This window comes from Macaca fascicularis, chromosome 6 (assembly GCF_037993035.2).
Source record: "Macaca fascicularis isolate 582-1 chromosome 6, T2T-MFA8v1.1".
In the NCBI taxonomy this organism is placed as follows: domain Eukaryota; kingdom Metazoa; phylum Chordata; class Mammalia; order Primates; family Cercopithecidae; genus Macaca; species Macaca fascicularis.
The window spans coordinates 75410379-75543600 of record NC_088380.1 but is presented as its reverse complement, the minus strand read 5'-3'; the positions used below and the strand labels follow the sequence as shown (position 1 = coordinate 75543600).

Here is a 133222-nt window from a genome sequence, read left to right as displayed (position 1 = left end):
GCTGAAAGAACTGAGGTTGGGCTTGGATTGGGGTTGTGTTGAAACAGGGATATATAATATCACGATAGTGACTGTACCTGAGGCAGGAGAATAGGGTCCGGAGGCAGGGAACCTAAGGCTGTCTCACGCTGACTTCCTAGAGCTAAACTCAAAGGAAAACCCTAATTTGCCATGCCTAAGTAACAAAAGGACCAAAGGCTACTCCCTTTGCAAACCCCACACCTTTTCCGCAGGGCAGACAGGAAACTGGCTGTCCCAGACAAATCAGACTTACTACTGGTAGAGTCTTCCTTTGCAACTTTGTAACTTAACTCCAGCCTCTGAATGGTTGCTGTCCACAACCAATCAGACTGACTGGGGGTCCAGTCTTCGTTTGCATAGAAGTATAACTTTGTAACTTCACCCTAGCCTCTGATTGCTTGCTTTTTGCAACCAATCAGGTTTGAGGTGAGCATAAAATGGCCAATAGGAAACTTCTAGTAGGTATTTGGACCCAAGAAGATTCTGTATCCGGGCCCTTGAGCTCTGCTGCGTCCTCTCCCACACTGGAGTGTCCTTTCGTTTTCAGAAAATCCCTGCTTTCGTTCTTTCGTTGCCTCGTTCTTTCTTTGCTTTGCTGGGTGTTTTGTCCAATTCTTTGTTCAAAACGCCAAGAACCTGGACAACAACTTGGCAGTCACAACCCTTTACCAGTGACACACCAACAACATGGGTGACTCGCACCTAACACGTGCTTGTGTACAGCACAACAAGCCTCTTGTCCTTTCGCTGGAGACCTTAAAATTCTTCTGATTATTTTTGCTATGTAGTTATTTTTCTTTACTTTTTACTTTTATTTCATTTTTTTGAGACAGGACCTCACTCTGTCGCCCAGGTTGCCATGCAGTAGCACGATCACAGCTCGCTGAATCCTCGACCTCCCACCTCAGCCTCTCGAGTAGCTGGGACTACAAGTTTGTGCCACCAAGCCTGGCTAATTTTTTATTTTTGTAAGGGTTTCACCATGTTGGCCATGCTGGGTCTTGAACTCCTGGACTCAAGTGATCCGCCCACCACAGCCTCCCACTCTGGGCACTATGTAGTGAAGATTGTGGACATCATAAAAATTAAAACACTCTATACAAAATGCCTTGAACTTAAGGTTTTTCGTTCACATATTTATTGAGCACTTACTACTTCTACTCCATCGATTGCTTAGCGGGACAGAGTAAAGGGGGAGGATGGGGTAGAGAAAGGGTGCGTCTACACCTGGAGGTAAACTTAGTTTCAGAGTTCAAGGTACTTATAAGAAAATAATACAAATGGCCACGTGATTTCTTGCTGGACTGTGTAGGACAGACATTAAAGGAACAGAATGCAATTGGGAAAGAGTTGCAGCTGAGCCTTGCAGAAGCATTGAGAGTGGACTGAGCCGTGAACATGGCCAGGCTTTGTGCAAATGGAGGAGAGCATGAGCTGAACTGCAAAGGTATGATTTACACTGTGCTTGCCTCCCATGGTCAACAGAAAAAAGGCCAGTAAAAACTGACTTTTCATATGTATCAGGGTACCAGAAGAGAGTGTTTGATATTTTAATTACCACACTTTATTTTTCTCTAAATAGTTCTTCAATAATGCAAAGTACTTACAATCACCACCTGAAGACAGAAAAGACATAATAGGATATTATTCCTTGCTTTCTTTAAAGGTCATACGTGTTTCGGCTGGGCGCAGTGGCTCACGCCTGTAATCCTAGCATTTTGGGAGGCCGAGGCAGGTAGATCACCTGAGGTCAGGAGTTCGAGACCAGCTTGGCCAACATGATGGAACCCCGTCTCTACTAAGAATACAAACATTAGCCGGGCATAGTGGCACATGCCTGTAATCCCAGCTACCTGGGAGGCTGAGGCAGGAGAATCGCTGGAACCTGAGAGGCAGAGGCTGCAGTGAGACGACATGGCACCACTGCACTCCAGCCTGGGTGACAGAGCAAGACCCTGTCAGACAAAAAAAAAAAAAAAAAAAAAAAAAGTCATACATGTTTCTTATTTCTTGCAACTTTTGTCACAAAAAGCTCTTTGGAAATGTATAATGTTCCCAGAACAGCTAAGTAGAAAAATGCAAAAGGTGAAGTGCAAGTGCACAGAAGGCCACAAGCAAAGTCACCTAGCATCTGTTAGTGTCCAGTGTCTCTCTACCCCACTATTGAGATTACAGGGAACATAATCTTTGCCATCTCTGATTTTTTAAAAGAATGTTTTATTGAGGCCAGGAACTTGAAACTAGGCTAGGCAACATAGTGAGCCCATGTCTCTGAAAAATAAAAATAGCCATGCATAAGTGGCATGTGCCTGTAGTCCTAGCCACTTGGAGGGTGAGGTGGGAGAATCACTTGAGTCCAGGAGTTTGAGGCTGCAGTGGGCCATGATCCTGCGAGGCACTTCAGCCTGAGTAACAGAGCTAGACCCTGTCTCTAAAAAAACAACAAAAATAAAATAAAATAATGTTTTTGTTTTATTTATTTATTTATTTTGAGACAGAATCTCGCTCTGTTGCCCAGGCTGGAGTGCAGTGGTATGATCTTGGCTCACTGCAAGCTCCGCCTCCCGGGTTCACACCATTCTCCTGCCTCAGCCTCCTGAGTAGCTGGGACTACAGGTGCCCACCACCACGTCTGGCTAATTTTTTGTATTTTTAGTAGAGACGGGGTTTCACTATGTTAGCCAAGATGGTCTCGATTTCCTGACCTCATGATCCACCCGCCTCAGCCTCCCAAAGTGCTGGGATTACAGGTGTGAGCCACCGTGCCTGGCCAAAATAATGTTTTATATAATAAAAATAAGAGAATGAATTGAAAAATGTAATTGCGAGGGCTGATCTCTGCAGCCTGGTGCACCGCCTTTCATCTCACCCTCAGTTCCTTCCTATGCATTGCTTATTCACTTTGGCTGCCATCTTCCACATGCTCTCCTTCCTTTATACGCACTGTTCCCTCTGCCCAGGGCATCTTCCTACAACCAAACTTGTCCGTTCCATCTTCTCCACCTGGTGAGCCCGTACACATCCTTTAGGACTTGGCTCAGGAATCTCCTCCTCTAGAAGCCCTCCCTGACCCCACCTCATTACCTCTTTCTCCCTTAAACAGGCCTCTATTGTGGCTTGGGTCAGCACTTGTTGTTAGGGCTCATTTAGTTTCTCTAACTTGGGGTCTTGTCAGTGTCATCATCTATGGCCTATGCCGGGCATATTGCAGATGCTAAATTTGTTGAATGAATACATAAAAAATAACTGCTCTGGAATCAGAGCAAGGAGACTTTCCAGGACACCTAAGGGAGGGTTATTTAAAGGCCAGGCAAGAAACTGGGAGGTCAGGATAGGCAGTTAGACCTGGCAGTCTCTCCTTTGCTATCAAGTCTGTTCTGTAGAAACTTGATGACCTTGCCTGGGATATCACATGGTATTACTTTGGTTGTACTCTATTGAATTCAAGGAGAGGGGACATAGACCCCACCACTCAATGGGAGGAGTGTCAAGGCCACTTGTAGAAAAGATGAGAGACATTATGTGACTATCTTTGGAGAACATGACTGACACTCCAGGCACATGCACTCGCATTTATTTATTTATCCCGATCCAACCTTATATTTGTTTTCCTTGGCATTACAATCCATTTCCGTATTCCCTAACTCTTGCCAATACAAATTGGCAAGAAACTGTCTCTTTCTGGGCCATGTTCAGGGCTTATTGGTTTGCACTGGAATAACTAATAACTTCTGTTAAGATTCAGAGGCAAAGAGGCATGGTAGGATCAGTCCCTCACCAGAACTGGCATCAGCTCATAAGGCAAGTGCCCCAGATGAAGTGACTGAGTGACTTTTACACAGGTAAAGGCTGGTTGGGAATGGGGAGTGGATATGAGAGTAGGTTGCCTCTACTTCTGAGAAAGGCTCAAGGGGATTTGGGCATTTGAGAGTCTGGGTCATGACCACATCTGCCCAAATGTGTCCATCCTATTTCTCAGCTTTCCATTCCTTCCTGTGTAGTGTCCTTATATCATATTGTACCTTCCATTGACCCCTCAGCTCTCGTCTTGTCAAGTCCTGGCTTGATCCTCAGCCAAACTACCCTGTATCTACGAAGATATTAGACTCCGAGCCGTGGTAAAGGCTTTTTTACTTTTCACTATTATAAGAATCTACTCAAGGTAAATAAAATTAGGTGTGCATATAAAAACTTGAACAAAAATATTTATAACAGCTTTATTTGTAATAGACAAAATCTCTAAACAACCCAAATGTCCATTAACAGGTGAATGAATAAGCAAATTATGGTAAATTCATATGACAAAATACTGCCTACAATAAAAACGATGTAGGGAATGGTAGTTCACAACTACAATCCCAGCTACTTGGAAGGCTGAGGCCCTTCAGCCCAGGAGTTCAAGACCAGCCTGGGCAACATAGCAAGGCCCTACTCTTAAAAAATTAGCTGGTAGCACCCAAGATGGCCAAATAGGAACAGCTCCAGCCTCCAGCTCCCAGTGTGAGCAACACAGAAGACGGGTGATTTCTGCATTTTCTTTTTTTTTTTTTTTTTTGAGACGGAGTCTCGCTCTGTCACCCAGGCTGGAGTGCAGTGGCCGGATTTCAGCTCACTGCAAGCTCCACCTCCCGGGTTCATGCCATTCTCCTGCCTCAGCATCCCAAGTAGCTGGGACTACAGGCGCCCGCCACCTCTCCCGGCTAGTTTTTTTTTTGTATTTTTTAGAGACGGGGTTTCACCGGGTTAGCCAGGATGGTCTCGATCTCCTGACCTTGTGATCCGCCCATCTCGGCCTCCCAAAGTGCTGGGATTACAGGCTTGAGCCACCGCACCCGGCCGATTTCTGCATTTTCAACTGAGGTACCGGGTTCATCTCACTGGGTTGTGTCGGACAGTTGGCACTGGTCCATGGGTGCAGCCCAACCAGCGAGAGCTGAAGCACAGTGAGGCATCACCTCACCTGGGAAGTGCAAGGGGGAAGGGAATTCCTTTTCCTAGCCAAAGGAAATTGAGACACACAACACCTGGAAAATTGGGTAACTCCCACCCTAATACTGTGCTTTACCAAGGGTCTTAGCAAATGGCACACCAGGAGATTATATCCCACACCTGGCCCAGAGAGTCCCACGCCCACGGAGCCTCCCTCATTGCTAGCACAGCAGTCTGAGATCTAACTGCAAGGCGGCAATGAGGCTGGGGGAGGGGTGCCTGCCATTGCTGAGGCTTAAGTAGGTAAACAAAGCCGCAGGGAAGCTCAAATTGGGTGGAGCCCAGCACAACTCAAGGAGACCTGCCTGCCTCTATAGACTCCACCTCTGGGGACAGGGCATAGCTAAACAAAAAGCAGCAGAAACTTCGGCAGAGGTCAATGTCCCTATCTGACAGCTTTGAAGAGAGCAGTGGATCTCCCAGCATGGAGGTTGAAATCTGAGAACGGACAGACAGCCTGCTCAAGTGGGTCCCTGACCCCTGAGTAGCTTAACTGGGAGACATCCCCCATTAGGTGCAGACTGACACCTCACACCTCACACGGTGGAGTACACCCCTAAGACGAAGCTTCCAGAGCAAGAATCAGACAGCAACACTCACTATTCAGCAATATTCTATCTTCTGCAGCCTCTGCTGCTGATACCCAGGCAAACAGGGTCTGGAGTGTACCTCAAGCAAACTGGGTCTTGACTGTTAGAAGGAAAACTAACAAACAGAAAGGACACCCACACCAAAACCCCATCAGTATGTCACCATCATCAAAGACCAAAGGCAGATAAAACCACAAAGATGGGGAAAAAGCAGTGCAGAAAAGCTGGAAATTCGGCCGGCGCAGTGGCTCAAGCCTGTAATCCAGCACTTTGGGAGGCCGAGATGGGCAGATCACGAGGTCAGGAGATCGAGACCATCCTGGCTAATACAGTGAAACCCTGTCTCTACTAAAAAATACAAAAAACTAGCCGGGTGAGGTGGCGGGCAGCTGTAGTCCCAGCTATTCAGGAGGCTGAGGCAGGAGAATGGCGCAAACCCAGGAGGCGGAGCTTGCAGTGAGCTGAGATCCGGCCACTGCACTCCAGCCTGGGCGACAGACCGAGACTCCGTCTCCAAAAAAAAAAAAAAAAAAAGAAAAGAAAAGCTGGAAATTCAAACAATCAGAGCGCATCTCCCCCTCCAAAGGAACGCAGCTCATCGCCAGCAACAGAACAAAGCTGGATGGAGAATGACTTTGACGAGTTGAGAGAAGAAGGCTTCAGTCGATCAAACTTCTCAGTGTTAAAGGAGGAACTACGTAACCAGCGCAAAGAAACTCAAAACCTTGAAAAAAGATTTGACAAATGGCTAACTAGAATAACCAATGTAGAGAAGTCCCTAAAAGAACTGATAGAGATGAAAACCATAACACGAGAACTACGTGAAAAATGCACAAGCTTCAGTAACTGACTGGATCAACTGGAAGAAAGAGTATCAGTGATTGAAGATCAAATGAATGAAACGAACTGAGAAGAGAAGTGTAGAGAAAAAAGAGTAAAAAGGAATGAACAAAGCCTCCAAGAAATATGGGATTATGTGAAAAGACCAAATCTACGTCTGATGGGTGTGCCTGAAAGTGATGGGGAAAATGGAACCAAGTTGGAAAACATTCTGCAGGATATCATCCAGGAGAACTTCCCCAACCTAGTAAGGCAGGCCAACATTCAAATTCAGGAAATACAGAGAATGCCACAAAGATACTCCTTGAGAAGAGCAACTCCAAGACACATAATTGTCAGATTCACCAAAGTTGAAATGAAGGAAAAAATGTTAAGGGCAGCCAGAGAGAAAGGTCGGGTTACCCACAAAGGGAAGCCCATCAGACTAACAGCAGATCTCTCGGCAGAAACTCTCCAAGCCAGAAGAGAGTGGGGGCCAATATTCAACATTCTTAAAGAAAAGAATTTTCAACCCAGAATTTCATATCCAGCCAAACTAAGTTTCATAAGTGAAGGAGAAATAAAATCCTTTACAGACAAGCAAATCCTTAGAGATTTTGTCACCACCAGGCCTGCCCTACAAGAGCTCCTGAAGGAAGCACTAAACATGGAAAGGAACAACAGGTACCAGCCATTGCAAAAACATGTCAAAATGTAAAGTCCATCGATGCTAGGAAGAAACTGCATCAACTAATGAGCAAAATAACCAGCTAATATGATAATGACAGGATCAAGTTCACACATAACAGTATTAACCTTAAATGTAAATGGACTAAATGGTCCAATTAAAAGACACAGCTGGCAAATTGGATAAAGAGTCAAGACCCATCTCACATGCAGAGACACACATAGGCTCAAAATAAAGGGATGGAGGAAGATCTACCAAGCAAATGGAAAACAAAAAAAAGCAGGGGTTGCAATACTAGTCTCTGATAAAACAGACTTTAAATCATCAAAGATCAAAAGAGACAAAGAAGGCCATTACATAATGGTAAAGGGATCAATTCATCAGGAAGAGCTAACTATCCTAAACATATATGCACCCAATACAGGAGCACCCAGATTCATAAAGCAAGTCCTTAGAGACTTACAAAGAGACTTAGACTCCCATACAATAAGAATGGGAGACTTTAACACCCCACTCTCAACATTAGACAGATCAACGAGACAGAAAATTAACAAAGATATCCAGGAATTGAACTCAACTCTGCACCAAGCGGACCTAATAGACATCTACAGAACTCTCCACCCCAAATCAACAGAATATACATTCTTCTCAGCACCACATCGCCCTTATTCCAAAATTGACCACATAGTTGGAAGTAAAGCACTCCTCAGCAAATGTAAAAGAACAGAAATTATAACAAACTGTCTCTCAGACCACAGTGCAATCAAACTAGAACTCAGGACTAAGAAACTCAATCAAAACCACTCAACTACATGGAAACTGAACAACCTGCTCCCGAATGACTACTGGGTACATAACGAAATGAAGGCAGAAATAAAGATGTTCTTTGAAACCAATGAGAACAAAGATACAACATACCAGAATCTCTGGGACACATTTAAAGCAGTGGGTAGAGGGAAATTTAGAGCACTAAATGCCCACAAGAGAAAGCAGGAAAGATCTAACATTGACACCCTAACATCACAATTAAAAGAACTAGAGAAGCAAGAGCAAACACATTCAAAAGCTAGCAGAAGGCAAGAAATAACTAAGATTAGAGCAGAACTGAAGGAGATAGAGACACAAAAAACCCTCCAAAAAATCAATGAATCCAGGAGCTGGTCAACAAAATTGATAGACCACTAGCAAGACTAATAAAGAAGAAAAGAGAGAAGAATCAAATAGATGCAATAAAAAATGATAAAGGGGATATCACCACCGACCCCACAGAAATACAAACTACCATCAGAGAATACTGTAAACACCTCTATGCAAATAAACTAGAAAACCTGGAAGAAATGGATAATTTCCTGGACACTTACACTCTCCCAAGACTAAACCAGGAACAAGTTGAATCCCTGAATAGACCAATAGCAGGCTCTGAAATTGAGGCAATAATTAATAGCCTACCAACCAAAAAAAGGCCAGGACTGGACAGATTCACAGCCGAATTCTACCAGAGGTACAAGGAGGAGCTGGTACCATTCCTTCTGAAACTATTCCAATCAATAGAAAAAGAGGGAGTCCTCCCTAACTCATTTTATGAGGCCAACGTCATCCTGATACCAAAGCCTGACAGAGATACAACAAAAAAAGAGAATTTTAGACCAATATCCCTGATGAACATCGATGCAAAAATCCTCAATAAAATACTGGCAAACCGAATCCAACAGTACATCAAAAAGCTTATCTACCATGATCAAGGGGGCTTCATTCCTGGGATGCAAGGCTGGTTCAACATATGCAAGTCAATAAATGTAATCCAGCATATAAACAGAACCAAAGACAAAAGCCACATGATTATCTCAATAGATACAGAAAGGGCCTTTGACAAAATTCAACAGCACTTCATGCTAAAAACTCTCAATAAATTCGGTATTGATGGAACGTATCTCAAAATAGTAAGAGCTATTTATAATAAACCCACAGCCAATATCATACTGAATGGGCAAAAACTGGAAAAATTCCCTTTGAAAACTGGCACAAGACAGGGATGCCCTCTCTCACCACTCCTATTCAACATAGTGTTGGAAGTTCTGGCTAGGGCAATCAGGCAAGAGAAAGAAATCAAGGGTATTCACTTAGGAAAAGAAGAAGTCAAATTGTCCCTGTTTGCAGATGACATGATTGTATATTTAGAAAACCCCATTGTCTCAGCTCAAAATCTCCTTAAGCTGATAAGCAACTTCAGCAAAGTCTCACGATACAAAATCAATGTGCAAAAATCACAAGCATTCTTATACATCAGTGACAGACAAACAGAGATCCAAATCATGAATGAGCTCCCATTCACAATAGCTTCAAAGAGAATAAAATACCTAGCAATCCAACTTACAAGGGATGTAAAGGACCTCTTCAAGGAGAACTACAAACCACTGCTCAGTGAAATCAAAGAGGACACAAACAAATGGAAGAACATACCATGCTCATGGATAGGAAGAATCAATATTGTGAAAATGGCCATACTGCCCAAGGTAATTTATAGATTCAATGCCATCCCCATTAAGCTACCAATAACTTTCTTCACAGAATTGGAAAAAATTGCTTTAAAGTTCATATGGAACCAAAAAAGAGCCCACATTGCCAAGACTATCCTAAGCCAAAAGAACAAAGCTGGAGGCATCATGCTACCTGACTTCAAACTATACTACAAGGCTACAGTCACCAAAACAGCATGGTACTCATACCAAAACAGAGATATAGACCAATGGAACAGAACAGAGCCCTCAGAAATAATACCACACATCTACAGCCATCTGATCTTTGACAAACCTGAGAAAAACAAGAAATGGGGAAAGGATTCCCTATTTAATAAATGGTGCTGGGAAAATTGGCTAGCCATAAGTAGAAAGCTGAAACTGGATCCTTTCCTTACTCCTTATATGAAAATTAATTCAAGATGGATTAGAGACTTAAATGTTAGAGCTAATACCATAAAAACCCTAGAAGAAAACCTAGGTAATACCATTCAGGACATAGGCATGGGCAAGGACTTCATGTCTAAAACACCAAAAGCAATGGCAACAAAAGCCAAAATTGACAAATGGGATCTAATTAAACTAAAGAGCTTCTGCACAGCTAAAGAAACTACCATCAGAGTGAACAGGCAACCTACAAAATGGGAGAAAATTTTTGCAATCTACTCATCTGACAAAGGGCTAATATCCAGAACCTATAAAGAACTCAATCAAATTTACGAGAAAAAAGCAAACAACCCCATCAAAAAGTGGGCAAAGGATATGAACAGACACTTCTCAAAAGAAGACATTCATACAACCAACAGACACATGAAAAAATGCTCATCATCACTGGCCATCAGAGAAATGCAAATCAAAACCACAATGAGATACCATCTCACACCAGTTAGAATGGCGATCATTAAAAAATCAGGAAACAACAGGTGCTGGAGAGGATGTGGAGAAATAGGAACACTTTTACACTGTTGGTGGGACTGTAAACTAGTTCAATCATTGTGGAAAACAGTGTGGCGATTCCTCAGGGATCTAGAACTAGAAATACCATTTGACCCAGCCATCCCATTACTGGGTATATACCCCAAGGATTATAAGTCATGCTGCTATAAAGACACATGCACACGTATGTTTATTGTGGCACTATTCACAATAGCAAAGATTTGGAATCAACCCAAATGTCCATCAGTGACAGACTGGATTAAGAAAATGTGGCACATATATACCGTGGAATACTATGCAGCCATAAAAAAGGATGAGTTCGTGTCCTTTGTAGGGACATGGATGCAGCTGGAAACCATCATTCTCAGCAAACTATGGCAAGAACAGAAAACCAAATACTGCGTGTTCTCACTCATAGGTGGGAATTGAACAATGAGATCACTTGGACACGAGAAGGGGAACATCACACACCGGGCTATTGTGGGGAGTGGCGGGGGGAGGGATAGCATTAGGAGATATACCTAATGTAAATGACGAGTTAATGGGTGTAGCACACCAACATGGCACATGTATACATATGTAACAAACCGGCACGTTGTGCACATGTACCCTAGAACTTAAAGTATAATTTAAAAAATAAAATAAAGTAAAAATTAGCCTGCTAGAGTGGCGTGTACCTGTAGTTCCAGCTACTTTGGAGGCCAAGGTGGGAGGATCACTTGAGCCTAGGAAGTCAAGGCTGCAGTGAGCTATGAATGCACCACTGCACTCCAGCCTGGGCAACAGAACGAGGCCCCAACTCTTAAAAAAACAAAAACAAAAAAATTAGATTTTATGTAAAAGACAATCTCTAAAGGTTATCCAAGACCACTTTAATCTTAATGATTAACTAGAAAGACTCACAGAACTCAGAAAAGTTATGTTCAGTTATGGCTTATTACAGTGAAAGGATACAGTTTTAAATCAGCATAAAATTAGCATAAACTATCTGTCATGGCTGAAGGCCCCAGCTATACAAAAACACTCTTAAAAGGCAGGATTTTTACTTCAAGGGTTTATAGGTTAAGGAACTGGTCAAGTGTCAATTCCTTCTTTGGAATGTGCACAACCCAAACCTGCTGAATTAACCCTTTATTGCACAGTTACATACTGTATGATCCCATTGTAATGAAATGAAAAGTTGTGGGCCCAGCATGGTGGTTCATGCCTGTAATCCCAGCATTTTGGGAAGCCAAGGCGGGAGGTGGGGATCGCCTGAGCCCAGGAGTTGGAGACTAACCTGGGCAACATAGCGAAATCCAGTCTCTACAAAATCTTTTTTTAAAAAAACAGCTGGGTGTGGTGGCATGCACCTGTGGTCCCAGCTGCTTGGGAGACTGAGGTGGGAGGATTGCTTGAGTATGAGAAGCCAAGGCTGCCGTGAGCTATGCACTCCAGCCTGGGTGACATAAAGTAAAAAATAAAAATAAAGGTTGTAGTGGAGAACAGGTAAGTGGTTGCCAAGGGTTAGAGCTGGAGGAGGGAATGACTATAAGGGACAGCATGAGAGTGATTTTCGGGGTGATGGAATAGCTGTGTACCCTGACTATGGTGATGTTACATGGGATAAAATTTCATGGAATTGTATATACACATGCACTACTTGTAAACATGATATATAGTCAGCTTTCTGTATCCCCAGGTCCCACATTGGAAAATTCAACCAACCACAGATGGAAAATATTGGGTGGGAAGAGACAATAAAAAAAAAAATACAGGCCAGGTGCAGTGGCTCACACTTGTAATCCCAGCACTTTGGGAGGCCAAAGTGGGCAGATCACTTGAGCCTAGGAGTGTGAGACCAGCCTGGGCAACATCGCGAAAAACCCATCTCTATTAAAAATACAAAAATCAGCTGGGAGTGGTGGCACCTGTAATTCTAGCTACCCGGGGGGCTGAGGCAGGAGGATCACCTAAGCCATGGGAGGTTGAGGCCATAGTGAGCTATAACGGCACCACTGTACTGCAGCCTGGGCAATAGGTGAGACCCTGTCTTGAAAAAAAAACACGCAACAATACAATAAAAAAATACAAATTTAAAATGCGGTATAACGACTATTTGCATAGCATTCTCATTTGTATTAGTTATTAGATATAATCCAGAGATAATTTAAAGTACATGGGAGGATGTGCATAAGACATATGCTCATACCATGTTATATAAAGGACTTGAGCTTCCTGGGGTTTTGGTGGAGGAGGAGAGTTGTGGAACCAATCCTTGAGGTTACTGAGAATTGGCTGTAATTTGAATAAAATCTTTAGTTAATAGTATTGCGCACATGTCAATTTCGTGGTTTTCATCATTGTACTAGGGTTATATAAGATGTTGTTGGGGAAATATAATTTAAAACAAAAATTCCTGCCACGACAAAAAACGTCTCCATAAAAGTAGAAGAGAAGAAAAGCAATTTAATTATCTGAAAACCCATCAAACTAGAATGTGATGTGCATTACAGGCAATCTGCTAAAGAGATTGCAAAGACAGAACCTAACCCTCACCCCTGGGAGGCAGAGGTTACAGTGAGCCAAGATTGCGCTACTGCACTCCAGCTTGGGTAACAGAGTGAGACTCTGTCTCAGAAAAATAAAAAACACTCACTCCTTTATACAACCAGGCAGATGCAACCCATGTCATATATGTTTTCAAGATAAACAACTAGTTCTCAAGTAAGATGACTTGACAGCACCACTTATCACCTGCGAATCGGAGTAGCCACCTGTGTTTATTAATTGTCTTTATCCAAGGGAAAATTAAATTTCTTATGTCTTTATGGTAGGTTTGTAACTTAACAGGTGCCAGCTGAAGTTAGGTTCCTACCCTTTCCATAGGACTAGGAAATAGAAATGCTATTTCCCTCGATGATTTCATTTCAAAGAGAAGGCTTCCAGGTCCTTAAGGAAGAGATTATGGGGTTGGGAAAAAAAAAAAAAAAAACTGACAAGAGATTTTTTTCTTTTCTTTTCTTTTTTTTTTTTTAACTAACGCCTTTCTCATGGGTTATTTAGCTTATAAAAAAACATGTAGGCCGGACGCGGTGGCTCACGCCTGTAATCCCAGCACTTTGGGAGGCCGAGGCAGATGGTTCACCTCAGCTCAGGAGTTTGAGACCAGGCTGGCCAACATGGTGAAACCCCGTCTCTACTAAAAATACAAACATTAGCCAGGCATGGTGGCGGGCGCCTGTAATTCCAGCTACTCGGGAGGCTGAGGCAGGAGAATCACTTGAACCCAGGAGGCAGAGGCTGCAGTGAGCCAATATTGCACCACTGCACTCCAGCCTGGGCAAAAAGAGTGAAACTCTGTGTCAAAAACAAACAAACAAAAAATCACACTAAAGGGAAGAAGTGAAACCAAAAAGGAAAAAGGGTATATATTTCATTTATATAAAATTCTAGAAAATGCAGGCTATCCATTGTGACCAAAAGCAGATTGTTACCTTGGGATCTGGGAGGTGTTCAGGAGAGAGGGAGGAGAAGGAGGCCAGGGTAGAAGAGGCAACTTTGGAAATGATGGATGTATTATTTTTATTGTGGTGATGGTTTATGGGTGTACACATATATCAAAATTTAATTGTATTCTAAATATATGCAGTTTGTTGTGTGTCAAATATAGCCAATAAAGCTATTTAAAGGAATCCCAAGCCAAGCACTCCATACCACTTAAACTATCATTTCTGATGTTGGAACCTAGGAATGAGTATTCTTTTAAACATCTCAGGTGATTCCAGTAGGCAGCCAAGTTTGAGAATCTGCTATAAAACAGTGATACTCAAATTGTGCTCACAGGCCAGCAGCATCAGCCTCACCTGGGAACTTAGGCCCGTGATCTGCTGAATCATAAACTTCAGGATTGGCGCCTGTAGTGGTGGCTCATGCCTGTATAATCCTGTAGAGCACCTGATTCTGTTGCTGTTCAGGATACCACTTGTAGCCTGCCAGGATCCCTGGGGGACCGAACAAAGGGGGATGAATGCAGGAATAAAGACAACAGACAAAAGAATATGTTTGGAAGAAGGGTCAGGGGACACCTTGCCTCTAGTGGACAAGGGCCCTGAGCTTTACACAGCCCTCCGCTGTTAGGCAAGAGAGACAGCAAGAAGGGGTGTGGAAGAAGAGGTCAGCTGCTCGGTCCAGAGCAGGCTTGCAAGACTGCACTCCTCGAACAATAGGCTCTAGATGTCCCAGTAGATAACCTCAAGGAGCTGGGGCCAGGGAGTGATAGCCCTCAGCAAACCCTCTGGGGCAGGCACAGAAGCGAGTTTGCTCACATTCTGTATTCATGATGAACAGTTTGCTCTCTGATCATATAGCCTTCAGTGGAATGCTGAGTTGGTCAAGATTCCTTTGGCCTTTTCAGCTCCCAATATTCCTAGCACTTTGGGAGGCTGAGGCAGGCGGACCTGCTGAGGTCAAGAGTTCAAGACCAGCCTGGCCAACATGGTGAGACCCCACCTCTACTAAAAATACAAAATAGTGGTGCCTGCCTGTAGTCCCAGCTACTCGGGAGGCTGAGGCAGAAGAATTGCTTGAATCCAGGAGGTGGAGGTTGGAGTGAGTTGAGATCGTGCCATTGCACTCCAGCCTGGGCAACAAGAGTGAAACTCCTTCTCAAAAATAAATAATTAAATAAAATAAATAAACTTTGGGATTGGGGCCCAGCAACCTGTGTTTAATAAGCCCTCCAAGGTGATTCTGATGCTCACTACTATACAGAGAAAGCCATGTACAAGAAGCCATCTGAAGACTCAGGAAAATGAGGATGTTAGAATGGATTACAGTTGTCCCTGGGTATCTGAGAAAAACTGGTTCCAGAGGCCAGGTGTGGTAGCACAGGCCTGTAACCCCAGAACTTTGGGAGGCCGAGGTGGGTGGTTCACTTGAGCTCAGGAGTTCAAAACCAGCTGGGCAATATGGCAAAAACCCATCTTTACAAAAAATACAAGTATTAGCTGGGCATGGTGGCATGCACCTGTAGTCCCAGCTACTTGGGAGGCTGAGGCAGGAGGATCCCTTAAGCCTGGGAGGCCGAAGCTGCAGTAAGCTGAGATTGCGCCACTGCCTTCCAGCCTGGGCGACAGAGTCAGACTTTGTCTCAAAAAATAAAATGGCATAGTATTTGCGTATAACATAGCACTATCCTTCTATATACTTTAAATCATCTCTAGGTTACTCATAATACCTAATACAATATGAATGCTATGTAAATCATCATCATACTTATTTTTTATTTGTATTATTTGTTATAGTTGTATTTTTTTTTTGTTTTATTTTTCAAATATTTCTGATCCTTGGTGGGTTGAATCTCAGGATATGGAACCTGCAGATAAAGGGGGACTGGCTATATTTATGTACATCTTATTCAGACACCCCCTAACCATAACTCCAAAGAGGGCCTGGAGGACACTCTTTTCTTTAAAGTCTTGGTAACAGAAGCATCAGCCTCTTCGAAGAGTTGATGCAGCCACTACGATGGCTGTCCTTTGCAGGCTGGAGATGATGGTGAGAGGTACTGCCAAGGAATTAGGTCCCCTGACCTCAGTGAGAATACTGGAAGAAGCCAGGCAGCAATGCCGAACTGTTTTAGACCAGATGGGCACAATTGTTATAATAAGCCATAGCAAAGGACTGACATAGTGTATTTTTACATGTGGGGATCTGTGATAATGGCTAATTGACCCCAAGGTTCCTGTTAAACAGACTGACAGCCTTCTGAAGTGTTGCATGACACCTATAGACAAAACAATTCTAGGTCTGTTGTGCAAGAACCAAACTCAAGTCTCCACAGTGGAGGCAGCCTCATATCCAGTTTCCAGACTAAATAAATCAGGTTATAGACCCAAAGTCCCTGGACTGAGGGGGCGGATGGGAGCCCCTGAGGAAGGATTTTGTAATTGTGGCTTCATGGGTATACCATTAATCTTCCCCCAAGCCTTCTGCAGATAGAACTATGGTTATTTATCAGGGACTTTGCACTGGGGAATCAGAAATGCTCAGCTATTTCACGGTTATTAAGATAGTGACTCTGAAATGATACTGATTTCCAGAGAGCTGAAAAGCCTGTATGATCCGGTTTTCAGAGTGAAGGCTAATGGAGGTTGCATGAAAGATGGATTCTTGGTCTGACTTCTCACAGGAGCCCATCCTGTAATTATTTCCTCAGTCCCAGAATGCATAGAAGTAGGATACAGCAGAGTCATCACACTGTTTCCTTAACCCATGAGATAAGGCATTAAGGAAGGGCCAAATAGAAGGTTTAAACCACCCCCGTTCTCTGACCCACAGAGTGAGTGGGATCTGTTGATTCCTACTACATTTCCATTTGACTCACCAGCTTGGCCAGTTGTTAAAGTCAGACGGGTCCCGAACAATGTTTCACATTTTTTTGTTTTGTGTGGTGTTGGTGTTGCACCTTAGAATCACCTGCAGATTTCTTTTTAAATGGTGATGTCTGACGTCCATCCCCAGGCACTGCAATGTGTGTGTGTGTTTTCTACTTATTTTGAGACAGGATCTCCCTGTCACCCACGCTTGAGTACAGTGAGTGGCACAATCTCAGCACACTGCAACCTCCACCTCCGGGCTCAAGTGATCCTCCCACCCCAGCCTCTCCAGTAGCTGGGACCACAGGCACGCGCCAGCACGCCTGGCTGATTTTTGCATTTTTAGTAGACAAGGGGTTTTGCCATGTTGCCCAGGCTGGTCTCAAAGTCCTGGGCTCAAGTGATCCTCCCATCTCGGCTTCCCAAAGTGCTAAGATTACAGGCATGAGCCACTGTGCCTGGCCCTATTATTTTTTAATGTTTTTTAGCAACAGGGTCTCACTCTGTGACCCAGGCTGGCGTGATCATACCTCACTGCAACCTTGAGCTCCTGGGCTCAAGGGATCTTCCTGCCTCAGCCTCTCCAGTAGCTGGGACCACAGGCACACACCACCATGCTCTGCTAGTTTTTGTTTTGTTTGTAGAGATGAGGTCTCGCTATGTCTTGCCTCAGCCTCCCAAAATGCTGGGATAACAGGCATGAGCCACTGCACCCAGACACTGATTAACAATAGGGGATAGAACTCGGACATAGAAACTTTTTAAAGCTTCCCAGGTGAGTCTGATGTGCAATAAAGTTTGGGAACCACTGGTCTTGGGGAATGACAATAAATTATCACAGATTTAACAAATGATGATGTCAATCACAGCTGCAGTTCAAGATTGGTACCTTTATCAGACCAAATCAACACAACTCCTAATACCTGGAATAAAGCCAGTGGCATGAAAAAAATGCAACATTTTCCATTCCGGTGAGAAAAATTAAAAGAACCTGCATTTTTATATGGCAGGGACAACTGATTTTACTTACTTCAAAGTGATATGAATACCCTCATTTTCTTTCAGAATATAGTCTGGTGAGACTTGTATTTTCTTGATTTTTGACAAAAAATGAAATGTGACATGGATAACATTATGCTAACTGGAGCTGGAATGCAGGACTTAGCAAGCAGTTAGATATCTTAGGAAGACATACACACGTAAGAGGTTGGGAGGTAAATCCTGCTAAAGTTCAGGCGCCTATCACATAGGCAAATCTCCTAAGGGTCTAGTGGTCTGAGGACGTGGGATCTATTTTTAAAGGGAAGAACAAGCTACCGAGGCATGATGGCTCACCTCTCTGGGAGGACTGTTTGCACCCAGAAGTTCGAGGCTGCAGTGAGCTATGATCACGCCACCACACTCCAGCCTGGGCGACAAACTGAGACCCCGTCTCTTAAACAAAGGCAGTAGGGAGAGGGTAGACAAGATTCTGCACCTTGCACTGGCCTTCATGACGACAGAAGCAACAATGTTCGAAGAGGCCCTTTGAATTTGAGATAAAATATATTTGGGAATACCACCCCAACCTATTTCCTGGGTAACCCAGAAGACAGCCGATTGTTAGTGAAACCCAATGTAAGACAGGATTCTCCAGCAGACTCAGGATGCGATGCTGTAGCAAACAGAGATGCTGTGTGAAGTCTCTTCCAAATACTATTAGGACAATCACATTGCAGACTCCTACAGCTTTGAAATAAGGATATGCACACCTGTCAAAAACTTTTCCCCTCCCCACGAAGACAGGGTCATCTTCTGTCATCTAGGCTGGAGTGTGATGGGGCGATCACAGCTTACGGCAGCCTCAACCTCCTCCTGGGCTCAAGCGATCTTCTCATGCCAGCCTGCTGAGTAACTGGGACCAAAAGCACACCCCATCACAGTTGGCTGGTTTTTATTTTTTTTGTAGAGATGAGGTCTCATTATGTTGCCCAGGCTGGTCTTGAACTCCTGGGCTCAAGTGATCCTCCTACCTCGGCCTCCCAAAGTGCTGGGATTACAGGTGTAAGCCACGATACCCAGCCAATTCTTTTTTTTTTTTTTTTTTTGAGACGGAGTCTTGCTCTGTCACCCAGGCTGGAGTGCAGTGGCCGGATCTCAGCTCACTGCAAGCTCCTCCTCTCGGGTTCACGCCAATCTCCTGCCTCAGCCTCCCGAGTAGCTGGGACTACAGGCACCCGCCACTTCGCCTGGCTAGTTTTTTGTATTTTTTAGTAGAGACGGGGTTTCACCGTATTAGCCAGGATGGTCTCGATATCCTGACCTCATGATCCGCCCGTCTCGGCCTCCCAAAGTGCTGGGATTACAGGCTTGAGCCACCGCGCCCGGCCCAATTCTTTATTTAGTCATCTTAAAAAGACACAACAGAAATGGTATAAAATAACTTTTATTTACATAATTTATATATATACAACTGCTTTCTTTAGAACAAGAAAATTTATAAATGACATGATACTGCTTTTTCTGTCAAAGACTTCTTCAAGCAAGATAGTATACATGGTCACTTTTGTTTCAAATAACATGATGATAAACAGTGGATATTAGTATTTTTGTCATGCCTCAACCATTTACCAACAATTAGGCGTTCAAACCCTCATGCTGACCACTTGCTAAGACATAAGCGTTCAGGAGAAAAAGTCAAGAAAAGATAAAAACTTTTACTCACATCTCCATTAAGATTTGTGAAATAAATTCTTTGCAACATCTTCTTTACATGAATCAGACCTAACATAGTTCTTTCCACCATGTAAGGTAAATACACTGATTAACTTTCTCTTTTCCAAAATCAGGTTTAAGGATATAACAGTAGGATAATTTAGCTGGCTGACTTGATTCTCTAATACAATGAGTCTTTGTATTCTTTATATAGTAAGAAATTCCATCTTCCATAAAACTAGATTATAGATTAAAAAGAGACAGATGTTAAGGTTAAAAATTATATTACACAAGGATAAATAACAGTTTAATCATGGCAATCTAACTCCCAAACTAACACTAAGAGAATGAAATATTTTCAGAATACGAGTTTTAAAAACTTACATAAACAGGGTATTAAAATAGCAATGTGATTTACTACCATAATTTCTGTGATATATCAATCATGAAATAAATGCCTACTTACAATTTCCACTCCAAATTATATAGCCTCCTCTCTGACAAAATGTTATGTCATAAATTTTACTAAAAGACAATGAATAAGAAGTGCTCTAACAGCAGTAGTTTCAATAAATTAGCATTACTGTTATACCTGCTGAGACATAATTCTCTTCTATTAAGGAGCTTAAAAACTGGCCACCATTTTTTCAATATACAAACATAATTATCTAGACTCTAAAATATCTTCCCAATTGAAACACTGATCATTATATAATACAATCAACAGTTTTAACTTTTAGGCACAACTCATAACTTTAGTGACAAATAACTCATACATACAGATATCAGCACCTCAGGGTAAGAAAATTTGGGGCCTAATGCAGGGGTCAAACTAAAAGGCCAATCCAGCCACAGTCCTTCATTCAAGTACTGTCTATGGCTTCTTTCACACTGAAATTGCAGAGCTGAGTAGCTGCCACAGAGACCATCTGGCCTGCAAACCCAAAATAGTTTGCAGGAAGTTTCCAACTCCTGAGCTACTATATTATCATTCCAAGAGGCTTTTCAAATAAAATCAGGATAAATTTGCTGTTTGAGAAGTCTAATTGGAACCACTACAGATCTGCTTGGGTAGATAATAGAAATACACATGTAAATCATTAAATCTTGAAATTAAAACAAATCTTAAATTCATATTGATGATAATCATTAACTTTATAAAGCCTTATTTTCTCTGTTTTTAACATCACTATTATGTTCCATGCTTAAAGATCTAAGTGTTCCTTGAGAATTGAGAAAAAACTATGAAGAAGTTGGCTTTTTAAAAACTAATATATGTCTGTGTGTGTATAAAGGAGATTGAACTTTGTATGGAAATTCTGTCTAATAAATAAAGTTGAGTTCCCCCACCCTCATGAAAATCCTGAGATTATCCAAGAAAGAAGAAAAACAGAAAAATTCACAGTACAAAGTCAATATACTAAACTGAGGGAAAAAAGGTATTCAAAACATATACACCAAACATTTTTAGTTATAGCATTTCAAATATCTTTAAAATTAAAAGAGAAAAAGGAGACAAACATAAATTTGTTAATGCCTTCCTTATCTACAATCTGAGGGGTGAAAATAGCTAAAACTGAATATCCTTTTAAATAAAAAACTTAAAAATAAATAAGCTCTTTGATGTGTCATCTTTATAAATAATTATGTTTAAATACTAGTTTTTCAATGAGGACTAATGTTACATCACCATGAATTAGAAAAATATGTATTTTTTAGTCAGACAAACAGCTGATAATAGAAAAGTTCTTTAACATTTACCATACTAAAGTGAAGTTTGACAATTTGTTTTCACATATAGTCACGTGTCCCTTACTGTATGTTCTAAGAAATGCCTTGTTAGGTGATCTTGTGTGGAACAACACAGAGTGTACTTACAAACACTGAGATGGTACAGACTGCGACACACCCTACAGACTGAGGCTATGTGGTATATCTTAGAGATTCTAGGCTACAAACCTCTACAATGTGTTATTATGCTGAATACTGTAGGCAGTTGTAACACAATAGTAGTATTTGTGTATCTAAACATATCTAAAAATAAAAAAGCAACGCGCTGTGTTATGTTGGCTATAATGTCACTAGTTGATAGGAATTTTTTATCTCCATTTTAATTGTATGGGACCACTGTCATATATGTGGTCCACTGTTGACTGAAACATTATCATGTGATACATGACTGTACACAGAAGCAACGGAAAAGGCTTCATCCTTCATCATCTCCCCCTAAAAATAAAAAATCTTCACAAAAGAAGTTGCTAAATGTTAAATACGATACAATTAACCCCCAAATCTGTCTGCACTGCAATTCATACAGAGACATATATCCACAGCATTCCCAAATGTCCATGTGTGCTTAGCACAGGAAGAGTCAAAATGTAAACAACATCTGTCTGAGAAAGCAGTCTCAATTGCTTGCTATTTGCAAAATGCTGAACCAATCAGAATGAGAGGAACCTCAGAAATGTTTTCCACTGATTATAAAAGCTTCAAATCAAGCTCATTAAATATTCAAAATCAACCTAAAGAAAAATAGACAGTGATATTTTGCTCTAAATACTGTTTCGTTGATGTAATTGACTCTGGAAATCCTAGACCTAATTTAAAAAAGAAAAAGACAAAAGACTGTTTTATTCTGTTTCATCCACTTCAATGAAGATATCATTGAAGAAATATTCAGAGACTGTGGTTGGCTCCCCTTGAGGGGCCCGCTTTTGGGCACTTTTATGTCCTTCTTTCAGTAAGGGCTGATCACAAGAAACCTAAAAAGGTAATAAAAATAAAGTAAAATAAAACTGTAATACATTTACATATATATGTGTGTGTGTGTATAGCAGTCTAAACTGGTATGATCTGTTTGAAAAGCAATGTGGCAATAAATACTGAGCTTTAAATATGTTCACAATCACTGACCCAAAAATTTCATTTCTATGCTGTTACATAGAGTAAATAATCCTAAATGTAGTAAGTTTTATGACTAAGATAACCTTTGTAGCATTAGTTATAATAATAAAATTGGAAGCAACTAAATATACCACACTAGATATAATTAGGTAAATCATAGTGTACCCATAGTCCATTACTTCATCCTAATTTCCATGAACAATTTTAATAAAGAAAAATACAGTTAAATCTGTCACTAAATGATTAAAGTAAAAATACTTCAATTAGTTGCATAAGAATAGACCCGGCTGGGCGCGGTGGCTCACGCCTGTAATCCCAGCACTTTGGGAGGCCGAGACGAGCGGATCACGAGGTCAGGAGATCGACACCATCCTGGCTAACACGGTGAAACCCCGTCTCTACTAAAAAATACAAAAAACTAGCCAGGCGAGGTGGTGGTCGCCTGTAGTCCCAGCTACTCAGGAGGCTGAGGCAGGAGAATGGCGTGAACCCGGAAGGCGGAGCTTGCAGTAAGCTGAGATCCGGCAACTGCACTACAGCCTGGGCGACAGAGCAAGCCTCCATCACATTAAAAAAAAAAAAAAAAATAGACCCATGAAACAAAACAGCACCTAAAGATAACATATCAAAGATACCTTATCAGAAATTAGCATACTTACAAATCTATAAACAAATTAAGACAGCATGGTATTGGCACGGGAATGACAGATTTATCAATGAAACAGAAGACTAGAAATAACCCCAATATATATACAGAAACTTAGCATCTGATAAAAGTGCTATATCAAAAACAGTTATTATATTATTAAATAAATGATATTGGACAACTATATAACCATCTCAGGGGGAAAAAAGTCAGACCTATAGCTTACCAAAACAAATTCTAGATGGATCAAAAGATTTAAATATAAAAGTATTTTTTTAAAAATTCTACTGTAAAAAATGCCATGGAAAAACACTTTTATAATTCTGGATGGAGGTAGGTGGGGAAGGGTATCTTTTTATTTATTTATTTATTTCAAGACAAAGCCAGGCTGTAGTGCAATGGGATGATCTCAGCTCACTGCAACCTCCAACTCCCGGATTCAAGCAATTCTCTTAGCTCAGCCTCCCGAGCAGCTGGGACTACACGCGCATGCCACTATGCCTGACTAAATTTTGTATTTTTGATAGAGACAGAGTTTTGCCATGTTGGCCAGGCTGGTTTCGAACTCCTCACCTCAGGTGATCCGCCCGCCTTGGCCTCCCAAAGTGCTAGGATTACAGGTGTGAGCCACTGCACCCAGCTGGGAAGAGTACCTTTTTAAACTACCTGAAAGCAGAAAGCTATAAAAGATTGACAAATTAATCTAAACAGAAATAAAAAATGTCTGCTTGGCAAAAACCACCATACACAAAATCAAAAGACAAATGACATACAGAGAAAAAAAAATTGCAGTCTTTATCACAAAGGGCCTTTTCCCCTGAATATAATAACTACTACAGGACAGGTGCAGTGGCTCATGCCTATAATTCCAACACTATGGGAGGCGAGGCGAGCAGATGGCTTGAGGCCAGGCATTTGAGACCAGCCTGGCCAACATGGCGAAATCCCGTCTCTACTAAAGATACAAAACTTAGCTGGGTGTTGTGGCATGCATCTGTAATCTCAGCTGCTCGAGAGGCTGAGACAGGAGAATCACTTGAACCCAGGAGATGCAGGTTGCAGTGAGCCAAGATCACACCACTGCACTACAGCCTGGGTGACAGAGTGAGTGAGACTCTGTCTCAAAACAAAACAACAACAACAAAAAAACTCACAACTTTGGTAATGATAAGCAAGACTGATAAAATCTATGATCTCAGAAAATAATTCTAACAAATAATACAAAATGTTTAAAAAAGTTTAAAGATATTCTTTACAAAAGTACCCCTTTCAAAGGCTCATGCTATTCAATAGATGCTCACCAGCCTCTTCTATGTTGAGATCTTAAGTCACCCCAATATTTTTACAAAGTCTTTGATACAGGTTTACAGATTTTTCCATCCCAATACTTGCCATTGGATAGCTTCAGGAGACATAGAAATGAAACATGTGAACAAATTCTAGTTTTACAGTTCCTTAAATTCTTGTGGGTGTCAGCACTGCTTCCTTTTGCTTCCACAAGTCAGAAGGGTCTCTAGATTAAAGGAATGGCTATTAAGTGTCCATTTATGGTTAGTTCAACGGCTCTGTACTAACTTAACTGTAACTTCCTGACTCAACACCTTTTCTTCTTCCATTATGGAGGAACACGATGGAGAGAAGGATGGGAGTTGCCCTAAAATAATTTCTGACATCAAATAAAAATAACAAATTACTATGTTTTCCCTAGTCGAATCTCATAACCAACCCATCTCATACAAACAATAAAATACAGTAGTTATCACATACCTGAGTTACTGAGCTGCTAATATTCTTAGATTGAGTATTAATAACACTTGGAGATGGAAGCGGATCAGAGGAATCTTGATTTTTTTTCTGGCTTTCATTGAATGGATTAGATCTTTTCAATTTCTGTCTTAATGCAGGTATAAGAGGTTTTAGGCGTTTCTTACTATGGACCTGCATAGGTTCGTCAGACTCCAAACTATTCTTTGAACATATTAAAGATAAAAATCCCAGGGGTCTTCTGCCAGGTCTAGAAATACAAATGTAAAGATAGATAGTCAAGAATATCCAGGAAGACACATTCCTTTGTTTTTTTTTTTCTTTTGAGACACAGTCTCACTCTGTCACCCAGGCTGGAGTGCAGTGACACGATCTCGACTCACTGCAACCTCCACCTCTCGGGTCCAAGATATTCTCCTGCCTCAGCCTCCCAAGTAGCTGTAGTAGAGACGGAGTTTCACCATGTTGGTCATGCTGGTCTCGAACTCCTGACCTCGTGATCTTCTCACCTCAGCCTCCCAAAGTGCTGGGATTACAGGCGTGAGCCACTGTGCCCGGCCAAGACACATCCTTAATAACTGCTTCTGCTTCGCAAGGCTAAGGTGGGAGGACCGCTTAAGGCTAGGAGCTCAAGAACAGCTTACACAAAATTAGCAGGACCCTGGTCTCTAGAACATCTCTAGCATTCAAATCACTTGGTGATCTTATTAAAAAGAAGATTCGCACAGTTGGTAGTGGGCATGGCCTGAGTTCTGCATTTTAACAAGTGTTCTCAAATGATGTCCATACTGCTGTTGTCAGGACTACACTTTGAGTAGCAAGGCTGTGGAACAGTGGTCAGCATGGTATGCTCTACAGGCCATATGCAGTCCCCGACCCAATTCTGTGAGTACGTTTTACTGGAACACAGCTATGTTCATTTGTTTACATATGGTCTGTGGTTGCTTTTGTGCTGCAATTGCAGAGTTGAATAGCTGTTAACAGAGACCATATGGCTCCCAAAGCCTAAAATATGTACAAATGCCATTTTACAAAAAATGCTGACTTCTGTTCTAGAACACTGCTTCTCAACCTGTTTTAATCCCAGCTCTCATGATGGTTCCCTCATTTTATTTATTTTTTCTTTCTTTTTGTTTTCTTGAGACGGAATTTCACTCTTGTTACCCAGGCTGGAGTGCAATGGCACAATCTTGGCTCACCACAACCTCCACCTCCTGAGTTCAAGCGATTCTCCTGCCTCAGCCTCCTGAGTGGCTGGGATTATAGGCATGTGCCACTATGCCCAGCTAATTTTGTATTTTTAGTAGAAATGGGGCTTCTCCATGTTGGTTAGGCTGGTCTGGAACTCCCAACCTCAGGTGATCCGCCCACCTCAGCCTCCCAAAGTGCTGGGATTACAGGCATAAGCCACCACACCCAGCCTTTTTTTTCCTTTTTTCAGAGACCGGTCTGGCTATGTTGCCCAGGCTGGAGTGCAGTGGCTATTCGCAGGCACAATCATAGCTCACTGCAATCTCAAACTCCGGCCTCAGCCTCCTGGGTAGCTGGGATTACAGGCATGTGCCACTGTACCTGGGAATCATTCTATTTTCAGCGCATCTCTAAGGCCAGAAGAGATACTACTGAGCTTTACTTCCAATAATTTAGATAACAAAAACAACAGATCTATTAAGTATGTCTTTTAAGCTACATGTGTCCTTTCCCCCAACCCTTCCTCTTAGTGGAGACTAGTGCATGTTCCCCCACCTCCTTCAATTCAGCAACACCACGTTAATCTTCTGGATGCTGCTGACAAGCCAATAATTATTGATAACCATTGTTTCTAGAATATGAGAAAAATGTGAGAGAAGTTGGCTTTTGCTTAAATTCCAACACTTATTCTTATGGACAGAAAGCCATAATTTACCTCTTTGGTTTGTTACAAGGGAGAAAACTGACACATTATTTGAGACTTCAATAAAACAACGTCTGATGTCAGCATCCATATATATGTGCATTAGTAGCTACTGCACATGGTAGAATATGTAATGTAATGAATATGTAATGATCAAAATAACCATGAACAATCTAAAAAAATAAGTGTATAAAACATTCTAAAGATTCTCTATCTAAAACAAAGTTTCAGCACTTAAATTTAAGCTCTTATTGTACAAAACGTTTATCTGCAATATTACTGTATTTCCTTGGCTGAAACTTCTTCCTTTACATTACTGATGGAGCAATATGTTTATTAAACACCATCCTTAGTACTGGATCTAATCTTGATATATATATATATATATCTGTTCTGTATAGGTTATATTTATTAAGACAGAGAGCACAACACTTATTAAATATGTTTTCATGGTACCTGGATAATGGGGCTTTAGAAGATGATGTTCTGTTATCCATTTGCTCAGACTTAGGAGCAGCATCAGTTCTTTCTTCCTTATCAGACACAATCATTTCATCCTGAGGTAACTGAGGCACATTCTTGTCTATGCATGCATCAGGAGATCTAGATCCTCTACTCTGAAAAGCTGGTTCAACTTGCTGTCTTTGAGGTTCTGGAGTTGTCAGTGTGCTTCCCGAGGTAGGAAAAATATCTTGTCCTTTGTGAGACTCCCCTTCAAAAAAAAGAGCAAATGGAAAGCAAGGATATTGATGTTAATACATTCCATGTAATCCCAAACTTTGACCAAGAAACCCATGGTATTCTATAATAAACCTACCCTATTAAGAGTAAGCTAAATTATCATTAGTGGAGTTATCTGGATTATTATTATTATAATTGGTTAAAAGGTATGCTAACAGCTTCTGCATTCAGAAACAAAATAGTTGTATCAATATATTTTGGCTTAGAAAATCTTCTCCCAGAAATATTTCTTGAGCAAACACAATGGGAGTGATTACTTTCTAAAAAATCTAAGGTTTGTTAAAATTTAGAAACCAAACCAATCCAAAATATAGGTGGTAACTCAGGTACCTGTGGTCTCCTGAAAAGTAAAACCTACAGACTCTCAAATACTCAAGTTTAGCTAAAGAATTCTCTTTCCTTAACTAAATAGCAGACAAAACCAAAGTAGCCAAGGATTAGGACAAAATAACTAAAGCTTTCTTACTCAATAAAAAAACCTGTTTTCCCTCAGTATAGCTAAGGCCTTGTTCTCAAAGAGAGCGCTTTAGCTCTGTGAAGGGAGAATGAGGTTGATAAGTACACCTGCTAAAAGAAACAACCTAATTAAAGACAGCATATAACAAATTCACTAACACTTCACTATATTGTAGTTTGCTTAATGCTTTTATTGGAGAGCAGATGGATGGGAGCAATCTTAGAACATCTCTAGAGGCTGTAATCTGTAACCATATTACAGTTTCACAGTCAAAGTCGGGACAATTAAGTCTAAGACTGTATTAACATTATAAGAGTTTTTTTGTTTTTGTTTTTTTGAAACAGAGTCTTGCTCTGTCACCCAGGCTGGAGTGCAGTGGCTTGATCTCGGTTCACTGCAACCTCTGCCTCCCGGGTTCAAGCAATTCTCTCGCCTTAGCCTCCTGAGTAGCTGGGATTACAGGCATGCACCACCACGTCTAACTAATGTTTGTATTTTTAGTAGAGACAGTGTTTCACCATGTTGTCCAGGCTGCTCCCGAACTCCTGACCTCAAGTGACCCACTCACCTTGGCCTCCCAAAGTGCTGGGATTACAGGTGTGAGCCACTACGCTCGCTACGCTCAGCCCATTAAATGTGTGGGTTTTTTGGTTTTGTTTTGTTTCTGAGACAGAGTTTCGCTCTTGTGGCCCAGGCTGGAGTGCAATGTTGTAATCTCAGCTCACCGCAACCTCTGCCTCCCAGGTTCAAGTGATTCTCCTGCCTCAGCCTGCCAAGTAGCTGGGATTACAGGTGCCTGCCACCACGCCCAGCTAATTTTTGCATTTTTAGCAGAGAGGAGGTTTTGCCATGTTGACCAGGCTGGTCTCCAACTCCTGACCTCAGATCATCCACCTGCCTTGGCCTCCCAAAGTGCTGGGATTACAGGCGTGAGCCACCACCCTCAGTCAAGTATTTTTTGTTTGTTTTTTGAGACAGAGTTTTGCTCTGTCACCCAGGCTGGAGTGCAGTGGCATGATCTTGGCTTGCCGCAACCTCCATCTCCCAGGTTCAAGCAATTTCCTGCCTCAGCCTCCCAAGTAGCTAGGATTACAGACGCCCACCACCAGGCCTGGCTAATTTTTTGTATTTTTAGTAGAGATGGGGTTTCGCCATGTTGGCCAGGCTGGTCTTGAATTCCTGACCTCAGGTTATCCACCCACCTCAGCCTCCCAAAGTGCTGGGATTACAGGCATGAGCCCCTGCGCCTGGCCCATTATTAAGTGTTTTTAAAGAACCAGAACCATCATAGGTTATCAAACCCTTCCATCTTGTAACTCTAACTCTTGTAAGATGCCATCAGCAACATTTTTATTCTTGAGTGCCATTGTCATGGTAAAGCAGTGGCTATATGTATGAATGATAAGCCTAAGTTTGAGAGAAAAGAGAAATGATGTCATAAAAGAAATGAAAAATAAAGAGTTGTACAAAACACAGGATAAATGTGACTAGCGCCTTTAGTCATGAGGGAAATAGACCCTAAGTGGTTTAATGTCCCACAGAAATTTTAGATTCCTATAAAAATAGAAGACTCTAAGATCTTTTCAGCTTCCGTAGGTGGCTTAAGCCTGAAAAGATCTCTAGAACAAAACTAATTTTCCGGGTAAAGAACCTATTATGAATGCCATTATAGGCCACAGGTGGTGGCTAATGCTTATGATCCCAGCACTTTGGGAGGCTGGGGCAGGCAGACTGCTTGAGGCCAGGAGTTCAAGACCAGCATGGGCAACATGGCAAAACCCTCTCTCTACAAAAGTACATTCAAGACCAGGCTGGGCAACATGGCGAAACTCTGTCTCTATAAAAAATACAAAAATTCCGAGGCGGGCAGATCAGGAGGTCAGGAGATTGAGACCATCCTGGCTAATACGGTGAAACCCTGTCTCTACTAAAAATACAAAAAATTAGCCTGGCGTGGTGGGGGCACCTGTAGTCCCAGCTACTAGGGAGGCTGAGGCGGGAGAATGGCATAAACCCGGGAGGTGGAGGTTGCAGTGAGCCGAGATCACGCCACTGCACTCCAGCCTGGGCAACAGAGCAAGACTCCATCTCAAAAAAAAAAAAAAAAAATTAGCTGGGCATAGTAGCACATGCCTGTAGTCCCAGCTAGTTAGGAGGCTGAGGTGGGAGGATTGCTTGAGCCTGAGAGGTGGAGGCTGCAGCAAGCTGTGATTGTGTCGCTGCACTTCAGCCTGGGTGACAGAGTGAGATCCTGTCTCGGGGTGGGGGGGTGGGGAAAGCCCTTACACTCAGCTAACTCCTAAAATGTAGTTATTGAGCTTATATAGAAAATACTTGTAGCCACATAGTCTTCAACTGATGACAGGATGAAAAGAGCTTCTTTTGCCTACCAAACTGCCAAATCCAAGGCCTTTGCAGGAAAGAAGTGCTAATAATACAAGTATTACTCTTACAGAAAAGTAATATTCAGTTTCAATCTCATATTTGAACAAGGTATATCCCAAATAATCAGGAGTATTTAGCAAAATGCAATCATGTTAAAATGTATCTCACCTGTTTCCTCAAAAACATTTGTTAATTCCTTTGAGTGCACCTGTTTTAAGAAAATTTACAAAAAAATTTAGAAATCTATTTATCAAGTAAAACTGAAGTTAATTTTATTTCCTTTTTTTCTTTAAGTAAAGAAACCATGTTATCTCCCAAAAAGCTCTTACAGGAAGTCTACTAAACATTTATGGCAAAAATATTGCTACTATTTTAAAGTGTTCCAGAGCCCACTGGAAGAGAAAAAGCTGCTAAATGCCTTTTATAATCAGTTTCAATATCAGTGCAAAAGTATCAAAGAAATAGTACAAGCAGCACATCAAAAGACTACTACATCACAAACTTCCATTGTTTATTACGTGGGATGCTAGCTTTTAGACTGCAATAGTTATATTTTATAGTGTTAAGAAAATGTCTATTCCATTTTATAAGTTTTTTCCAAGAATGAATATTATTGGGTACCCTTTCTGTAAATAGAGATGATTTTTCTCCTCAGATCTATTGGTTTGTATTAGATTTCATAATGTCAGATCATCTTTGCATTCTTTGCATATTCACACCACTGTATAACTATCATTTTTAAAATGGCATATCATCGTCTGGTGACCTAGTTTTGTACTTAGTAAAGTACTATGGTCTTTTATCCATGTCATTAAGGATATTTTTAAAACAAAACAAAATAATGTCTGCATGGAATGCTGATAAATTATCAAAACTGGATGACTGGCACATGGGGACATATTATACCCAGTCTATCTTTTAATATGTCTGGAAATGTTCATATAAAAAGTTAATTCAAAAGTTCTGCATGAGAAAACAACAACAAAGAAAGCAGAGTCAAGAGACAAATGACGAACTGGGAAAAAAGATTTGCACCTCATTACCACAGACATATATAACAGAGTTCTGCCAGTTCTATAAGAAAAAGATCAATAATCTAATTGAAAAATGGGTAAAGGAAAAGTCAGTTCATAGAAAAGGAAATATACATGGCTCCTAAGCATATGAAAAGATGTTCAATCTTACCCATAACAAGAGAAAATAAAACAATTCTGGGATATGCCATTTTTTGACTCACCAAATATATAAAAGTACATTTGCTCTTTGTCAACTATTAATCAAGAACTATTGGTCTTTAACTTTCTCTCTGAGAACACAGATTTTAAATGGTCTTTTCCATAGTGTAGTTATAAATTATGAGGCACACTAGGTGAGTACAAAAATAAGAGGGTACTAGGAAACCTACAACATAGAGGTTGGTGATTGAATTTGCATGGTCTGGCCGGACTTCCCTGAGGCAGCGATGACTGAACTAAAGAAGTTTGTATGTTTTTCAAGGGAATGTTGCACACACAAGGTACATCAAATGAAGTGTCCTGGGACATTTAAGGAATTGAAAGATGGCCAATGTGGCCAGAAAGTGAGGCAGAAGCTGGCATAAAATGAGACTAGAGACGAAAATCAGCAAGACAATACGGGGCACTAAACACTATGGTTTTACTCCTAAAAGTAATGGGTAGCTTTAAGCATGATGATGATGATACTAGTATTACCATTTTACGCATTAGGAAACCTGATCAGAGAGACAGGTGAAGTATCTTGCCTAAGGTGTTTCAACTACTAGGTGGTAGAGCCAAGATCCAGACATATACAATGCTTTTGGTCTTATTTTTAGCCACCAATACAGAGCTGGGAATAAGTTTCTTGATTACTCTCCATCAATTTTCATTTATCACTGGTTAAAAGTGATAATCCAAAACCAGTTTTACTTGAATAACTTATGATGATAAATGTCAGAACTAACTTTATACATATCTAAAAGTTTAAAGAGAATAAAGGGAAAAATAGAAACAGATCTGTTGCAATATGGCCATCTTACTTAATGATTCTACCTTACCTCAGAGGTATATTCTTGACAATCATCTCTTAAAGTGAGCAAACATTTTTTGGCAGGAGGAATGTGGTCATTTTCATCAAGCCTGCATTTAAATCTCTTCCTAGATATAAGATCCAAATTATCAGGAGGCTTTTTAGAATTATCTCTTCCAGAAATAGATAAACCCACGGCATCCTGACCAACTGAAGTTGCTGGTAAACAAATACTGCATAGAAAAGAAATACATATTAAATCACTGAATTAGAAGTTATTTAATACTTTTTTTTTTAATGATCCTAGAAATCCTTTCAATAACAAGGTTAAAGGCTGAGGTATTCCAATGAAAATTCCAATAAAACCAAAAAACTCCAAACTAACAAAGAGATACATGGCCATGGCCACAAAAATGCTATTAATAGTTTTGAGCTCCATTCATACTTAAAGGCTTATAACTTAAATTCCATAATATTGAATTAAATCTGAATATTTAATAGTATTTTCCCTGATTGTAAAGTTAAACGTTTAACCTAAAATGTCCCTTCTAGTCCAGGTGCAGCGGTTCACGCCTGTAATCCCAACACTTTGGGAGGCCAAGGCAGGTGTATTACCTGAGGTCAGGAGTTTAAGACCAGCCTGGTCAACATGGCGAAACCTCATCTCTACTAAAAACACAAAAAATTAGCCAGGTGTGGTGGCACACACCTATAGTCCCGGCTACTTGGGAGACTTAGGCACGAGAATTACTTGAACTCAGGAGGCGGAGGTTACAGTGAGCTGAGATCACACCACTGCACTCCACCTGGGTGACAGAGCAAGACTCTTGTCTCCAAAAATAAAAATATAAAAGTCTTCAATTTCTAATGCTACACTATGGACAATTATCTTAATTAATGGTGGTTAAGATACAACTTACTTCCAAAATAAAGAATTAAGAGTATCAAAAAATAAAAATAAAAAAATATAAGAGTATCAGGAATAGCTGGACACAGTGGCTCATGCCTGTAATCTCAGCACTTTGGGAGGCCAAAGTGGGAGGAATGCATGAGGCCAGGAATTCGAGACAAGCCTGGGTACCAGAGCAAGACTCCACCTCTGGGAAAAAAAAAAAAAAAATGTTTAAATTAGCCAAGCACGGTGGTGCGCACCTGCAGCTGAGAAGCTACTTGAAAGGCTGGGGCAGGAGGATCTTTTTTTCTTTTTTCTCACTCTGTCACCCAGGCTAGAGTGCAGTGGTGCAATCTCAGCTCACTGCAACCTCCACTTCCTGGGTTCAAGTGGTTCTCCTGCCTCCGCCTCCTGAGTAGCTGGGATTACAGGCGTATGCCACCATGCCCAGCTAATTTTTATATTTGTAGTAGTGATGGAGTTTTGCCATGTTGACCAGGCTGGTCTTCAACTCCTGACCTCAGGTGATCTTCCCACCTCGGCCTCCCAAGGAACTGAGATTAAAGGCGCAAGCCACTACATCCAGCCAGGAGGATCTCTTGAGCCCAGGAGTTCCAGGCTGCAGTGAACTATGATGGCACCACTACACTTTAGCCTGGCACTCTAGCCTAGGCACCAAAGCAAGTCCCTGTCTCTTAAGAAAAAATCTGTATTTATTACCACTGTACTATTTTCACAACTTTCTGTGAATGTATATTTCACAGTTTCATACGTGTGTGTCTATACAAAGTAACCGCACTTTTAACAGGTATCATTTTATGATCTAGACTGTTAATATTTTTAGCTTTCAAAATAACTTAATAAACAAGTTTCATACAAAACTAATACATGAAACATTTAAGTGGCATCTTTATCAGATATAAAATCTACCACATTACATTTCTTCTCTAACTTACCACATAAATGATAAATAAGATTTCCACAACAAGATAAATAAGATTTCCACAACAATAACAACTAATATTGGTGAATGGTTTGTTCAATCAATACTACTTAATTCATAAATCACTTTTCCTCCTAGCGAAAACAGTTTTGCTCATTCATTACCTCATGTCACCTCTTTCTTCAGTATTCACTGATTTGACCAATATGGGAGCTGGCAGTAAAGGGTTTGGCATGAACTGTGCAGTGGCATCAGTAAATTCTTCTACTGCATTGGTTGGAATTTCCACCAGAGTTAAAATAAAGGCTTGTTCATCTTCTCCATCTTGAGGTACATTAGCAACTAGATTCACTATTAAAGTTTAAAAGTTAGTAATAAAAAAGCTCAACTATGAAATAACAGAATATCATTAATTTATTTCATTTCTAAAAAGACAGTTTCAGGACAACTTATCATCAAGATTAAATAAATAAATGCTCCCCGCCACGACCCCCCAGCCTGAGGAAGTAAGTTCCCTCCTTTTTTTTTTTTGGGGGGGAGACAGAGTCTCACTCTGTCGCCCAGGCTAAAATACAGTGGCACAATCTCGGCTCACTGCAACCTCCGCCTCCTGTGTTCAAATGATTCTCGTGCCTCAGCCTCCCAAGTAGCTGGGATTACAGGTGTGTGCCACCATGCCTGCCTAGTTTTGTACTTTTAGTAGAGACGGTGTTTTGCCATGTTGGCCAGGCTGGTCTTGAACTCCTGGCCTCAAGTGATCTGCCCACCTCAGCCTCCCAAAGTGCTGGGATTACAGGAGTGAGCCACCATGCCCGGCCCAAGAAGTAATTTCATAAAGGATAAAGGTGATATACTATGGAAAAGATTTATGACTCTGAAAAACAAAACTGATATGCAAAATACTTCAAGGTGTTTCTACAAAACTTTTTAAATTTAAGGCCAGCATAGACTAAAATAAAACTGTTTTGTGTTTTTCCATAGTTAAAGAAGGGGTAAAAATCATACAATTAGGTTCTATGACATGTCACTGAAGCATATTATCATACCTGTTAGGTCTTGAGGATTGATTATATTCTCTTGTTGGACTTCTGGAATACTTGTTGGTGTATACTGCTATAAAAAATTAAAATGAAAGAGTGAGGTTGGCCAAGTCAATATGATATAGTGAAGAGATTAACTCAACAACATCTAACCATATATACTTTTCAAGTGTTTGAAGCTTTAGGCTGTTTCAATAAACTTTTGATTTATTTAAATATTAATACAAAGAATCCTGACTACATTGTTAAATATGTGCATTTTATGAAATGATTTTTGAAGTGACAGAATAGGGAGACCCAAACCCCACAACTTTTTCTCTACTCCCATCACACCAGCCTTTGTATTATTAGCAGGTGACATGTGAATGGAGGCAAACTGCTTTCCCTGAATCCAGTATGGTTCCCTCCAATCTGTTTTCCAAAAAACTGCAAACATGGTTTTTCTAAAATGCAATCCTGACTGTAATTCTCTACTGCTTAAAATCTCTTAGCTCACTACAACCTCCACCTCCTGGGCTCAAGCGATCCTCCCACCTCAACCTCCTGAGTAGTTGGGAGTACAGATGCATGCCACCACACCTGGCTAATTTTTTTAAAATTTTTCGGGGGTAGAGATGGGGTTTTGCCATGTTGCCCAGGCTGGTCCCAAACTCCTGGGCTCAAGTGATCCGCCCACCTCAGCCTCCCAAAAGTGCGGGGATTATAGGTGTAAGACACTATGCTGGGTTTCTACTGCTTAAAATCTTTTATTTTATTATTATTTTTTTGAGACAGTCTTGCTCTGTCGCCAGGCTGGAGTGCAGTGGCGCAATCTCAGCTCACTGCAGCCTCCGCCCCTCCCCGTCCTGGGTCCAAACAATTCTCCTGCCTCAGCCTCCCGAGTAGCTGGGACTACAGGTGCATGCCACCATGCCCAGCTAATTTTTGTATTCTTAGTACAGACGGGGTTTCACCATGTTGGCCAGCATGATCTCGATTTCTTGACCTTGTGATCCGCCTGCCTTGGCCTCCCAAAGTGCTGGGATTACAGGTGTGAGCCATTGCGCCCGGCCTGCTTAAAATCTTAAAACTCTCATTTTGCAACCAACAATGTCAATAATTCATTAAGGCAAGAATCATCAATGGATATTAAAACTACAGGGTGACAGCTTGCTGCGTTGGTCCCATTTGACAAATTACTAATACAGAATGGAAAAGATGCCACTATAATGAAGAAATCTGGCAGGTATCATTCTAGCCAAGTGATCAGTCAGCATCACCAATAATGGGACAAACTGACATCATGTGTCTCCCGATGTGATATAAAAGGAAGAACATGTCATTACCTATATAATAATCTTGCCCTAAAATATGTAAGTTGAATCTAGTAATGAGGAAGCAATTAAAAAAAAGAAATCCAGATTGTAGGCCAGCCTAGACTGTTCTAAACTTTTCTTGCTTTTTCTTTTGTGAACAAAAAGACAAGAAAAATACTCTAGATTAAAGGAAAATAAGGAGAAAGGATAATCAAATGTAGTGTGAGAGCCCTGATTGGATCTTGAATTTAAGAAAAAGAAAAAAAAAGCTGGCCAGGCGCGGTGGCTCACACTTGTAATCCCAGCACTTTGGGAGGCTGAGGTAGGCAAATCATTTGAGGCCAGGAGCTCAAGACCAGCCTGGCCAACACAGCAAAACCCCATCTCTTCTAAAAATATTATGCAAAAAAATTAGTCAGGTGTGGTGGCGCACATCTTTAATCCCAGCTACTCGGGAGGCTGAAGCACAAGAATCATTTCAACCTGGGAGGCGGAGGTTGCAGTGAGCCGAGATCGTGCCACTGCACTCCAGCCTGGCTGACAGAGTAAGACTCTGTTTAAAAAAGAAAAAAGCTATAATGGACAGGATTGGGACAACTAGGGAAACTGGAATGGAAACTGTATATTACATATCACTGAGACAATGTTACATAGTGTAGTAATATTGAGTGTGACAACAGTACTGTCCTTTCTCTGTAAGAGAACTTCCTTGTCCTTATTAGATACAAGATGAGGTATTTATGGACTCAGTTACTTTCAAATGATTCAGTTTTTTTGGTTTTTTTTTTTGAGACAGAGTCTTGTTCTGTTGCCCAGGCTGGAGTACAATGGTGCAATCTTTGGTCACTGCAACCTCCGTCTCCTGAGTTCAAGCAATTCTCACACCTCAGCCTCCCAACTAGCTGGGATTACAGGTACATGCCACCACGCCTGGCTAATTTTTGTAATGATGGGGTTTCACCTTGTTTGCCAAGCCGTTCTTGAACTCCTGACCTCAGGTGATCTGCCCGCCTCAGCCTCCCAAAATACTGGGATTACAGGCATGAGCTACTCCACCCAGCCAAGTATTTATCTATACAGACGGAGAGCAAGGCAGAGTAAAAAAACAAATGAGGCAAAGTATTAACTATTGATGAATCAAAATGAAGTGTATGGGATAATTCTTTGTAAGATTTTTGTAACTTTTCTCTAAGTTTAAAATTATTTCAAAATAAAAAGCAAAAATTAAAAAGTCAGGGTGGGGTGAGGAATCTCGTAACTTCAAATGTAACCAAACTCCTTATCAAGTCATAAAAATCCTTTTATGGTCTGTCTGCAGGTTACCTTTCTAAGTTCATCTCTAATCACTTTCTTCATTAATATTCCACTCATATTACTTACATGCTATTTCATACTTATTTGTTCTTGGAGACAGGGTCTCACTCTGTCTCCCAGACTGGAGTGCATGGCGACCACAGCTCACTGCAGCCTCTACCTCCCAGGCTGAAGTGATCCTCCCACTTCAGCCTCCTGAGTAGCTGGGACTACAGGCAAATGCCACCATGCCTGGGTTTTTTTTTTTTTTTTTTTAATGGCATTATAGGTTTGAGCCACTGCACCTGGTCCACACCTGTTCTTTACACACACATGTTCCTTTCCCTTTAACTGGATAATGTATACATGTTCTTCAAGTCCAAGGCTTCTCTCAATTGGGGAACTTTTTAATGGAACTGTTCATGTATTGGTTATATGACTGCATAGTTATAAAAACCTGAAGAACTGTACACTAAAAAGGGTGAAGTTAGCCAGGTGCAGTGGCTCATGCCTGTAATCCCAACACTTTTGGAGGCCAACGCAGGCAGATCACTTGAAGCCAGGAGTTCAAGACCAGCCTGGCCAATATGGCAAACCCCGTCTCTACTAAAAATACAAAACCTAGCTAGCTGTGGTGACACATGCCTGTAGTCCCAGCTACTTGGCAGGCTGAGGCAGAAGAATCTGTTGAACCTGGGAGGCAGAGGCTGCAGTGAGCTGAGATCATACCACTGCACTCCAGCCTGGGCAACAGACCAAGACTGTCTCAAAAAAAAGAAATAAAGAAAAACGAACATAAGAGGTGAAGTGTATTGTATGTAAATTATACCTTTTCATTTATTTATTTTTTTTAATGGAGGGAAACACCTTGCTATCCCTTATTATATTGTACATTCTTTTACCTCTGGCACAGGAAGTATAAGCACACTGTCTCCTTTAGAGTCTTTTATCTGGGCCTCTTCAACAGAATTTTCACCAAGACCCCTATCCAAACCAAGTGTGCAGGGCCCTGTCTCAGAGGAAGCAACTGGAGCAACTGACAACATGTGAACCTCCTGAGAGCTCGCTTCTTGATTTTCATTTCTGAAAGAGAGTTAAGAATGCATATCATTTGAAATTGGGCAAATCATGGAATTATTTTTAGAGCTAGGTGTGTAAAAGATCATCTAATTCAATGGTTTTCAAACTTTTAAAATATATTTAATGCAACAGAACTTCTTTTTCAAATTCTTAGAGTCACAACTTAAGGCTATCGCTGAAACAATATAAACTGAATCTCAGAATCCCTTCCCTCTTTTACCTTTCAGTTAGGTTTACTTCTGGAGAAATACTGGTCCCTTTGATACCATGTACACATGCCAATTTGCTCTGATCCTTATTCTCTGCTGTTGTAACTGGTCCGACGTTTTTATTTTCCAATTCTGTTGCTTTGGAAGCATTTTTCTCTGTTTCTTAAACAAAAAGCAGACTTACGATACAGACCAAAATAATACAGCTAAAATCCCTCTATTAGAAACATATACCCTCTTAAAAGGAAGATCCCTATACTGTGACTCTTCCAAACTTCTCTCATTCCACAAATCAGGCTTACACACACGGCAGAAAGTCCTGGCTAATAGATTTTTGAACAGTAAAACAGATGATTAATAAATCATGTTCTGCAAATAGTTCACTCCTGGCTGCCACGATAATTGTATCCTCACTTTATAGTACTAGCATCAATAATTAGACACCCAACATACAAAAGAGACTTAGAGGTGGGTACGCGGAGGTTTGGCTAGTTCCACTTTAGAGGAAGTCTTCAGGAAGGAGCTGCACTGCAAAGAATAGCATCACAAATGGGGGAAAAAGAGATTTCTACATAGAAGAGGTAATTTGATCCTGCATGTCGGCAGAGGTTTTAGAAAAGGTGACCTCTCATGGTTCTCCTGTATTTTTCATCATGTTTAGTGCAATACTGTGAATAACACCATGGGACCCATACAAAGTGCCATTAATGATGCTGGAAGCACTCCCAAGAAGCAGAGGAAAGTCCTAACATTATAAGAAAAAGCTGAATTGCTTGGTATGTATTACAGATTGGCACCTGTAGTTGGGGTTGCCCACCATTTTAGACAGATGTTTCATCTTGTAAACAGCTGACATAAACTTTTGGTACTGATAAATACAATGCAGTACTGAAAATGTTTTTTCTCTTCCTTATAATTTTCTTCCTTTTATTTTTCTTTAAGACAGGGTCTTGCTCTGTCGCCCAGGCTAGAGTGCAGTGGCAATATCACAATTTACAGCAGACCTGATCTTGCAAGCTCAAACCTATGAGTAGCTGGGACCACAGGTGTGTGCCACCACGTCTGGCTAACTTCTTAAAATTATTTTGTAGAGACAAGGTCTCCCTATATTGCCCAAGCTGGTCTCAAAACTCCTGCGCTCACGTGATCTTCCTGCCTCTGCCTCCCAAAGGGCTAGCATTTCAGGTGTGCACCACCACCGTGCCTAGCCTGACTTTCTTTTTTCTTTATTTGATATGGAGTCTCACTCTGCTGCCCAGGCCGGAGTACACTGGCATGATCACAGTTCACTGCAACCTCAACCTCCCCGGGGCTCAGGTGATACTCCCACCTCAGCCTCCTGAGTAGCTAGGACTACAAGCATGCACCACCATGCCTGGCTAATTTTTGTACTTTTGTAGAGATGGGGTTCTGCCTTGTTGCCCAGCCCCATCTGGTGTCAAGTGAACCGCCTGCCCTGGCCTCCCAAAGTGCTGGGATTACAGGTGTGAGCCACTGTGCCCAGCCCCAGCCTGACTTTCTTAATAACATTTTCATTTCTCTATGGCTCAAGGACATCAGTTGAAAAAACAGAAAAAGAAATCTTTTTTAAAAAATTTTCTCCAGCCTATTTTATCATAAGAATACAGTATATAACACATCTAAAATACAAAATATGTGTTAATTGACTATTTTATCAATCAGGCTTCTGGTCAACAGTAAGTCATTAGTAGGTAAGTTTTTGGGGAGACAAAAGTTATACACGAATATATATATATATATATATATATGTGTGTGTGTGTTTTCAATTCATAAGAGACAGGGTCTCACTATGTTGTCCAGGCTGGCCTCCAACTCCTGGGCTCAAGCCTCCCAAAATGCTGGAACTACAGGTGTAAGCCACTGCACCCAGCCTATACACAAATTTCTGACTGTTTGGGGAGGTCAGTGCCCCTAGTTAAAGGGTCAACTATGAGAGAGAGAGAGAGAATAAAAAGACAAAAAATTGATCAAACAAATATAGCAAACTGGTACTAATTACTAAAACCAACTGGTAGATTTATGGATATTTATTTTATAGCTCATCTTACTTTTTAATTTGAAACTATTTTATTGTAAGTTAAAACAATTTAATGACCAAATATTTCTTTGAAATGTTAATGTAATTTCTTGTGCCAAAATGATTTTGCAACATATTAAGAGAATAAAATTTACCTCTTTGAGTTTCCATTTCTTCTCCTTTGGTTACACACAAACTGGAAATTTCCTGATGATCATCAAACCTGTTGGTCCCTAAAGTCTTCTGAAGATTTGGCTTAGGCTTGGCAAGTCTACTTCTTATTCTCAAATTACTGGTCACTTTAGAAATTGTATTCCTAAAAACAGAAGATAGAGAAATTTATGAATCACGTTAGATCTTACTCTCTCACATTAATACAGTCTGTCTAGCACTGATAGAGTGAACGACCTGTTAGGTGCCACATTGTCTACAAGTGTTCATTTCCTCACACCAAAATTACAAAGTAGTAACTTTACTAGAGGTCTTAAGATGAGAATTCAGTCTGTATTTGTAAAACAGAGACATTTACATAAATCTATTTCATTAAAGTTTCAAAGATATATAACATTTACTACTATAATTTAAGTATGCAAACCATTAACCTAAAATCAAAATCAGTCCATCTTTAAAGGGTAAGAAATTAGCATTGCCTACTTTACATTTACAAGCATTACTCAAAGCTATTAACTAATTTGATGGTGGTTTTAGTAATATTTATTAATTGAATACTAAAATAAACCTGGTTGGTGTAGCATTCTCCTTTACTTTCTCCATTAAACTTATTTCTTCTCTGGAACTTTGCTCCTCCAATACAATCTTGTTTTCTTCAAATGATGCAGGAGATGTAGTAATGACAGGTGAAGAAAGCTCCTGACATTCATGAACAATTTTGTGATTTACATTATCTAGGCTAAAAGGAATATGGCTTTTATCCTTTGAATGTACATGAGGAAGTATACATACCCCTACTGAAGAAAAAAAAAAAAAAATTAAAATGGACCAAATTAGATGCTCAAAATAAATTCTTCAACATTTAGTAACTGTAAAATTCTGTATTATTAAAGTTTGCTTCATTTGTGTGGCAGCAATAGAAAAAGATTTAAAAAATAAATAAAGTTTGCTCTTGTTGGCTATAAATTTAAATTTATGATCTCCCTATTTCATGCCAGGGATTTGACCTATTGTGAGCTTAATAATCCTTATAGACTGAAATTTTATGCAATTATTAGTAAAAATGAGTCCTTTTGTTATTTTGAGTAATTATATAATCTCAGATGGATTTCAAGATAGACGGCACTGCCAGCATTTAAGATTTTTAAAACCTTTATGTTCTATGTGTACTTTATGTTCTATATGTTTCTGACAGGCTCTACTGCAATACTCTGCCACTAAGAAAGGAGCCCTATACAGAACACAAACCAGAGACTTTCCTGATAAATATATGGTTCCAAGCCTAAAAGTCTAATACGTTTTTACCTATCTACTTTGGAGACAGGGTCTCACTTTGTCACCCAGGCTGGAGTGCAGTGGCACGATCTCAGCTCACTGCAGTCTTGACCTCCTGAGCTCAAGCGATCCTCTCACCTCAGCTTCCCAAGCAGCTAGCACTACAGGCGTACACCACCATGCCTGTCTAATTTTTTGTATTTTTTATAGAGACAGAGTTCCACTCCTGAAGTCAAGCATTCACCAGCCTTGGCCTCCCAAAGTGCTGGGACTATAGGCTTGAGCTGCCGCATCCGGCCCAAAAGTCTATTACTTAAAATGAATGGAGGCTAGCGCAGTGGCTCATGCCTGTAATCCCAGCACTTTGGGAGGCCAAGGCAGATGGATCACCTGAGGTCTGGAGTTCGAGACTAGCCTGGCCAAGTGAAACCCCAACTCCACTAAAAACACAAAAATTAGCTGGGCATGGTGGCAGGTGCCTGTAATCCCAACTACTCGAGAGGCTGAGGCAGGAGAGTTGCTTGAACCTGGGCAGCAGAGGTTGCAGCGAGCCGAGATTGCGCCATTGCACTCCAGCCTGGGTGACAAAAGTGAGACTCTGCTTCAAATAAATAAATAAATAAAGATGAATGGTAGGCTACTCATAATCAAACTCCGTCTCAAATAAATAAGTAAATAAAATGAACGGTAGAGTACTCATAACCAAGCAAAATAATTACCAGGAATAGTATAATTACTCATTTCATGCACTTAAAAGATAGTTAGATAGTAAAGATTTATCACCTGTCTGTGATTTCCGTCTAATAAATTAAAAATCTTGGTTGATAAATCTTTTGGCTCTGTCCAAACTGAGAACAGTTTAAACTAAATTATTTCAATGAGTGCTATTGTCTCTTTGTACCGTATTTGTCATCTAATTGTGAATACCATCCCAAGCAGCAACTCCTTGGCTAAAGACACATGTATAAAGTGATCAATGATCAATGAGCTCAGTTAACCAATGACATTCATGATGGTAATGGCAGTATTCACTAGAGCAACTATTCCATGAATATGAATTATTCTTTTTATTTATTTATTTGTTTGTTTGTTTATTTTTTGAGACACAGTCTCGCTCTGTTGCCCAGGCTGGAGTGCAGTGGTGCAATCTCGGCTCACTGCAAGCTCCACCTCCCAGGTTCCAGGTTCACGCCATTCTCCTGCCTCAGCCTCCCAAGTAGCTGGGACTATAGGCGTCCGCCACCATGACCGGCTAATTTTTTGTATTTTTAGTAGAGATGGGGTTTCACAGTGTTAGCCAGGATGGTCTTGATCTCCTGACCTCCTGATCCACCCGCCTTGACCTCCCAAAGTGCTGGGATTACAGGTGTGAGCCACCATGCCCGGCTTGAATACAAATTATTCTTAATAAACCAAGTGTACGATCTTGAATTGGCTGTCACTATACCTAAACAGTAGTCAAATAGTGGATAGATCAATATATACATATCACATTTTATGGAAGAACAACAAAATGGAGACAACTTCAAATGTAAAAGGGTTATTACTCAAATGTGGGTATAATTTCTTTTTTTTTTTTTTTTTTTTTTTGAGACGGAGTCTCACTCTGTCACCCAGGCTGGAGTGCAGTGGCCGGATCTCAGCTCACTGCAAGCTCCGCCTCCCGGGTTCACGCCATTCTCCTACCTCAGCCTCCCGAGTAGCTGGGACTACAGGCGCCTGCCACCTCGCCCGGCTAAGTTTTTGTATTTTTAGTAGAGACGGGGTTTCACTGTGTTAGCCAGGATGGTCTCGATCTCCTGACCTCATGATCCGCCCGTCTCGGCCTCCCAAAGTGCTGGGATTACAGGCTTGAGCCACCGCGCCCGGCCAAATGTGGGTATAATTTCTTAAAAGTTAGGTTTTAAAAGTTTCTATTTTTGGTAGGACTTAGCTTTCATTCTTACCATCACCCTGTTCAGTACTGATCTCTGATTGCAATACTAGATCTCCCATTGTAAGTAAAGTTATTGCAGCTTCAGTGCTTCCATCACTGGTACCTTGTGAGGAAATATATCAACATTAAAACAAAAGAATGAATCTGGAAATCTGTTCACTTAAAAAATATTTTTAATTGAGGTGTTTATCTCCTAGTAGCAGATTCCAATATCCTCTGAACCATTAATCCCTTAATAGGGTAGTCTTTTGTTCAGGTTATATGTTACAGATAAATAAATCATCACTGTTGGTTTTGACTCACTGACCATGCCTCCCTCCCATTAAATAATATCTTCAAGGAAAATGCTCTCCCATTTGTACAGATCCAGAGGAAACGCTCAAATATTTCTTAAACATTTAACTTTTAATTCACCTTCTAAAATAACATTCTAAGAATCCACATTTCTCACAGAGATAACACATTCAATAGCTGAATCTTTTTGTTAAACTCTCCAGCAAACTGATTCATTTATTATCCCCACTATTAAATGATTGTACTAGTGTTAATCAAGGTAGTCTTAGCAGTTTCCTTGATAACAGTTACCTGGTTCATCTTGGATATGTTCACCTGTGGTCATTTCCTAAAAATGAAAAAAATAAGTAATATCTTAAATATTTCTCCAAACATGTTCTGTTTCTCAACACGCACTACATTTTTAGAGGTCTTTCCATACTTTGAGTTACAATAGCATAAACTGGTTTGTCTTAATTTATAATTATTCACAAAATTTCACCAGCAAGAACAGAAATAATTTAAAGGCAAAATTTTTGTGTCTCTTGCTCCTGATTTTATCTTTATATTGTATTATGTGCAAATTTTAACTCTTATCATATTGTTATGTATGTCTACCATTCTTACTTTACTTCTTCATTTTCATAATCCTTCAACTCTAGTCATATCTGCTGCCAATTTTTACCAATGGAAACCAAGGCCTGAAGGGTATTGCAAAATTTTTATAATCCTACGTAGCTTAAAACTTAAACGCATTTTAATAAATTAAGAAGTTACAGAACCAATGTCCAGAGCGACAGCTTGAGAAGCTTCACTGACCCACTCCTCAGTGAAACCGATTTTAAAAACAAAACATTTAACAGCCTCTGAAAATGATCCTAGCGACAAAAAGCAAACGAAGAAATATCTGTTCAAGAAAATCTGAAAATTTGCTAACAAAGGTGAGAGTCTATGTGAACCAAAACTGCTCTCTCTCTCCTTCCTCCCAGCTCAGCATGGCAGAGACTCCACCTCAAACTGCTGCACCCAAAAATACAAGGCCCCCGGTCCCCAAGGTCCCACCTGGAGAGCATTTTTCCCTAGGGGAGTAGGACTTCAGCTCCTGACATCACAAGAAAAGTACAGACCAATATTTATTATGAATATGGACACAAAAATCACCAATAAAATACTAGCAAGCCAAATCCAACAATGTATAAAAATTAGACATTATGACCCTAGAATATTTCCTGGGGAAGCGAGGTTGGTTTAACATCCAAAAATCAATACAATAAAAAACAAAATTCACATGATCATCTCCATAAATGCGGAAAAAGCATGACAAATTCCAACACCCTTTAATGAAAGAAACATTCAACAAACTAGGAATGGAAAGTAACATCTTTAGCCTGGTAAAGGACATTTATGAAAAACCCATAGTAACATTACACTTAATGATAAGACAGGATAGGAGAAGTGGTAGCAGCCAGGCAGCCCAGCTTTGAGAAGGCTCTCAGCATGGTGCGGCTCACAGGCACCAACACGCACACTCCCGGCCGCAAGATGCCCAAGAGAAAGATCAGCTCAGCAGAAGAGCAGTGAAGGAAAGAGCCCAACATGAGATTGGTATGACTGTCAGCTAAACCCGCTCCTGCATAAGTGGAAACAAAGCCAAAAAAGGCAGCAGGAAAGGATAAATCTCCAAACAAAAAAGTGCAAACAAGAGAAAAAAGGGGAACAAAGGGAAAACAGACCAAAGTGGCTAAGCAAGAAATCACATTTACCTACAGAAAACAGAGAAACAAAAACCAAGGAAAGTCCAGCCTCTGATGAAGCCGGAGAGAAAAAGCCAAGTCTGATTAATATCATATACCATGTCTTACCAATAGTCCTTGTCTCCCTTCTTGTACATTCCAGAGGAATATTTTTATCAACTATTTCATAAATGCAAGTTTTTTAGTAACTCTAGAAACATTTTTAAGAAGAAAGGAATCCCACCACATCCCATTTTTTAAGTGTAAATGCTTTTAAGGGTAAAAATCATTTGCCAGTTGTTTATTTTTTGGTACAACCAGAAAACAGTGTGGAATATTGAATTATGGGAGGCTTTGACTGTCTTAGGTATCAGCTTACCCTTCCACTATATTAACTATTAATATGGAGTCACAGTCCTGCATCCGATGTCTTGAAATTTTTTAGTTACTTTTATTCCCATGGTTTGGTTCTGGTTCTTTAGTTTGCTAGTTTGTTTTGTTTTTGAGACAGAGTCTTGCTCTGTTGCCTAGGCTAGAGTGCAATGGCGCAATCTCCACTCACTGCAACCTTCACCTCCTGGGTTCAAGCGATTCTCCTGCCTCAGCCTCCCAAGTAGCTGGGATTACAGGCGTGCGCCACCATGCCCGGCTGATTTTTTGTATTTTTAGTAGAGATGGGGTTTCACCATGTTGCCCAGGCTGGTCTCAAACTCCTGATCTCGTGATCTGCCCACCTCAGCCTCCCAAAGTGCTGCGATTATAGGCGTGAGTCAATGCGCCCAACCTGGTTCTGTTTTGTTTGAGACAGAGTCTTGCTCTGATGCCCAGACTGGGGTGCAGTGGTGGCAACGACAGCTCACTGCAACCTCACCCTCCTGGGCCTAGGCGATCCTCCTGCCTCAGCCTCCAGAGTAGCCGGGACCAGAGGTGCATGCCAACATGCCTAGCCAACTTTTAAAAAACGTATTTGTAGAGACAGGGTCTCCCTCTGTTGCCCAGACTGACCTTGAACTACCATGCGATCCTCCCACCTTCCAAATTACTAGGATTACAGGCATGAGCCATCGCGCCTGGGCCCATGTTGTTTTTTAGTAGAATTGCTTCCTAAAGAAAACCATTCCTTGGTCATGGCTGTAATCCCAGTAATTTGGAATCCCTATCAGAATTGTGTGCACTCTATAAATCTTTGGTTGTGGTAGTCCTGTTTTCCTAATAACTTCGTTAATGTGCTGTGAAAGACTGAAAATTTAAGTATGTAGTATATATGCTATTTAATTGCAAATTGTGGAAGTATGTAACAGTTTATCAATATGTAAGGATACTAGCACTTGATAGCCTTTTAATGAAAACTTTCCTCCAAATTTTAAGCTGGAAAGTCACTGGAGTAACTTTTAAAAATAATTACAATACATGGCTTTTTAGATTTTCAGTATAAATGTGAAGAATTGTGTACTGATCCTTAACACAACCAACAAAATCTCAATTATGAAAAAATAAATGATGAAAGACTGGATACTTGCCCCCTAAGATCAGGAATAAGACCAAAATGCCCACTCTCGCTTCTATTAAACATTGAACTATAGGTTCCAGCCAGGGCAATTAGGCAAGAAAAAGAAATAAAAGGCATTCAGGTAAGAAAGTATCAAAGGTTGAATTGTGTCCCCTAGAAAGATATGTCAAAGTCTTAATCCCAAATAATGTGAACACGACATTATTTAAAAATACGGTATTTGTAGATACAATCAAATTTAGATGAGGTCATACTAGATCAGAGTTGGTCCTAATCCATTATTACTGGTGTCCTTTCCTTATAAGATGACAGGATACACATACAGAAAGGGAAAATGCCATGTGGTAATAGAGGCAGAAGGTGGAAGTATGCTGCTGCATGCTGAGAAATGATAAGGACTGCTGGCTACCACCAGAAGGCAGGAGAAAGGCATGGGATGGTTCTTTCTCAGAGCCTCCAGAAGGAACCAACACTGGTGACACCTTGATTTTAGACTTCTAGACTCTAAAGCTGTGAGAGAATAAATCTGTTTTGTTTTGTTTTGTTTTTCTTATCTCTGTAAGTGCCTGGAGAACTTTTTGTGGGTAAAAGCTACCAACTTGGTAGTTCAAAGAGTACCCGACTTAAAATTTTTTATTTTAGGCTGGGCACGGTGGTTCACACCTGTAATCTCAGCATTTTGGGAGGCCAAGGTGGGAAGATCACCTGAGGTCAGAAGTTCGAGACCAGCCTGACCAACATGGTAAAACCTCATCTCTACTAAAAATACAAAAATTAGCTGGGTGTGGTGGCGGGCACTTGTAATCCCAGCTACTCTGGAGGCTGAGGCAGGAGAATCACTTGAAACTGGGAGGCGGAGGGTGTAGCGAGTCTCCGAGATGGCACCACTGAACTCCAGCCTGGGCAACAGAGTGAGACTCTGTCTTTAAAAAAAAAAAAAAATATATATATATATATAGTTATTTTATGATAGATTTATCAGGATGTAATCTCCTCATAAGTTGAGGAGCATCTGTACTTTGTTATAGTGATCCTAGGAAACTAATACAGAACGAGGTAAAACTATCTTTATTTGCAGATGACATGATTTGACATACAGAAAATCCTAAGGAATCTACCAAAGTTGTTGCAGGATATAAAGCTAATATACAAAAATCATTTTTATTTCTACACACTTTCAACGAACAATCCAAAAATGAAATTAAGAAAACAATCCCAGGCTGGGCACAGCAGCTTATGCCTGTAATCCCAGCACTTTGGGAGGCCGGGGTGGGTGGATCACCTGAGATCAGGACTTTGAGACTAGCCTGACCAACATGGAGAAACCCCATCTCTACTAAAAATACAAAATTAGCAGGGTGTGGTGGCATATGCCTGTAATCTCAGCTAGTCGGGAGGCTGAGGCAGGAGAATCACTTGAACCAGGGAGGCAGAGGTTGTGGAGAGCCAAGATGGCACCACTGCACTCCAGCCTGGGCAATAAGAGGGAAACTCCGTCTCCAAAAAAAAACAAAGAAAACAATCCCATTCACAATAGTGACAAAAATAACATACTTGGAAATAAATTTAACAAAGAAGTGCAAACTTTATATGCTAAAAACTACAAAACATTGTTGAAAGTAAAAGATCTAAATCAGCCAGGTGTGGTGGCTCACTCATGAGTACTTTGGAAGGCTAAAGCAGGCAAATCACTTGAGGCCAGGGAACCAGTATGGCTAATATAGTGAAACCCCATTTCTAATAAAAATACAAAAAAATAGTTGGGTGTAGTGACAAATGCCTGTAATCTAAGCTACTCAGGAGGCTGAGGCAAGAATTGCTTGAACCCAGGAGGTGGAGGTTACAGTGAGCCGAGATTGCACCACTGCATTCCAGCCCGGGTGACAGAGCAAGACTCTTGTCTTAAAAATAAAAATTAAAAAAAAAAAAAAAAGTAAAGAAGATTTAAATAAATGGGGAAAGATCTCATATTCTTGGATCAAGAATCTCAACACTGTTAAGATTGCATTATCCCTTAAACTGATCTCCAGATGCAATGCAATCCCACTAAGATTCCTAGCTGACTGCTTTGCAGAAACTGACAAGTTGATTTTAAAATTCATATGAGGCAAAATTCATATGGGGCCAGGGATAGTGGCTCGTGTCTGAAATTTCAGCACTTACGGAAGCTGAGATGGGAGAATCACTTGAGGCCAGGAGTTTGAAACCTGCCTGGGCAACACTGTGGGGCCCTGTCTGTACCAAAAAAATGTAACATAATAAAAATAAAATACATATGAAATTGAAAGGGACCCACAATAGCCAAAACCATTCCGAAAAACAATAAAGTAAAACTCACACTTCCCAATTCAAAAACTTATTACAAAGCGGCCAGGCACGGTGGCTCATGCCTGTAATCCCAGCACTTTGGGAGCCCGAGGCAGGTGGATCACAAGGTCAGGAGATCAAGACCATCATGGCTAACACAGTAAAACCCTGTCTCTACTAAAAATACAAAAAAATTAGCTGGGCATGGTGGTGGGCGCCTGTAGTCCCAGCTACTTGGGATGCTGAGGCAGGAGAATGGCATGAACCCAGGAGGTGGAGCTTGCAGTGAGCTGAGATCACGCCACCTGGAGTGCATCCAGCCTGGGTGACAGACCAGACTCCGTCTCAACACCAAAAAAACAAATAAACAAACAAAAAAACTTACTACAAAGTAACAGTGATCAATATAGCATCACTAGCATAAGAATAGACATATAGATCTATGCAACAGAATTCAGAATTCAGAAATAAACCCATACAGCTATGGTCAGCTGATTTTTGTTAAGAGTGTCAAGACTACTCAATGCGGAAAGAACAGTCTTTTCGAATAAATGGTGATATGACAAATGGATAGCCATATGCAAAAGAAATAAGTTGGATAATGAGGTTATCCATGTACAAAAATTAACTCAACATGGATCAAAGACTTAAATGTAAAAGCAAAAATCTCTTTTAGAAGAAAAATGGGTAAATCTTCATGGCCTTCGGTTTGACAAAGGACTCAGATCTGACAACAGAAGCATGATCAACAAAAGAAAAAATAGATTAATTGAACATCAAAATTTAAAACTTTTTGCTTTAAAGGAAATCATCAAGAAAGTGAAAAGACAACCCACAGTAAGGGAGGAAATATTTGCAAATCATATACCTGATAAGGGACTTTTATCTAGAATATATAAAGACTCCTTACAACTCAATAATAAAAAGACAAATAGCACAATAAAAGAAAAACGGACAAAATATTTGAACACACATTTCTCAAAGATGATACACAAATGGCCAATAGGAACATAAAATGTGCCTGACATCATTAGTCACCAAGGAAATACAAATCAAAACCACAGTGAGACACCACTTCACACACACTAGGACAACTAGATCCAAAAAGTCAAGCCAGGCACAGTGGCTCATGCCTGTAATCCCAACCCTTTGGAAGGCTGAGGGAAAAGTATCACTTGAGGACAGGAGTATGAGACCAGCCTGAGCAACACAGCAAGACCCCACCTCTACCAAAAAAAAAAAAAAAAAAAATTAGCTGGGCATAGTGGCACACACCTGTAGTCACAGCTACTTAGAATGCTGAGTGGAGAGAATCATTTACACTCAGAAGGTCAAGGTTGTAGTGTGCTACAATTGTGTTACTGCACTCTAGTTTGAGTGACAATGCAAGGCCATCTAAAAATAAATTAAAAAAAAAAAGAACAAAAAAAACAAAAAGTGAAATAACAAGTGCTGGCAAGGACATGGAAGAACAGAAACCCTCATAAACTGCTGGTGGGAATGTAAAATGGTATAGCTACTTTGGAAAACAGTTTGGCAGTTCCTCAAATGATGAAACATTGAGTTACCATAAGACCCAGCAATTACATTCCTAGAAATGTACCCAAGAGAAATAAAAACATATATCCACACAAACACTTCTACGTGAATGTTTACAGCAGCATTATGTATAACAGACAAAAAATAAAAATAATCCAAATGTTCATGAATGGATGAATAGATAAACAAAATGTACCATATCCATATGGAATATTATTAGGCTACAAAAAGTAAGGAAGTATCACTACATGCTGCAACGTAGATGAACAGTAAAAATGTTACATTAAGTGAAAGAAGCCAGACACAAATGACCAGATTTTATAATTTCATGTCTAGGAAATGTCTAGAACAGGCAAATCTATACAGACAAAAGACAAATTATTGGTTCCCTAGGCTGGGGAGGGTTGGGAGGAAATGAGTAGTGACCGCTAAAAAGGTTTCTTTTTGAGGTGATGAAAATGTCCTAAAATTGACTGTGATAATGTTTGCACGATACTAGAAATCACTTACTTGTACACTTTAAATAATGGGTAAATCATATGGTGTGTGAATTATATGTCAATAAAGTTGTTTTTAAAAAGTTACAATTTCAAGCCTCCACTTGCAAAGGCAAATAAATATCAATAATGGAAGAGTGCCAAATAAAATGCAACAAAATATATTTTAACTTGTTTATACTTAGTATAAATTTAATGCAACTGAATGTTAATGTAAAAGTCTATGAGGATATTAAGAGCTCTGCCCAAAAACAAACAAAATCAATGCTTTCACTAGTTTTTACTATTCAGACTAACAGCCCCTTACAGAGAGAAATTAGCTAAGAAGTGTTTGTAAACCTAAAGCTATCAAAATGAACCGCCAGTCTTTTCAAAGTAAACAAAGAATAAAAGGCCAAAACATATTAAAATGGATGCTTACAAATGATGATGCATTCAAATTTTCTTCTTGTTTCATTTCTTCAGTAGTCACATCTGTGTTAGGGAGCTCATGTTCAACAACAGCTATGCATCCTACATCTGGGACATTCACGGTTATTTCAAGCTGTCAAAATAAAGTTTTATCATTTCATTTTGGCATATTAAAAACAGCAAAACAAAACCTCATCTTCCACATGAATAAGTAAGATGAAATGCTAAAATAAAGAAATAATCCACATTCATATATAACTTAAAAAATGAAACGGAATGGCCAGGCACAGTGGCTCACGCCTATAATCCCAGTACTTTGGGAGGCCGAGGCAGGCGGATCACAAGGTCGGGAGATTGAGACCATCCTGACTAACATGGTGAAATCCCATCTCTATTAAAAATACAAAAAATTAGCCAGGTATGGTGGTGGGCGCCTGTAGTCCCAGCTACTAGGGAGGCTGAGGCAGGAAAATGACGTGAACCCAGGAGGCAGAGCTTGCAGTGAGCCAAGATCGCGCCGCTGCAGTAATTATTTTATTGACTGACAGCAACTTTGCAGAAGTAAAATATTTAAATTTTTTGAAGGGGCTGTGACTATTACAACCAGTAAGCAAACTTTCTAAGACTCATCTTCTTAGTGTCTGGCATTTCATTTTCCATTTTCTTCACTTTCTCTTTACTTTCCCCTAATTTCTCTGTTCAGTCTGTTAACATTTAGAGAGTGTTCAGTCTGTTAACATTTATAGAGGGCTAGGGGTACAGGGATATAAAGTCAAATGAGACAAGTTTGGTCCCTATCCTCAGTGAACTCACAATCCAACAGAAAAGTAGACATGTAATCAACTAATTATATACTGCCATAAATGCAATCTATAATGAGTTGAAAGTCCTTAAAAATATTTATCCGACCGGGTGCAGTGGCTCACGCCTGTAATCCCAGCACTCTGGGAGGCCGAGGCAGGTGGATCACCTGAGGTCAGGAGTTCAAGACCAGCCTGGCCAACACAGTGAAGCCCCATCTCCAATAAAAATACAAAAATTAGCCAGGCATGGTGGTGCCTGCCTGTAGTCCTAGCTACTGGGGAGGCTGAGGCAGGAGAATCACTTGAACCTGGGAGGTGGAGGTTGCAGTGAACCGAGATTGCACCGCTGCACCCCAGCCTGGGCAACAGAGTAACACTTCGTTCTCAAAAATAAATAAATATATAAATAAAATATTTATCATACCACTGCCCCCACCCCAACTCCCTTCTTCCAAAACCCCAAACCCTGCGTGATTCTTGATACCCAGGGCAACAGCCATGTAAAATAAGAAGTTCACTCACATTTACTCTCCATTTGAGTCCTATTACTTAAAGAGCCCTGTAATCTGAGCACTAAAAAAGTATTTACCTACTAGAATATATACAATACAGTCTGGTTCTTATTATCTTTTTTGTTGGTTTTTCTTTTGTTATTCTGAGGCAGAGTCTCACTCATGTCACCCCAGCTGCAGTGGTGCGATGACAGCCACTACGCCTGGGCCTATTCTCTTATTAACAGAAAAAAAGAGTATAAAATATTGTATGGCTGAGTAGAAACTGTGAGTAAAGAGTCAAGTCTGAGAATCTGCCTTCAAGACATATCTTATTTTTTTTGAGACTAGGTCTCACTCTATCGCCCAAGCTGGGATGCAGTGGCAATATCAGGGCTCACTACAGCCTCAACCTCTCACGCTCAAGCAATCCTCCTGCCTCAGCCCCCCAAGTAGCTGGGACTACAGGCATGTACCGCCATGCCTAGCTTATTTTTGTATTTTTTGTAAAGATGAGGTTTCACCATGTTGCCTAGGCTGGTCTCAAACTCCTGCACTCAAGTGATCTGCCCACCTTGGCTTCCCAAAGTGCTGGGACTGTGGCCATGAGCCCCTGCGCCCTGACTTATCTGTTATAATTACATTTGTATGTACCACATCTGTTTCCTCAGATACAAAATTTGGAGAAAAATCTTTGACAATATCTGATAGCACTGGGATGAACTAAAAAATTCAAGTGAGCGCAGGGGCACATGCCTGTAGTTCTAAGTACTCGGAGGTTGAGGTGGAAGGGGCGCTTGAGCCCAGGAATTTGAGGCCAGCCTGGACAATACCGCAAGATCTTTTCTCTAAAAAAATGAATTTAAAAACAATAGGCCGGGCACGGTAGCTCACGCCTGTAATCTCAGCATTTGGGAGGCCGAGGCAGGCAGATTGCTTGAGCTCAGGAGTTTGAGACCAGCCTAGGCAACATGGTGAAACCCCGTCTCTATTGAAAATACAAAAAAAAAATTAGCCGGGTGTGGTGGTATGCACCTGTAGTCCCAGCTACTCAGGTGGCGAGGTGGGAGGATTGCTTGTAGCAAGCTGAAATCATGGGAGGCAGAGGTTGTAGCAAGCTGAAATCATACCACTGCACTTCAGCCTGGGCAATGGAGTGAGACCCTGGGCAACGGAGTGAGACCCTGTCTCAAAAAAAAATAAAAATAAGGAAACGAAAAGAAAAGAAAAGAAAAAAATAAACACACACAACAAAAAATGTTAAAGTTCAGGTGATTTGAGAAGAAAAAATTCTTCTTAAAGAGTTGGGACTGGATGGGAAAAAAGAATATTCTATAAAGTAAAAGTTGGTTTTTTAAGCATCATACAGTTTCGTAATTTTAAAGAAGACTTGTAATTCACATAACATACAATTCACCCACTTAAGGTGTATAATTCAACGTATTTTGGGATATTCACAGATATGTGCAATCATTACCACATTCAAATGTGGAACATTTTCATCACTTCAAAAATAAACCTTATACCCACTAGCTATCTCTCCCTTAACCTACCTCTCTTCCCTATCTCCCAATCCCTAAGCCACTACTAATCTACTTTCTGTCTCTGTGGATTTCCTTATTTTGGACATTTCATATGAATGGAATCACATAATATGTGACACTTTGTAACTAGTTTCTTTCCCTTGGCAGAAGGTTCCCAAAATTCATCCATGTTGTAACACATATCAACACTTTATGTCCCTTTAGGGCAGAAAAATGTTCCATTGTGTTTCAATGCTTTTGTCTCCTCCTGTTGTCCAGGCTACAATGCAGTGGCATGATTGTAGCTCACTGTAACCTCAAACTCCTGGGCTCCAGCAATCCTCCCCACTCAGCCTTCTGAGTAGCTGGGATTATAAATATGCACCAACACACCTCGCTAATTTATTGATTGAATGCAGACACAGGGTCTTGTTATGTTGTATAGGCTGGTCTTGAACTCCTGGCCTCAACTGATCCTCCCATCTCAGCCTCCCAAATCACTGGGATTACAGACGTGAGCCGCCAATGCCTGGCCTTTCAATGCTTTTTTTTTTTTTTTTTTTTTTTTTTTTTGAGACAGAGTTTCGCTTTTTCGCCCAGGCTGGAGTACAGTGGTCCTATCTTGGCTCACCACAACCTTCTGGTTTCAAGTGATTCTCCTGCCTCAGCCTCCCGAGTAGCTGGGATTATGGGAGCCCACCACCACGCCCAGCTAATTTTTGTATTTTTAGTAGAGATGGGGTTTCACCATGTTGGCCAGGCTGGTCTCAAACTCCTGGCCTCGTGATCTGCCCGCCTCAACCTCTCAAAGTGCTGGGATTACAGGCGTAAGCCACTGTGCCCAGCCTCAATACTTTTTAAAGAAAATTTTTTCTAACATATATATTTTTTCTAACATATATATTTCCTTGTTTAGTAGGCTGGCCACAAGGAATAGAATTTAAGGAAAGCCTTGTTCAATTACTATGATTACTGCTATTTAAAAAGATAGCCTGTATTAATTCAGGGATACAGTCTGGTATCTAATTTTCAGAAATTAATTACTGATCATAGTTTCACTAGCAATTTGGCTTCACTTAAAGAAAGAAAAATGCAAAATAGATAGCTAAATGAACTCTCATGCAGCATTAACCAGATGTCTTTCCACAAAATTACCCTTCCTTCTGCATTTTCTTGTTTCACATAATGCTCACATTCACTATCTTTACTTTGAATTGTAAGAAACAACCTCATTTAAAAAAAAAAAAGAAACCTCATTTTGCATCATTTAAATTAGCTTCAACCATTTTATTAGTTCATTTACTCTAAAACATTTACCAGTTTATTATTAACACTGAATAAAAGTAAATAAAAGTAGGTTTTGACTTCCCTTCATATATGACTTTACAGATTCAGATAATCTGTTAATTCTTTTTTTTTTTTTTTTTTTTTTTTTTTTTTTTTTTTTTTTTTTTTTTTTGAGACGGAGTCTCACTCTGTCCCCCTTGCTGGAGTGCAGTGGCCGGATCTCAGCTCACTGCAAGCTCCGCCTCCCGGGTTCAGGCCATTCTCCTGCCTCAGCCTCCCGAGTAGCTGGGACTACAGGCGCCCGCCACCACGCCCGGCTAGTTTTTTTGTATTTTTTAGTAGAGACGGGGTTTCACTGTGTTAGCCAGGATGGTCTCGATCTCCTGACCTCGTGATCCACCCGTCTCGGCCTCCCAAAGTGCTGGGATTACAGGCTTGAGCCACCGCGCCCGGCCAATCTGTTAATTCTTAATGGAATTACATTAACATTTAAAGTTTACTTTAATTATCTTAAACATTACTTGAATTGTTTAATGTTTCTTATTGTTTCTTTTATTGTTGCCACTATCTTAGTTAACTCTGATTCATTTCAAATGACTCAGAAACTATCATGAATGCTTACCCAAAACTGACTCAGATAAGCTCCTCAGTAAGCCAAAGAAGTGACTGAAAATTGAGGCAGAACAGAAAACTCTGAAGTTACAAAGTTGGAATGGCAGACTAAGAGGCAAAAGTGTAACGAAGCTAAATACGTTCAATATGTTCCTCTAGTTCACAACCCTTAGGATGGTTACTATCAAAAGTTACAACATGGCTACTACCCGTGAGGATGTACGCTGTTGATAGGGATGTAAAATGATATAACCCTGTGAAAAACAGTATAAAGGTTGCTTGAAAAGTTAAGTATAGAATTAACATACGATCCAGGCTGGGTGCAGTGGCTCACACCTGTAATCCCAGCACTTTGGGAGGCCCAGGTAGGTGGATCATTTGAGGTCAGGAGTTTGAGACCAGCCTGGCCAACACAGTGAAACCCCACCTCTACTAAAAATACAAAAAAATTAGCTGGATGTGGTGGCAGGCGCCTGTAATCCCAGCTACTTGGGAGGCTGAGGCAGGAGAATTGCTTGAACCTGGGAGATGGAGGTTACAGTGAGCCAAGATCGCACCACTGTACTCTACTCCAGTCTAAGTGAGAGAGACTCCATCTCAAAAAAAAAAAAAAAAAAAAAGAATTTACATACAATCCAGCAATTCCACTTCTGGGTATATCCCCCAAAAAGTAAAAGCAGAGATTCAAAGAGGTATTTATACAACTATGTTCACACCAGCATTATTTCTAATAGCCAAAAGGTGGAAGCAACCCAAGTGTCCATTGATAATAAAGGAATAAACAAAATGTGATACATGCACACAATGGAATATTATTCAACCTTGAAAATGAAGAACACTCTGACATAAGCTACAACATATATGAACTATGAAAACACTATGCTAAATGAAATAAAATGGTCACACAAAAAAGTACTGTATGATTCCATTTATATGAGGAGTCAAATTACAGAGCCAAGATGTAAAAAAGTGGTTGCCAAAAGGTTAGGGGGAGGAATGGAGAGTTATTGTTTAATGGGTATAGAATTTCAGTTTTAACAAAATAAAAAGAGTTTGCCAGGGGTGCAAGGCAGACCTGGGAGTGACCAGGCCAGACAGGACAGGGATAGGGCTCGAGGGACAGGTGTTGAGTGTTTGTATCTTGTATCTTGGTTTTTTGCCAGGCTAGGGGACAACCACTCATTGCAGGATGTCTTAATCATCTTAAAAAAGAACACAGTAGTTCATGCCTGTGATCCCAGCACTTTGGAAGGCCGAGCTCAGGAGTTTGAGACCAGACTGGGCAATGTAGCAAAACCCCATCTCTAAATTAATTTATTTTAAAAAAGAGTTCTGTGGATGGATGGTAGTGATGGTAGCATGACAACATGTACATGTGAAAGTTCTTAATGCCACTGAACCATACACTTAAAAATGAGTAAGATGGCTGGTCACGGTGGCTCACGCCTGTAACCCCAGCAATTTGGGAGGCCAAGGCTGGTGGACTGCTTGAGTTGTTCAAGAGTTCAAGACCACCCTGGTCAACATGATAAAACCCTGTCTCTACCAAAAATACAAAAATTAGTCAGGTGTGGTGGTGCACACCTGTTAGTCCCAGCTACAGGAGGCTGAGGCAGGAGAACTACTTAAACCTGGGAGGTGGAGGCTGCAGTGAGCTGAGATCCCACCACTGCACTCCAGCCTGGGTGACAGAGTGAGATCCTGTCTCAAAAAAAAAAAAAAACAGAGAGACAGAGATAGTAAATTTTAGGTTACATGTATTTTAGCACTTTTTAAATTTTTATTTTATTTTATTTTTTTTGAGATGGAGTCTCGCTCTGTCGCCCAGGCTGGAGTGCAGTGGTGGGATCTCAGCTCACTGCACTCTTCGCCTCCCAGGGTTCAAGTAATTCTCCTGTCTCAGCTTCCCCAGCAGCTGGGACTACAGGCACCTGTCACCATGCCTAGCTAATTTCTGTATTTTAGCAGAGACAGAGTTTCACCTTGGTCAGGCTGGTCTCAAACTCCTGACTTCAGGTGATCCATCCACCTTGGCCTCTCAAAGTGCTGGGATTACAGGCGAGAGCCACCACGCCTGGCCCAATTTTTTTTTAAAAAAGAAAACAAGTAAGTCCCTTCTCGCTTCTCTATCAACCAGAAAACACCTGCCAAAATGTTTGAAAGATTAATCAGAAAGTAGACTAAGCAGCTTCTAGGTACAAGTGTAAGCAGATTTCTCTCATTGTTATACTGACTCCCTTGCTGGGCCTGCGCCATAGGGTCTGAGCAATCACAAAAGGTTATACAAAGCCCCATATTATATTTGCTAGAGGTTATTTAGAGAAAGAACTCTTCAAATCCTAATAATCACTAAGAGAAGAAATAACGATCCCCTAAAAGAAACAAGAGGTAAAAACCAAGTAAGATAAAAGTACCAAGGATTAAAAAAAAAAAACCAAACCTCTTCCATTGTTTCCTCTATCTGAGCAGAAACAGGTTCAGGAGATCTGAGACCAACAGGTACAAATACTGGAGCTTTGTTTACTTCTTCAGGAGCAAGATGACAGCTTTCTTCTTCATAGTCAGACTCAAAATCATCAGCATCATCTTCTTCTTCCTGGGAAGCCCGAAGAGTCACCAGTATGGCCTTGGAAGCTCTAGGTTCCTTCTTAGAGGTCTTACCCCGAACTCGTTTTGATCCACGACCTCTGGTGACATTTGGTTTGATCTTTCTGTGACTTCTCCTTTCACCACGATTTCTCTCATACTCAGATGCAGAAGAGATAGTTGTTTTCCCATCCAGAGCAATTTTAGAGTAATTTGATTCTTTTAACGGTTGTGGACAGCTAGACGTTTAATCAAAACAACAAGGTCATATGCATGCAAGGATAATTTCAATGAAAACCAAACTTTTAGAGTGAAACTCCGGTTCCAGTCATTAAAATGAAAATGCCCACCACCCATTCTTTTAAAATCTTATGCTGTGAAAATAAAAAAGGAATTAACTACTAGTTTCTCATTCAGAGTTAATTCTTAGTTATCTACCTACAAATTTTTCATAGTAAGTTTTTAATTCTGGGCCATTCTTTCCTGTAATAAGAAAGTGAAGATAAAATAAACACAAAACTGATCATTATTAGAAGAAAAAGGGATAAAAGACACAGAACCAGCTGGGAGCAGTAGCTCATCCCGGTAATCCCAGCACTTTGGGAGGATGAGGCAGGCAGATCATTTGAGGTCAAGAGTTCAAGACAAGCCTGGCCAACATGGTGAAACCCGATCTCTCTAAAAATACAAAAATTAGCTGGGCATGGTGGTGCACGCCTGCAATCTCAGCTACTCGGGAGGCTGAGGCAGGAGAATTACTTGTACCAGGGAGGTGGAGATTGCAGTGAGTCAAGATCACACAATTGTACTCCAGCCTGCACGAGAAGAATGAAATTGTCTCAAAAAAAAAAAACAAAAAACAAAAAACAAAAAAAACAAAACACACACACAGGACCAACAAATACAGAATATGAGATCAAAAGGTGGTATTAGTTTATCCTACTGGGTAAACAGATAGGTTAAAAGAAAAAGGAGGCAGCAGAAATCCATTAGAGCAGCGTTGGTTTCTAGAACTTAAGTTTCTTTCCATTTTCTTTGAAAACTATAGAAGTAGGGTATTCTTCATTTTGTTTGTGACTCCATTCAAATGAGCACCTTAATTACTTACCTTAATTACTACTCTTTGGTCATGTTTCTACCCATGTCTAACAGACTCAACACCCAAAAATTTCGTTCTACCAGTAAGTTAAGGTAAAAGTTAAGTGATTTTTATTTCCTATTGTGAAACATTTTGTTAAATAAAATGTTACCTTGTTAGTTTATTGAGATATTGCTCTTCAACAACTGAAGATAGTGAATTATCTCCTACAGTTTCCTCTCCAACCCTTCTTGATGGTCCAGCTTCTTCTAATTCAGCATCTATTTTTGCCAAAGCAGACTCGTTGGAACCTACACAATCTTTTCTCGCTGAAACCTCCATAAATGTCAGAAGCTCAGCTTTTTCCTTAGATTTAAGAAGAAATTAAACAGTTATTACTACAGAAACAATCTCTATGTTAATTTGGTTTGTTAGTTTGGCCTAAATCTCCAAGTTTACACATATATTACAAGCAATTGGTTGCTCATCTTTTGTAACACTAGAAAGTCACTTTTCATGAAAATGGTTACAGTATGGAAGGAAGTCAAAACTATATTTTACTCATGCTCTTCATGATCTTGACAAAATAGACCTCATTGAGAAATTTTTTTTTTTTTTTTTTTTTTTTGCCCAAACTTACTTTTAGAAGGAGCTGGGTGTCGGAAGCTCCTTTCTGCAGCAAATGATCTTCTGGCTTGCCTTCCTTGCTCTGGTCTGTTGTGCTTTTTTCTAAAATTGGTTCCTCTTTCTTACTGTGTGCTCTTCCCAAATTTGGCTTAGCCTTTTGGAATTTCCTTCTTGTCATTTGTGCTGAACTAGGAACATACAGTTTATTTTCATGTCTAGAATGAAGTATGAATCATATTGAAGAAGAAAAATCAGAATTTCTTGTTGATATAACAGCTGTTACATCAGACAATTTTGGATACAAATCAATTCTATGTTCAAAGGATTACATATAAATTGGCAACAAAATCAAGCAAGTAAAATGAAACCACACATTGCTGATATGAAAGGAAAAACTTACAAAGCTTTTGTAGCTTCCATTTTCTATATAGCCTGAAGAAGTTTTACAATAATATTAATCTTTTTAAACTTTCATTTATTTATTCTATTATGTGATTTCATGCTACTTTAATTTTCAGAGAAATCACAAGATCAGAAAAAAAAAATGCAAGTAGCTGAAGATGGATTTCATGATGGCACTTTAAACAAATGCCTTCAATTGGACCCCCAAAGCATGAACAAATATATGACAGTTATAACCAGCTTGATCCTTCTAGTTCTAAAGTAGGCTTGAAGGGTAGAGTCTATTCTCCTACCACATGCCTGAAATCCCACTAAAAAGGGTTTACTGACAACCAATGTCATAAGCTTCTCAATATAATCCATTTGTATCTGCCAAATCAGAAAAAGACAATGTTTTAGCATTCAAGAGAGTAGCATTCAGCTCCCAAGGTAACCTGAATAGCTATCTAATGGTTTCCTGGAAAATATTTTACCCACTGGCAAGGATCTGAATTAGGAAGCTTAAAAACTAATATAGGCCAGGTGCAGTGGCTCACGCCTGTAATCCCAGCACTTTGGGAGGCCAATGTGGGCGGATCACCTGAGGTCGGGAGTTTAAGATCAGACTGGCCAGCATGAAGAAACCCCATTTCTACCAAAAAAAAACAAAATTAGCCGGGCATTGTGGTGCATGCCTGAAGTCCCAGCTACTCAGGAGGCTGAGGCAGGAGAATCACTTGAATCTGGGAGGTGGAGGGTGCAGTGAGGCGGAGGTTGCGGTGAGCTGAAGTTGCACCATTGCACTCCAGCCTGGGCAACAAGAGCGAAACTCTGTCTCAAAAAAAATAATAATAATAATATAAACCTGGATATTTATAAAGAATAACTGGATATATAAGTACCTATCATGAGTTCTCTGAAAGATCTGCATTAAAAACTAATCTTTTGGCCGGGCGCGGTGGCTCAAGCCTGTAATCCCAGCACTTTGGGAGGCCGAGACGGGCGGATCACGAGGTCAGGAGATCGAGACCATCCTGGCGAACACGGTGAAACCCCGTCTCTACTAAAAAATACAAAAAAACTAGCCGGGCGAGGTGGTGGGCGCCTGTAGTCCCAGCTACTCGGGAGGCTGAGGCAGGAGAATGGCGTAAACCCGGAGCGCGGAGCTTGCAGTGAGCTGAGATCCGGCCACTGCACTCCAGCCTGGGCGACAGAGCCAGACTCCATCTCAAAAAAAAAAAACAAAAAAAAACTAATCTTTTTTGTTTGTTTGTTTGAGACGGAGTTTCGCTCTTGTCACCCAGGCTGAAGTGCAATGGTGCCATCTCAGCTCACCCCAACCTCCACCTCCAGGTTCAAGCGATTCTCCTACCTCAGCCTCCCAAGTAGCTGGGATTAAAGGCATGCGCCACTATGACTGGTCAATTTTTCTATTTTTAGTAGAGATGGGGTTTCACCATGTTGGCCAGACTGGTCTCAAACTCCCAACCTCAGGTGATCCACCTGCCTCAGCCTCCCAAAGTGCTGGGATTACAGGCGTGAGCCACCACGCCTGGCCTAAAAACTAATCTTAAGCAATATTCCTAAATAAAAATTACCTAGGAGTAGTTACCACATTTCCAAATGTACTAACCCTCCTACATTCTTCTGGCAGTAAACAACACGGAGGTTCACAGGAAATTCTAACAAGGTTACAATGCTGGCTAATGTAGACTAATTATATGGGAAAACAAATCATATTTAAGTATAAGCTATTTACAATCAAATGTGATTCTGCAGAGGTATTTAAGAATAAAATATAAATAAGCCCAATGTGCTACTGAAGTCAAAAGGGACAACAAAACGCCAAATTGGCTGGGTGTGGTGGCTCAAACCTGTAATCCCAGCACTTTGGGAGGCCAAGGCAGGTGGGTCACTTGAGGTCAGGAGTTCAAGACCAGCCTGGCCAACATGGTAAAACACAATCTCTACTGAAAATACAAAAATTAGCTGGGTGTGGTGGCAGGCGCCTGTAATCCCAGCTACTCAGGAGGCTGAGGCACGAGTATTGCTTGAACCTGGAAGATGGAGGTTGCAGCGAGCCAAGATCATGCCAGTGAACTTCAGCCTGGCGGCAAGAGCATAACTCTGTCTCAAAAACACAAAACAAAACAAAAAAACAACCTACAAGATGCTGAACCTAAGAATAAACTAACTGTAAAACTATACAGAGAGAGGCCAGGCGCACTAGTTCATGCCTATAATACCAGCCCTTTGGTAAACTGAGGCAGATGGATTATTTGAGGTCAGGAGTTCAAGACCAGCCTAGCCACATGGTGAGACCCCTTCTCTACTAAAAATACAAAAATTAGCCAGGCATGGTTGCAGGTACCTACAATCCCAGCTACTCAAGAGGCTGAGGCAGGAGAATCACTTGAACCCAGAAGACGGAGGTTGTAGTGAGCCAAGATCACGCAATGCACTCCAGCCTGGGCAACAGAGCAAGACTCCATCTCAAACACACAAACAAAAACTATACAGAGATAGTTACTTTCAATTACTGTATGGCTAACAGCTGAAATATACTTCACGAACTAGAAAAGGTTAAAAAAAAAAGTGGGGGACAACGGGCGTGACAGGTTTCCATACAGGAATTTTTGTTTTTGTTTTTGTTTTTGTTTTTTGAGATGGAGTCTCGCTCTGTCGCCCAGGCTGGAGTGCAGTGGCGCAATCTCAGCTTACTGCAAGCCCCGCCTCCCAGGTTCATGCCATTCTCCTACCTCAGCCTCCCGAGCAGCTGGGACTACAGGCACCCGCCACCACACCCGGCTAATTTTTTGTATTTTTAGTAGAGACAGGGTTTCACTGTGTTAGCCAGGATGGTCTTGATCTCCTGACCTCGTGATCCACCCACTTCAGCCTCCCAAAGTGCTGGGATTACAGATGTGAGCCACCACTCCTGGCCCCATACAGGAAGTTTTAAAGTCAGATCTCTCTCATCAAGAAATACAAAGGCTAAGCATAAAATAATCTGAAACACAGAAAGTTTGTTTCAAGAAACACTGCCTATGTAACTGCAGAATCTGCTAGTCTGAAAGTTATAAATCTTGAAAACTAAACTGCTTGGCCAGGCACAGCAACTCATGCCTGTAATCCCAGCATTCTGGGAGGCCAAAGCAGGACGATCACTTGAGCCCAGGAGTTCAAGACCAGCCTGGGTGACATGGTGAAACCGTGTCTCCACAAGAAATAAAAAAATAGCCAGGTGTGGCGGTACACACCTGCAGTCCCAGCTACTTGGGAGGCTGAGGCAAGAGAATCACTTGAGTCTGGGAGATTGAGGCTACAGTGAGCCATGACTGCTACTGCACTCCAGCCTGGGCGACAGAACAAGACTCTGTCTCAAAAAAAAAAAAAAAGCTAAACTGCCAATATTACTTTGTGTAAGTCACTTAAGCACTCTAGATCTATTTAGTCAATTATAAATGAAAGCATTAGGGAAGGCTGCCCTCAAGGTCACTAGTGTTTTAAAGGCTCACTTGGAGTAAAAATCAAAATCCTTGCAATTGCCCTATATAATCTATCCATCTCTATCCTCAGCCTTTACCTCTCATACATCTACTATTCTTCCTCTTTTGCACTCTGTCCTACGTTGGCCTCTTTGCTGTTCCCCAAGCATGCCAGCATACTCTCCTCTTGCCTTAGTGCTTTGAATTGTTTCCTCTTCCCCAGGACATCCCCTAGACTCAACATACTCCTTTACTTCTTTCTTTTGTTCTTAAAGGTGCACAGCACCCCACTTGGCTAATTTTTGTATTTTTTTTGTAGAGACAAGGTTTTGCCATGTTGGCCAGGCTGGTCTCGAACTCCTGAGCTCAACTGATCTGCCCATCTCGGCCTCCCTAAATGCTAGGATTACAGGCATGAGCCACCACAGCTGGCCCTTCACTTCTTTTCAATGCATCCTTTTTATTTTTAGAGTGACTTCTGCTCTTGTCACCCAGGCTGCAGTGCAATGGCACGATCTCGGCTCACTGCAACCTCCGCCTCCTGGGTTCAAGTGATTCTCCTGCCTCAGCCTCCCAAGTAGCTGGGATTACAGACAGGCATACACCACCACGCCTGGCTAATTTTGTATTTTTAGTAGAGATGGGGTTTCTCTATGTTGGTCAGGCTGGTCTCAAACTCCCAACCTCAGGTGATCCACCCGCCTCAGCCTCCCAAAGTGCTGGGATTACAGACGTAAGTCACCGCACCCGGCCTTCAATGCACCCTTTCAGTGATGCTTTCTCTGGTCACTGCTGATTAAAAATTGAATCCCCAATCACAATACCCCCTACTCAAAACTTTATTTTTCTCTACTTATTTATCACTTATTTATTCAACTTATTTCTCTTGTTTATATAATCTGTTTCTCAATTAGAATATGAACTTCACAGTAACAGCATTTTTTTCTTTGTTCATTCGTATATCATCAGCACTTAGAACAACGCCTGGCACACAGCAGACACTAAAACGTTTGTGGAATAAATGAGTATGTAAGGTTATTTTCAGTGGTAAAATTCTAATTTTTTTTTTTTTTTTTTTTTTGAGATGGAGTGTCGCTCTGTCGCCCAGGCTGGAGTGCAGGGGCACGATCTTGGCTCACTGCAAGCTCCTCCTCCCGGGTTCACACCATTCTCCTGCCTCAGCCTCCGGAGTAGCTCAGACCACCGGCACACGCCGTCACTTCCGGCTAATTTTCTGTATTTTTAGTAGAGACGGGGTTTCACCGTGTTAGCCAGTATGGTCTCGATCTCCTGACCCTGTGATCTGCCCGCCTCAGCCTCCCAAAGTGTTGGGATTACAGGCGTAAGCCACTGCACCCGGCCAAAATTCTATAATTTTGGGGGGCTGTAATATTGGAAAGAAAAGTAATCCAGACTGGGCACAGTGGCTCATGCCTGTAATCCCAGCACTTTGGGAGGCTGAGGTGGATGGATCACCTGAGGTCAGGAGTTCCAGACCAGGCTGGCCAACATGGTGAATCCCTGTCTCTACTAAAAATACAAAAATTAGTAGGGTGTGGTGGTAGGTGCCTGTAATCCCAACTACCCAGGAGGCTGAAGCACAAGAATTGCTTGAATCTAGGAGGCCAAGGTTGCAATGAGCCACAATCCAGCCACTGCCCTCTGAGACTCTGTCTCCAAAAAAAAAAGTAATCCATACTAAAATAAAAACTTCACATTAGAAACTTGTCTAAATGAAAGCAAACTGCTTCAAGCATCTAAAATTAACAGAGGTCGGGCATGGTGCTCACTGTGTAATCCCAAGATTTTGGGAGGCCGAGACAGGCGGATCACTTGAGCTCAGGAGTTCAGGACCAGCCTGGGCAACATGCTGAAACCCCATCTCTACAAAAAGATACAAAAATAATAGCCAGGCATGATGGTGTGCACCTGTGGTCCCAGCTACTCGTGGCTGAGGTGGGAGGATCACTTGAGCCCAGGAAGTTGAGGCTGCAGTGAGCTGTGACGGCACCACTGCACTCCATCCTGGGCGACACAGTGAGATACCTTGTCTCAAAAAGTAAATATAATAAAAGAAAATATAAATCAATAGCACCTGTTTCGACAGATGACCTAACATGCCCCAATTCTAGCTTCACCCAACTAGAGAGGGTAAAAAAAGGATACAATAACATCTCCTCTGCATTTCCCAGAAAGCCAAAGTCACTCTACCTAATTAAAGGAAGCTGAATATTTAAAGTATATTCTTAAGTGCTGAAAACATCCTGGAGGAAAATTAATAAATACCTCACTAAAACATGTTCTAGTTACAAAGACGGTAAATTAGATGGACCAAGAACTATACACAGAAAGGAAAGGCGTTTTTACTAAAGAACACATCTTGCTTTAACATCAATAATAATAAGGCAGATAGCAAGTAATAAATAAAAGTGGTAATGTTAAAACTTCTTCATCCCACTAGCTCATCTCATGTAAAAGATATCATTCTTACCATCTGGCTTTGATACAGTTACCTCTAAATATAGTATACAGTAAGTACTTTATAGCACTACCTATTAATGAACTTTAGTCACTAGGTTATAAACATCTTTTATTTTGTATTTGTTATTTTTATAGAGACGAGGTCTCACTATGTTGCCCAGGCTGGTCTTGAACTCCTGGACTCAAGCGATTCTCTCGTCTTGGTTTCCCAAACTGCTAGGATTACAGGCGTGAACCACTGCGCCTGGCCTGAATTTCTAAAAAAGATACAAAGAACTTAAGAATCTTTGACTACTATTAAAAGTTTAGTTTCAGTACCAAGAAGTAGGATGCTTGTCAAACTTTTCAGAGAAATTACATATACTTAAGAGAATATCATATACTTAAGAGAATATCAGCCATGCAATTCATACAGTATTCGAGAAGCAGATTTAAAAGACTCTAGTATCAAAAGTATTTATTACTTCATCCTTTTAACATTTTCAAGATGTGAAGTTATTAATATACAAAGTCAACTATGCAAAAATATATAACCTTTATCTTTGAAAAGTCTTATGTTTTTCTCATTAAAAGCAAACTCACCTGATTGTTTCATCTGTTTTGTTAATATGAAGGTTTTCTACAAGAATCACCTGACTTTGATTTTCACACATTCTGTGTTCTGAAACTGTGGAGGAGGGAACTTCAATATCAGTTTCAATTTGAGGATTTGACTGAAAAGACAAAATCATATTAGTATGTTATTTTTATAGCAGAATATACCTCTTAAAATATTTCCATCATTAAGAAAGATATTTGGTTTTCTAAAATCCCTTTTCTTTTTTAAATTTTTATTTATTTCAAGATAGTCTCATCATACTGCCCAGGCTAGTCTCAAACTCCTAGGCTCAAGTGATCCTCCTTCCTCGGCCTCCTGAGTAACTGGGATTACAGGCACATACCACCATCGGTGGTTAATTCTTTAAAATTAGATTCAAACTGGATATGTAATGTTCATATTCTGTTGCCAAAACAAGGATACCTAGTTCAGAGAAAATTTTCAAAGATTATTGCAATGATATGTTTACATAATACTTTGAAACCTATAATAGTCACCTGCTATGAAATTTAAAATAAACAAAAGTTTAATTTTTTTTTAAAAAAAGAGCTTTTTGGTTCAAATAAAGATTATTTTAAATCCAGACTTTGCACTGCTAAACAGAGAAATAAGAACTACCTAAAATGAACATTTTTAGGCATTACACTACTTACTTTTTTCCTAATACCAAAAGTCCCATCAGTAAGAGATTAAACTGTCATTCAAAACAGCATGTTATACAGCAAAAATGACGTAACTAACATATTTATTGATCCAGAAAGCCACTTAACATAGTATTAAGTGAGTAACAGAAAGTTATAATATGTAATGACTTTATTGCTTAAATCTGCATAAGTGTGTACATATGTGTGCATGGAAATAGATCCAGTAAGATATGTCAAAAAGTTTTCAGTGGTTATCTCAGAGTAAGATCTGTGGTATTTATTATATTATTTTGTCTTTTACGATGAATAGCTTCATTAATTTGAAAAGAAATACATCTTTTTCACTTAAAAAAAAAAATCCAGAAGAGCAAATCTGAAACAAAACTGGAAACTGTATTCATTGAGTAGAATAAGTGTCAGATGCCTGTATTTCTAAGCCATGTCTGAGCTGTAACTTATTTTAAATGCATTAAAAGGCTCAATTTAATTACATAACAATAACTCACCGCAGTTAAGATTTTCTTTTCGGTTTCATCTTTTTGTAATATTGTTCTTTCTTCCTTAATTATGCCTTTGGCGTCACCTTTGTCTACTATTTGCCTCTGTCCTGTCTTTCTTACATTTGGTCTTGGTCTCTGAAGTCGGCCCCTTACTGGTCGAGCAGTTTGGATAACACTTTCCTTCGTTTCTTGCTGGAAAGTGTTTATATTATTAGTCCTAAACAAGGGCACAGGGAGAAAGTCAGGGCACTTGACTGTAAAAAGTTGAAAACTAATGTAAAAATGTAAAATTTGGATCTCCTCTAATAAACGCTCTAAAAAATACTTTGTACCATCAAAGGGAAATTGCTTTCTGATTATAAACATCTTACTTTACAAAAGAAAACAGTTATTTCAATTCTCAAAAGGTAATAAACTTATATAATATGCCTAGAGTAGCTAAATATACAGACAGAATGGTGGTTGCCAGGAGCTGGAAGAAGAGGAGAATAAGTTAATATTTAATGGGTAGAGAGTTTCATTTTACGAAGATGAAAAATAAAGTCTAGAGATGAATGGTGGTGGCAACGGGACAATAATGTGAATATACTTAAACCCACTGCACATTAAAAAATAGTTAAAAAGGTAAATTTTATGTTATGAGTATTTCACCGATTTTTAAAAGGTAATGAATATATATAGCTCATATACATACAGGCTGAGCAGCCCTCATCCAAAATGCTTAGGACCAGAAATGTTTCAGATTTCAGATTTTTTTAGATTTGGAAATATTTGCATTATACTTATCAGTTGAGCATCCCTACTTTGAAAATCCAAAATGCTCCACTGAGCATTTCTTTTGAGCATCACATCAGCTCTCAAACAGTTTTATATTGTGGAGCATTTCAGAATTTTTTATTAGGGATGCTCAGCCTGTAGTTTTTAAATGCATTGCTTGGTATAGGCTCTTACACAGCTGACAATGCAGATAAGCAGGCAACCATTAGGTGGTGTTGAATTCAGTCTGATATTATATTTTAGGCAGTCTGCTATATCAATAAAATTAAAACAATATTCTTTATGTTCACTTTTTAAATGAATTAACATATCTCAATAAAAATGAGAAATATTTAAAAGAAGTATCTCTCTTATTTTATATTTTCAAAGAAAATCACTGTTTACCCCACAGAAACAACTAAGTCATTTTCCTGGGCTTGTGCTGACTGAGACTCCTCTTTAGGTTCACAAGAATTTGAAGGTGAAAGGTTCTTTTCAGTCTGTGTACATGGCAATATCACAGCCTCCTCATTCCTGTGACCTGATGTGTCTTTTTCTCTTGATATCATTAGGGAAGCTTCATCCTAAAAGGTAGAAAACAAAATTTCATTCAGGGTTGCTAAAAGTATAAGGAAATAAGAACTTTCTTATTCCATTAGTACAAGTATAAACCGGTATCATCTTTGTAAAGAATAATAAGTTTGTCTATACCAAAATTCTAAATTCCCAGCAATTGCACTTCTAGAAATGTATCTTACAAATACTCAACAAGTACAAATATACACACAAAAATATTTATTGTAATAATTTAAGCACCATCTCCCTCACCGGAAAAGACAAACAAAAAATCAGAAATAAGACAGATCTATCATTAGGGGCTGAATAAATAAATTTTAATTTCTTTACAATGCAATAGTACCTAATCATTTAAAAGAAGATATATCTCTTTGTACTGATCTAAGAAGAAGCTCACAATATTGTAGGTGGAAAAATCAGAAGGCAAAAATTAATGTCATTTTGGAAAAAAATAAAAATACCTTCCCATTTTATTATTTTAAAACTGTAAGACCAAAAAGTATAAGTGGATATATTCAAAATTACTGTATGATTAACTTGGGGGAAAGGGATGTGACATTATAAGACTTTCACTTTTTAGAATACATATATTTTTCCAAATTGAAATTTCTACAATCAGAAAAGTGTAGGAGAAAAAGTACAAATGTTGATGCACAGTAAAGTACTGAGCTGTTTTAAGATGTCAAGTAAGAGTTTTAATTCTAAAAAGGACTTTATATGTGGAAAACATTCAGTTTATAATTATTCATTTCATTTCTCACAATTTTAATCTGTTATGGACCAAGTTAATAAAGTAAATAAAATATCACCTTTAACTCAAATCAATCTTTTAACTCTTTATTTCACCTACACAACAGACTGAAATAAAAAACTATTATTCTCGCCAGGCGCCGTGGCTCAGCGTAATCCCAGCACTTTGGGAGGCCAAAGCAGGTGAATCACGAGGTCAGGAGTTCGAGATCAGCCATGAACCCCGTCTCTACTAAAAATAAAAAAAAAAAAATTAGCCGGGCATGGCGGCGCGTGCCTGTAGTCCCAGCATTCAGGAGGCTGAGGCAGGAGTATCGCTTGAACCCGGGAGGTGGAGGTTGCAGTGAGCCAAGATTGCACCACTACACTCCAGCTTGGGAACAGAGTGAGACTTCAACTCAAAAAAAATTTAAAAATTTTAAAAAACCCCTATTACTGTCATTTTTTCTATGAAGAAAAACTGTTTTGTCAATGGTCACATAGCCAGACCTGGAACCAGAGCCCAGACCTCCTAAACGCTTTCCCACAACACGCTTGCCCATTATCAGGTATCTGAGATTCTTACACAAATTATGTGTAACAATGAGGCACATTAAGCATGGGAGCAACATTACACGCAGCAAAAATTACACAGAAATATTTGTAAAATTTTAATGCCAGGTGCTTTTATTAGCCCTAATAATTAAAAAACAAAAACAAAAAAAAAAACCCACACACAGAACTTCCATCTTAAATATCACTCACATGTTGAGAAGGGAGAGTATCAGCTTGTTCATTATTTTCTTGCATCACAATAGTCTCCATTTTCTTGGTTTCTGATTTCTTCCCATATATATATTTTTCTGATTCTGCAGTCTCTCTCTTCAAAGCTGCTCTTGCTAAGTTTGGTTTTGGTTTTTTGAATCGACTCCTCACAAAAGGTGCTGGTTTAATTTCAAGTGACTTCTGTTCTTGAGGAAGAGATCTGCTTTTGGAACAAGGATTATCAAGCTTTAGAATGAACTGAAGGGGCAGGGGAAACACAGTCTCAGTACAACCTTAGAGACTGGCAGTAAACATTTAATTTTTTTTTTTTTTTTTCTTTTTTGGAGACAGGGTCTTGTTCTGTCCCCCAGGCTGGAGTGCAATGACACAATCATACCTCACTGCAGCCTTGACCTCTGCAGGCTCAGGTGATCCTCACATCTGAGTCTCCTAAGTAGCTGGGACTACAGGCATGCGCCACTACACCCAGCTAGTTTTTGTATTTTTTGTAGAGATGGGGTTGCTACAGCCTGTTGCCCAGGCTGGTCTCAAACTCCTGGGCTTAAAGGATTCACCCAACTCAGCCTCCCAAATTGCTACGATTAGAGGTGTGAGCCACCATACTTGGCCTAATTCTAATTCTTAACAGGAAAACAAATCAAACTATCTGGCAGATCCTGAAAACCATGAATGGTACAATCCAGGTATGAGCCTAGGAATTATATCATCTCTGCACAAAGAAAACATAAGTCTATCAAACCTGTATTGATTTAAGACTGTTACAATTTTATATGTCAGTAACTTTCACAACTGACTTGTCAGAGTGACCTCAATCCTCTCTCCCAGTCTTCCCAAAACTATCTTAAAATCTCTAACACTATCCTGTATATGTTATACCTTGAAACCTCACTTAGTTTAACAGAATCTGCAACTATAACTTAGTATCTTTTTCTTTAAAAACACACTTGTACCTTAAATTAATATCTGAAAATGGCTCTGGAACATCTGGAGATCGAATCCCCAGGACTTCTGTTTTATCAGATTCAAGAGTCTGTGAAGAAATCTTGAAATGACTGAAGGGATTTGATACTTCTTTTTCAGAATCTCTTTTTTCTTCTACAGGTGTGTGCATCATCAACAGTACTTCACTGCTAATGTTCTAGAGAAACAGTCATAGTAAATCAGCACAAATAAAAGATTATTTAAACATCTTATATACTTAAAACAAAAGTCTACTAAATTCTGAACACTTTCCTTTAACAATTTAGAAGTTTTTAATTTTTAAAGAAAATTTAATTTCCAAATGGTAAAAACTAGGAATTCAGGAAACCCTTTTAACATTGCACATTATTACTTTTCCAAACCACAAATGTCATTACCTATTTTTAAAAGTTAGGAAAAAAAAAAAAAAGTCCTTGAAAATGTTAGAAGATTGTGAACTTCAAAGTAACTTGCAAAAACAAAAAGAACTTTTAGAAGTGAAGTCAGGGGGGGCAAGAAATAAAAGCAGATGCAGATGGGGCCAAAATAAATAATGTGTGTTCACGCTAGGGTTAGTACTAAGTCAGTCTAATTTCCTATTCTTTTACCTAAAAGAGTTACTTCAAATGACATTAAGAACAGTAACATTTTTGGGATCTCAAACCTAAGCCAAAAGAAAAATTTGATCCTTGCCCGTCTGACTTAGAGAAAAAAAACAATAATAATAGTGACTTTTTCAGTTAAAAATAGTTTTTTTTTTTTTTTCATTTCTTTTTGAGACAGGGTCTCACTCTGTCACCCAGGGTGGAGTACAATGGCACAATCACAGCTCACTGCAGCCTCAACCTCCAGGGCTCAAGCAATCCTCTCACCTTAGCCTCCCAAGTAGCTGGGACTACAGGCTTGCACCTCATTATATTTTATTTTATTTATTATTATTATTTTCTTAGAGACAAGGTCTCCCTATGTTGCCCAGGCTGGTCTCAAACTCCTGGGCTCAAGTAATCCTCCCATTTTGGCCTCCCAAAGTGTTGGGTTTAGAGGTGTGCCCAGCCTAAGTTATCTTTTTAAAAAAGAACATACAGTTTCTTCAAGGCACTGAAACACAGAAACTTAGGGCTACAAAAGACTTTAGACTTTTAGAGATTTTTAAGTGCTGTTGGACTTAAGGACAAAATAATCATGGAATTATTTTGGTAACTTTCCTCTGAAAAAAAGCATTCAAAAAAACTTTTAAAGGACAGAAAAATACATACTTTAATATCTAGCGAAGGCATAGCACTGCAGTCATTGCTACCGCTCTGCATTAAATGTGTCTCAGTTTGTCTTGAGGTACTGGTCTCCTCTAGTTCATTTTCCCTTGGAGAAAAGTGTGTTTTTCCAGTTTTTTTCAATTCTGCCACCTTTTCCTCAGTAACACAGATCTCTTCAGATCCTCTCTCTCTAAAATTTTCTCTTCCAGTTTCTTTCATATCTGTCCCCATTTCTTCAATGACAGCCATCTTTCCTGATACTTTCTCCATCATGGAAATGTCTCTTTTTCCAGTTTCTTTCAAATCAATCTCCTTTTCCCTTACAGCACTGATCTCCGCTAGCACCTTTTCCCTTTGGGAAATTTCTTCTCTAATTTCTTTCAAATCTGTCTCCATTTTACCTACAGGCCTGACCTCCTCTGGGCCACTTTCCTGTGGGGCTATTTCTCTTTCAGTTTCTTCCACATCTATCTCTATTTCCTCAGCAGCATCAGTCACCTCTGGTGTCTTCTCCCTTGGGAAACTCTCTCTTCCAGTTGCTTTCAAATCTGTCTCCATTTCATCTACAGGCTTGATCTCCTCTGGGCCATTTTCCTCTGGGGATATTTCTCTTCTTCCAGTTTCTTCCAAATCTTTGTCTATTTCCTCAGTGGCATCAATCACCTCTGGTGTCTTCTCCTTTGGGGAAATCTCCCTTCCAGTTGCTTTCAAATCTGTCTCCATTTTACCTACAGGCTTGACCTCTTCTAGGCCATTTTCCTGTGGGGATATTTCTCTTTCAGTTTCTTCCAAATCTTTCTCTATTTCCTCAGTGGTATCAGTCACCTCTGGTGTCTTCTCCCTTGGGGAACTCTCTCTTCCAGCTGCTTTCAAATCCGTCTCTATTTCACCTAGAGGCTTGATCTCCTCTGGGCCATTTTCCTGTGGGGATATTTCTCTTTCAGTTTCTTCCAAATCTATCTCTATTTCCTCAGTAGCATCAATCACCTCTGGTGTCTTCTCTCTTGGGGAACTCTCTCTTCCAGTTGCTTTCAAATCTGTCTCCATTTCATCTACAGGCTTGACCTCCTCTGGGCCATTTTCCTTTGGGGATATTTTTCTTTTTCCAGTGTCTTCCAAATCTTTGTCTATTTCCTGAGTGGCATCAATCACCTCTGGTGTCTTCTCTCTTGGGGAACTCTCATTTCCAGTTGCTTTTAAATTTGTCTCCATTTCACCTACAGGCTTGACCTCCTCTGGGCCATTTTCATGTGGGGGTATTTCTCTTCTTCCAGTTTCTTCCAAATCTTTGTCTATTTCCTTAGTGGCATCAATCACCTCTGGTGTCTTCTCCCTTAAACAAATCTCTCTTCCCCTTGCTTTCAAACCTGTCTCCACTTCCCTGGTGACATCAATCACATCTAGAATCTTCTCCCCGGGAGAAATGGCTCTTCTTCCAGTTTCTTTTAAATCTGACTGCATTTCTTTAGTAGTATTAATCTCTGCTGGTACCATCTCCTTTGGTGAGGTGTCTAGTCTTACAGTTTCTCTCAATGCTGCTGTCATTTCCCCAGAGGCAAGAATCTTCTCTAGTACTTCTTCTTTTGAGGAAATTTCTCTCCTTCCGGTTCCTCTTCCGATATTTGGCTTTGGTTTCTGAAATCGAGTCCTTAGAATTGGGACTTGATTAAGTTTATTTGCTTTATTATTCTCTTGAATGCTATAAAAAAAAAAAGGAGGGGCACACAATCAAGTTTTAAACCAGACTGCCTGCTAAAGAGATGATGTTTGAGAAATCACTACAGAAACACCAAAAACTCTCAAATTCAAAAAAATTAAGGAAGCCCTAGGAATCTCTGGGTAAAATTTACAAATTAAAAGAAAAAAATCCCACCTTTTGAAATCAAAGCAAAAAGTTTAAATATATATACCTAGTAAAGTCAATCAGTATAGAAGCTATTTGATCCTGATAATCTCTTTCCAATTGTCATTCACACTACCATTTGCAAATACTGACTGGGAAAGACTCTCCAGTTCCCTGCATTGGAGCCAGATTAATGTATGTCTGCTATTTCTACCTCTTCATCCCTTCTATCTTTTACACAGACAAACGCTTTGCCAAAATAGACCTGACCACCTCAAATACCTGGATACAAGTATGACTTGACTAAGATTAAATCTTAGGACTACAAATGAGGTCTGCCCTCCTCACCTTTTAAAATCAACTTTATATGAGATTTCCTATACACATGTTTCTCTAAGAGCTTATTTCATAATATAAGTAAAGAATAAAAGGAAAGACTAAATACACAATAATGTTTGCTGAATGCTACTTGGCACACAATCACTATCCAAAACAAGCACCCTGCTCTCCAGAAAAGCAGCAGCACTTTTTGTTTTGCTTTCTGTTTATTATAATAGATGGTGAAATCAATAAACACATAAATAAATGAAAGAGCTTTTATATGACTGGTAAGGAAAAGTTATTAATATTGGGCAAAAGCTAGATCAAATGAAACACTAGATTAGATTTATTCAGCCATGTCAGACTGAACAGGTATGTAACTATACATTCAACAGCTTAAAAAAAGACGAGCGGGGCATGATGCCTCATGCCTGTACTCCCAGCACTTCAGGAAGCTGAAGCAGATGGCTCGACCCCAGGAGTTTTTGGTAGAAATCTCATCTCTACCAAAACAAAACAAAACCCAAAAGGTGAGGTAGCGTGCACCTGTAGTCCCAGCTATTCAGGAGGCTGAGGTGGGAGGACCACCTGAGCCCAGGAAGGATGACAGTGCAGTAATCTATGATCATGCCACTGCACTCCAGACTGAGCAACAGAGCAAGATCCCGTCTCAAAACAAACAAACAAAAAACAAAAACAAATAAGCAAAAGATTTACTTAAAAGTATTCTAGGCTGGGCATGGTGGCTCAGCCTGTAATCCCAGCATTTTGGAAGGTTGAGACAGGCGGATCACTTGAGGTCAAGAGTTCGAGACCAGCCTGGCCAACATGGTGAAACACTATCTCTACTGAAAATACAAAAATTAGCAGGGCATGGTGGCGCACGCCTGTAATCTCAGCTACACAGGAGGCTGAGGCAGGAAAATAGCTGGAACCCACGAAGCGGAGGTTGCAGTGAGCCAAGATCATACCACTGCACTCCAGCCTGGGCGACAGAGCAAGACTCTGTCTCAAAAAAAAAAAACAAAAACAAAAAACGAAAGTATGCTATTGTTGCTACTGTTTGTTTCAACTTCCTTAGGTCCTAAACTATCCTTCCTCACTGAAATAACTGTTTTCAATAATGCAATTTTTGATACTATAAGACAGGTCCTTAGGAATAAGATTGCTTTTCAAGTTGTATTTGTTTACGTAACTTAAGTGTTTATATCCATCATTAACGTTAGTAATTGACAATGTTAAATGTAAAATTAACAGCAATCAATGAAGGAAATTTAATTTGATTAGTACAGAATGGACTGAATTCCATTTTCTGATTTATGACACTTTTCATCTCCATCCAGAAACATCTAGCTTTTAGTGAGATTACTATGCTAGCAATCTTGGTTTGGGTATCATGGGAAGAGATAAACTATCTTTACAAAGTCACATTTTGAAAACAGGCATATTATTTAAACACATAAATGCTTTAAGCAAAGGCTTTATTAATAATTTCATTATTTCAATATCAGTTCAGATTGTAAGACACAGATATGCAATGTTGTAACTATATTCTATGTGCTTAGATTTTTTAAACTGCCATTCCAGCAAAGCATTAGATTGTTTCTAAGTAACAAAAGAAGTACAGCATTAACTGAAGGGCAGTATCTGAGACTGGATATCAGATATAAAATTGAACTAGATTATTTCTCAAAATATGCAGTGGATCTACAAACCTTCCTCAGATCACAAATTTGAGAAGGAAGGCAAAGCAAGAGGACCACGAATGGAGAAAATAAGATATGGAATGAGCACAGAACTATAAATGTGCTTTAAGGTCTGCATACGTGTTTTTCTAAAACACAGAGTTTAAGAATCTATAAAATATTCATGGCCAGGCGCAGTGGCTCACACCTATAATCCCAGCACTTTGGGAGGCCAAGGAAGGAGGATCCCTTCAGCCCAAGAGTTCAAGATCAGCCTGGGCAACATGGCAAAACACTGTTTCTACAAAAAATTTAAAAATTAGCCAGACAGGCCAGGCGCGGTGGCTCAAGCCTGTAATCCCAGCACTTTGGGAGGCCGAGACGGGCGGATCATGAGGTCAGGAGATTGAGACCATCCTGGCTAATACGGTGAAACCCCGTCTCTACTAAAAAAATACAAAAAACTAGCCGGGTGAAGTGGCGGGTGCCTGTAGTCCCAGCTACTCGGGAGGCTGAGGCAGGAGAATGGCGTGAACCCGAGAGGAGGAGCTTGCAGTGAGCTGAGATCCGGCCACTGCACTCCAGCCTGGGTGACAGAGCAAGACTCCGTCTCAAAAAAAAAAAAAAAAAAATTAGCCAGACATGGTGGCATGCACCTGTTTGTCCCAGCTACTTGGGAGGCTGAGGCAAGAGGATCAATTGAGCCCAAGAGGTCAAGGCTGCAGTGAGCCATGATCGCGCCACTGTACTCCAGCCTGGGTGCAAGAGCAAGACCCTGTCTTTAAAAAGAAGCGTGTGTCTGCGTGTGTTTCAAACATATAAATGTGTGTATATATATGTTTCAAATATATATATATATATAAACCTCCAAAGGAACATCACCAATCATGACAAAAATCTTAAAATACTTATATGAAGTAGATAAGATGCAAAATTAACCTAGAAGATTAAATTTCAAAGAAATATTCACTAATTTATCTAATAAAGTACCTTTTTTATATAGAGATGGGCTCTTGCTATGTTGTCCAGGCTTGTCTTGAGCTCCTGGCCTCAAGTGATCCTCCTGTATCAGCCTCCCAAAGTGCTGGGATTATAGGTGTGAGTCACCATGCCCAGCCTAAAGAATTTTTAATGCATTCTTTAAGAGACTGTTTTCCTACTATCTCTTTCTCTTACATAGCATCTTGAACAGGCCAACATATTTGGAGTAGGGGAGGGAGAAAACTTTCTGCTAGACATAGATAGGTGTATAATTTGATAAAACACAGAATCTTAGAATTGCTTTTGAAGATTTTAGAGATTCAAAGGCCAGAAAGATCACATGACAAAGCAGAAATGACACTACCCATGGAGAGGAAAGTTGTTGAGATCAGACTGAATATTAGTTACAATGTCCACCAGCATTCTAAAACCCAGAGGCCATTCAGGAAAGTTTAATTTTCTACTTAGCCACAGTATCTATTAAAAGACTCTAGCTTAAACTGAAAAAATATAAATAAAAATAATAATTTGTTAGCTATCTGTAATTAAAATCCATATCAGAGATATGTAACAAGCAATGCAGTCATACAAACTTCTACCTAGAGACTGTGTGCACATTAGTAAAATAATTGGGGCAGTGGGGAGGAATAAGAAGCAAAGGAATATTGAAGGCAACAAGAAATAAATAAATTTTTTTGTCTTCCCATAAAGATGTTTAAAGTAGTTCAGGAAACCTAGCTTTCACTCTCAGGTTAGGTACTTTTCTTTTCTGGAGGGACAGGAGTCTGTCTCACTTTGCTGCCCTGGCTGGAGGAAAGTGGCACAATCACAGCTCCCTGCAGCTTCTAATTCCTGGGCTCAAGCAAGTCTCTTCCTTCGGCCTTCCATGTAGCTAGATAGCCATGAGCCGCCATGCCCAGCTAGGTACTATTTAAACAGGTTAACACAGCTGTAAGAAATTATAGCATAGGCTAGTCTTTAAATGTAAAGACTGGTAAAATATTAATTATTGAAACTGGACAGCAGGTATACGGGAGTCCACTACTGCGCTTTTGCGCACCTTAAACATTTCCAAAATGAAAAGTTGAAATAGTATACTAGTAATTCCATCAGCCTGGCTTGGTACCCTCCAAGGAAGAAATAAAAAATAGAAAAGGCTTTGGCTATAAGCAGTATGGGTTTCTATACATAAGTTTTAAACAAAATATAGAAATCTTAAATAAAAGCAATATGTGCTCAATCTAATTCCAAAGAAACAAATATTTTAAAAGTAAGTAGCATTTTACATTTGAACATAAACATATAATTTAATACGCATGTTAAGTGACAAGGCTGACTGGGCGTGATGGGTCACATCTGTAACCCCAGCATTTTAGGAGGCCAAGGCAGGTGGATCACTAGAGGTCAGGAGTTCGAGACCAGCCTGGCCAACATGGTGAAACCCTGTCTCTACTAAAAATATAAAAATTAGCTGGGCTTGGTGGCAGGCGCCTGTAATCCCAGCTACTCAGCAGGCTGAGGCAGGAGAATCACCTGAACCTGGGAGGCAGTGGTTGCAGTGTGCTAAGACTGTCCTCCAGCCTGGGCAATAACAGTGAAATTCCATCTCAAAAAATAAAAAGTAAAATAAAATAAAATAAAGTGATAAGGCTATTCATGTTAACTCAAGTACTAATTTATGATGAGTAGCTTTTTTCAAACCATCTGAGAAATTCACATAAAGCCTACAACATAAACTTTCTTGAAAGGTGAAGTTATATTTTTAAATGTTATATAACTAGATACGCAGACAAAAAATCCATCTAAATTGCTTCTGTTTTAAAAAACTGATTGAGTTCTAAAACTTCTTACAAAATCCAAAGATGATATAATCAACAAAATGATGCTTACCTTAGACATTCATTAAGAACCTTGGGCTCATCTGGCTGCACATTTTGAAAAGAATCATTTTTCTCAGGTTGTAATATGACATCTTCCTCTTCAAAATCTTTACATGATTGATCTTCCATGTGTTGAGTCTTAAAAACAAACACATTTTTCTAATGTTTTAGGTTTCACAATGAGGCATAACAGATTTCATTGAAAATGTTGTCCAATTTAAGTATAAAATGGTAAAAAAAATTCAAAATTATAAAATGGTGACTTTAAAATACTTTTAATGTATTTTCTTTAGCTATCTTAGAAAATTTCAAGAGCTACTCCTTTTAGGATATCTCAAAGTCCCATTCCTCTCCTCCCAGTCAAAAAACAAGTTAACTGTCTTGGTTTCATCTGTTAGAAATACCCCTGTGGGGTCTATTTTTCTGAATTATTTTGATTATTACAATTGCATTATAGATCACGTGAATTTTTTTTTTTTTTTTTTTGAGACAGAGTCTTGCTCTGTTGCCCAGGCTAGAGTGCAGTGACGCGATCTCGGCTCACTGCAAGCTCCGCCTCCCAGGTTCACGCCATTCTCCTGCCTCAGCCTCCTGAGTAGCTGGGACTACAGGTGCACCAGCTGCCACCTGTGCCACCACCACGCCCGGCTAATTTTTTGTATTTTTAGCAGAGACAGGGTTTCACCATGTTAGCCAGGATGGTCTTGATCTCCTGACCTCGTGATCCACCCGTCTCGGCCTCCCAGAGTGCTGGGATTACAGGCGCGAGCCACTGCGCCCAGCTGGAGTTTTTTTAAGACTGGGTCTCACTCTGTCACCCACGCTAGAGTGCAATGGCATAATTATAGATAGCTCACTGGAGGCTTGAACTCCTGAACTCAACTGATCCTCCTGCCTCAGCCTCCCAAGTAGCTGGAACTATAGAAGCACACCACTAAGCCCAGCTAATTAAAAAAACTGTTTGTAGAAACAGAGTGTCACTATGTTGCCCAGACTGGTTTCAGACACCTGGCCTCAAGCAATCCTCTCACCTCAGCCTCCCAAAATGCTGGGATTACAGGCATAGGTCAACATGCCTGGTCTACAGACCATGGGAATTATAACATAAGAAATTGAAATCTCAAAATATGCCAACTTTTATCTGTATCACAAAGACTATGTAAATAATCCAAAATTCACAGTCTTTGTTCTTGGAATTGTATCTTAATAGGGAGCTTTTAACATTTTATGCCGTTTAAGCCAATGTTAAAACTCACATATGTACTGATCTCTCCAAAAGAGAAGGTTAATTCAAACATCTACTAAGTGATAGGGAAAAGCAAGTCGAAATATGAGGTCAGGTGAAACAGATTATTTATCATGTAAATGCCCAAAATCTAAAATGGCTTTACAACTAGCAAGGCTGTTGGCTATAACATTTTGACCACAAATTTAATAAATGATGCACACAAATTGTGCAGTACTGTTTTTAAAAGGGGGTAAAGGGGTTGGGCACAGTGGCTCATGCCTGTAATCCTAGCACTTTGGGAGGCTGAGGCGGGTGGATCACCTGAGGTCAGGAGTTCGAGATCAGCCTGGTCAATATGGCAAAACCCTGTCTCTACTGAAAATACAAAAATTAGCCAGACCTGGTGGTGTGCGCCTGTAGTCACACAACTAAAAATACAAAAACATTATAGATCATGGGAATTTTTTTGTTTTTGAGACAGAGTCTTGCTCTGTCACCCAGGCTAGAGTGCAGTGGCACGATCTCAGGTGGCTGAGGTAGGAGAATCACTTGAACCTGGGTGGCAGAGGTTGCAGTGAGCCAAGATCGTGCCACTGCATTCCAGTCTGGGCAACAGAGCGAGACTCTGTCAGAAATAAACATGTGTGTGTATGTATGTATGTATGTATGTATGTATGTATGCATGCATGCATGTATGTGGGTGAAGGGAAGCTTATATTAAGGCTCACGTACTTCACAAAAATGTGAGGAGGAATCAGAGTACTTACATCTCTATCAGCACGGGATTCATTTTCATTCTTTTCTACATTGGCCCCAATTTCTTCCTGTGACATGAGAATTTCTTTTCTTCCAGCAGCTTTACCTACATTTGGCTTTGGCTTTTGCAATCGGCCCCTCACTTTTGCAGGTGTTAAAGCCTTTAGTTGACTCTCTTCCTGCAGACAATTTTTTTCACCCAACCTAGAACCACAAAGAAATAAAATCAATGTTTATTTTGAAGTCACCAATTTCCTTCTCCCTGGCATGAATAAGTAAACCATGTGGAATATGAAATAATTCACAAGTTTCCTGAAAAGACATAATCCTCCCAGACGTGGTGGCTCACACCTATAATCCCAGCACTTTGGGAGGCCAAGGCAGGGGGGATCATTTGAGGTCAGGAGTTCGAGATCAGCCTGGCCGACATGGTTAAATCTGTCTCTACTAAAAATATAAAAATTAGCCGGGCGTGGTGGTGGGCGCCTGTAACCTCAGCTACTTGGGAGGCTGAGGCAGGAGAATCACTTGAACCCAGGAGGCAAAGGCTGCAGTGAGCAGAGACTGCACCACTACTCAACAAAGCGAGACTCCATCTCAAAAAAAAAGGAAAAAGAAAAAAAGACAAATCCTGAAAAGCCCATTTGAAAAAGCACTTTTAAATAGAATTTTATTACAAAATTGGAAAAATCTACATCTGTCAAGCATAGAATACTACTCCTGACTAAGGATACTATAGAATACTGTAGAACTCCAGGGGATTAGTCCCAAAGCATGGTATAAATGGCAACCCCTGGAACAGCCCAGAATCCACCAGTCAGATTCACATTCTATTTTAGATTTCCATTTCAAGTTAAATATTCCCTTTTAAAATCTCTTACTATAAATAAAATTATCCAGGAGCACATATTATAAACATTCAAATGTAATGGCTAACTCAACAGACTTAAAAAATTCATAGAAGGAATATCAAGCAGAGAGAGTATTATTAATGTTTCAAAACCACCTATGGTATAAAAACGAACTTAAAGTATGCCACTTGAAAATTAAATTCAGACCTTATTAAGTAGAAAACAAATTATTACCATCATTCCTAAGAGTTACTTTTTTGTTACTATTTCCTGAATACTTACATAGATACAGTTTCAGCTTCTGGATTCTCTCTCTCCGTAGTCTCCATTCTCAAAATGTCCAATGTATTCATCTTATCCTTTTCCAGGTGGTCCTGTGAATTTAATTTGCTACAATTTATCTACTTACCATAAAAAGTTCAAACTTTGCAATAAATAAATGGAAATTAAAACAACAGAACTGGCCGGGCACAGTGGCTCAAGCCTGTAATCCTAGCACTTTGGGAGGCCAAGGCGAGCAGACTGCCTGACCTCAGGAGTTTAAGACCAGCCCGGGAAACATGGTGAAACTGTCTCTACTAAAATACAAAAAATTAGCCAGGCGTGGCAGTGTGCGCCTGTAGTCCCAGTTACTTGGGAGGCTAAGGCAGGAGAATTCCTTGAATGCGGGAGGCAGAGGCTGCAGTGAGCTGAGGTCACGCCACTATACTCCAGCCTGGGTGACAGAGTGAGACTCCATCTCAATAAATAAATAAGAACTTCATTTTTTGTACTTCTAACTAGATGAGATTTTCTAAAAATCCTAAATGCAGATGAAATTTTTTTTTTTTTTTTTTTGAGACACAGTCACGCTCTGTCACCCAGGCTAGAGTACAGTGGCATCATGATAGCTCACTGCAGCCTTGACCCCAGAGGCTCAGGTGATCCTCCCATCTCAGCCTCCTGAGTAGCTGGGACTATAGGTGCACACCATGCCCAGCTGATTTTTTCATTTTTTTGTACAGACCGGATCTTGCCATGTTGCCCAAGCTTGTTTCAAATTCCTGGGCTCAGATGATTAGCCCACCTCAGCCTCCCAAAGGGCTGGGCTTACAGGTATGAGCCACCACACCTGGTGTACAATTTTTTTTTTAACAAAAATGGAATCACACTAAATATTTCAGAAAAATATTTCTGAAATGTTAATTACCAAAGGATACAAAACTGTATTGAAACCACGATTCAGTTGTGTAAAAGAAAATATGTAACAATATATGTGAAAAGATTGGTTGCATGTAAATAATGAAATTACAAATATTAGAAAGAATGGTTGGGCATGGTGGCTTATGCCTGTAATCCCAGCACTTTGGGAGGCTGAGGCGGGGGATCACCTGAGGTCAGAAGTTCGAGACCAGCGGGGATAACACGGTGAAACCTCGTTTCTATTAAAAATAGAAAAAAATTAGCCGGGCATGGTGGCACATGCCTGTAATCCCAGCCAGTTGGGAGGCTGAGGCAGGGGAATCGCCTGAACCCAGGAGGCGGAGGTTGCTATAAGCCAAAATCACACCATTGCACTCTAGCTTGGGCAACAAGAATGAAACTCCACCTCAAAAAAAAAAAAAAAGAAAAAGAAAAGAAACAAGATTACAACATTTCAAAGAAAAAAAGGTAAAGAAAAAAATTACAAGTGATTTTTGTTTTAACTTTTACATGAATCTGTATTTTCCAAATTTTCTAGAATTCAATAAACGTAAGATTAGAATGATATAACTATACTATAAAGATTATGATAAAAGATATTTCACAAAACAGTAAAAAGCAAACCAACATCTTAAAAAGTGTTTTAGTTAAAAAAAAAATTGTAGGCCGCGCGCGGTGGCTCAAGCCTGTAATCCCAGCACTTTGGGAGGCCGAGACGGGCGGATCACGAGGTCAGGAGATCGAGACCATCCTGGCTAATACGGTGAAACCCCGTCTCTACTAAAAAATACAAAAAACTAGCCGGGCGAGGTGGCGGGCACCTGTAGTCCCAGCTTCTCGGGAGGCTGAGGCAGGAGAATGGCGTAAACCCGGGAGGTGGAGCTTGCGGTGAGCCGAGATCCGGCCACTGCACTCCAGCCTGGGCGACAGAGCGAGACTCCGTCTCAAAAAAAAAAAAAAAAAAAAAAAAATTGTAACAATATAATTCTGGAAAAGTTATAAGGAAACAGAAAGATTCACTTAGCAATGTAAATACATTATTTATGACTGTCAGCTTGACAATGCATAACAATTCAGGACTCAGACATATCAGAAAATTTTTTAAAGTAATAAAAATAACAAAAGACAACACATAACAAGAATCATAAAAATATTTAAAACATTATTTGACCCAACAATCCCACCAGTCTGTAGAAATTTACACTTTGTTTCCTTGAGAAAGCCTTACTTACAAAATTGTTTGCTTCTTATGTACAAGAGTTAAAAAAACAAATAAACAAAAATATAAACAATCTGAACATCCATTAGTAGAAAACTGATTAGGTAAATCAATAACATGTTAACATGGTATAGCTATTAAAAATATCAATTGGACCCAAAAAAGTGTAAATTAATAGTTTCAGAGGAAAAGAGTTTTTTTAAATTTTTTATTTTTTTGAGAGTTTTGCTCTGTTGCCCAGGCTGGAGTACAGTGGCGCAATCTTGGCTCGCTGAAACCTCTTCCCTCCTGGGTTCAGATGGTTCTCTTGCCTCAAACTCCCGAGTAGTTGGGATTACAGGCGTGTGTCACAACACCCAGCTAATTTTTTGTATTTTTAGTAGAGATGGGGTTTCGCCATGTTGGCCAGGCTGGTTTCAAACTCCTGGCCTAAAGTGAACCACCGGCCTCGGCCTCCCAAAGTGCTGGGATTACAGGTGCGCACCACTGTGGCCAGGTAAAAAAGGTTTTGGCAGGGCGCAGTGGCTCAACATAGTGAAACCTTGTCTCTACTAAAAGTACAAAAATTGGCTGGGCGTAGAGGTGTGCACCTGTAATCTCAGCTACTTGGAAGGCTGAGGCAGGAGAATCGCGTGAACCCTGGAGGCAGAGGTTGCACTGAGCCGAGATCACGCCATCGCACCCCAGCCTGGGCGACAGGGCAAGACTCCGTCCCAAAAACAAAACAAAGAAAAGAAAAAGGTTTTAAATATTATACACATAATGGTTAAAAATTATAGAAATGTGTGCATACATAGATAAAGTTATTGGCCAGGCATGGTGCCCTCACACCTGTAATCCCAGCATTTTGAGAGGCCAATGTGGATGGATCACTTGAGGTCAGGAATTCAAGACAAGCCTGGCCAACATGACAAAACCTCATCTCAACTGAAAATACAAAAATTAGTTGGGCGTGGTGGTGCATGCCTGCAATCCCACCTACTTAGGAGGCTGAGGCACGAGAATAGCTTGAACCTGTGAGACAGAGGCTACAATGAGCCAGGATCATGCCATTGCACTCCAGCCTGGGCGACTGAGCGAGACCCTATCTCAAAAAAAAAAAAAAAAAAAGAGGGCAGGCATGGTGGCTTATGTCTGTAATCCCAGCACTTTGGGAGGCTGAGGCAGGTGGATCACATCAGGTCAGGAGTTCGAGACCAGCCTGGCCAACATGGTGAAACCCTGTCTCTACTAAAAATACAAAAATTAGCCAGGTGTGGTGGCATGTGCCTGTAATCCCAGCTACTTGGGAGACTGAGGCAGGAGAATTGCTTCACCCTGAGAGGTGGAGGCTGCAGTGAGCCAAGAACGTGCCACTGCACTCCAGCCTAGGTGACAGAGCAAGACTCCATCGCAAAAAAAAAAAAAAAGAAAGAAAGAAAGAAAAAGAATAAAGAAATTTATTGACCAGGTGAGCTGGCTCATGCCTATAATCCTAGCACTCTGGAAAGCTGAGGCAGGAGAATCACTTGAGGCCAGGAGTTAGAAACCAGCCTAGTGCACATATACTCCATTCCTAATTTTTGCTAATTTAAAAAAGAAAATCAGGCCGGGCACGGTGGTTCACGCCTGTAATCCCAGCACTTTGGGAGGCTGAGGCGGGCAGATCATGAGGTCAGGAGATCAAGACCATCCTGGCTAACACACCGAAACCCCGTCTCTACTAAAAATACAAAAAATTAGCCAGGCGTGGCGGTGGGTGCCTATAGTCCCAGGCACTCAGGAGACTGAGGCAGGAGAATGGTATGAAATCGGGAGATGGAGCTTGCAGTGAGCCGAGATCGCGCCATTGCAGTCCAGCCTGGGAGACAGCGAGACTCTGTCTCAAAAAAAAAAAAAAAAAAAAAAAAAAATTATCTGGGTTTGGTGGCACACACCTGTATTCCCACCTACTGGGGAGGGTGATGTGGGATCACTTGAGCTCAGGATTTTGAGTCTGTAGAGAGCCGTAATAGTGCCATTGCACTCCTGGACTCTGTTGCCTTGGCAATAGAGCAAGACCCTGTCTCAGAAAAAACAAACAGTTTGTAAAAGACAAACAGAAATGTGACTGCCTATGTGTGGATGAGAACGTTGTGGGCATAATTTAATATATAGCTGGTTTATGAAATATTTTAAATAAAAATTTTATATAAGTAAACAGACGATAGATTTATCACCACTGAGGATATCTGAAATGATTATATACCAGGTTAAAGAAAACGTGTCAACAGGAGACTAAGATAGGAACAAATCTAATGTTAATGTAAGTTCTTGTATCCGTTTTAATATCAGTAACATTACTTTGTAATTACAAGTCAAAAACTTTTATTCCCAACTATTTAAAGAAAATTTTTATAATTTTAATTTCCATGAAGTCTCTTACCCCATACCTTTTCAACTGAAGTTTTTGAATGTGAATTCTTGCTCTCTGCCTCTGTTTTGTCTTGTGAAAGAACCGATTTCTTCCCAGCCCTTGACAAATTGGGTTTAGGTCTCTGGAAGCAACCTCTCAACATCGGTTTAACATTTTCTGTTTGATCAATTTCCCTGAAAAATTAACATTATTTAAATAGCATCAAACATGCAGTCATGTCCAAATGAACTTCTAAAATAACCTACTGAGAACTAGGAAGAACTCCTTTAAGAGCTTACTTAGAACAAGAGTAGCAAAGAAAACTTAGACTAATTTGTTCTATCTGATATTAAAAATATACTATTCATCATCAGTAATTAAAACAGTGTGGTACTAATATACGAGTAAACAGATAAATGAAACAAATTTAAAATCCAGAAACCAACTTCAAAATAGACATGATTTTGGCATATATTGAAGGTAGCAACTCATAACAGGGAGGATAAGATGAAATGCAATACAATACGGTGAGGATAAAACTTAAGAAATATTAAGTAAGATTAAGATGATGGGAAAGCCAGGCACGGTGGCTCATACCTATAATCCCAGCACTTTGGGAGGCCGAGGTGGGTGGATCACCTCAGGTCAGGAGTTCGAGACCAGCCTGGCAAACATGGTGAAACCCTGTTTCTACTAAAGATAACAATAATTAGCCATGCATGGCGGCATGTGCCTGTAGTCCCAGCTACTCAGAAGGCTGAGGAAGGTGAATTCCTTGAATCCAGGAGGCAGAGGTTGCAGTGAGCCAAGATGGTGCCAGTGCCTTCCAGACTGGGTGACAAGAGCAAGACTCCATCTCTGGATGTGGTGGTGAGCACCTATAGTCCCAGCTACTAGGGAGACTAAGGTGAGAGGATCACCTAAGCCTGGGGCCAGGTCGAGGTTGCAGTGAGCTATGATCACACCACTGCACTCCTGCAACCCTGTCTCAAAAAAAAATCGTAAATATTTAAATGTGTAAGTGTGTGTATACACACACACACATTCTGTCAGCAAGCAATTCAATTTTCAGGAACTTACCCTATATACTTGTATATAGGCAAAAAGATAGAGGTGCAAGACTATAAGCACTGTTTAGCAACACAGCCTACATAGCAGTCAATAGGGCACTGGTAATACAAACTATGATGCATACATATACAGAACACTATTAAGCTATAAAAAGAACAAGGAGAGTTACTACATAAGAATATGAAGACAGAAGAAAACCACTGCAAAATGTTATATATAGTATCATTAGGTTTATAACAAGAGCAAAAAATATAAATTTGTATTAGCTTGAATGTATTTTTTTAATCTCTGAAAGAATATAAGAAATAAATAACATGGATTATTTGAGTGAAATGGGACAGGTTAAGAGGGAGAGCTCAATCATACCTTTTTATACTTGTTGATGTTTGAACCCTATGAATGTATTGTCTATTTCAAAGACTAACTGACATTTTGATTTTTTAAGAGTTTGATTTCCATTGTGACAGTACTTTACTGAAAAATAAGAATTGATGAATAGCTTTCTTTTTTTTTTTTTTTTGACAGAGTCTCGCTCTGTCACCCAGGATGGAGTGCAGTGACGTGATCTCAGCTCACTGAAGGCTCTGCCTCCCGGGTTCACGCCATTCTCCTGCCTCAGCCTTCTAAGTAGCTGGGACTACAGGCACACTGGCTGCCACCTGTGCCACCACCACGCCCGGCTAATTTTTTGTATTTTTAGCAGAGACAGGGTTTCACCATGTTAGCCAGGATGGTCTCAATCTCCTGACCTTGTGATCCGCCTGCCTCGGCCTCCCAAAGTGCTGGGATTACAGGTGTAAGCCACTGTGCCCAGCCCATAAACTGAATAGCTTTTAAGCCCATATGAGATGAGGAATTATGAGGAAGATTAAAAGGAAGTATAAAACCTTCAGATATCTCTTCAAAGGGAGATTTTTATGATGCTTTTAATCATTTCTTGAGAAGATATTAATTTAACCAGTATCTGCATACTGGAAGATACACTTCCTTGAAATCACCAATATTAAAATCTATTATTTTGACACCAGGCATAAAAAATAACTCAAACCAAGCAAAAGTAAAATCTCACGGCAAATATTTAGGCTTCCAAATTGTTTTCGAATTTCATAAGTTACCACCTTCCTAAAATTCATATATTATACAACAAATATGAAAGAGAATCTTTCTGCAATTAAATATAAAAACACCTGATGTTATACTCTGAACAGACTACAGTATAATTACATATTAAATGATTCCCTCAACTATTAATAAACTATGTATTAATAGTCCCCTTGAATCCCTAAATAAAGCAACATTATTACCATTTAAGAACCTTATCAAAATTTTATAAATAAATCCTATCGTATAAAATACTCACTGTGAATTATTTTTTAGGTCAACATTTCTTTCTTCTGTACAACTACCCTCAGCATCATTCACCTCACACGATGCTCTAATTCCAACTTCTAATGAAGGCAAATCTGAAGTGCTTGATTCTGAAGACTCAGTTGCTACTGATGCGGCATCTTGTTCATTACTAAAAAAGTGAAAATATATCAGACAGAAAAGAATTCCTAATAATATATATTTTATAATAATTATTTTTAAAAATTTTAAATACACAAAATCACCATTTTGCAAGATGCTGCTTCAAATTACAGAATAATACAAACTGCTATATTAGCTTTTCTATGATCCATCTTGCACCATGTTACAAAAACTGTACCTCCAGAGAAAGCAGCAGCCACAAATTTACACGTTTAGGAACATGCTCAAGAAATTTCAAAACGAAGGCCGGACAAAGTGGCTCACGCCTGTAATCCCAGCACTTTGGGAGGCCGGGGTGGGTCGATTACTTGAGGCTAGGAGTTTGAGACCATCTTGGCCAATATGGTTAAACTCCATCTCTAATAAAAATACAAAAACTAGCTGGGCATGGTGGTGCAGGCCTATAATCCACCTACTTAGGAGGCTGAGGCAAAAGAATCACTAGAACCCGGGAGGTGATCACACCACTGCACTCCAGCCTGGGTGATAGAGCCAAGCTCTGTCTCAAAAAAAAAAAAAAAGGCTTCAAAATGAGAAATTATTAAATGTGGTTCACAAATCAAACATGCGTAAAATAATAGTAACATTTAGGAATTAGCTTTCATTAAAATTTATATAGGCAAGCCTTGCTATGCAGGGTACTGTGTAACCAAAAGTCATATAAAGCAAAGACACAGTTCCAATAAGCTCAAGTTGCAGTTAACATAGTCCTATGCAAAGTGAGAACTACTATATTTAAAAATATTTCAATTATCAGCCAGGTGTTATAGAACGTGCCTGTAGTCCCAGCTACTCAGAAGGCTGAGGTGAGAGGACCGCTTAAGCCCAGGAAATCGAGGCGGCAGTGAGCTGAGATTGCACCACTGCACTCCAGCCTGGGCGATAGAGCAAGACTCGGTCACAAAATAAATTTCAACTAACAATAATATAACTGAGAGTCATGCACTGACCATTTCAACACATATTCACATTTAGCCATACCTTTTTTTTTTTCTTTTTTCTCGCTCATTTTTTCTACTAGGTGTTCATCTTTTCCTGACTTATCAGCAAGAGTTCTCTATATATTTTTATTGTCTAGATATTACACATAAAATCTCCCGATCAGTAACTTGCCTTTTATTTTCTTTATGGAGGATTTGTTAACAGAACTATTTAATTTTACTACCATCAAACTTACCAATCTTATCTTTTAAAGTCTGTGTTTTCTATGTTTTAATAGAAATGTCTTACCTCAGGCCTTGACATTACAAAGATATTTTTCTACATTTCTTCTAAAAGTTGTAAAGATTTGTTTTATACATGTAGTCTTCAATCCATCAGGAAGTTAGCGGATATGGTAACATGAGGATTAAATATTATGGTTTTCAAATCTGAGCTCAATCTGATGGTTAGTTAGTTCAATCTTTGCCCGCTAATTTCTAAAGCTACCTCTGCCATATGACAGATTCCTAAATGTCTCTTCCTAAACTCTATATTCAGTTCCGCTGAGTCAATTCATCTAACCCTGTATCAATACCATGCTGCTTTAGTTACTGTAGCTTGAAAATTAGTCTAGGACAGTCCCTCTCCAAAGCTGGCGTTTTTTAAACCTGTCTTTACCATTCTTGAGCCTTTACTCTTGTGTACACAACAATTTTAGAATCAACTCTTTGTTTTCCAAAACCAACTGGGACTTTAATGATCATTACAAGGTTGTTTTCCCCTAAAGTAGAAAAAGTTAGGGCCACAGTGGCTCATGCTGAGGTGCGAGGATTGCTTGAGCCCAGGAGTTTGAGACCAGCCTGGAAAACATCTCCACTAAAAAATGTTTTTAAAATTAGCCAGGCATGGTGTCCCATGACTGTAGTCCCAGCTACTCGAGAGGCTGAGGTGATAGAATCATTTGAGCCCAAGAGTTCAAGGTTGTGGTGAGCCACGATCATGCTACTACACTCTAGCCGGAGCAACAGAGTAAGACCTTGTCACAATTTTTTTAAATTATTTTAAAAATTAGAAAAAGTCATGAGTAGTTTTGTGTAGTTTACAAAACTAGGTGTATCTCTGAAGTCACACTTTAGATATTTGTCACCTAGGAACAAACAACTATGAGAAATAGCATGATTCCACTTATGTGAAATATCTAGATTAGACATAGAAACAGAAAGTTGTCTACAACCTTACCACTCTTAATGGGCCTAATTTGATCTCAAACTAAGCAAGTCTGGTCCTGATTAGTACATGGATGGGAAACAGAAAGCAGATTAGAGATTATCAGTGGTTGCAGCGAGGGGAGAATGAGGAATTACTGCATAATGGGTGCAGGTTTTCTGTTTGCAGTGATAAAACAGCTTTAGAAATAGTGCTGATGGCTGCACAACAATGTAAATGTAATTAATGCTACTAAATTGTATGCTTAAAAACAGTAAACAGCTTTAAGTTTGTTTTTGGCAATAGTTTCTTAGATATGACACCAAAAGTATAGGCAACAAAAGCAAAATTAGACAAATGGGACTACATTGAACTAAAAAGCTTCTGTACACCAAAGGAAACAGCAGAGTGAAAAGGCAATCTATGGAATGGGAGAAAATGTGTAAATCATATTTCTGATAAGGGGCTAAAATCCAAACTACATAAATAATTCTCAAAACTCAACAGCAAAAAAAAAATAACCTAATTAAAAACTCGGGCACAGGACCTGAATAGACATGTCTCCAAAGAAGATACACAAATGGCTAACAGCTACGAAAGATGCTCAACTCAATAATTATCTGGGAAATGCAAATCAAAACAACCATAAGAAACCACCTTCTACCTGTTCAGAAGGACATTATTAATAAAATGAAAGATAACAAGTATTGAAGAAGATGTGAAAAAAACTGGAACCCTTGTACATTGTTGGTGGTTATGTAAAATGGTGCACCCGCTATTGGAAACAGTATGAAGGGTCCTCAAAAAATGAAAAGTAGAACTACCACATGATCTAGCAACCCTACTTCCAGGTATTCATCCACAAGAACTGAAATCAGGACCTCAAAGAGATATTTGCACTCCCATGTTCAGTGACGACAACAGACAAAAACAACCTAAATGTCCATCAACCAATGAATGGATGAAGAAAATGTGGCCTATACATGTACTATAATATTATTCGGTCATAAAAAAGGCAATCTTCTGATATGCTACAATATGGATGAAAGTTGAGGACATTACATTAAGTGAAATAAGCCAGTCACAGAAGGAAAACTACTGCATGAGGCTGGGCGCTGTGACTCACACCTGTAATCCCAGTACTTTGGGAGGCCAGGGCAGGTGGATCACCTGAGCTCAGTTCAAGACCAGCCTGAGCAAAATGGTGAAACTCCATCTCTAACAAAAATACAAGAAATTAGCCAGGTGTAGTGGTACATGCCTGTGGTCCCAGCTTCTTGGGAGGCTGAGATGGGAGGATTGCTTGAGCCTGGGAGGTGGAAGTTGCAGGGAGCTGAGATCGTGCTACTGCACTCCAGCCTGGGTGACAGAAACCGACCCCATCTCAAAAACAAAACAAAACAAAACAAAAAAGAAAAAGAAAGAATCATGATTGACAAGGGCTGGGAGGCGGAGGAAATGGGAGTTGCTGTTCAATAGGTACAGAGGTACAGTTATGCAAGGTAAAAAAAAAATTCCAGAGATCGGCAATACAACACTGTGCTTATAGTTAACAATACTGTATAGTACACATAAAAAATCTGTTAAGAGGGTAAATCTCATGTTTTTATATTACAAATTAAGATTTTAAAACACACACACACACACAGAGCAGGACACATTATATTCAAACTAATGAAAACAAAAGACAAAGAAAATCATTATAGAAAATGATAAACCCATGTAAACACCAACCAAAAGAAAGCTACAATGGCAAAGTAAACATCAGAAAAAAAGAGCAATACCAGAAGGATAGTACACAATGATAAAGGGAATTTCACCAAAAAGACAAAACAATCCTAGATATGTACACACCTAACAAAAGAGCTTCAAAATATATGGAGCAAAAACAAATAGAACTGAAAAAAAGAAACAGGCAAATCCACAATTACAGATGGAGACTTCAACACTCCTTTCTCAGTAATCAACAGATGTGGGTAAAACCAGAAAACACACAGAAAATACCTTAATGAAAGGATGGGGTCAGTTCTTTTCTCAACTTTTTCACTGGAGGCAAAACCCACAATGCCATCTACGTTTTGTGTGCAGGAAAGCATCTGCTCCTTACTGCATTCACCTTCCTTTACCTCGGGCCTTATAGCCTGACATTTATCTACAAATACAAAATGCATGTTATTCTAAAAAATGACAGCAAAAACATATTTTAAAGCACAAAGGAATTTACCTATAACACTGTCTTTTCCTACAAAACCTTAATCCATTCAACATTCAAATTCCTATTTGCAAGGCACACATCTTATTTTTAGACCACAATAAAAACTTAACATAGATGAGGATCAGCCCAAGCTTCTTGGACAGTTTATAGCATCTTTCTTTTATCTTAAATTCTAAGTATTTAAAGTGGCTTATTTTATATGTCAAGTAAGGAAACTAAAAGTTGACTTAACTATTCTTTTGCTCCTTCAGAAGTATACCAATTAGTAACAAAGTAATAGCTATCATTTATTAAGTACTTATTAAGTGGCTGGAACCCTTAAGTCCATCAAATGCATTATCTCATTTAATACTTGAAACAAACCTGTTAAAAGATATTAATATTAACCTCATAGAGAACCCCTGAGTTCAGAGATCTTAAGTAACTTGCCCAATGCAATACTTAAGCAAGTAAAAAAGCTGGAATTTAAAGCAAGGTCTGCTTGATTTCTAAAATCTGGTTGTGAATCATTAAGCTGTTCTGCATTATACGTAATGACTCTAATGATAAGCCAAAAAAGAGCATAATATTGTGATGCCTACAAAGCATGCGATGTTAGCTACCAGGACTCTTATATTAAAATCAGATTGGTAAATCTGAACTACAGAAAACATAAATTTTATAGAAAGGTTGTTCTGGTCTGCTCCTACCTTTTCCTTGGTTATCGGCTTTAAATAATGTACATATGAATTCTTAAGGAAAGGGACCAAGACTCCCCCTCAAACTCTTAGCCCTCATCCCAAGCAACTCTTAAGTGGCAATATGTTTGCATTCAAAGAGTAAAAAAGAAAAATGGAAGGAACACATATTCCTCTAGTTCTTTTATAGGAATTAACCCCTTCTGGGTTCACAGAGGTGCTCTGTAGAGGTACAACACGAAAACCTGTGCTTTATTAACAGACATAAGCAACACACTTCAAACTATATATACATGTGATTTCTAATCATAGTTAATGGGAATGCACAGGAGGTGACACAACTTAGAAACAAACTTTAGAGAACAATCTCCCCACTTTAATTTGTTTTTCTTTTTACAATAAACTTTTTTCTTTAATTAAAAATAAACAGAGTTAGCACAGTACCATGAGTACAGAACCAATTAATAAGCACCATTAATTGCTAGACAGAAAATTAAGTTACATACCATATTGCTGTACATGTCTTCTCAAGTAATATAGAGGCTTTTTAAATATGTAAGAAACTTACTCTTGTGTTTTTCTCCTTTAGAAGGACCCGCCTGAACAGAGGCATTTTCTAAAAGATTGTTTACTTCCAGTTCATTAACTCCATCTTGCTTCTTCCTTCTTCTTTTCTTTTGATTTAGGTCTACTTCTAATGCAACCTGTTCTGCATCCTTCCCTGATAAGGTCAGAGACTCTTCGTCAACTGTCTGAGCATCCTTCTGAGATCTTTCTGTGTCTGAAATTCTAGAACTCATAGACTCATCTGGATCATCATTCACTCTTTCACAGGCAATTTTTTTGACTGAAAACAAGAGAAACGACTATAAATATGCAAACAACCTAAAGAAAAATTTGTGAAGGTGGAAAAGAGACTCAAAGATGTCCTCTGTAGTATTTATTTGCAAGAACAAAAAACCTAAAGACAACCTAAAATGTCCAATGGGAAATGACTAAATAATATATAAAAATCCATAGAGCCAATAATAATAATGAGGTAAGTTTACATGCAGTCACATGAAAATTTCAAAGCATACTGTTGCATTAAAAAATCAAGCAGAACAAGATACACATAAAATCTTTTTTTTTAAATCTCATTTTTATTAAACAAAAACAATTACATATAGAGATGCTCCTTGACTTATACTGGGTTTCATCCCAATAAACCCATCATAAGTTGAGTATACTGTAAATTGAAAATGCATTTAATACAGGCCGGGTGCGATGGCTCACACCTGTAATCCCAGTACTTTGAGAGGCTGAGGCGAGCAGATCATCTGAGGTCAGAAGTTCGAGACCAACCTGGCCAACATGGTGAAACCCCATCTCTACTAAAAATACAGAAATTAGCTGGACGTGGTGGCAGGCACCTGTAATCCCAGCTGCTCAGGAGGCTGAGGCAGGAGAATCACTTGAACACGGGAGGCAGAAGTTGCAGTGAGCCAAGATCGCATCATTGCACTCCAGCCTGGGCGATAACAGCAAAACTCTGGGCTGGGCATGGTGGCTCATGCCTGTAATCCCAACACTTTGGGAGGCTGACGCAGGTGGATCACTTGAGGTCAGGAGTTCAAGACCAGCCTGGCCAACATGGTGAAACTCCATCTCTACTAAAAATACAAAAATTAGCTGGGTATGGTGGCACATGCCTGTAATCCCAGCTACTTGGGAGGCTGAGGCAGGAGAATCGCTTGAATTGGAGAGGTGGAGGCTGCAGTGAGCTGAGATGGCGCCAAGGCACTCCAGGCTGGGCAACAAGAGCAAAACTCCATCTCAAAAAAAAAGTTCTGGTTGGGCATGGTGGCTCACACCTGCAATCCCAGTGCTTTGGGAGGCCAAGGTGGGCAGATCATTTGAGGTCAGGAGTTTAAGACCAGTCTGGCCAATATGGTAAAACCCCATCTCTACGAAAAATTACAAAAATTAGCCAGGCATGGTGGCACGTGCCTGTAATCTCAGCAATTCAGGAGGCTGAGGTGAAAGAACTATTTGAACTCGAGCAGTGAAGAATTCAGTGAGCCAAGATCGGGCCACTGCACTCCAGCCTGGGCAACAAAGTGAGACCCTGTCTCAAAAAAAAAGTTCTTACATTAAATAAGATACAGTGAGTTACTCATGTTATCACCTATAACATGATAATCACAAGAAGATATATATTTTAATCTTCTAGGATTATGTACAAGTAAAAAAAAAAAAGATTACTGAGAATAAAGGTATTTTGCAGTTATCAATACTACTTTTTTATTTATTTATTTTTTTTTTTTTATTTTTTTTTTTTGAGACGGAGTCTCACGCTGTTGCCCAGGCTGGAGTGCAGTGGCGCGATCTCGGCTCACTGCAAGCTCCGCCTCCCGGGTTCCCGCCATTCTCCTGCCTCAGCCTCCTGAGTAGCTGGGACTACAGGCGCCCGCCACCGCGCCCGGCTAATTTTTTGTATTTTTAGTAGAGACGGGGTTTCACTGTGGTCTCGATCTCCTGACCTTGTGATCCGCCCGCCTCGGCCTCCCAAAGTGCTGGGATTACAGGCTTGAGCCACCGCGCCCGGCCTCAATACTACTTTTTAAAAGATATGCTCCAGAAGAAGAAATTCTAGCCCAGCTTTGAACAGAAAAGAGTTAATTTAGCAGGCTTGACTGCTATCCTTTGAAAATCCTCCTTACAAGGTTGGCCCTCAGGTCATGTCTCAGAATTTGGTTCTGGGAATGGTTCCTACCACTCTTAACTGATAAGAGTGGTTCACTGTGCCTTAGCCGTATAATGTGGTTTATGCTGAACTGCTTTCCTTTTGAATATCTGAAATTTTGGTATGTTCCGGGCAAAGGATGCTGAATCCTTAGTCTTCTTGGTGAATACTCAAACCCCGGTGGTGGTCGTGGGGACCCCCAACACAGGCTCTCACAATCCTAGGTTTCAGTTCTGCCTCTGCCACTACTCACACTGTGAGTCCTTAGGAAAAAGTGTCTTACGATCGCTGGGGCTGTTTCTTGGTGATTAAAACCAATACAAAAGGGGCTAAAACGTAAAGTAGCTAACATATAAGGTTCCCTATAGTTCCAAGCATCTTCTTTATGTGATTACAGCTAAACATTGTCCTCATAGATCAGAGTTCAAATAGTTAAGAAAACATAAGCCTAAAAATAAAAATACCTACATATATACAACGTCTTTCTACCTTTTACAAGTCAACATTAGCCTTCAGAAATGTTATGCTCAACCAATACAGTCTAGTCACAACCCCAAAAGATTAGAGTTCCATTTTTTTAATACTAGAATACGACACTCCAAATTCTGATGCTCTTTGACTGGCTACAACTATCCTCTATGCTAGAAAGATATCAAATAACCCAATCATGCCAGTTAAAAATTTTAAAACAAAGCTATTGTTTTGGACCAGATAACTAATTGATTGAAAAAAGATATACTCCCTCCAACTGGATGCTTTGATGATCTTAACTACCTGAGCTACACATGAACTCTCAAAGGCCTGAGGGACAACATTACGAGTTTATTACTACTAAGTAAACTAGCACACTTTCCTTTAAAATCAATACCTTTTACATTTTTCCGTGGTTTGGTGGATTTCTTCTCCTTTAAACTGTGATTTTTAACAGATTTTTGTTTTCTTTTCTCTTCTTCAGCAAGAACTTTCTGAAGCAAATGAGCAAAAAAATCGAAGTCAAAAGGGCGCTTTTCCTCTGTTTAAAAAAAAGGAAAAGAACTTTCAAGTTTTTATTTTTCAAAACTACTTCTAGCTTTTCAAGTATCATAACATCAAAAGCAAATGGGTTTGTCTATCAGCAGGAGAACAGATAAACAAGTACACAACAGAACACCACTCAGCAATAAAATAGCTTTGTCTTAGCAGAGAAATAGGTAAATTCACATCAGAACACCACTCAGCAACAAAAGGAATAAACTAGTTTATTACAAACAATAATTTGTTTACTACAAATTTGTAATAATTTATTACAAATAAACTAGTTTTAAACAAAAGAACTACTGATACATGCAATAATCTGAGGCAATCTCAAAAACATACTGAGTGGAAGAAAACAGATACTAGGGTACATACTGTATGATACCATGTATAAGATATTCTAGAACACACTAAGCTATCTATGGTGATTAAAATGAAAATAGTGGTTGCCATGGGCCAGGAAGACAGCATTTGATTGTCCAGAAAGGGACATAACAGGCCTTGTGAAGTGATGAAAACATTTCCTCTATTGTTTGGGATAGTGGTTACACAGGCATATTCTTTGTCAAAACTCGAACTATACTTTGAACTGTGTGTAAATATAAATCAATTTTTTTATGGACTGAGAAGTCCTTGAAATGCCTATTCACCACCATATGCCCTACCTTTATCACAACCATTTCACCATTTACTCTTATAAGAATCAGCAAAGTGGGAAGTAAATGAATTTAATCAGGAACATGCCCACTAAATACCTATCAACAGCATTGTATCTGAAAGTAATCAGTGAACACTCCAAGAATGAATCCAGGCCAGGAGGCAAATCCTCGCTTGAACTTTACATCTAATCTTACAGTAAATGTAGAGAAAATGGTGCTCTATGCACATAAGCTGAAGACTGGTTTGATTACAAGATAGCCTCAGAAAAGAAGGTATATACTAAAATAAAAAGAATTTCAGGAAACTAAACCCAAATCTGGGATTCCTGAAGGCCCTATTTCACTGTTGACCCAGACTTAATTTGTTCTGACTCTCCACAATGATTCTGAAAGACATAGACTCAAAGAATCATAAAGGATCTCCACATGGTTCTCAGAGAAATTCAAAACGTAAGTTCTCTTAAAAAACCTATATAGGTTTTAACTAAAAAAATAAAATAAAATAAAAATCCAACAGAAAGCCCCCAAATCAATGAGTTGTTTTTAGTTTTGAGATAGGATCTTGCTCTGTTGCCCAGGCTGGCCTCGAATTCTTGGGCTGAAAGGATCCTCCTGCCTCAGCGACCCCTGAGAGTAGCTGGGACTACAGGCATACAACACTGTATCGTGTTTAAGATCAATAAATTTTAACGATATCTATTATAATGGTCTATAAAAGGCTTCACACTCTAAATAGACTGTTTATAGATTTATGAATTATTTTCTGACTATAATGTGTTAAACTTAATGAAAAGTTTCAGGACCACTTCTCTAACACGGAATGGGCCAAGGAACACAATATTCCAGATCTTCTAAGAACCATTCCGCAAAGCAGTTTCCCTAAAGACCCGATAAAACACTGGGTATAGAATCTACCCACCTACCTTACTGTCTACTCATAAAATAAATGTACATGCTACATAATGTAAGTACTCTCTACATTTGGATTTTTTTTCCCTAAAATTAGCACTATGGCTAATCTGATGACTAAATGGACATTGAATATATTCATTAATAATAAAATACTGATAATTATAAATCCACAAAAAATATATTCCTGTCCACCAGTGTGGTGAAAAAGAAAAAGACCTATCTTCCAATAAAAAATTACAAGAAATATTTTAAACAGTAAATTTATTTTTCTTTATAGATCCTTAGATGTCTTTCTCTAGACTTAAAGAAAAATGTTAATTTTAATGAGGATTTTAGTTAGAAATTGAAAGATACCTATCATTCCTTCAGACAAGATCTAAATTCAAATGCTAGTATATCTCTTCAGACAGAACTTCCCCCCAATGATCATTAGGAAAAAAGAGATCTAAACAGCCACCCTCTCTTTTATCTTCTTTTTGGAAATGAATCACTACCTAAAATTATGTTTATCCACTATCTTTCTTCCCCCATCCAATTAGACTCTAAATGCAGGATTCTCATCTGCCATATATCTTCCACCATTACATACTCAATACCTAGAACAATGACTACCATATAGTAGGTGGTCAGTGTTATAGACTGAATGACTGATTAGTCATTCAGAACTAGAAAGAACCATCTATATAACTAATAGTACTGTCTTCCAGAAACAATTATCTCCTCCAATACAGTTCCTTCAGAATAAATAACACTTAGAAGTGGTAGCATCAATCCCTCCATAACTTCTTGGACTTAGAACTGTTTACCTGCACCTAGATATTCTGGATAATCTCCTGCCTATATATTTGTAGCAAGTACCAGACCCATACTGCTAAACAGAAAAATTTCAGACTTCTTCCTCTTATGCCAATACAGGAACAAAAGAAATCTAAAACACACTGGAGCCAAAGACAAAACACTGGTCATTTTTTAGGCTCTCCAAGTAATACTTTGTAAAAGAGGTCTTAATACTTACGGAATGCTTTGTCTATTCTCCATCCATTTGTTTTCTCTTCACGTTTAAATTTATTCTGTTAACAACAACAAAAAACCCTATGGTAATTTTCTCCCATAAAACAAGCTTTTTTTTCTTAAATGCAGTAAGCATTAAAATGAAACTCTTAGGAATAACATACTGTTCTCTACTTAATATGTCTTTGCCAATAGGCAAGTTACTTAAACCTTTGGCTTTTTAAAAATAAGGATGAAAGATTTTTACTGAGCTTCTTGATTCTCATTACCAATAACATGAATCAGCAATGAAAGCTGGATTTACAAAGGACAGAAAAACATAAAGTCAACATACACAGAAGCAGATCAAACCTATGATTAAGGTAACTGGTATTAACTTTTAAAAAATTAAGTATTCGTATCAGGTTAAGCCTCTGACATCATCGTTCTAATATATTTCAAGTGGCATGGAGAGAAGGCTATAGAGAAACAAGTGAAATTTTGAAGCAGGCCAAGTTTATCTTGACAACCTTCTATATATTAAGGCACATTTCATCACGTTTTTCTCAGCCCCAAAAATCCCTGTCCTCAGTTTACTACCAGATTACTTCCATTAAGAGGGAGATGTTTAAGGCTTAAGGCTCAATCCATCCTAAGGTCATTAGGAAGACTGAGGGCATAAGTTTGTGTCTGAAGATGTGTCTGAAGATACACACATCGTAGGAGAGGAAACAGCCAATGTTTCCCATCTATACGTCAGTGATCTACAAGTTTTTACTAAAAGCAAAAAATAAAGCTTTTTATTGGAAAAAAAAAAAAAAGAGAGAGGGAGAGAGAGAATATCACATAAAACAAAGGAAGTACTTCATGCCCCCTTCCTCCCCTCAAAAGAACTTAACCACTAATATGACTTGTAAAGCAATCACTTTCTTGTATTTCCTTATTGCTTATGACCCAAGTGTGTACTCTTAGATGCTATAGTTTAGCCTTACCCACATTTTTAAAACCTGATATGACATAAATGTACAGGTTGCCCTTCTTTCCCATTCTTTTCTTTATTTTTCTTCACAAAACTTATTACCAATACAGAAGTTTTCAAAGATAATCTTATTTCTACCTTAAAAGATCATACTGTTATTTAAACATTTCCTCAAAAGTTAACAAATGTTACCTCCACAAAAAGTGACTGGCTATAAACATTAAATTAAATGTCCTAAAAGAAACATCAATAGGTTTCAGGCATTTAATTCTAAAACAGTGCTACCTCATATTGTACTTAATTGGTAATATAATTCAAAACAATTTAAAACTTTCTCGAAGAATGTATTGAAACTAGTTATTGATTTCATAGGTAAAAACCAGTAACAGGTCAAATTCCATGATCACAAAATAAATCCCATAATTTCCACTACTGGCCCTGACAAAGTAACTCATTATGGATAATATCCAACTCTACCACGAATGACTTTTAACACTGACAAAATATATACATCGATTATTTTCAAGCAAAGGACAATAGTCAGAGCAAGACTACAATCATGGAGAGAAGAAAAACAGACAAGATGTGCCCATGTTTACCTTGGCTCTCTGCCTGGGCTCAATTTCCCAACCAAGGAAAGGGAGGTGAAGGCTAAACAGGGTACAGCAATCCAACTAAGGCTGCAGAAGTAGGGAATCTTTAGGAGCATAGTTCTAAAAAGGAACTGTGAGGGGCACCTCACATGCCTAGGTGGAAGTACTCCATGGTACCTTGGCCTAAGTATCGGTTGCATATGTCCAGAATATAAGGCCTAAAAGAGAACAGCTGCTAAAGGGATGAGAGCAGAAGGAAGACGCTAAAAGTCACAAAACACCATACAACAACAGAGTTCAGGTGCATCCTAATGGAAAGACCTCACTAACACCTAAATACATTCACCTCAGACACCAGAAAGGTCATCATTAGAGATAAAGACGATACCCTAGAGTAGCCTTTCTCTACCAGGGATGTAGCATGAGAATGAAGTACTAATGCATTAAAGCAGCCACTGTATGTAATGCATTCCCTTCTCTCATTTATCTATTTACAGTATAGTATTAGTATAACCATCCTTAGAGAACTTAGAAAATAATAACTCATGCCTACCGTGAGACTGTTCTGGAAAAAGAATAATATAATAGTAACTCAAATTATTTTCTGTAAATCAGACAAGAAATCCCATTGGAGAAAGGATGTCCTAGATTAAAGACCAGTCTAGATCTGCCTCAACAAAGCTTTAAGCCAAGCCTTAACAGGAACAAAGAGGTCAGCAGTAAATTAACGACTTTCCAGAACAAAAGTCAACACTATTTTTTATTTTGTTTTGTTTATTGAAACAGAGTCTTGCTGTCTTCCAGACTGGAGTGCAGTGGTGTGATCACAGCTCACTGCAGCCTTGACCTCCCAGGCTCAAGCAATCCTCTTGACCCAGCCTCCTGAATTGCGTGTGCCACCACGCCTGGCGTTTTTTTGTTTTGTTTTGTTTTGTTTTTGTAGAGATGGAATCTTGCCATGTTGCTCAGTCTGGTTTTGAACTTCTGGGCTCAAGCAATCCTCTCATCTCAGCCTCCCAAAGTACTGGGATTAGAGGTGTGAACCACCGCACCTGGCCCCAATGCTCTTTAAAACAAAAGAAAAAACATAATCCAGACACTATACAACACATCATTCACAATGTCTGGTATGCAATTTCCTTTTTTTTTTTTTTGAGACAGAGTCTTGCTCTGTCTCCCAGGCCAGAGTGCAGTGGCGCGATCTCGGCTCACTACAACCTCCACCTCCCGAGTTCACGCCATTCTCCTGCCTCAGCCTCCCGAGTAGCTGGGACTACAGGCGCATGCCACCACGCCCAGCTAATTTTTTGTATTTTTAGTAGAGACGGGGTTTCCGTGTTAGCCAGGATGGTCTCCATCTGCTGACCTCGTGATCCAACTGCCTTGGCCTCCCAAAGTGCTGGCATTACAGGCATGAGCAACCGCGCCCAGCCCAGTATGCAATTTCAAAAAAACTCATGGCTGGCTGGGCATGGTGGTTCACTCCTTATAATCCTGGCACTTTGGGAGGCTGAGGTCACTTGAGGTCAGGAGGTCAAGGATCACTTGAGGTCAGAAGTTCAAGACCAGCCTAGCCAACATGGTGAAACCACATCTCTGCTAAAAATACAAATTTTAGTCAGGCATGGTGGTGTGCACCTGTAATCCCAACTTGGGAGGCTGAGGCAGAAGAATCACCTGAACCCAGCAGGCAGAGGTTACAGTGAGCTGCGATCATGCTACTGAACTCCAGCCTGGGCAACAGAGCGAGATTCCATTTCAAAACAAAAAAAATGGTTGGGCACAATGGCTCACGCCTATAATCCCAGCACTTTGGGAGGCCAAGGTAGGTGGATCACTTGAGGTCAGGAGTTCGAGACCAGCCTGGCCAACATGATGAAACCCCATCTCTACTAAAAATATAAAAATTAAGCTGGGCACGGTGGCTCACACCTGTAATCCCAGCACTTTGGGAGGCCAAGGCGGGTGGGTCACAAGGTCAAGATATTGAGACCATCCTGACCAACATGGTAAAACCCCGTCTCTACTAAAAATACAAAAAAAAAAAAAAAAAAAAAATTAGCTGGGCATGGTGGCACATGCCTGTAGTCCCAGCTACTCAGGAGGCTGAGGCAGGAGAATCACCTGAACCCAGGAGACAGAGGTTGCAGTGAGTTGAGACAGCGCCACTGCACTCCAGCCTGACGACAGAGTGAGACTCTGTCTCAAAAAAAAAAAAAAAAGAAAAAAAAATTAGCCAGGCATGGTGGTGCACACCTATAGTCCCAGCTACTCAGGAGGCTCAGGCAGGAGAATCACTTGAACCTGGGTGGCAGAGGTTGCAGTGAGCCATGATCATGCCACCATACTCCAGACTGGGTGACACAGCGAGACTCTGTCTCAAACAAAAACAAACAAACAAACAAACCCATGACAGAGACCAAAAAATTAATTGTTTTTTAAAACCCACATGACATGAGAAAAGATAGGAAAATGTGATAGGAAAAGAAAAGGAAAAGTCACAATAGCACGATCCCATTCCCTGGCAAGCAGACTCAGAATAAAAAGAAAAAAAATTAACAGATCTCAATGTGATCTAGATATTAGAATGAACAGACAAAAAAGTTAAAGGATCCATTAATTATACAGATGTTTGAGGATTTAGAGGTAAGTATAGTGAAGTGATGGGGAAATCTCAGCAGAGGAATAGAAACTATAAAAAATAGCCAGGAGGAGGCCAGGCGTGGTGGCTCACGCCTGTAATTCCAGCACTTTGGGAGGCCGAGGCAGGTGGATCACAAGGTCAGGAGATCAAGATCATCCTGGCTAACATGGTGAAACCCCATCTCCATAAAGTTAAAAAAAAAAATTAGCCGGGCGTGGTGGTGGGCACCTGTAGTCCCAGCTACTCAGGAGGTTGAGGCAGAAGAATGGTGTAAACCCGGGAGGCAGAGCTCGCAGTGAGCTGAGATCATGCCACTGCACTCCAGCCTGGGCGACAGAGCGAGACTCCGTCTCAAAAAATAAAATAAAATAAAAATAAAGCAAACCCAGGTGGAAATTACAGAAATAAGAAATATAGTATCAGAAACAAAATATTCACTAAATGGGCTTAACAGCAGACTGAAGATAAAAGACAGGGTCAGTGAACTTGATGCTATGACAATAGAAACTATCAACACTGAAATGAAGGAAAAAAGATTGGAAAAAGGTGGTCAGAGCTTTGGTAACCTGTAGAATGTCACTTGGGGTAAACTATGTTGGTGGAGTTCCAGAACGAGAGAATTAAACAGAGAAACTATTAAAAGAAGTAATTTAAAATTTCCCAAATACAGGGAAAGATGCAAGAAGCTCAGCAAACTCAAAACTAAAGCTAGGCATATCATCATCATACAGCTGAATACTAAAAAAAAAAGAAAAAAAAGAAAGAAAGAAATCCTGAAAACAGTCAGAGAAGTTAATTGTACTTAACTTCTCTGATTAATTGTATCATATATGGGGGCAAGAACGATATGATTACTGTCAACTTTTCATCAGAAACACTGAAAGCCAAGAGAAAACAGAATGATATCTTTAAAAGACAAAAAAAAAAAAACCGTCAAACCAGCAAAATATATCATTCAAAAATAAGGTTGAAATAAAAACATTCAGAAAAATGAAAGCTCAGAAAATTTTTCAACAGTAGACCTGTCATTCAGACCTACAGGAAGAAATGAAAACATCAAAAATGGTAAATATATAGTTAAATGTTAAAAACTAGTTTTTCTACTCAATTTCCTTAAAAGACAAAAAACCCATATATATCTATATACAGAGGAGGAAAGCTGGTTTTTTGTTTGTTTGTTTTTGTTTTTGAGACAGAATTTCTCTCTCGTTACCCAGGCTGGAGTCCAATAGCATGATTTCAGCCATCGCAACCTCTACCTCCAAGGTTCAACTGATTCTCTTGCCTCAGCCCTCCGAGTAGCTGGGATTACAGGCATGTGCCACCATGCCTGGCTAATTTTGTATTTTTAGTAGAGACAGGGTTTCTCCATGTTGGTCAGCCTGGTCTCGAACTCCCAACCTCAGGTGATCTGCCTGCCTCAGCCTCCCAAAGTGCTGGGATTACAGGCATGAGCCACCGCACCCAGCTGTTTATTTTTGTTTTTAAGGCTAGTCAAGTAAAGCAGTGGAAGTAGAGTAGGGTAAAAGAAATTTATCTGGGCCATGTATGGTGGCTCAGCCTGCAATCCCTGCACTCTGGGAGGCCAAGGCAGCAGACTGCTTGAGCCCAGGAGTTTGAGACCAGCCTGGGCAACATAGCAAAACCCCATCTCTACAAAAAAAATACAAAAATTGGGTGGGCATAGTGACATATGCCTGTACTTGGGCACCTGGGATGCTGGGATGGAGGGATCACTTGAGCTCAGGAGGTTGAAGCTGCAGGTAGCCACAATCATGCCACTGCACTCCAGCCTGGGCAACAGAGAGTGAGACCCTGTACTAAAAAAAAAAAAACCCGAAAAGAAGAAATTTATCTGAACATGGGTCAGCTGGTTTTTTAAAAAATTTAATATTAAAAAAGAAACAATTCTGTAATCAGTTGAGATCATTTAGTTGTAAACACCAGTACACTTGGACCAGCTGCCTCATTAAACTATTATAAGTTCATTGTAAAGTGAATTTAAAGATATATAGGGCTAAGTACAGTGTCTCATGCCTGTAATGCCAGCACTTTGAGAGGCTGAAGCAGGAGGACTGCTTGAACCCAGGAATTTGAGACAACCCTGGGCAACATAGTAAGATCTCTTATCTACAAAAAATAAAAAATTTAGTCAAGCACGGTAGCGCACACCTGTGGTCCAGGAGGCTGAGGTAGGAGGATTGCTTGAGTCCAAGAGGCCATGGCTGCAGTGAGCCATGGTTACACTGCTGCACTCCAGCCTGGGCAACAAAGACCCTGTCTCAAAAAAAAAAAAAAAAAAAGGAAAGGAAAGGGAAAAGAGACTGGGCACAGTGGCTCACGCCTATAATCCCAGCACTTTGGGAAGCTGAGGTAGGCAGACCACTTGAAGTAAGGAAGTTCAAGACGAGCCTGGCCAACATAGCAAAACTCCATCTCTAGTTAAAAAAAAAAAATTAACTGGGCGTGGTGGCACGCGCCTGTAATTCCAAGCTACTCAGGAGGCTGAAGCAGGAGAATGGCTTGAACCTGGGAGGCAGAGGATGCAGTGAACTGAGATCACATCACTGTACTCCAGTCTGGATGACAGAGCGAGACTCTGTCTTAAAAAAAAAAAAAAAAAAAAGGGAAAAAAAGGCAAAGCTGGCCATGTTCTTTGGGGCTACTGAAAAAACAAGCAAATAAAAGGCTGAGATTTTCAGGAGCTTCACGGTTGGTGAATGCAACCAGGTGCTGGGAGGTCAGTGCACCTCAACTCCTCCAGGACAGAAGTGCCTGCATTCAAGACCCTTCCAGACCTTACTCTATGAATCCTTCATCTGTATCCCTTACAATATCCTTTATAATAAACCAATAAACAGCTGGTTCAGTGTGTTGAACTTTGCTAGCAGCTGAGAAAGGAAGCTGGAAAGAGGCAAGCTCCTGGTGCAAAGGTGGCTGTGCAGCGTAATTTAGGCCTTGGAGAAGCCGGGGTTTTAACACTTTACGAAATGTGCTTTCTCAAAGCTGCCAGTTCTTTTAGAACTCATCAAATTGAGGCTGCTCCAGCCAGCTTTACAGGGAATGGATTTAAGGCAAATCTTGTGTTTAAAGAGATTTAGGCCGGGCGCGGTGGCTCAAGCCTGTAATCCCAGCACTTTGGGAGGCCGAGACGGGCGGATCACGAGGTCAGGAGATCGAGACCATCCTGGCTAACACGGTGAAACCCCGTCTCTACTAAAAAATACAAAAAACTAGCCGGGCGAGGTGGCGGGCGCCTGTAGTCCCAGCTACTCGGGAGGCTGAGGCAGGAGAATGGTCTAAACCCGGGAGGCGGAGCTTGCAGTGAGCTGAGATCCGGCCACTGCACCCCAGCCTGGGCGACAGAGCAAGACTCTGTCTCAAAAAAAATAAAAAATAAAAAATAAAAAAATAAAGAGATTTAGAGGAAGCCTGAAGAGGAAAGCAGACAGATTGTGAAGAAAATCGGTAGCATTTTTGCCTTGAAGGTGAAGAACGCATGGCCTAGGGGGTAAAGAAGCCACCTAGCGGTGGATGTAAATAACAGCAAAGGATCGGTGCTTTCCAACTCAGATGAGAAAGCTGACCACACAATCACAAATACTGACTAAGACTTACTTGCTTTAGTGATTGAACTGGTAAAATGAATCCTCAGTTCGCCTTCCTTCAAGGCAAAGGGAAAATCACTGGCAATATGAAGTTACAAAGTTTTCAGCTTCAGCCAGGCAAAGGCAAGCTGTGAGGAACTCCCTTTGGCTCCTTTTGAAAATCAAGATATCTCATCTCACAGATACGAATCTATATAATTACATTGTCAGAATTTAGGCTGAAACTACACATTGGCAAATAACATGAGATAGATTTGTTTTAAAAGGTGTGACGAATCCTGGTTTTCCTAACCTCTGGGTGAACACAGCCTGATGATGAACTACTGTTTTGCTGAATTGGATACAACTGTGCATTACAAAGTTAATACGTTATTTATGGCCTGGAGTAAAACTGAGTTTCAGAATAAAATTAGGAACAGTAAAATCCAAACAAAAGCTCCCATTTTGCTTATGAAGTACACTGAAGGGCCAGGCACAGTGGCTCATGCCTGTAATCCCAACACTGGGAGGGCGAGGCAAGAGGATCACTCGAGTCAAGGAGTTCAAAACCAGCCTGGGCAATGTAGTGAGACTTAGTCTCTACAAAAAAAAAAAAATTTAATTAGCCGAGCATAGTGGCATGTGCTGTAGTCCCAGCTACCTAGGAAGCTGAGGTGGGAAGATCATTTGCGCCCAGGAGATAAGAGGCTGCAGTGAGCCGAGATAGAGGCTGCAGTAAGCCGTAATCATGCCCATGCACTTCACGCTATGTAACAGAGCGAGGCCCTGTCTCAAAAAAAATTAAAGTACATTTAAGGATTATTCTGCTGAAGATGTAATTTAAGAGTTCCCTGGATGAACTAGAGAAGAAAAAGACTACCAACAGCTGGCAAGTAATTAGTGTTATGCATTTAATAACCTTAATCAGTAATAATTAATAATTCTTAAAATTTTATAGTGGGGGCCAGGCATGGTGGCTCATGCCTGTAATCCCAGCACTTTGGGAGGCCAAGCCAGGTGGATCACTTGAAGTCAGGAATTTTAGACCATCCTGGCCAACATGGTGAAACCCTGTCTCTAATAAAAATGCAAAAATTAGCCAGGTATGGTGGCAGGCACCTGAAATCCCAGCTACTCAGGAGGCTGAGGCAGGAGAATCACTTGAACCCAGGAGACGGAGTTTGCAGTGAGACAAGATCACGCAACTGCACTCTAGGCTGAGAAAAAGAGCAAGACTTCCAAAAAGAAAGGAAAGAAAGAGAAGAGAACAGAAGAGAAGAGAAAAAAGAGAAGGAAAAAATTCCATACTAGGATTACAAAAAAAACACACATAAAACTTTTAAATTTTGCCTTTCATACCATCAGAAACAGTATTTTCTTCCTAAATCAAAATAAAATAAATATGATCAGAGCCTGGGAGGAAAAAATCTAAGCTGAATACAGGCCAAATTTTTTTTTTTTTTTTTTTTTTTTTTTTTGAGACAGAGTGTCGCTCTGTTGCCCAGGCTAGAGCGTAGTGGCACTATCTGAGTTCACTGCAATCTCCGCCTCCCAGGTTCAAGTGATTCTCATGCCTCAGCCTCTCAAAAAGCTGGGATTACAGGCACAAGCCATCACGCCTAGCTAATTTTAGTATTTTTAGCAGAGATGGGGTTTTACCATGTTGGCCAGGCTGGTCTCAAACTTCCAACCTCAAGTGATCCACCCACCTCAGCCTCCCAAAGGGCTGGGATTACAGTCGTGAGCCACTGCATCTGACCCAGGTCTAGTTTTAAAATAAACATGGTTTCAAAGTGGGTTTCCTTCTTTTAAAAAAAAATTCAGTATATTTGAGTCATAAAACACTGCTGTTGATTAAATGAAGTTTGTTTTCAGATGCAGCTTTTAAATTATAATCTCACTAATTTAACTAAATGTATAAAGCTCAGTCTTTTGTTATAATTTTCCATTTTCATGTAAGTTTAATTATCTGTATCTTTTTTCCTAGTTTTTTTAAGGCTGATGTTATTTCTTATAAATCAGTGAGATATACAGTAAAGTAATGCTTTTCTAAGAATGTTTACTAGAAAATTTACATAGTTCTTCCTGGGAAAAAAAAAGGGCAGAGGATTTCAGACTAGATAAAAAAGCATGACCTATGCTCCATTCAGTAGGATATATACTAAAACTGGAACAATACAGTCAAGATTAGCTTGGCCCCTTGACAAGGTTAAAACAAATAAACAAACAAAACAAAACAAACAAAAAAACCAGGCTATGTAGTCTATAAAATGTGTACTTACAATGTGAAGACGCAGGTTAAAGAAACAATTAAAAAACAAATTCATGGACCAGTCAGGATGGCTCACACCTGTAATTCCAACACTTTGGGAATCCGAGGTGAGAGGACTGCTTGAGCCCAAGAGTTTGAGATCAACCTGAGCAACAAAGTGAGACTCCATCTCTGCAACAATAATTTAAAAAAACACAACCACGCAGGAGCCCGGCACTGTGACACACATTTGTAGTGCCAGCTATTCAGGAGGCTGAGGCAGGAGGATCTTTTGAGCCCAAGAGACTGAGGCTGCAATCATCCCTATAAATAGCCACTGCACTCCAGTCTGGGCAACATAGTGAGACCCCAGTCTCTAAATAAACAAAAATAAACATTTCCTAAAGGTAAAAGAATAAATTCATCAGCATGCTAAATGTCAACATCCAACAAACCAACTTTAACATACACAAAGTAAAAACTGATAGATCTAAACAGAAATACATCCATAGTCATGGTTGGAGATTTTAATTCCTCTCTTAGTAACTGACAGAACTAGATACCACCACATCCAACAACTGTAGAATACACATTAACTTCAAGTACACTGGAAACACATACCAAGATGGAAATATGCTAAATTTCATTTTTTAATATGCTAAATTTTAAAATAAATCAATATATTTTAAAAATATTAAATTACAAATTATATCAACATACACAATAAAATTAGGTTAGGAAACAATAAGATATTTAGGCCCGGCACAGTGGCTCATGCCTGTAATCCCAGCACTCTGGGAAGCCAAGGCAGGCAGATCACTTGAGCCCAGAAGTTCAAGACCAGCCTGGGCAACATAGCAAAACCTCATCTCTACAAAAAAAAAAAAAAAAAGTTAGCTGGACTTGGTGGCACACACCTATAGTCCCAGCTACTTGGGAGGATAAGGTGGGAGGATGGTTTGTGGCAAGGAGGCAAAGGTTGCAGTGAGCCAAGGTCGCACCATAGCACTCCACTCTGGGAAACAGAGCCAGGCTCTGTCTCAAAAAATAAAATAAAAACTTACATCCCAGATGCTTAGAAATTAAGCAACCAACTTTTAAATAACTGAGAAGTAAAGGAAGAAATCACAGGGGAAATTAGAAAATATTTTTAACTGAACAGTAACAACATCGGGCCAGGCACAGTGGCTCATGCCTACAATACCAGCACTTCGGGAGTCCGAGGCAGGAGGATCTGCCTTGAGCTCAAGAGTTGTTGTTTTTTTTTTTTTTTTTTGAGACAGAGTCTTGCTCTGTCACCTATGCTGGAGTGCAGTGATGCAATTTTGGCTCACTGCAACCTCTCGCTCCCGGGTTCAAGCAATTCTCTTGCCTCAGCCTTCCGAGTAGCTAGGACTATAAGAGCTTGCTACCACACCTGACTAATTTTTATATTTTAGTAGAAGTGGGGTTTCATCATGTTGGCCAGGCTGGTCTTGGACTCCTGACCTCAAGTGACCCACCCACCTCAGCCTCCCAAAGTGTTGGGATTACAGGCATGAGCCACCATGCCTGGCCAAGCTCAGAAGTCAGAAACTCGCCTGAGCAACCTGGTGAAAACTCATCTGTACAAAAAAATGCAAAAGTTAGCTGAGCATAGTAGTGCACACCTATAGTCGCAACTTCTTGGGAGGCTAAGGCAGGAGGATTGCTTGAGCCTGGGAGGTGGAGTTTGCAGTCAGCCAAGATCATGCCATTGCACTCCAGCCTGGGCAACAGAGCAAGACTGTCTCAAAAAAAAAAAAAAAAAGAAAAAAAATCAAAATTTGTGGGACACAGCTCTAGTGATGCTTAAAAGGAAATGTACAGGCTGGGCACGGTGGCTCATGACTGTAATCCCAGCACTTCGGGAGGCCGAGGTGGGCGTATCATGAGGTCAGGAGATGGAGACCATCCTGGCTAACACAGTGAAACCCCATCTCTACTAAAAATACAAAAAATTAGCCGGGCGTGGTGGCGGGCACCTGTAGTTCCAGCTACTTGGGAGGCTGAGGCAGGAGAATGGTGTGAACCCAGGAGGCAGAGCTTGCAGTGAGCTGAGATCCGCCACTGCACTCCAGCCTGGGTGACAGAGCGAGGCTCCGTCTCAAAAACAAAAAGGAAATGTACAGCTGTAAATGTCTACTTTAGAAAAGAAGGCTTTAAAATCAATGCTTTAAGTGTTCATCTTAAGAAGCTAGAAAAACAAACACAGTAAATGGAAGTGCTGAACGGTAAATTTACAAAAAGTAAATGGAAGTGCTAAACAGTAAAAAAAAAATCAATAACAACACACAAACAATTGGAAATTTAAAACTGACATTAAGAAAAGTTGGTTTATTAAGGAGGCTGGGAGAAATGGCTCACACCTGTCATTCCAGAACTTTGGGAGGCCAAAGTAGGCAGATCACTTGAGCCCAGGAGTTCCAAACCAGCCTGAGCAACATGGCAAAACCCAGTCTCTCCAAAAAATACAAAAAACTAGCTGGGCATTGCAGCACATGCCTGTAGTCCCAGCTACTCAGGAGGCTGAGGTGGGAGGATCACTCAAGCCCAGGAGGTTGAGGCTGTAGTGAGCTATGATAGCGCCACTGCACTCCAGCCTGGGTGACAGACTGAGACCCTGCCTCCAAAAAAAAAAAAAAAAAAAAAAAAAACAGAGAGAGAGAGAGAGGAAAAATACAAATTATCAATGAAAGAGTAAATTTATAAAATAAACCCTTCCTCCAAAGAAAACTACAGAATCAAATAGTTTCACAGGTAAATTCTATCAAATGTTAAAGACAAAATAATACTAATCTTCAACAAATTATTTCATAAAATAGAAGAGGGAGCACTTTCCAGCTCAATTTCTGTGACCAGTATAAGCCTTATATCAAAATAGGACAGACTTTGTAAAGGAAAATTACAAATCAGTATCCCTCATGAACAAAGTAGCAAAAATGTTCTCAAGAAAATGTAGCAAAACAGAACAACACAGAAAAATACACTATGACCAAATGGAGCTTATACAGGAATACAACATCAGTCCAATATTTGAAAATCAATGTAATGTAATTCAGTAGCTTCAAATATAGTCTATTCTCATTTTTGAGATGGAGTCTTACTCCCATCGTGCAGACTGGAGAGCAGTGGCGCAATCTCGGCTCACGGCAACCTCCACCTCCTGGGTTCAGGCGATTCTCCTTCCTCAGCCTCCCGAGTAGCTGGGATTACAGGTATGCGCCACCATGCTTATGGCTAATTTTTGTATTTTTAGTAGAGACGGGATTTCACCATGTTGGCCTGGCTGGTCTTGGACTCCTGACCTCAGGTGATCCACCTGCCTCGGCCTCCCAAAGTGCTAGGATTACAGGTGTGAGCCACCATGCCCGGCCTACTCTTACTTTTCTACACTTTACCCAATGACCTGCTAGAGCCATAGTAACCTTTCAGGAAAAGAATCTACATGATTTTTGAGACAAATAGCCCAGTGACAAATTTATAATTAATTACTCAGATCAGCAGAGAGCTCCAATTGTAGACAATTTCTAGCCTTCACAGAATTTTAACATTTTGTTCTTTTATCAAAGATCAACATCAGAAAATGAACGTAAAGAATATAAACAGTTCCTCATCTCTTGCAGAAATACAAGACTATTTCATTACACTGTACAATGCCCCTTATGTAATGTTCCCAGACAATCCATGCCTAATTTAGTTCTAGAGGAAAAAACATACCATCCTAATGGTTCCTTTTATTAATGTAATGAACATGACATGGATGAGAAACGAAAGAAAAAGCCCATGGTTGGGTAAAGATCTCACTATCAATTAAGAATGCATTATGGCAACATAGTGTGATGACACTCAAATGAGCTTAAACCCAGAAAACTTATATAAGTTTCTCAAGCAAAGACACTAAAAAACAGAGACAGCTCATCCTCTGGGGCATATAATAGCTGTAACTGACATCACTGTTGTTATTAGTGCCACTGGTTGTCCCAGAGTTAAGGGGGCCTAGGAAAGCAGTGGATCAGAAAATGAGAACTGTGTAAACTCAGATTTCTTCTCTTTAAGCTTTCCTAGGAAATTCTGAAATACATTTTGTGTTCAAAAAGCTACCCTTGGCCGGGCATGATGGCTCATGCCTATAATTCCAGCACTTGGTGGGAAGCCGAGGCGGGTGAATCACCAGAGGTCAAGAGTTCGAGACCAGGCTGACCAACACGGTGAAACTCCCTCTACAAAAAATACAAAAATTAGCTGGGCATGGCGGTGTGCGCCTGTAATCCCAGCTACTAGGGAGGCTGAGGTAGGAGAATCACTTGAATTTAGGAGGCAGAGGTTGCAGTGAGCCGAGATCACACCACTGCACTCCACCTGGGCAACAGAGCGAGACTCCATCTCAAAAAAAAAAAAAGCTACCCTTAACCAAGGTACTCTGGTACATTTATTTTCTCTTTTCATTATATAACTCTTCTATATCTTAGTTGCAGTGCGTTTTTATTAGTAGATATAAATAAGAAAACACGAAACTAACATAAAGAAGATTGTACCCAAATAAGAACTCATAAATATTACTTTTCAATCAATAAAGAGGGACAAATGTAACAAAAACGTCATAACAGTTTTTTTTTAAAAAAAAAGATGGGCTGGGAGCAGAGGCTCTTGCCTGTAACCCTAGCACTTTGGGAGGCCAAGATGGGGGGATTACCTGAGCTCGGGAGTTTGAGAGCAGCCTGGGCAACATGGTGAAACCCCGTCTCTACTAAAACACAAAAAAAATCAGCCGGGCGTGGTGGCAAGCGCCTGTAATACCAGCTACGTGACACGCTGAGGCACGAGAATTGCTTGAACCCGGAGGCAGAGGTTGCAGTGAGCTGAGATAGTGCCATCGCACTCCTGAGCAACAAAGTGAAACTCTGTCTCAATGGAAAAAAAAAAAGATGAACTGAGATTTAAACCAAAGGTAAACAAATAATACTACTAACATTTGTAATGTTTGGTCTCTTTCCAATCAACAAATGTGATGGGTTTACTTTACCTTAATTTCTATCCTTGCTCTGTGAGGAAAAAGTTGTCCGATCATAGAAAAGTCAGTTCCTACCATGCTGATGGCTAAAAAAAACATATCTGTTTCTGTGAAAATAAAAGATTTAGAATGACTGAAAATTAATCCTACCAATATTTCAGAGAAAAGAAATCTTACAAAATTTGACAGTACTTAATTTTACTAGAAAGATCCCCATGGAATACCTAAAAACACCTTATTATAAATAAAAACTTTTCAGTATAAGAAATCATAGGCTGGGCATGGTGACTCACGCCTGCAATCCCAGAACTCTGGGAGGCCAAGGCGGGCAGATCATTTGAGGACAAGAGTTGGAGATCAGGGCTGGTCACAGTGGCTCATGCCTGTAATCATAGCACTTTGGGAGGCTGAGGCGGGTGGGTCACCTGAGGTCGGGAGTTTGAGACCAGCCTGACCAACATGGAGAAACCCCATCTCTACTAAAAATACAAAATTAGCCGGGCATGGTGGCACATGACTGTAATTCCAGCTACGTGGGAGGCTGAGGCAGGAGAATCGCTTGAACCCAGGAGGCAGAGATTGTGGTGAGCCAAGATTGCGCCATTGCACCCCAACCCGGGCAACGAAAGTGAAACTCCATCTCAAAAAAAAAAAAAAAAGAGTTCAAGACCAGCCAGGCCAACATGGTGAAACCCCGTCTCTACCAAAAATTTAAAAAAAATGAGCCGGGCATGGTGGCGTGCACCTGTAATCCCAGCTACTGGGGAGGCTGAGGCAGAAGAATAGCTTGAATCCGGGAGGTGGAGGTTACAGTGAGCTGAGATGGCACCACTGCACTCCAGCCTGGGCAAAAAGAGCAAGACTCCACCTCAAAAAAAAAAAAAAAGAAAGAAAAAGAAATCATACAAAAGCAGCTGGATTTTTTTTTTTTTAAGACATTCATTCTGCCTAGCTGATTTTATTCGAAGTGCTCTGAAGAAAACTATGAGTCATAGTCAGGATAGGGTTACACCACGTAAGCAACTAAGATGTGCTAAGCAGTATATAAAGAAAGTAGCTAGAAAAATACAAAAGAGGCCAGGCATGTTGGCTCACGCTTGTAAATACCAGCACTATGGGAGGCCAAAGCGGGCACATCGGTTGAGGTCAGGAGTTCCAGACCATCCTGGCCAACACAGTGAAATCCTGTCTCTACTAAAAACACAGAAATTAGCTGGGCATGGTGACATATGCCTGTAATCCCAGCTACTCGGGAGGCTGAGGAAGGAGAATCACTTGAACCCAGGAGGTGGAGGTTGCAGTGAGCCAAGATCCCACCACTGCACTCCAGCCTGGGTGACAGAGTGAGACTCTGTCTCAAAAAAAGAAGCCATTAACAGAAGTTACACCTCAGGAGAATAGGAACAGGGAAATGAAAGATGGGAAGTATAGAATCTTTTTACTCTATATTCTGCTGTTTGAATTTTTCCCCAAAACTGCTGTTTTTAAAATAAAAATAGTAAGTGCCAACATGCAACAGATTTTTAACAGCATAATATTTATCTATAGAAACTTTATTATACAGTATTATCTGAGGTAGAACATTATTCACATTAGAAATATTGTATTGTTGGCCAAGCACAGTGGCTTACGCCTGTAATCCCAGCACTTTGGGAGGCTGAGGCAGGCGGATCACCTGAGGTCAGGAGTTCGAGACCAGTCTGGCCAACATGGTGAAACCCCATCTCTACTAAAAACACAAAAATGAGCTGGGCATGGTGGCAGGCACCTGTAATACCAGCTGCTCAAGAGGCTGAGGCAGAAGAATCGCTTGAACCCAGGAGGCAGAGGTTGCAGTGAGCCGAGATCGCAGCACTGCACTCCAGCCTAGGCGACAACAGCAAAACTCCATCTCAAAAAAAAAAAAGGAAATATTGTATTGTTAATTTTGACTTAAATGGTATTTGTTGTACAGAGATTTGACAGAGAGGAACATTCCAGTCAAAATGACTATAAAGTTAACTCTTAAAAAATATTTCCTTAAGCACAACAGTGACTAAAAGAAACTTAAAAAGAAAAAAAAGAAAGAACAGATTCTGAGCAGGGCACAATGGCTCACATCTGTAATCTCAACACTTTGGGAGGCAAAGGCACGAGGATCGCTTGAGCCCAGGCATTGGAGACCAGACTGGGCAACATATTGAGACCTTATTTCTTCAAAAAATCCAAAAAACAGGTCAGGTGCGGTGGCTCCTGCCTGTAATCCCAGCACTTTGGGAGGCCAAGGCGGGCAGATCACCTGAGGTCAGGAGTTTGAGACCAGCCTGACCAACATGGTAAAAGCCCATCTCTACTAAAAGTACAAAAATTAGCTGGGGTTGGTGGCAGGTGCCTGTAATCCCAGCTACTTGGGAAGGTGAGGCAGAAGAATCACTTGAACCCAGGAGGCAGAGGTTGCAGTGAGTCGAGATCGCACCATTGCACTCCAGCCTGGGCAAAAAGAGGGTAACTCCATCTCAAAAAAAAAAAAAAAATTCCCAAAAATTAGCTGGGTATGGTGGCACACGCCTGTAGTGCCAGCTGCTCTGGAAGGCTGAGGCAGGAAGATCACATGAGCCCAGGAGTTCCAGGCTGCAGTTAGCTATGATCGTTTCACTGCACTCCAGCCTCTGCAATCATCAAGACCCTATCTCTACTTTCTAATTTTTTTTTTTAATTTTTTTGTAGAGATAAGGTCTTGCTTTGTTGCCCAAGTTGGTCTCAAACTCCTGACCTCAAGTGATCCTCCTGCCTCAACCTCCCAAAGTGCAGGAATTACAGGTGTAAGCCACTGCACCTGGCTGAGACCCAGCTGCTATAAAAAATAAAATTTTTTTAAAGATTTGTAAGATAAAGTCAGAGATACCATTCCATGGAGGGCATAAGATAGAGGTGTCAATAATAAAATTAGCTGGAATAAAATGGTAGTCTGCATTTTATTTACTTAGGGGAGAACTGATTTAATTCCGAAACAGTCACTTCATTTCAAATAAAGAACTTACACATTTTTAAATGAAAATTAGTTACCTTTGTTTGACCATGGCTTAGAGTAATAATTTTTCCTAAAGCTGGAGTATGTAGTTGTAGAACCGCGCTCAAATATGGGGTCATTTTCTTCAACAACACAAGGGCCTTTCGTTCTTAAAACTTCTACAGTTAAACTGAAATAAATACATTTTTAAATAGAGCTATACTAAAAACAAGGAAACAAATAGTAAATGAGATGTAAATAGTTACATTTTGAGGTTTAGCATGGCAATCATATCAAAAGTATAATATTTATGTGAAATATGGGTATTTTCCAAGCATCTGCTAAGTTTTACCTAAAATGTGATTCCAAGAGAGTAGAAAGAAGTGTCAACTCATTTTCAAACTCCATAACAGCAATATATTTAAAAAATATCTTTGGGCTACGTATTATAAAAAGGTATTTGTATTATTGATTTCCACAAGTCTTTGATATTCAATATGTATTACTGTGCTGGAATCAATGGAAATTTTGAAAAACATAAGCACTTTATTTTTTACATTCCTGCAGACAAAGCAGTTAAACATGCTCTAACTATTTAATGACCAGTAAAATCATCATTACAAACTAATGGAAAACAGCACACAAAAACAACTATTATTAGCAGTATTATATTTATGTTTAATTATAGAATGTAAATGCTGTAAAATTATTTTTCACTAGCTAAACATTCAAAGACCTTCCATTGCTCTATTTATTTACTTACTAATTTATCACTTTAAAAAAAAAAATACCCTTAAAACAACTAAATTCCACGATGCCCAATGTGAGAAATTTAATGTTATAACAGAAATTAAACCAGAAGATGAATTATACCGCACCATAACAAAAATCATAAAATATGTTAAACCTACATTTCACTGTATATCCATCAGTTATCACCACACATCAGGATATGTTAATAATATGAGAACCTGAATATTGACTTCAAGACTGTGTCAACCTTAGAAATTTATCCTCAGTGGAAGACAGCATATGATTAGTTCAACAGCCTGACTCAATGACCAGTAAAGATGATAAAACAATGGTGTTAGGTTAATAGGAGAAAGGGCATCTTCTCATACAAAAGAGTTATAAAAATTACTAAAATTTATAAATTAATCTAACCCACTTTTCCATTTACAATATTCATTATGCAAATATAAATGTCAAGGTCTAAGTGACAAAGGCCGATATAGAAAGAGGACCTCTTTCACTAGACAAAGCATGTTTGTTCTCATATAATTACAATCTCACTTTCTCTCTTTTTTAAATACCTTTCTTCATCCAAAATAATAGAGCCATCTTCTGCCACTTTTACTCGAGGAACCAGTAATGGCCCATCATCTGTCTCTTCTTCCATTTCATTATCTTCAGCATTAGCAGTACTCTTACCTTCTTGCCTACCAGATATAAAGATGAGTTAATTCACAAAGGCATGAAAAGTAGTCCCTGAATAGTATAAAACTTAAAATAAATGATTACAAACTCAACCTTCTAGCTATTTCCAACTTTTCCTATAATCCAAATGAAAACAGTATGTGTTGTTAAGGACACAATTAGAGGATTTTCTCAAGTTTTATCTCAACTCCTGGCCTCAAGTGATCTTCCTGCCTTGGCCTCCAAAAGTGCTAGGATTACAAGCCTGAACCACCATGTCCTGCTTGTTTCTCTTCATTTTAAAAGAGTAAAGACTTCTTGAGCCAGGCGTGGTGGCTCATGCCTGTAATCCCAGCACTTTGGGAGGCCAAGGCAGGTGGATCACGAGGTCAAGAGATGGAGACCATCCTGACCAACATGGTGAAACCCCATCTCTACTAATACAAAAATTAGCTGGGCATGGTGGCGCACAGCTGTAGTCCCAGCTGCTCGGGAGGCTGAGGCAGCAGAATCACTTGAACCCAGGAGGCAGAGGCTGCAGTGAGCCGAGATCGCACCACTGCACTCAAGCCTGGCGACAGAGCGAGACTCCATCTCAAAAAAAAAAAAAAAAAAATTTAGCCAAGCATGGCGGCACACACCTATACTCCTGGCTACTCAGGAGGCTGAGGCAGGAGGATCACTTGAGCCCAGGAGGTCAAGGCTGCAGTGAGCTGTGTTCACACCACTGCACTCCAGCCTGGGTGACACAGCAATACCCTGTCTCAAAAATTAAATTAAAATTTTAAAATTACCAAAACAAAAGTCCAACCAAATGTAATTTTTTTTTAAGAGACAAAGTCTTGCTCTGTCACCCAGGCTGGAATGCAGTGGCATGATCATAGCTCACTACAGCCTTGAACGTGGGGGCTCAAGCGATCCTCCCACCTCAGCCTCCTGAATAACTAGGACTACATGTACACACCACCATGTACAGCTTATTTTTACATTTTTTGTAGAGACAAAATGTCACTATGACGCTCAGGCTGGTCTCAACCCCTGGCTTTGGGCAATCCTCCCATCTTGGTTCCGCAAAGTGCTGAGATTACAGGAGTGAGCCACTGTGCCTGACCCCAGTCAAATGTAATTCAACTATAACAGGAAGCACCATTTGATCTCATTTAAAAAATGTAGCAACAGAATATATTCAAAAAATAAAATACTTACTCTCTTGTCTGGACTGGAGTCGATGGCTTTTCAGTTTTCTTTTCTTGTTCCAGTGAAGAACTATTGAACATAAATAACAATACCTTTAATAAATTATTAATTGATATCCTCTCAATTCTATCTGTAGGCAGAAGAAAATTATTCTAACTTCTAATTTTTAAAGATATGCCATAGCATTTTGTTAATGACGGTGCAATCCAACAACCGATTTTTCAGTCAGAAGCTTGTCATCACGTACAAATAATTTGTTAGGTCCTAAGTAGAGAATACTCTTTTTTTTTTTTTTAATACAACAATAGGGTCTTGCTGTGTCACTCAGGCTGAAGTGCAGTGGTGTGATCTCAGCTCCACGTAACCTCTACTTCTTGAGCTCAAGCAATCCTCCCACCTCAGCCTCCCAAGTAGCTGGGACTATAGGTGCATGCCACCACACAGGGCTAATTTTTGTCTTTTAATTTTTTGTAGAGATGAGGTTTCACCATATCGCCCAGGCTGGTCTCAAACTCCGGGGATCGTGCCATCCTCCCACCTTAGCTTCCCAAAACACTGGGATTACAGGCATGAGCCACCACGCCCAGCAGAGAATGTTCTTATCCTCTAACTCCCCAGTGAAAGGAGGGTCCCAATCCCAAGGCATGAAGCCGCTTAGGTGACTTGTCTTCAACTCCTAGATGTTAAACAACTCAAAACCTAGGTTTCTGGCCCTTTCTTCAACAGGGCCAAAGACCTGGTGAATCTGAAAAAGGACTATGCTAAGGAACTGTCCCTATTCCTACCTCTACCTGCTAAACCATCAACAATACAACAATGAGATTTATTATAAACCTTCTGCTCAGAAACCCCAGGCTAACTTTAATAAAGAAACTTTGTTCTTGGAGGATTTACTAATCACACTACTACTGTCTTTATTAGAAGGCAGGGCCGGCCAGGCGCGGTGGCTCAAGCCTGTAATCCCAGCACTTTGGGAGGCCGAGACGGGCGGATCACGAGGTCAGGAGATCGAGACCAGCCTGGCTAACACGGTGAAACCCCGTCTCTACTAAAAATACAAAAAAAAAAAAAAACTAGCCGGGCGAGGTGGCGGGCGCCTGTAGTCCCAGCTACTCCGGAGGCTGAGGCAGGAGAATGGCGTAAACCCGGGAGGCGGAGCTTGCAGTGAGCTGAGATCCGGCCACTGCACTCCAGCCCGGGCTACAGAGCAAGACTCCGTCTCAAAAAAAAAAAAAAAAAAAAAAAAAGAAGGCAGGGCCGGGCGCGGTGGCTCACGCCTGTAATCCCAGCACTTTGGGAGGCCGAGACGGGTGGATCACAAGGTCAGGAGATCGAGACCACGGTGAAACCCCGTTTCTACTAAAAATACAAAAAATTAGCCAGGCGCGGTGGCGGGCGCCTGTAGTCCCAGCTACTCAGGAGGCTGAGGCAGGAGAATGGCGTGAACCCGGGAGGCGGAGCTTGCGGTGAGCCGAGATTGCGCCACTGCACTCCAGCCTGGGCGACAGAGCGAGACTCTGTCTCAAAAAAAAAAAAAAAAAAAAAAAAAAAAAAAAAAAGAAGGCAGGGCATAAAACTCCGATCACTCCTTTAGATCAGTTTATAGTATGTTAAAAATAGAAACTGCAGGGGCCGGGCGCGGTGGCTCAAGCCTGTAATCCCAGCACTTTGGGAGGCCGAGACGGGCGGATCACGAGGTCAGGAGATCGAGACCATCCTGGCTAACACGGTGAAACCCCGTCTCTACTAAAAAATATGAAAAACTAGCCGGGCGAGGTGGCGGGCGCCTGTAGTCCCAGCTACTCTGGAGGCTGAGGCAGGAGAATGGCGTAAACCCAGGAGGCGGAGCTTGCAGTGAGCTGAGATCGGGCCACTGCACTCCAGCCTGGGTGACAGAGCGAGACTCCGTCTCAAAAAAAAAAAAAAAAAAAAAAAAAAAAATAGAAACTGCAATCCTTTCAAATTTTTTTTTTTTTTTTTTTACATGAGACAGAGTCTCGCGGTCTCCCAGGCTGGAGTGCAGTGGTGCAATCTTGGCTCACTGCCACCTTGAACTCCCAGGTTCAAGTGATCCTCCCACCTCAGCCTCCTCCTATGTGCCACAATGCCCACCTAATTTTTGTATTTTTTGTAGAGATGGGGTCTCACTATGTTGTCCAGGCTGGTCTCAAACTCCTGGCCTCAAGTGATCCTCTCGCCTTGGCCTCCCAAAATGCTGTGATTACAGGGGTGAGCCACCTCGCCCGGCCAAAATTGCAATCTTGACTACAGAAAAGTGGCTTAGTTGGTTTCACTATGCCTTGGTAATTAATATAACAAAGAAAAAAAATTTTTTTTTAAACAGGATCTCGCTCTGTCACCCAGACTGCACCCAGAATGCAGTGACATGAACATTGTTCACTGTAGCCTCAAATGCCAGGGCTCAACCAGTCCTCCTGCCTCAGACTCCCAAACAGCTGGAACTACAGGCACATGCCACCATGCCTGGCTAATTTTTGTATTTTTTGTAGAGAGAGGGTTTCACCATGTTGCCCAGGCTGGTCTCAAACTCCAGGACCCAAGCGGCCCACCTGCCTTGGTCTCCTAAAGTGCTGGGATTACAGGCATGAGCCACTGCGCCTAGCGAGGAAATTTATTTTTAATCTCAGAAATAAAGGGCATAATTAAACATCCCCAGAAAGCAATTACTTGAAATACAGCTACTTTTGGTTATGAAATTATATTTAAAAGGACATATGTGTTCCAAATTTTGTCAACATGCTTTTGGAAAACAAAAAACTGTACTATAAAAGTGATATTTATATAACTACATACCCAAAGAAAGTAAAACAGAAGGCCAGGCACGGTGGCTCACGCCTGTAATCTCAGCACTTTGGGAGGCCGAAGTGGGTGGATCACCCAAGGTAAGGAGTTTGAAACCAGGCAAGCCAACATGGCGAAACCCAGTCTCTACTAAAAATATAAAAATTAGCCAGATGTGGTGGTGAGCATCTGTAATCCCAGCTACTCAGGAATCTGAGGCAGGAGAATCACTTGAACCTGGGAGGCAGAGGATGCAGTGAGCCAAGATTGCACCACTGCACTTCAGCCTGGGTGACGGAGCAAGACTCTACCTCAAAAAAAAAAAAAAAAAAAAAAGAGACAGTAAAGCTGAAATAAATTTTACTTACGTCATTGGATTGTTATCTGGTAGATAATATATGAAGTCTCTCATAGTCATTTTTGAACGATCTGGTGGCCTCTGACTTTCATTTATAGCATATTTGTTTTTCCATTGTTTCTGTATACATAAACACACACAGATCCACTTTTATAAATACTAAAGAATTTCAGATGTACTATATGCAAATATACAGTCCACTGTTGCATTCACTGTAAGTGCTCTAATATTATTCTCACCCTAGTTACATAATTTTGTAGATGGAATATTAAAAAGTTGTAGCACATTACCCTTAATAGTTTTTAGTTTTTATTTATCTACTTTTGAGATGGGGTCTTGCTGTGTTGTCCAGGCTAGAGTGCAGTGGTGCAATCATAGCTCACTGCAGCCTTGAACTCCTGAGCTCAAGCAGTCCTCCCACCTCAGCCTCCCAAGTAGCTGGGACTACAGATGCTTGCCACAACACCTGGCTAATTTTGTGGGGTTTTGTTTTTTTTTTTTTTTTGGTAGAGATGAAGTCTCCCTACGTTGCCAAGGCTGGTCTCAAATTCCTGGGCTCAAGTGATCCTCCTGCCTCAGCCTCCTAAAGCACTGGGATTACAGGAGTGAACCACACACCCAGGCAGCATTTAGATTTTAACAACTAAAGTGACTAGGACTAGATAAAAGCTCAATGTGGCCAGGCACAGTGGCTTATGCCTATAATCCCAGTACCTTGGGAGGCTGACGCAGGAGGATTGCTTGAGCTCAGGAGTTACCAGCCTGGGCAACATAATGAGACCCTATCTCTACAAAAAAATACAAAAAAATTAGCTGTATGTGGTGGCACATGCCTATAGCCACAGCCACTTGGGAAGCTGAGGTGGAAGGATCACTTGAGCCTGGGAGGCTGAAGTTGCAGTGAACTGTAATCATACTAGCACACTCCATCCTGGGTGTGCTTGTCTCAAAACTAAATAAATAATAAAAGAATAACACTAATAAAGCTCAATGTATAAAATGCTTACTGATGCCTTCTAACTAAACATCTTAATAGCTCACTGAGAATTTATGCTTACACAGCTTTTTTTTTTTACCCTGTAGTGAATTGAAATTCTGTGTATTTTGTAAAATTCTTGAAGCAAATGTTTAATCTTTAATTCCCCAAAATAAATACGCAAGTAAGCAGTTTCTGTAAAATACAGAACTTTTTTTTAATCCCCCCACCCCCAATTCCCAACCCATAAAACATTTTTAGAGGCTTACTCTTTTTTTTTTTTTTGAGACATAGCCTTGCTCTGTCACCCAGGTTGGAGTGCAGTAGCACAATTTTGGCTTACTGCAACCTCTGCCTCCCAGGTTCAAGCAATTCTCGTAAGGCTTACATTTTAGAAGACATAAATTCAAAGCTTGTTTTCTCCTGTGTAAAACAGTGATATCTACTTCACACAGTTGATATAATTACCTAACATAACAGACATAAAGCACGAAGCAAAATGCCTTCCCTTAATTTAAAAAAAAAACTAAAGAGGCATTTTATAATTCATAACAGGAGCTGACACTGGTTGGGCACTTACTATTTTCAAGACATAGTTTTTTTGTTTGATTTTTTTTGAGACAGAGTCTCGCTCTGTCACTCATGCTGGAGTGCAATGGTGCAATCTTGGCTCACTGCAACCTCTGCCTCCTGGGTTCAAGTGATTCTCCTGTCTCAGCCTCCTGAATAGCTGAGATTACAGGCGTGCACCACCATGACCAGATAGTTTTTATATTTTTAGTAGAGACAGCGTTTCACCATGTTGGCCAGGCTGGTCTTGAACTCCTGACCTCTGGTTATCAGCCCACCATAGTCTCCCAAAGTGCTGGGATTACAGGCATAAGCCACCACACCAGGCCCATTTTAAGTGTGTTTTACATGTATTGACTCATTTAATCTTCACAACCCTCCAATGAGATAGACAGAGGTTGAGCATCTCTTATCTGAAATACTTGAGACCAGAAATGATACACATTTTGGATTTTTTCACATTTTTGAATATTTGCAGAATACATACTGGCTAAGCATCTCTAACCTGAAAATCTGAAATCCAATATGCTCCAATGAGCATTTCCTTGGAGCATCACTTTGGCACTCAAAAAACATTTTGGACTTTGGAGCATTTTCAATTTCAGGGATGCTCAACCTGAACTATTATTGGTCCTATTTTACAGATGAGGAAATAGATTAATTAAATTACTCAAGGTCACATAGCTAGTAAAGAAATGAAGCTGAGGTTCAATCCTTAAGTATTTAACTCCAGGGCCAGCACACTCTACTGCTGTTACCTGCCCTTCTAGAAAAGAAATCAATCCTCAAGATTAAAAAGAACATGGACTCTACTATATGCATACCACAAATTTTTCCCACTTGTAATTTCCCATATTGTCAATTTAGAAAACATTACCAATTCATTCTGCTCAACTACATTTGTCTTTTTTTATTTTTATTTTTTGGAGACCGTTTCACTCTATCACCCACGCTGGAGTACAGAGGCACAATCTCAGCTCACTGCAACTTCCACCTCCCAGGTTCAAGCAATTCTCATGCCTCAGCCTCCCCAGTAGTTAGGATTACAGATGCGTGCCACCAGGCCCAGCTAATTTTTGTATTTTTAGTAGAGACAGGGTTTTGCCATGTTGGCCAGGTTGGTCTTGAACTCCTGACCTCAAGTGATCTGCCCGCCTAGTGCTCCCAAAGTGCTGAAATTACAGGCATGAGCCACCAAGCCCAGCATATGCTTGCCTTAATTCAAATAAATACATCGCTTGTCACTTGGATATCTTTATATGAAAAATCTAAGGCCGGGCGCAGTGGCTCAAACCTGTAATCCCAGCACTTTAGGAGGCCAAGACGGGTGGATCACGAGGTCAGGAGATCGAGACCATCCTGGCTGACACGGTGAAACCCCGTCTCTACTAAAAAAAATACAAAAAACTAGCCAGGCGAGGTGGCGGGCGCCTGTAGTCCATTACTCGGGAGGCTGAGGCAGGAGAATGGCGTAAACCCGGGAGGCGGAGCTTGCAGTGAGCTGAGATACGGCCACTGCACTCCAGCCCGGCACTCCAGCCCGGGCGACAGAGCAAGACTCCGTTTCAAAAAAAAAAAAAAAAATCTGACTGAAGGTTTATTTTATAAACATGTTTGTGTATGTATATCTATGTGTATGTGTATGAAACTTATTTGTAGCCTTAACTAAAAACAGTGAAAACATAAATAAATAATGTAAAAATTACTATCAGTGAAAAATGTAATTTAAGTCCATGGTGTATCAATCCATTAACAAGAAGGGATGTTCTATTGACTAAGGGATGTTATGCAGTTTTGTTCCCCCATCAAAATGCTACAAACGCTTTTCTTCCCAATGATTCCTTACTAACATAAACAGAAGGCAACAACAAAATCCTGATTCTCCTCCTTTACCTTCTCTTTTCTCAATTCTTCTTTTAACATTTCCCTCAGTTTCTGGGCTTTGTATATTCGGTATCTGTCTGAGCACGGCTGTTTCTCTTTTGTTGGAGTGGCAGTTCGCTGTGCAGCCTCTTGATTAACTGTAGATAAGGGATGAGATTCTGAAGGAACACTGACACTAGCCTTAACCAGACTAGAAGTACTTGATATTCGCTTTCTTCTCTGTGAAACAGTAGGGGAAGATCTACTGGATTCTTCAACATCATTGTCACTACCAGTCTTTTCAGAACTGTTGAAATTAAAAAAGAAAAAAAGAGGGCACCATGAGTCTTCTGTTACACATGCTAGTTTTAACACTTAGTCTGGTGAAAATCCAAAACCTCAATCTCGTAATTAAAAAAAAACTAATAACTTGAGATGTATGATAATTATGACAGGTTACAAAAAAATTTCTTTAGTAAATCTTTTAAATATATGTAAATTCTAATAGACTCTTAATCTTTTCCAAACATAAAGTCCCTAGGCACATTAGAACACATAATTATAGGCTTAGTTCCCTCAAAACAAATAACCAAGTTACAGAACGAAGTTTAATCAACCTAATTTGAATTACTAAGTAAAAAAGTAATAATTTATCATTAAATTAATTTATATATAAAAATAAAAAAATTTTAATTCACTCTGACATTTTAAACTGGTCTAAACTACCGGCATTTTAATTATCAAAGAGAGGTCAAATCAAATATGCAAAACTTCAAACCTCTGAAATACCTATATTGCAGTGTTTGAAGAAAAACATTTAGTTACAGTAGCCAAACCCAGTTCCCTTTGAGGCAGAAATCATTTATCTTTTGTCAGGTACAACGCTACTTATACAGCCATCAGAATAAACTCTTCAGTCAAAAAAAGTACTGAGTCACCCCAAATTGCATATTAGATATGGTACACCTCAGATATAAATATTTCAGGAATGGTCTATAAATGCAACTTAAGTCAAGAAAAGAGGTGGTATAAGTCAATAATTAAAAAGTCTACTTTTTTCATATTTTACAACTACTTATAAAAAATTAGAAAATGCCTTAACTTACAGAATAACCTTTCCAGGAAGACTTCAATTTAAATTTGTATCTTAGCTGTTATGACAATGTGATACATGCATTATCTGCATTTCACTCAATAATGTTGAGTGCATAATGACAGAATATATATCCTATAGATTTTTACAACTAGCAAAGACCCACAAAAAATTTATAAAAAGAGGCCGAGCACGGTGGCTCACGCCTGTAACCCCAGCACTTTTGGCTGAGGCAAGTGGATCACTCGAGGTCAGGAGTTTGAGTACAGCCTGGCCAACATGGTAATTATCTTCTCCTTTAAAAAATAAATACTTTATATTTTGAAAGACAAAAACACTTCCCTGCAAAGCACTCCAGAAGGATGAAAACTATCGTGACCTAAACTCTCAAATGAATAGTGTGGCTATTCTTCACTTCAGGACTGCCATACCCCGATTCTTCCCACCACCACTTGGAAGACATGGTCTCCTCTCGGAGAATCTACAGACCGTGACAAAATCCACATAAGCCACACCCTGCAGGTCAGACAACCAACCTGCAGTTTGGAGTGGTTTCATCAAGCCTCAACTGAAAGGCTTACAGCAAACGACAGCGGACTCCTATGATAAAATTCATTTGCTCAGCTTCCAGGTGACAGGCCCGGAGAGGCGGGGCAAATGAAAATTCTTCCCTCTGCAAGCTCTTACCTGCGCCTAGGAGCCTTTTCTTGGAGCTCCGCTCCACCGAAATCGACTGCGGGTACATCTGTGGGCTCCGCTGGCTTGGAAGCAGAGTCCGTGGCAGGCTCCGGCGGCCTGGGAGACTCCTGTCCACGCTGTGGATTGGGAGCTGTGGAGCCCCTGGCGCCTACACTAGGCCTGACATTCGGCTTCACGCTAAGGCGTGCCCTGCGGAACATGGCGGAGGCAGGGGGCCCGGGGAGGCAGCCTTGACGGCCGCTCACAGCCCCGAGCCCCGGCGGCTGCCCGGAAAGGGGATTAGGAACTACGCCCTCCCCACAAAGCCACACTACCAGCCCAGGGGGCAGCTACCGCAGTTTCACGCCGCCGCCGCCGCCTCCTCCTCTCTCCCGCCGCCGCCGCTTTTTCATGACCCTGCCACACACTGATGGCTAAATTTCACCCTCCTCCCGGCTCCCCCGCCCTCACAGGGCGCCGGAACTGATTGCGCCATCAGCCAGCGCCGCAGAATGACGTCAGACGCACAGCACTGGGAGCCATGGTAACTACCAAGCTACTGAGACTGGGTTAACTGTGGACCAGAAATTGAGATGCAGAGATATTTGTTCTTTCTTCTCCAGGAGTCCTTAGGAGTAGTTGAAAAGAGGAAAAGAAGAAAGTCGACTTCTCAGCTCAAACCTTTACTGGAAGTATTAAAATCGCTGGCCGATTTTGTTTTTAGAAGGTCCTGAAGGGTTTAGAAATTCTAAATTGAGTAGACAGATTAAATGCTGGTGTGAAGAAACTGATCATAGTTACCTCCCAGGAGAGGAATGGGTTTCTGGAAAATACATCGTGGTAGGAAGACCATTTACCGTACGCTTTTGTGTACTTTTTTGTTTTTTTCCTTTGAGACAGGGTCTTGCTCTGTCCCCTAGGC

General features: G+C 40.2%; 1 protein-coding gene, 1 non-coding gene and 1 pseudogene across 22 annotated transcripts; 2 read left to right on the top strand and 1 right to left on the bottom strand.

Moving 5' to 3' along the window:
• Positions 1–19325: 19325 nt before the first annotated feature.
• BDP1 (BDP1 general transcription factor IIIB subunit) lies at positions 19326–132747 on the bottom strand. 21 transcript variants are annotated; one of them, XR_010587399.2, is made up of 40 exons: positions 132310–132747; positions 130560–130836; positions 127131–127240; positions 123970–124029; positions 122661–122786; positions 121404–121537; positions 118371–118465; positions 103298–103352; positions 100566–100709; positions 97541–97819; positions 96085–96232; positions 91784–91942; positions 89390–89546; positions 84860–84951; positions 83738–83930; positions 81753–81880; positions 75036–76731; positions 73770–73957; positions 72799–73021; positions 71134–71312; positions 69979–70189; positions 68813–68943; positions 61894–62095; positions 61426–61619; positions 60030–60414; positions 52884–53006; positions 45189–45225; positions 44614–44706; positions 41961–42189; positions 41377–41537; positions 39195–39345; positions 38797–38977; positions 35313–35379; positions 34431–34617; positions 32460–32664; positions 30572–30611; positions 27277–27532; positions 24930–25176; positions 24555–24675; positions 19326–22374 (listed from the first exon to the last, which is right to left on the bottom strand). XR_010587399.2 is itself a non-coding variant. In XM_005557115.5 (40 exons), exons 1-39 carry the CDS (start codon positions 132519–132521, stop codon positions 24505–24507), a joined length of 7815 nt encoding a protein of 2604 aa, XP_005557172.3. In that variant the 5' UTR covers positions 132522–132747; the 3' UTR covers positions 19326–22374; positions 24464–24504. The 21 variants fall into 21 exon arrangements, 15 of the variants coding, with proteins under 15 accessions (XP_005557172.3, XP_005557167.3, XP_005557169.3 ...); XM_005557115.5 differs by having other exon boundaries at positions 24464–24564; XR_012413715.1 differs by lacking the exon at positions 34431–34617.
• LOC135971308 (sterol carrier protein 2-like) lies at positions 110479–111230 on the top strand (annotated as a pseudogene).
• Positions 113216–113319, top strand: LOC135971550 (U6 spliceosomal RNA). Its single transcript, XR_010587773.1, has one exon. It is a non-coding gene; the product is annotated as a U6 spliceosomal RNA (small nuclear RNA).
• Positions 132748–133222: the final 475 nt, after the last annotated feature.

Bases quoted from the DNA above. Each gene is read 5' to 3' on its own strand.
- BDP1 (XM_005557110.5), bottom strand. From the start codon at position 132,521: ATGTTCCGCAGGGCACGCCTTAGCGTGAAGCCGAATGTCAGGCCTAGT. The intron at 100,710-103,297 runs GTAAGTATTAAG...TTTTTTAAACAG, and splicing joins GAGAATAGACAAAGCATTCC to AGGAAAAGCGCCCTTTTGAC. The intron at 89,547-91,783 runs GTGAGTATTTTA...TTAATTTTTCAG, and splicing joins GACCTAAAAAATAATTCACA to GGAAATTGATCAAACAGAAA.